Source organism: Gopherus flavomarginatus, chromosome 9, assembly GCF_025201925.1.
Source record: "Gopherus flavomarginatus isolate rGopFla2 chromosome 9, rGopFla2.mat.asm, whole genome shotgun sequence".
NCBI classification, from domain to species: Eukaryota; Metazoa; Chordata; order Testudines; family Testudinidae; genus Gopherus; species Gopherus flavomarginatus.
The window spans coordinates 54,384,570-54,519,389 of record NC_066625.1 but is presented as its reverse complement, the minus strand read 5'-3'; the positions used below and the strand labels follow the sequence as shown (position 1 = coordinate 54,519,389).

Genomic DNA, 134,820 nt, shown 5'->3' with positions numbered 1-134,820 from the left:
ATGGAGGCTGGATCTCAATTAGTCAGAGGGGACAAGAACAGAGGGACCATAGGAATATGGGCTGGAAAGCATTGAGAGAAGTGGTCTGATGGTTGAGACACCACCTTGGCATGCAAGAGACCAAGGTTAAATTCCACACTCTGCCAAAGCCACCCTGGGTAATTTCAATCATCCCAGGAGTTACTCTTTTCCCTGTTTGTGTGAAAGGCAGTCAGCACTCTCTTACCACCCAGGGGTGCTGTTAGGGGCATTTTTGTACTGCGGGCAAGGTGCTGACATTAGTCAGCCCCCATCACAACCTTTATAGCTCAGAGTCCCTTCCAAATCTAGCCGCACAGCAAGCCTACAAGGGCCATTGCTTTGAGTGTTACATTTGGTTGAGGAAAAGGGGCTGCTCCTTCCTCATCAGCTTCAATGCCCCACTGCAGCATCACATGTCAGAGAGGCTGAATAAGCACTGCTGCAGAGCTTGTTCTGGGAACATCCACCATGCTGCTCCCTATGCCCTCCCTGGGCTTGCTAATAGCATGTCTTGTTTGTGCCACCCTGGGCAAGATCTGCACCCCAAACAGTTAGAGGGGAGAGGTTGTTTGAACAAATGACATCCTGTCACATAGCAGGGTGGGATGTGTTCTCTACAGTGGTAGGTAAAGAGAGAGAGAGAGAGAGAGAGAGAGAGAGAGAGATCGATCAAGATAGCAGAGCCCTTTAGACTTCAGTTTGAGCAGAGTCTGCCCCAGATGCATGATCAGTTTGGAGCAGGCCTCACTGGTCTGCAGCCCAGAGCATGAGCAGAAACTGGAAGATTTTTTAAGACAGGGATGGGTAAACAAAGGCCCACAGGCCACATCTGGCCCATCAGACCTTTTAATCCAGGACTTGAGCTCCTGATGGGGAGCAGGGTCAGGGGCTTGCTCTGCCCACCGAGCACTGCCCAGCCCCCAAAGCCTAAACTCCTTGATGAGCACCAGCTTCCTGCACACAGAGTCACACTGCCCAGACTTGACTGACCTTGCTTAGCCAGACTTCATCACACTGTTTCCAGAATCAGAACCATGCCCCTATAGGGTAGTGTACCCTATCCCCACAGTGCCAGCTTCTGCCCAGACTAGCCAATGATCCTGTGATGCTGCTGGTCTTGATATCACCCTCCAGACTCTCACAACTGCCCAAGGGCCACACCCATCCTAAGGGGTGTGGTACAGCCACCTTAGTGTCACTGCAGGTAGGGCCCTTAGGAGTCCCCCATAGCACCCCGTAGAGGTAATTTCAGTCCATGGTGAGAAGAACTTGGTGAGCCTGCTCACCTTAGACACAAGGATTGGGGGAAGTTAGCCTAGAGAAGTGGTTCTCAAACTGTAGGTTAGAGCCCCAAAGTAGGTCATGACCCCATTTTAATGGAGTTGCTAGGGCTGTGGTAGACAGGCTGGGGCTGAAGCCACAAACTGAGCCCCCATTATCCAGTGCCAAAGCCCAAGGCTGAAGCCCTTGGTTTAATGCCCTGGGCTGGGACAGTAATTGTCATCAGAAGGAGGTTGTGGTGCCCATTGGTGTGTCCATGATGTGATTGGTGCATCAACCACACCATTCCCTCCCCCACAGAAAGGAAGGCATCTCCCTTGCTCATTAAGAATAAGTCATGGACTAGACTCAATTCACTGAATTTATTTACATTAGAGAGAAGGTACAAGACATGTGACTGCTCAGGCACTAGAGTGGCTGCATCTTCTGTATACAAGTATCCCCAGAGTGATGAAGGCCAGTGCAATGGCAGCTGCCATGGAGATCAGCCCAGCTGTAGAAGAGAATCCTACAAAAAGAACAGGTGGTTAAAACTGCAACTAGTTGCTTTTCTAGCTACCTCTCCATAAAAATCCACCATGGACTTGCTGGGTACATTAGTGAAGGCCATAGTTAAAGTTGGGGATTTTATTTGAGCTATATTGAAGGGTTCTGATTTTTGAAGTGGTTTTAGCAATACCAATTGGATAATGTTTACTAGAAGTGGCTGGAGTAGGAGATCAGCATCTGTTTATAAATCTCACTAGATAATAAGTTGCAGGGCTCAGGCCAAAACTGGTGTCCCAGGAGATAAGCCCAGGCTGCAATGGCTGACAGACCTATGTTTGACTGGCTCTGGTTGGACTGTTTCAACAAGGAGCCTTGTTGACTCATTCCTAACACCCACTTCTTGGACTAAAGGATTCTTACAGCTGACTTTGCATGACTCATTTCTTTCATCCTTTAGATCAGCTTTTCCAAGCCAACACAATATAGATTAATAAGTGACAATGGAGGCACTGTGTGACTTGTTCACTAGAACTACTTACCCTCTGAGGCTGCCTTCTCCACTGCCATTTGATCAGTTGAGAGATCCCTTGATCCTCGATAAGCATCAAGGATGACTAGGGGTCCTACCACAACATCAGCCTCAGCTTCCCTCACCAAGGGGTCACCTGTATTGGGGAAGAGAAGCACTACTAGAGCACCAATACATGTCAGGTTAGTCTCACTCATCCCATTTTGGGTGGAAGATTCTCTAGGAACAGTCTGTTGGAGTAAGCCAGACATCTTCCCAGGTGAAGTGGGCACAGAACCTACCATGCCTGGAGGCCACATCTCTCTGGAAGCGCCTCCCTGGCCATCTGTCCAGAGGTCTGACTCTCCCAGACTGTCCAGCCAGTCCACAGTTCCCAGTCTCACAGCACCTGCAGATGTCTCTGGTGCCTTCCACTGGAGACCAGCTGCAACAGAACAGGGACAATCATCTACAGGGAAGTGTTCCTCTCTAGGCTGCCCATCACTCCCCCGATGGGGTTCTAGTCTACTCACATGTTGCCTGCTTTGTTGAAGGAACAAGCCTTATTCAAGGGATCTGGGGCTTGCTCAACTGCAGTGACTTTCAGATGACAGGTGATGTAGATCTGGAGGGGAAGTGGGAAGAGGGGTTAGTACCATCCCAGGGGACACTAACACCTGCTTAGCCTGGGGGAATTGACTTGGAGCAAAAATCTGGGAGCTCACCAAGTTCCTGGCATCTCCTGCAAACCTGAACACATCCACCATGAACTGCAGTGTGTCCTGCCTGGGCCTGGGGAATATGAAGGCTGAGGTGGTGTCATCTGACCTACCATCCACCAGGCATCTACACACAAGAACCAAGGGTCAGTGAGAGTTCCTGATCAGTCTTGTTTTACACTAGAAAGGGCTCCCAGCTCTTACCCATTGAAGTCAATGACAGTATAGCGGGGAGAGGAGTTCCTGTCTGGGGTCAAGGTGGCCACGCAGCTGTCCACAAAGAGCCTCAGAGCCACATGGTTCCCAGTGTTGACATCAGCTTGGATATGCATGACCTCCCCCAGCTGGAATCCATTGGAGGGTCTCTCAGCACTCCAGTCATCTGGAAGGCAAGCTCACAGTGAGCAGGACAGGCAGGCAGGGTCGGGCTCCCCTGAAGTCTTCTCCCACCTACCATTCATCAGGCGCAGGGAGAAACTCAGCCCCTCCTCTGCAGACAGAGTGGAGCTGAAGGGAATCCAGGTTGGCTTGATGGCTTTACTGCTCACATTGTCCTTCCTGTGAGAGGAGCAAACCTCAGTCACTGAGCCAGATCCCACAACAGGGACTGAATGGGAGGGAGGGGACCTGAGCACCTCAGACACTCACCTGGGATAGTGACACTCAATAGGAATCACAGCTGGATTGGTTCTCAGGATTATTGGGTTGCTGGCAGGGCTGGGGTTATAGTTCAGCCTTGTGCTATAAACCAGGGAGTCTGGGGTCATCTGAGAAGAGCCAAACATGGAAAGGTTAACACTTGTGTATGTTTCATCCCTCACTCTCTCAGATCCTGGGAGACATACCTGTCCTTGCTTACAGACAGCCCCACAACCTGAAGCAAATGCTCACCAGCAGCCACACAACAAAAACACTAGTCTAGGAACCTATCCTTGTAACAAAGCTGTCATAACCTAGTTCCAGATTTGGACCTTAGCGTCCAAAATATGGGGGTTAGCATTGAAAACCTCCAAGCTTAGTTACCAGCTTGGACCTGGTAAAGCTGCCACCACCCAAAAAATTAGAGTGTTTTGGGGCACTCTGGTCCCCCAAAAAACCTTCCCTGGGGACCCCAAGACCCAAATCCCTTGAGTCTCACAACAAAGGAAAATAAACCTTTTCCCTTCCCCCCTCCAGGTGTTCCTGGAGAGATACACAGAAGCAAGCTCCGTGAATTTAAACAGAGGGATTCCACCCTCTCTATTTCCAGTCCTGGAAACACAAGTACTTCCCTCTTCACCCAGAGGGTATGCAAAGTCAGGCTAGTAAATCTAACACAAAGATTTTCCCCCTGACTTCTTCCTCCCACCAATTCCCTGGTGAGCACAGACTCAATTCCCTGGAGTTCCCTACTAAAGAAAAACTCCAACAGGTCTTAAAGAGAAAGCTTTATGTAAAAAGAAAAAAAATACATAAAAATGGTAAAAATGGTCTCTCTGTATTAAGGTGACAAATACAGGGTCAATTGCTTAAAAGAAATATGAATAAACAGCCTTATTCAAAAAGAATACAATTCAAAGCACTCCAGCAACTACACACATGTAAATACAAAAAAAAAAAAAAACATATAAATCACTATCTGATCTTTTGTACTTACAACTGGGAAACAGAAGATTAGAAAGGCAGGAGATAGAAATCCTCTCATAGCCGAGAGAGAGACAGGCAGAAGACCAAGAACAAAGGACTCACACTCCCTCCACCCAGATTTGAAAAAGTCTTGTTTCCTAATTGGTCCTCTGGTCAGGTGTTTCAGGTTACTTTTCCAGGTGTAAGAGACATTAACACTTAGCTATCTGTTTATGACAAAAGCCCAATGCTAACTCTGTCCATATATCTACTCAGGTGACACCATCATAGGACCTAGTCACATCAGCCATGCCATCAGGGACTCATTCACCTGCACATCTACCAATGTGATATGCCATCATGTGCCAGCAATGCCCCTCTGACATGTACATTTGCATAGAGATTGTCCTGTTTGGCCAAAGAATAAACAGACACGAATCTGACATCAGGAATCATACCATTCAAAAAACAGTAGGAGAATACTTCAACTTCTCTAACCACTCAGTGAGGGATGTTAAGGTGGCAATTTTGCAACAGAAAAGCTTAAAAAAAACCACAGTCTTGAACGAGAAGCTGCTGAACTTGAATTAATATGCAGACTAGATACAACTAACTTAGGTTTGAACAGAGACTGGGAATGGCTCGGTCATTACACTAATTAAACCTATTTCCCCATGTTAGGGTATCCTCACACCTTCGTGTCAACCGTCCAAAGTGGGCCATCTTGATTATCACTTCAAAAGTTTCTCCCCTGCTGATAATAGCTTCTCTTAATTAGCCTCTTAAGGTGGAAGTAGCCATACCAACTGTTTCATGTTCTATGTATAAATATCTTCTTACTGTATGTTCCATTCTATGCATCCAATGAAGTGGGCTGTAGCCCACAAAAGCTTAGAATAACAACATTTATTTGAGCATAAGGTGCCACAAGTACTCCTGTTCTTTTTACTAGTGTGCATGGCATTTGAAAAGTCATTCAGATGAGTCCAAGAACAGTCTGAGCCAGATGGAAACAAGAGCTCAAGTCTTCCAACAAGGGCCCAGTCAACTGGGAACTGCCTTTGGAAGGGCTGGACACTAGAATCAGGGGATTGCAGAGCTCAGTCTGCTAGAGCAGCCATAGGAATATGAGAGCCAACGTAGTGCTATTTTGCAGAACTCTACTCGCTAGTTTCCACTGTGCAGGTTGTGGAGGAATCAGACAGTAAAACCTCCAAGTTTCATCTAGTAGTTTCTTTCAGGTGAATTTTGACCAGGGATTAAGTAAGCCAGTTGTCTGTCCCTTTCTCTCCTGCAGCTTATGTGGAGCTCAGGCTAACACCAACCAACCAGTGTATTCAAGTGAGTGGTCTTGTCTGCAAAGTCTCCAGACAGAGTATGAACATGGGGGTCCAGAAGTAAAGTCTGTCTGAGCCACCAGACCAGGCTTCACTTGTAAGCCTGCTCCAGTAGCCAAGCTGGGCAGAACTCTTTGACTAGTGCAGGAGATTGGAAGCTAGTAAGAACAACTCAGGAAAACAGGGAGCTTGTCAATGAAAAGGACAAAAACCCACCCATTGTTCCCTACCATACCCCATTTTTAACCCCATCAGACAAGACAGGGTAGTGATGCTAGGAATCAGTAAGGGCTCCTGGCTTGCAAGAATCCTTACCTGCAAGGTGCTGCCACATTCATGGAGACCAGCTTCAAAAGTCACTGTGTTCTCTGCAGCATTAAGGGATGTGTACTGGCAGGCAGCTGGGCCAAGGCTCAGGTCAGCAGCTTTGACCAGTCGCCCCATCCCAAACAGATCCCTGTGCACAGTGATCACCAGTTGAGCCTCATCACACTGCACCATGACAGGCTGCAGCAGGGACACAACCCTGAGCTGGGAAGCATCAGCCCAAGCATAGGGATAGGGTTGGGCAAGAGAGGGTACATAGGCTTGTCTGCGAGGGGGCTCAGCCCTGAGGATGGGTCTCCAGATAGCTGAGTCCCTCCTAGAGAAATCCCAGGGATTGTAACTGGTCACCTCACTGACCACCCAATACAGGAGAGCAAAGCCCAGGCTCCTTCTGTATCCCATCCTGCCTGCCTGCAGCAACCAAAAGCACAAAGGGAAATTGCTACTCTAGGGCCTTTATAGTCTGACCTAGAACCAGGTGACAACTGCCCCAGGTAATTAACACCTTCCCCTAATCTGCAGTCAGTTGGGACCCAATCATGCCCACTGCCCACACTCTGAGCAAGGAGATGGGAGGGCCAATGGGAATCAGCCCCACCTGTTGGTCAGTTCATCAGCTGCAGTTTGGGTAATTTCTGCTGTTTCATTCAATGGAAGGCTAAGGGTGGGCTCCACCACAAAGGAACCCAGGCTACCCAATCCCAGATTTAGGCCTGTAAATCCTGGGTTATGCTTCACTGTGATCCACAAACCACACAGTGAACTCTGTAGGTTCCTAAATTCACTCAGCAGCACCTAAGTTTTTACAGTATAAAGTTTCTTAGGTGCTTGTGTTTCAGCCTTTGGGCTCGTACTCAGCTGCCTCCCTCTAGGAGTCTGGGCACTTATCTCCCACCTAAACCAAGAATGATCCATGAGCCAGAGAAGTTAGGCATTTAGTTTCCTAAGTCACACGCGGGGCCCAATCCACTAATTGTGCTGCTTACCAGCATAGGCCCCATTCACAATGGAGCAGGATGTGGCATCCACCTCAAAGCTTTTAGTCCAGTGGTTAGAGCATCACCTAGAATGTAGGAGACCCAGGTTTGATTCCCCCTCTCTACTGCAGGGGAGAGAAAGGATATGAACAGGGGTCTCCTATCTCTCAGAAGAATGCTTGAACCACTGAGCTAGGGGGAGTTCTGATGCTGGGCTTCCTCCTGCTCTCCCATTCAAGCTGTTCTGTTGTGGATAAATAATGAAAGAGGGATCAGACGCCAGGGCTCCCACCTCCCACTGGGCTACAGCAGCGTTCCCGGTCACTTGCTCTCTCAGTCTGACCCAACGACTGTTTCACTGTGGATAAGTGCGAAACTGAAATCTGTTCAAGGGGAAATGTGTGTCCTCTCTAATATCCACATAACTAGCCAGATGAGTTCCAAAACTGGTGTTCTCGTTCCAGGGTTGGGGTGGAGTTTGCAGGGTTGAGTTGTTTTCCCCAAAGTGTTCCCTACATCTGCCCCCATTTCTCCCCTCCCCCAGAATGGTTTGTTTTTCAAAGCCAAGAGAGGGCCTGTCCTGGGGGAGGATCCATGTGAAAATGAGATTCCTGGAGTAGGGACTGTGACACTTCTGAGGGCAGGCAGGGTTGTGCGTCACCCTAGTTGCCACCTGCCTCCTGTATGAAGGAGCCTTGCTTTGCACGCAGTGTGCAGCGGCAGTCACAAAAGCAAACTGGATGTTAGGAATCATTTAAAAAGGGATAGAGAATAAGACGGAGAATATCTTATTGCCCTTATATAAATCCATAGTATGCCCACATCTTGAATACTGCGTACAGATGTGGTCTCCTCATCTGAAAAAAGATATACTGGCATTAGGAAAGGTTCAGAGAAGGGCAACTAAAATGATTAGGGATTTGGAACGGGTCCCATGTGAGGAGAGATTAAAGAGGCTAGGACTTTTCAATCTGGAAAAGAGGAGACAAAGGGGGGGATATGATAGAGGTATATAAAATAATGAGTGATGTGGAGAAAATGAATAAGGAAAAGTTATTTATGTGTTCCCATAATATAAGAACTAGGGGTCACCAAATGAAATTAATGGGCTGCAGGTTTAAAACAAATAAAAGGAAGTTCTTCACACAGCGCACAGTCAACCTGTGGAACTCCTTGCCTGAGGAGGTTGTGAAGGCTAGGACTATAACAGGGTTTAAAAGAGAACTGGATAAATTCATGGAGGTTAAGTCCATTAATGACTATTAGCCAGGATGGGTAAGGAATGGTGTCCCTAGCCTCTGTTTGTCAGGGGGTGGAGATGGATGGCAGGAGAGAGATCACTTGATCATTACCTGTTAGGTTCACTCCCTCTGGGGCACCTGGCATTGAACACGGTTGGTAGACAGGATTCTGGGCTGGATGGGCCTTTGGTTTGACCCAGGATGGCCATTCTTATGTTCTGTGCCAGCTGGGTGTTAGCTCCCCAAAGCAACCAGCCCACCAGCCCCTCAAGCATTCTTCTCTGGGCTAGTCCACTCCTGTGTTTTGCCTTGCAGGTTAACAATCAATGCACCCCTGACTTCAAGTCCCTTCAAACTGGGATTCAGCCCTGATCAGTGGATACCCACAGAAATCCCAGATCCTCTGTTTCCAGAGGAACAGCGCATCACCATTTACCAATTTGGTCTTAACTCACCACTCTTGTATCACACACAACACTTCAGCTCAATTCTAAAGCAAAAGGAGATGTATTTAAGACAGAACAGAGAGTCATATAGAAGCCTGTGTGAGAGCTGGAAACAAACAGCTAGCTATGAAACAAAATCATAACCCGCATTTCAGAGCCTACACTTAACTAACAAGTTATCCTCCAGTCTAGAAAAGTGTCTCTCACCCAAGTTCCCTTCAGCATTTTCAGCCAAGCCTGGCAGAGACCCCTTTTTCATGATGTCAATTCTCTGTCAGTTTACTTCCTTGGCACCTGATGTCGGGGTCTTTTTGCTCCACAAACATACCAGAATGTCCCTTTGATGTTTACCTACAGCTGGGATTCCCCCTCCAATGCTGACTTCTTCCTGTTAGTTTCTTTCTGAAATCTCTGCCAGCTCCTCATTTGCATTTGACTTAGATGTTGTATGGCATACAGCACACAATGGTCCACCATGGAGATAAGCATCGCCCACCCCTCCTGTCTGCAGGACTTTGTCTCAAAACCCGCTACCTTTGAGAAGCCTGCTTTATCTACATGGCCTACAGAACTTGATTTTCAGTGCTCCTTTCATATTTCCCATACCTATATCTCACAATGGTTATGATGACCAGTATGACCCAGGGTTTCATTAGAGAACTTACATGACATTCTCTTGGTGAACCCAGGGGATCCCTGTACCCCTCCCCCCCGTTTCCTCTGCCAGTTGGCATCATGAGGTTCTTGAGTCCCAGGTACCCCTGCAGCAATCTAGTGGCCTGCATCAAGGGCAAGCTCCAAAAGCTAGTCCATTTGAAGTTATTCAGGTTTATCGCTGTTTAGTGGCACGACCAATGGGACTGCTGTGAGTCCTGCATGGAATGACAGTGTGCCCAGAGAAAGAGAGAGAGACACCTGTTGTCAACACCATACCTGTGAAGAGCCCATGGGATGGCATGCAACTGTTTCAGTCCGCTGACAGCTCTTAATATGTATTTGTACCCACAGTGCTAATAACTGATTAAGGCTTCATAGCCCTATACTAGGGCAAGGCAGCTCTCATAGTCCAGCATCTTAGAGCTAAAAGTTACTTGAGAGTTTACATCATGTTCCCCCTTGGAAAGCTAGGAATAAAACCCTGGTGTCTCCAGATGACCCCAGTCACAGCCATGCTGCTCTCTGAAATGAATGCATGGAGTTAATGTGGTTGGTTACCCTTCCTGTGCTAAGCATGAGACCACACTCTCCTCTCACAGCTAGGTAGAGAGCCCAGGAATCCTGATTCTCTGCCAAGCAGCTGTAAAGCCCACTTACAGAAAGGTTAGGTCAAGGGTCAGAGGACTGTGTCCAAACCAGGTGACTCCCGTGGGTGTAATTTTGGCTCCACATGATGGAATTGCTCTTTTCCCAGTTTAGCGAAGGTTGCAGCTAAATTTCTATTTAAAAACCAAATTTTGCATCCTTTCTTCAAGGCACCCTAGAAAGCCAGAAAATTGGCAGGTCAGGCAGCTGACAGCTCAACCAGCGGCAGTACCTCCAGGCATTGAATCCACACCCCTCATGAAGCACAAAATTCTTTGTTTGGGAACTGGCCACTAATTCTGGCTTAGCAGCTGAACCTCGGAGTCTCCTCCATGATACAAGGACAGTAATGATTCCTGCTCTTTGCCTAGATACAGCCAACATCATTCGGGAGAAAGAGAAACAAGCTGAGTGCAGAGAAAGGAGGAGGATTTGAGGGAAGTCAGGGCCTTGGAACTTCCCCAGTGAGGGACCCAGAGTTTACTGGAAGGACTGGAATTATGCCAGAGGCAGGGAACATTTACCTACAACAGAGGGGCTGGATCTCAGCTGGGCAGGGGGAGAAGAACAGAGGAACCATGGAAATACAGGCTGGAAAGCAATGAGAACAATGGCCTGATGGTTAAAACACCACCTTGGCATGCAAGAGATGAAGGTTAAGTTTCACATAGTGCCAATGCCTTCCTGGGCAATCTCACTTCATGATCCTGTGTCTCCTTCCACCCTTGTATGATGGGGGTCAGCCCTCCCCTGCCTCCCAGGGTGCTGAGAGTCATTTGACACTGTGCATGAGGTGCTCTGACCTTGGACAGCCCCAAGTCCCTTCAGCTCACAGGTGCATAGCAAACCTACAAGGGCCACTGCTCAGAGAGTTGCATCTGTTAGAGGAAAAAGGTGCTGCTCCCGCCCCACTATCTTGCCTGCCAGCTTCAGCACCCCACTGCAGCATCCCATAGGAGAGGCTGAATGACCACTGCTGCAGAGAGCTTGTTGGGGGAAAATAAACTCTGCTGCTCCCTTTGCTCTCCTCAGCACTGCTGCCAATGTTTGCTTGTGCAATCCTGAGTAAGGTCTGCTCCCCACCCACCTAAAGGGCAGATGTTGTTTGAACAAATGACATCCTGTCATCTAGGACGGTGGGCTACTTTCTACCACTGGAGAGAGCACAACGGAGCAGAGCCCTTTAGACTTGGGTTTGAGTCGAAGCTGCCCTGGGTGCATGATCAGGTTGGAGCAGCCCTCACAGATCTGCAAGTCATGGCCTAGAGCATGAACTGGAAAATTTTTTTAAATTCCTTTTGCATGAGACCAGGACTGGCATGCACAACTAAATCCAGCGTAAGCCAAAGGAATTCACCCCAGAGGTGATCTCAGTCCATGGTGAGAAGAACCTGGCTATCCCACTCACCTGAGAGAGAAGGATTGGGGCAGTTACCTGAGAGCAGCAGTTCTCAAACTGTGGGTTGGGACCCCAAAGTGGGTCACCACCACCCTTTTAATGGGTTTGCCAGGGCTGTGGTAGGCTGCCTGAGGCCAAAGCCACAAACTGAGCCCTGGAGCCAAAGTCCAAGGGCTTCAGCCCTGTGTGGCAGTGCTCAGGCTACAGGCCCTGCTCCCTAGGGCTGAAGCTCTTGGGGTTTGACCCCCTGGGCTGGGGCAGTAATTGTCAAAAGGGGTTGTGGTCCAATGAAGTTTGAGAACCCCTCTCCTAGAGCTTTGCCTAAAGCGAGTCAGGAGGAACTTCCTCCTGAAGTCTGTTTCACTCACGGCACAGTGGCTGGGGGATATTGTTCTCTCTTCTGCTAGAGCCCTGTAATGGTTACAGCTGCCAGCTGGACTGTTCAGGAGAGAAATTCCCCTGCCCTTTGCCTGTGAGAGATACCAGCCATTTGACTCTGGGAACCTGAAGGCAGCAAGCTCTATTCTCCCCACCCTCCCATGATCTCTCCCTATTCAGCCCATTTGTGTGTCCATGGGGTGGCCATCCATTTTCTTTCCCAAAGTAGGTGGAGAGGGCACACACCTCGCTTGCCCATAAAGAATAAGTCATGCACCTGACTCAAGTAATTGGATTTATTTAGACAGAAGGTACAAGGCATGTGACTGCTCAGGCACTAGAATGGCTGCATCTTCTGTATACAAGTATCCCCAGAGTGATGAAGGCCAGTGCAATGGCAGCTGCCATGGAGATCAGCCCAGCTGTAGAAGAGAATCCTACAAAAAGAAGAACAGGTGGTTAAAACTGCAACTAGTTGTTTTTCTAGCTACCACTCCATAAAAATCCACCATGGACTTGTTGGGTACATTAGTGAAGGCCATAGTTAAAGTTGGGGATTTTATTTGAGCTATATTGAAGGGTTCTGATTTTTGAAGTGGTTTTTAGCCATACCAATTGGAGTCCGTCTACTAGAAGCAGCAAAGAGTCCTGTGGCACCTTATAGATTAGACATATTGGAGCATGAATTTTCATGGGTCAGTACCCACTTTGTTGGATGCATGTGGGTATTCACCCACAAGAGCTCATGCTCCAATATATGTCTGTAACCTATAAGGTGCCACAGGACCCTTTGCTGCTTTTACAGATCCAGCCTAAAACAAGGCTGGCCCTCTGATAACTTGTCTACTAGAAGTGGCTGGAACAGGAGATTAGCACCTGTCTATAAATTCACTAGTTAATTGGTTATAGGTCTCAGGCCACAACTGGTGTCCCAGCAGATAAGCCCAGGCTGCAATGGCTGACAGACTTGTTTGACTGGCTCTGCTTGGACTGTTTCAATGAGGAGCCTTGTTGACTCATTCCTAACATCCCCTCCTTGGACTAAAGGATTTGTACAGCTGACTTTGCAAGACTTGTTTCTTCCATCCTTTAGATCAGCTTTTCCCAAGCCAACCTAATGGAGATTAATAAGTAACAATAGAGGCACTGTGTGACTTGTTCTTCGCTAGAACTACTTACCCTCCGAGGCTGCCTTCTCCGCTGCCATTTGATCAGTTGAGAGATCCCTTGATCCTCGATAAGCATCAAGGATGATTAGGGGTCCTACCACAACATCAGCCTCAGCTTCCCTCACCAAGGAGTCACCTGTATTGGGGAAGAGAAGCACTACTAGAGCACCAATACATGTCAGGTTAGTCTCATCCATCCCATTTTGGGTGGAAGATTCTCTAGGAACAGTCTGTTGGAGTAAGCCAGACATCTTCCCAGGTGAAGTGGGCACAGAACCTACCATGCCTGGAGGCCACATCTCTCTGGAAGCGCCTCCCTGGCCATCTGTCCAGAGGTCTGACTCTCCCAGACTGTCCAGCCAGTCCACAGTTCCCAGTCTCACAGCACCTGCAGATGTCTCTGGTGCCTTCCACTGGAGACCAGCTGCAACAGAACAGGGACAATCATCTACAGGGAAGTGTTCCTCTCTAGGCTGCCCATCACTCCCCCGATGGAGTTCTAGTCTACTCACATGTTGCCTGCTTTGTTGAAGGAACAAGCCTTATTCAAGGGATCTGGGGCTTGCTCAACTGCAGTGACTTTCAGATGACAGGTGATGTAGATCTGGAGTGGAAGTGGGAAGAGGGATTAGGACCATCCCAGAGGACACTAACACCTGCTTAGCCTGGGGGAATTGACTTGGAGCAGAAATCTGGGAGCTCACCAAGTTCCTGGCATCTCCTGCAAACCTGAACACATCCACTATGAACTGCAGTGTGTCCTGCCTGGGCCTGGGGAATATGAAGGCTGAGGTGGTGTCTTCTGACCTACCATCCACCAGGCATCTACACACAAGAACCAAGGGTCAGTGAGAGTTCCTGATCAGTCTTGTTTTACACTAGAAAGGGCTCCCAGCTCTTACCCATTGAAGTCAATGACAGCATAGTGGGGAGAGGAGTCCCTATCTGGGGTCAGGGTGGCCACACAGCTGTCCACAAAGAGCCTCAGAGCCACATGGTTCCCGGTGTTGACATCAGCTTGGATATGCATGACCTCCCCCAGCTGGAATCCATTGGAGGGTCTCTCAGCACTCCAGTCATCTGCAAGGTAAGCTCACAGTGAGCAGAGCAGACAGGCAGGGTCGGGCTCCCCTGAAGTCTTCTCCCACCTACCATTCATCAGGCGCAGGGAGAAACTCAGCTCCTCCTCTGCAGACAGGGTGGAGCTGAAGGGAACCCAGGTTGGCTTGATGGCTTTACTGCTCACATTGTCCTTCCTGTGAGAGGAGCAAACCTCAGTCACTGAGCCAGATCCCACAACAGGGACTGAATGGGAGGGAGGGGACCTGAGCATCTCAGACACTCACCTGGGATAGTGACACTCAATAGGAATCACAGCTGGATTGGTTCTCAGGATTATTGGGTTGCTGGCAGGGCTGGGGTTATAGTTCAGCCTTGTGCTATAAACCAGGGAGTCTGGGGTCATCTGGAAGGAAGGGACATTGGACAGATTAAGGGCAAGTAGTTAAGATCAATATTAACAGGTCTCAGCTGAAGACAGTTCTCCAGCCTACAGAAAGTGGGCATATCTTTCAATAAGAGGTTCCTGCGATCATTCTGCTGTAGCAGCTATCAGAATACTGGAGCTACCATAGTACCCTGTTTTGCATGACTCTGCTGACTAGTTTCCTCTGTGCCTGTTCGGAGGCAAGTGCCATAGAGTAACCCCCAGGTACAACATACTCACACCACTACTCAGATTGAGCTACCTGAGAACAGAAACACATTCAGCTGGCCCCTTCCCCTCTGCAGAGCTCAGAGAATTCAAGGTGCCAAACTGTGCTTTACTGTCAGTAAATTCCCTGGCTTGGACTGGGCACACATGTCCAGTGGTGAAATCTGACAGCCATCATGGTTCCCTTCCCATACATGCTCTTAAGCCTGCTTTTAGCACAGACATGAAATTCTCAACTATAAGGAGACTGAAGACTAAGAAAAAAATAGACACCCCTTCCCTCCAGAGGGATAGCCAGTTGGTCAGTAACTGAACCAAGGCCTGCACAGTACTGTTACCTTTTAAAATCCACACAAATAGGAAGTTCCTGGTTTATATGAAGTTGCCTTACCTGTAAGGTGCTGCCACATTCATGGAGCCCAGCTGTAAAAGTCACTGTGTTCTCTGCAGCATTAAGGGACATGTACTGGCAAGCAGCTGGGCCAAGGCTCAGGTCAGCAGCTTTGATCAGTCTCCCAGTCCCAAACAGATCCCTGTGCACAGTGATCACCAGCTGAGCCTCCTCACACTGCACCATGACAGGCTGCAGCAAGGACACAGCCCTGAGCTGGGAAGCATCAACCTGAGCCCAGGGGTAGAGCTGGGAAAGAGAAGGCACATGGGCTTGTCTGCGAGGGGGCTCAGCCCTAGGGGCAGGTCTCCAGATAGCTGAGTCCCTCCTAGAGAAATCCCAGGGATTGTAACCAGTCACCCCACTAACCACCCAGCACAGAAGAGCAAAGCCCAGGGTGCCTCTATACCCCATCCTGCCTGCCTGCAGCAAACCCAGCATAGAGAGAATCTGCTGCTCTGAGCCCTTTATACCCTGCATCTAAAGCCAGGTGACAGCTGCCCCAGGTAATTATCACCCTCCCCTATCCTGCAGGCAGCTGGGGCCCAATCACATCCACGACCCATCACTGGAGCAAGGAAATGGGAGGATCAATGGGAATCAGCCCCACCTGTTGGTCAGTTCATCAGTTGTATTCTGGGAGATTCCTGTGATGTTTTGTTCAATTAAAGGCTGAAATATTTTGATGTGGATGTGAAATATCAGCTGTGCAGCGTCTGCAGTGCTGATGCTCAATGCCAAAGGGGATTTTTACTATGGAGCAGTGATCACTGCAATATGGTTACGTTTGTGACACAATCTCTGTTTAAATTCCTGGTCTCTGAATTTTGCCTCTTATCTGAACTCGGTGTGGTTATCTGCTCGGTGTCCTCATCTGGTTCCCTTTGTTTGACCCTTTGACCTCACTCCTGTCTCTGTTATCTCATTAGTTGTCCTCTGGAATCATTTGGCTTCCAGGTCCTGTGGATCCTCCGCTTAGGCTGGGGGAGGTCCTTCTGCCCACCCACTTCCTGGATCCCAATAGGATCTGAACTCAGCGGGGTTATCTGCTCGGTGTCCCTGTCAGCTTCCCTTCGTTTAGCCCTGTGACCTCACTCCTGTCCCTGTTTTATCTTTAGTTGTCGCCCGTACTCACTTGGAATCCGGGACTTGTGGATCCTCCCCTTAGGCTGCAGGGAGGTCCTTTAGTAGTGAGTGGGCTTCCTGGATCCCAAGGGGATCTGAACTTGGTCTGGATAGTCAGATCAACTCCTAAACTGGCATTCTAGTTCAGCAGCTGAGGTGCGTTTTGGGATGCAAACTTGAGTTCATTTGACCAAAGGGTTTTCCAGCCACAGCTCTCCCAAGTGGCCTGGTTTTAAATGTTGAGTATCCTGTTTGAACAGCCTTATCATGATATTTTTGCACACCTAGGAAATGATTGGGGCGGGATCCATGTGAAATGGAGATTGTTGAGCTACCCCTGCTGAGGGCTAATGTCCAGTCTGAAGAACAAGTTCCAAAACTTAGCCTATCCAAAATCATTGTTTTATTTCTGGTCCTGGGGAATGGCCCAGGGGTTTTCTGTGAGCCCTGCATGCTGTGCCTGTATACACAGCTAAACCCAGGACTCCTCTTTCAACCAAGCGCAGTGGACTGGGCTGGGAACCATGACCCAGTTCCTCAAAGGTAGTTAGGCTCAATGGAAGTTAGGAGCCTAAATACTTTGGAATAACTAGGCCCAGGAGACTGTAAATTCAAGAGTCATTGCTTCCAGTGATGGCTGTTCATATTTATGTGTATTTGTATTTGACTGTAGCTTCCTCTGCATGCACTAGGGGAGACAGGTCTCATTCCCCCCTGTTTTACAGGTAAGGTCACCAAGAGGCTGCACAATGATCCTCTTGGGAAAGATCACGTTAATATCTAGGTCATTAATATGGCAGACCTGACTATCATCCACTGAGCCAGGCTGGCTGTTGAAGCGAACATCCAAAGCATGTGGTTGGTTGTCCTGTCAGTAGCCACAGCTCTAACCACTAGAGAACACTTCCATTCCTGATACAGGCACAGAACTCAGGCAGCCTGAATCTATTGCTGTCTAAAAAACCATTGAACAGTCCACTTACACAGTGGATTAGCTGATTAGGCAGAGGGCCATGGGCTGGTTCTAAAGGGCCTGCATTAAATTGGATGCCGATCACGGTTGGGCATTTTATGGTGCCACATGATGGAATTTCTCTGTGGCCAGTTTCATGAAGGCCACAGTTAAATTTATCTTTAAAACCAAATTTTGCTCACCCTCCCCCCCCAAAAAATATTACTTACATGGGAATTTAGGTAGGTGGCCACTAATTTTGGCCCTTTGCCATTGTACTTCAGTTCCCCTGTGTGAGATGGGGACGATTACACCCTCCTCCCTAACGGCAGTTTTGGGTAGATAAATGCAGTCATGTTTAGGAGACAGAGTGGAAGGATGTCAGGGGCTGGGAGCTGTCTAGAGTAGAACATAGGGCTGTGTTGAAAGAGTAAGGAACGGTGGGAAAGTTAAAGTTGTCCTGGAGGCAGCTGAGCAGTCAGTATCTTGACAGCACTAGGTGTGGGGAGGCTGGGAGAACAGAGGGGTTGTTAGTAATACAGTCAGGGGATAGAGCCAGCTCTGCTCTTTTGAGGGCAGTGTGTGCAGAACCCTGCTGCTGACCTTCAGCTGGGCAGTTGGGTGTTCTTGCAGTTGAAGCACTGGCTTTGGACTCACCAGTTGATGGTTAAATTCCTGGTTCTGCCACTGTATTCTTAGGCGACCACAACCATGAGGCCCCACTGAACTTGAATTAATATGCAAATTAGATGCAATTAACTTAGGTTTAAACAGAGTGGGAATGGTTGGGTCATTACAGTAATTGAATCTATTTCCCTATGTTAAGTTCTCCTCACACCTTCTATGGGTCATCTCAATTATCACTTCAAAGGTTTTTTTTTTTTTTTCCTGCTGACGGTAGCTCATCTCAATTGATTAGACTCTTCCAGTTGGTATGGGTACTTCCACCTTTTCATGTTCTCTGTATGTATAAATATCTCCTGTCTGTGTGTTCCATTCTATGCATCTGAAGAAGTGAGCTGTAGCCCACGAAAGCTTATACTGAAATAAATGTTAGTCTCTAAGGTTCCACAGGTACTCCTGTTCTTTTTTGCAGATACAGACTAACACAGCTGCTATTTTGAAACCATGTCACAGCCTCTCTATGGCTCAGTTTCCACAGGTGTAAAACAGGGATAAAATTTCTTCCCCACATCTTGTGTGAGCAGAGAAACCAACTCTGTGGGTGCTCTGTGGCTGGAACATCCATAGGAAAAAATGGTGGGGGCTAAGCACCCAGTGCAGCCCAATGCCTCCTGCCCACCAGCACACCCCATGGATCAGCACCTCCCCTTCCCTACACCTCCTGTGAGCAGCTGTTTTGCAGCATGCAGGAGGGAGGTGTGAGAATGCAGCGTGCTTGGGGAAAAGGGGTAGAAAGAGGCAGGGCACGGGTGAAGTGGGGGAATGGTGTCAAGCACCAGGCCACCCAGAGGATTCAGGGGGCAAAGCAGGGCAGGTGCAGCACTTGTACTCACCTGGTGGCTGTCTGGGTCTTCAGAACTGCTTCAGCCCTTCAGTGCTGCCAAACACCCAGAGCAACTGAAGGGTCCCCTGCTGCTGAAGACCCAGCCCGCCACCAGGCCAGGGCCCCTATGGGACCTAGGGCAAATTGCCCTACTTGCCCCTCCACCCTGGGCAGCCCTGGCCAAGCATCCCCCAGCACTGTGTATATCAGGATCTCCTCCCTCATGTTAGTGAAGTGCCCAGGTAGCATGGCAATAGCATAAAAACCATTAGTGATGCACCTCCAGTTTTAGGTTCACTGGGGCACATCAGCCCTTCTAAGGGCATGTCTACACTGGCACTGTACAGCACTGCAGCTTTCTTGCTCAGGAATGTTTTTAAGGTCAGGCTTGACAAAGCCCTGGCTGGGATGATTTAGTTGGGAGTTGGACTAGATGATGTCCTAAGGTCCCTTCCAACCCTGATAGTCTATGATTCTATGTGAAAAAACACCCCTGAGTGCAGCAAGTTTCAGTGCTATAAAGCACCAATGTAGACAGTGCACCAGCACTGGTAGCCTCACCCCTTGTGGAGGTGATTTGGAGCCCTAGGAGAGCTCTCTCCCAGTGCTATGCCATGACACAAACCACATTAAAGCACTGCCAGTGTAGACTAGCCCTTAGGTAGTAGCCTGTGTAGGCTATCAGCCTTGAGTAGGGAAAGCCGCATCAGCTCCAGGCCAAAGGCAGTGGTGTTGGTCTTGATGTAAGGACCTCACATGATAGCAGATCCACAGCAGCCCTTGCTAAGCTTTACCAAGGATTCTTCACTCATCCCACTGTGTTAATTTGGTTAGTTCCCCTCCCAGCCCTTGGACCTAGTTATACCTTTGCCTGGCAGATTACATGGTCTTGTGTATGCTATTACACACACACACACACACACCCACACTAACTTAAGCTGTCTACACTACAATCCTAAGTGGACCTATGTTAGGTCACCTTACAGCCACTGCATTAGTTTATTACCAACTGGAGGAGGATAATGTGGACAGCAGCCACAGTGGTAGTGATCCTGGTAATGACATGGTACTAGCTGGAGAGGGGCCCATCTGGGGGACAGAGCCAGTGCTTCTCTCCTCTGTGCTCCCAGCCAGGAGTGCAGCTGCCTAGGCTTCTTGCTTCAAAGAGATCCACACTTGAGTCTAGCTGGCTGCCACACTCCTGGCAGCAACTCTGGGGGAATAGGGCTCCCAGTGGGGAGCCCAGGTAGCAGCCCAAGCCAGGATGGAGTGGAGACAGGGCCAGCTTTAGCAAGTGTAGGGCTGAATTCATGGGGCTTATACTCACCGGTCAGCGCTCTGAGTCTTCAGCAGCACTTGAGATTGCCATGCTCTGCCAGGGCCCATGGGGCTTACTGCACTCTAGACAGGGGAGCAGGGCTTGTTGCACTCTGGCCAGTCCTCAGGTTGTGGGGATGGGGGGTGAAGCAGGGCCATGTGCTTAGAGCTGTCTGCCCACTCTCTGGCCAGGGAAAGGGGCGGTGGGGCTTGCTGGGCTTCTGCTGGGGCAGCAGGGCCATAGGGATTGCCACACTCCAGCCAGGGCAGCAAGGCCCCCTTAGGCACGGGACCCCATTTGGGGGAAGGAAAAAAAAGGGTCAGCCTAAAGCCAGCCCTGAGTGGAAACCTGGCAGCAGTCAGGCTGGGGAAACTGGCTCTCTTGTTAATTTCATAACTTCAGTGGAGCCATGAAATTGACAAGAATGCCAGTCAATAGCTGAAGGAACAGTGTCTACACTGTCACTCCATCACCCTAACTACACTGACAGAAGCACTATGCCACTCATTGAGGTGGTTTTATTATGTTGCCATTGCAGGGGAGTTACACTGGCAGAAGGAACAAGTCAGCAAAACCTGATTTGTTAACAAAACTGTTCAATGCAGACAAGGCCATAGTGTTCCTGACAGCTGTGCTGCTGTCAAGGTCTGATTCCCACTTTGAACTTTAGCATCCAGAAAGTGGGGACCTGCATGTACCCCTCTAAACTTAATTCCTAGCTTAGATCTGATAATGCTGCCACCAACCAAAATAGTGTTTGGTATACTTTGTCCCCCTAAATCCTTCCCTGGAGAACCCTGAGAGAGACACTGATCCAAACTCATTGGATCCTAAAAGAGAGGAATTAACCTTTCCCACCTCCTTCCCCCTCCCAGACTTTCCCTGGTGAGTTCAGACCCACTCCCCTTGGGTCTTACACAAGAATAAAAAAAAAACAGGTTCTTAAAAAGAAAAGCTTTTAATTAAAGAAAAAATAATTCTCTGTAAATCAAGATGGAAAAGTGTTTACAGGGTCTCAGCTTTACATAGACCAGAGGGACTCCCTCCCCCCTAGCCTAAGTATAAGTTACAGCAAACAGAGGTAAAATATCCTTCTAGCAAAATACACATTTGCCAATCAAGAAAACAAAGACTAATTTGCCTTCTAACTAGTAAGTACTAGTTAGAACATGAGAAACTGTTTCAGAAAGATTGGAGAAACCTGGTTGCATGTCTGGCTCCTCTTAATCCCAAGAGAGAACAAAGAACAACCCAAAAAGCATAAAGACTTCCCTCCACCAAGATTTGAAAGTATCTTGTCCTCTGGTCAGGTGTCAGCCAGGTTCACTGAGCTTGTTAACCCTTTACAGGTTAAAGAGGCATTAACCCTTAACTATCTGTTTAAGGCAACAGCCCTATGAACATGTTTCGGAAATAAGCCTGTGTAACTCTTACGTCCCCAATAGGAAGACACCTCATAGCTGCTGGCATCCTCCACCCCAACACTACTGGTGCCACCATCAGTGCTCCTGCTCTATGCACCCACCTGGGGATAGAGCTGTCCCCTGCATTGGCAGTTTTCACTGTAACATGAGCAAGGCAGGCTGGATGATGCCAGCTACAGAAGTCAGCACAACTGCAGAGTCCCTTCCCTCCTCCCCCTGTAAAGGGTGTTGAGCAGCCTACTTTTCTGACCAATCCAGATAAAGTGCAGGAGGTTGTTTAAAGTGATGTTTATACAGTGGCCTAGCAAACAAGCCAAGCCCTACAGAACCACCCCCGGGCCAGGATTATGATGAATGCCTGGCCACTGAAGTTACACCAGGGATGAGTTTGGTGCATTAGTAGCTGTTCTCATTAGCAATAGCCTCCATGACACCTTGTAAAGTCTAGTGTAGCAATTCCAGCTGGAGGAGGCTTATCTGCACTAGTTTAAGCTTGCAACTTCAAAATAAAAATGTTTAGTGGGGTACTGTGAGGTGCTAGTTGCCCTGACAGTGATACCCTGGTATACAGTGAGCCCCTCCCATCCCATACCCATGCTAAAAATAGTGTGGCTATCTTTCTATCTTGGATAGGCATGCTGTTGGAGCAGTTCTCAGCACTCTGGCTGTTGTCACTGGTGACTCAGCCTTCAGCCCTGGCCTGTTTGCAGAGGGAGTCCTGGCTGGAGAAGGGCTACAGGTGGCAGGTGTTAGATTCCAAGCAGCTCAGGACAGCACCTCCATTTCACACTGCCAACAACTCTGCTCTGTTGCCAGGAGAGGCAAACTCTGCACTCAACCCCCTCCACCCCACTGATTATTCTCATGAATTGAGACTGCAGTGCTTGTGAAGACCACCTCTTTGAGTTACCCCCACAGAATAGACAGCACCACTCACCCATTAAATCAGCACTGACCAGACTCAAGTCCATTTATGGGTTTATTTTATGACATGAGGTACAAGTCACATGACAGCACCAGCCATTGCACAGCTGTGGTTTTTGTAGATGAAGCAGATGGTTAGAGTCACAGAGGCCAAACCAATAGCTGCAGCCACCAAGCTCAGCCCAAGCACCAGCCCAGGAGTCTCTTCCATGCCTGTAGGAAAGATTTGTGGTTAGAATGGGAACTAGATGTTTTTCCAGCTTTAGTGGAGTCAATCATACATAAGCAAGCCAGTTATTCCCCTTCTTTTGTAGTCAGGCATTTGATTTTTTCCCCTTCTTAAGTGTAGTGCTTAGCACTTGACTTTCATCTTGAGTTCCAGTCAATTTTGAAATCTTATCCTGTCCTCTAGAATGGAAGAGGAGGGGAGTTTCAGGGTGTCAGCCACAAATTTTATCAATACTCATCCCCCCCCAAAATCTAAATTGAGAATGAAAATATTGACTAATACTGGACCCAGGGACTGACCCCCTAAATACACCCTTGGTCTCACAGCAGACCACTGATAATAAATCTGAGTACCATCTATCAACCAGTTATAGTAGTTTCATCTACATGCATTTTCTTAATTTGCTTGTGACACTCATTGGACCTGTCAAAGGGTTACTAAGAAGTGTATCCACTCCCAACATGTCTGCTTCCCCCACTTCTGGCACCACTAGGCCAGTAGTTTCTTTTGACAGGATTTGTTCTTGATGGATTTGTGCTGCCTACTCCCTATAACCCTATTGTCTTCTAGGTGCTTACAAACTGATTGTTACCTGGAAAGGTATTGAACAAAGTGAGGTTGACTGGTCTGATTTCCCCAGGCTGTCTGTTCCCCTTTTTAAAGCTAGGTAATATGTTTGTACCGCTCTAGTCCTCTGGGACCTCACTCATCCTCTGTTCTCAGAGATGATCACTAACAGTTCAGAGATTGCTTCAGCTAGTTCTTAGGATAGATACAAGGCCCTGCCAACTGGAATACATCTAAGTACTCTTTATTCTGTTCTTTTGTTCTTCAACTACTTCGAAGTGTGTTCCTTCCACCCTGTTAATAGTTGTGTTGAGTATCTGGTCACTGTTAACCTTTTTCATGGTGACTGAAGCAAAATAAGCACTAGACACCTCAGCCTTTTGATGTCATCCATTATTAGATCTCCCCACTAAGAAAAGGATAGGTCCTTTCCTTAGGTCTCACTACTAGTGTATTTGCAGAATTGCTTATTGCCTTATGTCCCTTGGTAGGTGTAACTTGTTTTGTTAGTCTGATTTTGTCCTTGCATGCTTGTGTTATTTTGTACTCCTTAGCATTTTTAATTCAGGTAAAGAGCTCTTGATAAAGGAAAGAATAAGGCCAAGATGCTCTAAATTGGGTTAGTTTGCAGTTGTGCTTGTAAGATTTCTCCTTGAGAAATCACTAGCTCACCTGAATTAATTTCCCCCTTACATTTTCTTCCCTTGGGACCTTTCCCTATCTGTCTGGGAGTTAAAGTCCATTGTCTTGATTTTACGGCTCTTGTTTTAGGATTGCAAAAGATCATTGCATGATCACTTCCACCCCAATTGCCTTCCACCTTCTAATTTGTTACTGATCCTGACCAACAGAGAGGCATTAAGTCTGATGGCTCTACCCCATTTACTTCCTCTACTTTCCAAGACAGAATGTAGTGGGGACAACTCTAAGAACTTGTTGGAAGAGTTAGGTTTTGCTGTCTGGGTAGTCCAATACATCTTAGAAAAGTTCCCCATTACTACCAGGTCTTCTGTTTTGATATTTCTAGGTCCTAGAAATGCCTCAGCCACTCCTTCCTGATTTAGGAGTCTACAATAGACTCCCCCCTCCCCTCCATGATATGATCTTTAGGCAGTGACTTTAAACTGATCTGCCTCATCTCCTTCTGGATCTTAGGACACATGTACATCAAGACTAGGTAAGGTCTCCTTTTTCAATCCTGTCCTTCCTGAAGGAGCGATACCCATCTATAGCTATGTTCCAGTCATGAGATTTATCCCATCAAGTCTGACAATTAAGTCATGGTTCAATTTGTGTACTTATGCTACCAATTCTGTTTATGCCACATAATACACAAATCCAAGGAGTGACATCCAAGACATGGATCAGGATTAACAAGGTGGGAATCTATGACCCTATTGTAATTTTCCATGTTCCCTCCTAATTCTAACCCTCTGTTAAGGTCACTGTATTGGTTATGTGGTGTCAACTTCCTGGAGTTTAGCAGGAGGTATCCATCTCCTACAGGTCACCCAGATTATAAATCGGTCTTGACCACTTTAATGCTTCAACCCAGCTGGGGGTAGAGTCAGGAGTGGAGGGTGGAGAACTCCCCTGGATTCTAACTAGGTCCTTTCCTATCCAACCCACTGGTCTGACAGGCCCATAGGTTTGTCCTGGCAAAGCTGTTTACTCAGTGTTCCCTTGAAGAAGTGGTTGGAGGGAGTTTTCACTTTTTACAACAGGCCCAATGCCCTGAAGGTGCATAGACTATTGCTGTACAAGTTAAGTACCTGGCGATGCTGCCTTCCCTACTTCTGTTTGTTCTTCCACAAGATTTCTGGATCCCTGATAGGCATAAGTGATGAATAGAGGTCCTACCACAACATCAGCTTCAGTTTCCCTCACTGAGGAGTCACCTGTATTGAGGGAAGAGAAAAATTACATCTGTGTAGCTTCTTTCATTCTCACAAAGTGGATAAAGACAACCCATGGACCTTCAGCTCAGCTAGCAGACCCCCTTTTTTATTGGGAAAGACCTAAGCACCACACCTAGACACCTCTTAACTCCAATTATATAGATCATACCATGCCTGGAGGTCACATCTCTCTGGAAGCGCCTCCTTGGCCATCTGTCCAGAGGTCTGACTCTTCTAGACTGTCCAGCCAGCCCACAGTTCCCAGTCTCACAGCACCTGCAGATGTCTCTGGTGCCTTCCACTGGAGACCAGCTGCAACAGAACAGGAACAATCTACAGTGAAGTGGTCTGTTCTAAGCTGCCTCTCTCTCCTGGTGGGGTTCTAGTCTACTCACATGTTGCCTGCTTTGTTGAAGGAACAAGCCTTGTTCAAGGGATCTGGGGCTTGCTCAGCTGCAGTGACTTTCAGATGACAGGTGATGTAGATCTGGAGGGGAAGTGGGAAGAGGGGTTACGACCATCCCAGGGGACACTAACACCTGCTTAGCCTGGGGAAATTGACTTGGAGCAGTAATCTGGAGCTCACCAAGTTCCTGGCTTCTCCTGCAAACCTAAACACATCCACCATGAACTGCAGTGTGTCCTGCCTGGGTCTGGGGGATATGAAGGTTGAAGTGGTGTCATCTGACTTCCCATCCACCAGGCATCTACACAGAAGAACCAAGGGTCAGTGAGAGTCCCTGATCAGTCTTGTTTTAAAGAAGAAAGGGCTCCCAGCTCTTACCCATTGAAGTCAATGACAGAATAGTGGGGAGAGGAGTCCCTGTCTGGGGTCAGGGTGGCCACACAGCTGTCCACAAAGAGCCTCAGAGCCACATGGTTCCCGGTGTTGACATCAGCTTGGATATGCATGACCTCCCCCAGCTGGAACCCATTGGAGAGTCTCTCAGCACTCCAGTCATCTGCAAGGTAAGCTCACAGTGAGCAGGACAGACAGACAGGCAGGGTTGGGCTCCCTCTGAAGTCTTCTCCCACCTACCATTCATCAGGCGCAGGGAGAAACCCAGCCTCTCCTCTGCAGACAGAGTGGAGCTGAAGGGAACCCAGGTTGGCTTGATGGCTTTACTGCTCACATTGTCCTTCCTGTGAGAGGAGCAAACCTCAGGCACTGAGCCAGATCCCACAACAGGGACTGAATGGGAGGAAAGGGACCTGAGCATCTCAGACACTCACCTGGGATAGTGACACTCAATAGGAATCACAGCTGGATTGGTTCTCAGGATCACTGGGTTGCTGGCAGGGGTGGGGTTATAGTTCAGGCTTGTGCTGTAAACCAGAGAATCTGGAGTCATCTGGGAAGAATCAGACATGGAAGGGTTAGGAGCATACAAACATTCAAAGCCACTAGGTTCAGCAAGACCTAGAGAGAGATTTCTTATTAATGGAAAGTCTTTCAACACATGTACAGCCATAGTTGTATGGTAATAGAAACATTGTTTTTAGAGATCAGTATTGATCTGGCCGGCATTCTATGTCATGATGTGTAGAACTAGGGTCTATGGTACCCATCTCAGGTCATTGCAGCATCTGCTTCTAGCACTCTTTCCTACAGGTAATTATCTTTTCTTGCAACTTCCAAAATGTGTTCATCTTCACTGTAGGAGAATCTAGCTCCCATTGGGCACTCTTATGCTGTCAATCATCTTTCTCTGGGCAAGGAGGATTAATCCAGCTGTCCTGGCCTATTGTTATAGGGACTCTCCCATAGCAAGTCACATATTGGGGAAATATTGGTTGGGAGAGTGGGGGGGAAAAGGTCCCTTCACAGAGGGAGAAGGTCCAATATCTGGTTGCAACCATCTCTTAACATTACAAGCATGGAAAGCCCATCAATGTGGTGGTACCTCAAGATATGACCCAGAGACGTAGGTTTCCTAGCCAGTAATACACTGGCCTATAGCCTCCTACAGCACTGGGCAAAGATGTGGCAGAAAGTTAAGTGGGATCCAGTTGCGCCTGTCCATGCCACCATGTACTTCTCTAAAGGTACAGCTAAGACTACAAATAAAAGCAGGGTTCTTAACTTGGGTGAGCTAATTTGGGTTCAAACAGCAGAGATGACCTGGCACATCTGATTTTAATTCAGGTTGTAGCTCAAATTCAACCCAAGGCTCCTCTAGAAGCTTTAGCTGAGCAGCTAACACAAGTTAAAAAGCCAAGTTGCTGCATCTTCAGTGCTGTTTGACCCCCAAGACACCAATGCCAAGTAAGAACTTGTTTGAGTTTAGACACACTAGATCAATCCCTCTACAGGGTCACTATTGTGAGGCAAGTGTTAGACAAGCTAATAGTCACACGTGCCAGGTTCCTGGTCTCCTACTCAGATCTGGCCAGGCGCTGAGGAATCATTCACTTACTCCTGTTCCTTATGGGACACCAGGGAATCGCAACCTATCAGTGCCTTTGCTTAGGTTTTCTGGTGTCTCACAGAACCAAGCCTACTCCAGCCTAAGCAAAATTTACAGTGTATCCCCAGAGGGGAAGTCACATTGTGCTACCAAGCATTCCTCCACACCCTATTTTTGTGAACTGTGTTAAAAGCACAGCTCAGGATTGTTGAGAGACAGGTGACATTAGGGATTATCCATCATCCACAAGGGAGGACCAGAGTTAATCCCACCCTTCAGTGCCTTTAAGGCAACACTCCCTTTACTCTCCATTTATCCCTGTCATAAACAGATAGCTAAGGGTTAATGTCTCTTTCAGCTGAAGCACCTGACCAGAGGACCAATCAGGAAACCGGATTTTTTCAACTTTGGGTGGAGGGAATTGAGTGTCTTTGTCTTTGTTTTCTGGCTGCCTGCTTGCTCTGAGCTTTGGAGAAGTAGTTCTACTACTCTAGTCTTCTGTTTCTAAGTGTAAGGACAAAGAGATCAGATAGTAAGTTCTATGGTTTCTTTTCTTTGGTATATGCATGAATATAAGTGCTGGAGTGCTTTGATTTGTATTCTTTTTGAATAAGGCTGTTTATTCAATATTCTTTTAAGAAATTGCCCTGTATTGTGTCATCTTAATACAGAGAGACTATTTGTATTTTTTCTTTCTTTTTTATATAAAGCTTTCTTTTAAGACCTGTTGGAGTTTTTCTTTACTTCAGGGAAATTGAGTCTGTACTCACCAGGGAATTGGTGGGAGGGAGATCTGTGTGTGTTGAAGTGGCTAGCCTGATTTTGCCTTTCCTCTGGGTGAAGAGGAAAGTACCTTTTGTTTCCAGGATTGGGAACAGAGAGGGAGATTCACTCTGTTTGGATTCACAGAGCTTGTGTCTGTGTATCTCTCCAGGAGCATCTGGAGGGGGGAAGGGAAAAAGGATTATTTCCCTTTGTTGTGAGACTCAAGGGATTTGGGTCTTGGGGTCCCCAGGGAAGGTTTTTCAGAGGGACCAGAGTGCCCCAAAACACTCTAATTTTTTGGGTGGTGGCAGCAGGTACCAGGTCCAGGCTGGTGGCTAAGCTTGGAGGTTTTCATGCTAACCCCCATATTTTGGACGCTAAGGTCCAGAACTGGGACTGAGGTTATTACAATCCCACCTAACAAAGCACAGATAGGACGAAGTGTATGAGGCTCACCTTACTCACAGGTGCTCTAGCTTGTATGAAGCTGCCTTACCTGCAAGGTGCTACCACATTCATGGAGCCCAGCTTCAAAGGTCACTGTGTTCTCTGCAGCATTAAGGGATGTGTACTGGCAGGCAGCTGGGCCAAGGCTCAGATCAGCAGCTTTGATCAGTCTCCCTGTCCCAAATAGATCCCTGTGCACAGTGATCACCAGCTGAGCTTCCTCACACTGCACTGTGACAGGCTGCAGCAGAGACACAGCCCTGAGCTGGGAAGAATCAACCTGAGCCCAGGGGTAGGGCTGGGCAAGAGAAGGTACACGGGGTTGTCTCTGAGGGGTCTCAACCCTGAGGTTGGGTCTCCAGATAGCTGAGTCCCTCCTAGAGAAATCCCAGGGATTGTAACAGATCACCCCACTGACGGCCCAGCACAGAACAGCAAAGCCCAGGCTACCTCCATACCCCATTCTGCCTGCTTGCCACAAACCCAGCATAGAATGAAACTCTAGCTCTGGGGCCCTTTATACTCTGCACCTAAAGCCAGCTCACAGTTGCCCCAAGTAATTAATGCCCTTTCCTAGACCTCAGGCAGCTGGAGCCCAATCACACCCACTGCCCACACCCTGGAGCAGGGAAGTGGGAGGAACAATGAGAATCAGTCCCACCTGTTGTTCAGTTCATCAGTTGTATTTTGAGAGATTCCTACCATGTTTTATTCAATTAAAGTTTAAAAGATTGTGATATGATGGAAGTGCCATCTGTACAGTCTGCTTTGGGAATGATGGATTTTAGGGGGCTTTTCATCATGGGGCAGTGATAGCTGCACCAGTGTTAAACTTGCAACATGGGTTTTGTTTAAAGCTGAAATTTGCATCCTCTCTGAAATCCACATACACAGGCAGATCAGCTTCTGGGTCAATGGCTGGGGTGGAAATTGTGATGCAATGTTGAGTTCATTTGACCAAAGGCATCTTCTACAGATACAGCTCTGCCAAAGGACCTGTGTTTAAATGTGAACATTCTTATCCTGAGAGTCATAGATTCCAAGGCCAGAAGAGACTACACACAAAATCTTATCTGATGTCCTGACTAGCACAGGACAGAGAACTTCCCCCAAATAATTCCTAGAGCTGATCTCTCAGAAAAACATCCAATCTGGGTTTTAAAATTGCCAATGATGGAGAATCTCACACACACACACACCTGTAGTACGTTGATCCAATTGTTAATTACTCTCACTGTGAAAGATTTACAGCTTTTTTCCAGTCTGAATTTGTCTTGCTTTGACCTCCAGCCATTGGATGGTGTTAGATCTCTGTCTGCTGGATTGAAGAGCCAATTATTAAATATCTGTTCCCCAGGTAGATATTTATACATTGTAATCAAGTCACCCCTTCATCTTCTCTTTGTTAAGACAAATAAATGGAGCTCTTTGAGACTATTCCTATAAGACATGTTTTCTAATCTTTTACTCTTCTCGTGGCTCTTTTCTGAACCCTCTCCAATGTATCAATATCCTCCTTGAACTGGATACAGGATTCCAGCAGCAGTCATACCAATGCCAAATATAGAGATAAAATGAAATCTCTGCTCCAGTTCGAGATTTCCCTGTTTATACATCTCAGGATCACATGTGGCTGCAGTGTCACACTGGGAGCTCACCCCCAAATCTTTTCCAGAATCACAGCTGCCCAGAATAGAGTCCCCCATTCTGTAAGTATGACCTACACTCTTTGTTTCTAGATGTACATATTTACATTTAGACATATTAAAATGCATATTGTTTGCTTGCACCCAGTTTACCAAGCCATCCATATTGCTCTGTATCAGTGGTCTGTCCTCTTCATTATTTACCACTTCCCCAATTTCTGTATTATCTGCAAAAGTTATCAGTGATGATTTCATGTTTTCCTCCAGCTCATTGATGAAAATATTAAATCGCATAGGGCCATGAACCAATCCCTGCGGGACCGCACTGGAAACACGGCCACTCAATGATGATTCCCCATTTACAGTTATATTTTGAGACCTATCAGTTACGCAGTTCTTAATTCATTGAATGTGTGACATGCTCATTTTAGATCGTTCTAGTTTTTTAATCAAAATGTTGTGGTACCAAGTCAAATGTTTTACCGAAGTCCAAGTCTAGTATGTCAATACTGTTACCTTTCTCAACCAAACTTGCAATCTCATCAAAAAAGATATCACGTTAGTTTGACAGGATCTATTTTCCATAAGGCCATGTTGACTGGCATTAATAACATTACTCTCCTTTAATTCTTATTGAGTCCCGTATCAGCTGCTCCATTAGCTTGCCCAGAATTGCTGACAATCCTATAATTAGCCAGGTCACCCTATTTACCATTTATAAAAATTGGCACATTAGTTTTATTCTAGTCTTCTGAACCTCCCAGTGCGCCAACACTTACTGAAAATCAAAATTAACGGTACAGCAAACTCCTCAGCCTGAGCTCTTATGTGCACAGAGATAGATACTGCTTGAGCGGAGGGAGGGTCCACCTGAAGCCGAGATCATTGGGATACCCCTGCAAAGGGCTAGTGTCCAGCCCCAAAGTGCAAGTTCCTAAACTTGTCTCATCCATTCAACTTTATTGCTGGCCCTGGACAGCAGTCCAGGGCTTGCTGGGAGCTCTGCGTGCCAGGCCAGTCCATAGTTGAAGAAAGACAGAAGGCCCTGTAGTTTGGGGAAGCTGCACTTGGCTGGAACCCAGAAGGACATAAATTCAAGAGTCCTCTTCTACTGCTGGCTGTTAATATTGATGTGTACACTCAGCTCTGATAATTGACTGGAGCTTCCTATCCTACATTGGGGGGGACACATCTCTCATTCTCCCCCATTTTACAGATCAGGTAACTTTGAGGCTGCACAAGGCTCCTTCTGGGAGGGCTCAGAATAAAATCCAGGCCATTAATATGACAGACCTCAGGATCATCCATTGATCCATACTGGCATTTGAAATGCTCACCCCAAATGTCTATGGTTGGTTTTCTTGTCTGAAGCCTCAGCTCTAACCTCTAGAGAACACTTGCAGCCCAGATACAGGCACAGAAGCCAGGAAGCCTGCATCTGCTGCTGTCTAACAGCCCTAGTTACAGAGCAAGTTACCTCCTGGGTGAGGGACCATGGGAAGGTTTGAAGGGTCAGTGAGCAAATCCTTCTGCTGCGCTACATTGTGAGCTCTGTGGTTCCAAATGAAGGAATATCTCTTTGGCGGTCTCGGTGAAGGTTGCAGCTAAATTTCTCTTTGAAACCAAATGTTGCATTTTCTTCAAAATCAATCACACAAGAATTTTGCTAGGTGGCCATTCATTTTGGCCCTTTAGCTACATGCCTCAGTTTCCCAGTGTGCAATGGAGATGGTCATATTCCCCATCAGCCACTGCAGCTTTGGGTAGATGAATTCAGGAGTCTTTGCGAAGAAGAGTGAAGAGATGTCAGGGGCTCGGAACTTTCTAGGTCAGGACAGTCATGTGGGGAATGTTGGTCTGCATTAGAGGGTTGGAGTTGTGCCAGGGGCAGCGGTTAGCATGGGGACCTCATCTGCTGCATAGCGTGCAGGAGGACTGGGAGAACAGAGGGACAAAGGGGCTGTTGGGAATGTGGCCAGGGGATCCCAGGGATGAAGTAGGGTCAGAGGCTTGTACAGATCAGGCACTGGCTTCAGATTCACCAGAGCAGGGTACAGGCCTGGTTCTGCCACTCTTTTCTTCTGTGACCTTGCCCAAGTCATTCTGCCTCAGTTTCCACATGTGTGAAACAGAGGTAATAGCTCCTCACTCCCGCAACACTGTCAGGGTATCTTCACTAATATTAGCAGTGTTCAGATAGTATAGTGATGGGGCTATGTAAGCACCTCGCTCGAGCCATCAGTGGCTGCTCTCAGCTGCCACCTCCAGTGTTAGACTCAAGGAGAATCTGGAGAGCCCTTCTAACCCTTGTGAAGCTAGGTAAGGGGCAGTCTTAAATAGAAACAATGAGGAAACTTATCGCACATTAGAGCAGGGGCGAGCAAACTTTTTGGCCTGAGGATTGCATCAGGTTTCGTAAATTGTGTGGAGGGGGCTGTGGCCTAGCCTGCACCTCCTATTTGCCCCATCCAACCCCCCCCATTCCTTGACGGCCCCTCTGGGACCCCTGCCGCATTCACACACCCCCGCTCCCTGACCCCTGACTACCCCCAGACCTTCGCCGCCCCATCCAACACCTCCTCTCATTCCTGATGGTCCCCCTGGGACCCCTGCCCCATCCCACCACCCCTTCTCCCTGTCCCTGGAACCCTTGCCCCTGACTTCCCTGCTACCCCATCCAACCCCACCACCCTTCCTGATTGCCCCCCCCAGACTCCTTCCCCCATTTAACCCCCTGTTTTCCCCCGACCCCTATCCACATACCCCGAACTCCCCTGCCCCCTTACCGCGCTGCCTGGAGCACTGGTGGCGCTACAGCTGTGCCACCCAGCTGGAGCCAGGCCACGACCCCGACGCCACCACCAAGCAGCACAGAGCACCAAGTGAGGCCAGGTTCTGCAGCTGCTCTGCTCCAGGAGCTCACAGCCCCACCACCCAGAGCATTGCACTGGTGGTGGAGTGAGCAAGCTGAGGCTGCGGGGCCGGGGGCTAGCTTCCCCGGGCCAGGAGCTCAGGGGCCAGGCAAGACAGTCCTGCAGGCCGGATGTGGCCCACGGGCTATAGTTTGCCCACCTCTGCCTTAGAGACTAACAAATGTATTTGGGCATAAGCTTTTGTGGGCTATAACCCACCTCATCAGATGCAAGTGGATTCTAGCCCACCAAAGCTTATGCCCAAATAAATTTGTTAGTCTCTAAGGTGCCACAAGGACTCCTCGTTGTTTTTGCTGCTATAGACTAACACAGCTCCCTCTCTGAAACCAGGCTTAAATAGTGAACACCTTGGCAGCTACCCTCAGGTCCAGGCCGAAGCAGTCAAAGGGTAGAGGTGTTCGTTTGAATTTAAGGACTCCAGGTGCTAGCAAATCCTCCAGTGCTCCTGCTGAGCTGTACCAAGCAGGAGCGGCACCATGGTTTCTGGCACCCTAGGCAGAATTCGGGGGGCAGCATTTTCTGCCCTCCCCACGGGGTGCACGGGAGCTTCCGGTTCTGTTCCCATCATGCTGCCGAAGAAGGACCCTCCTCCGAAATGCCGCTGGTGACAGCGGCAGTCATTGAGCTGCTCAATTGCCTGCTGCTGTTTTCTGCGGCACGTCAGCAGAAGGTCCTTCTTTGGCGGCGCGACGGGAGCGGAACCGGAAGCTCCCGTGCGGAGAGCACAAAATGCCACCCCCTGAGTCCTGGCACCCTAGGCGACCACCTAGGGTCGCCTAATGGAAGCGCCGGCCCTGGTACCCAGAGTTGTTCATCTCCCCTTGCAAATATTAGCATCTTCTGTTCTGTTTCAATTTGGTTACTTCAGCTACCCCATCTCTTATGTCTTCATCTGTTAAGAAGGCCCTTGTCTGCAGTCTCCTCCCCATGTAGGAGCTGCTGGGCCAACTCACTCACTGCTGATCTTTCTTACTCTCTCCAGGTTATGGAAAAACTCTGGGCCCTAGAGAGAACACACACAGCTGAGGGTAAAGCAGCACACCTCATTTTTCTTTCTTTTTGAAAAGACCAGGCAAAGAGCAGAGTGGCTAGAATGTTCCTAGTTTCAGAGCTGTATGTCACAGCTAGCGACATTTCCCCCTCATCCCCCATGCACTAGGTCTGCCAGCACCTGCTCAGGTGACCAAAGAACATGTTGATGGAAGCGGGTTGTTGCTGTAACAGAACAGTTTTCTAAAGAAGTGAAGATTGGCCCCTGTAGAGAGCAAGTTTTAGTCAGCACAGAGAGCAGAGTTCTTCTCTGGATGTGTGAGCAGGGCCTAGTTAAGCAACTTGCTGACCTGAGGACAGACCTCTTTCACCAATGGCATTTTAACTTAATCAGGCTCTAGCGCCGAAGGTAGTTTAAGCAGTTTACACTCGACCAATACGTAGACAAGCCAAGGCATATCAGTGAGCACAGAGCCACATCCATCACAAACACCCGCCTCCTGAATTCAGACCAGGGATGAGCCTGGGCCATTATTAACCTGTTGCCACAACTCAGAGGTGTGAATAGATACAATGTGTTGTCAATACTCAGCCTTGGGCCCTGTTTGAAAGGGGAGTAGTGGCTGGGAGGGTTTTCCCCACTAGTTTGGGGAAAAGACTCTAGGTTCTTGCAGCTGGCAGTGAGCAGCTCAGAGAAGGAGAACATCTCCTTTAACATTTGTCCATTACATGGCAGGCCCCAGCAGTTCAGCTCTTCATATAGATGGAGGAGGATGCCACATACAGCCCCTGCAAAAAAACTCATTGAAATACTCCCCAGGGACAAAGTCAAGCAAGCCCAGGGAAGGCCCGAGTTAAAACTGGCAAGAAATATTAGTGACGAGAAAGGGTTCTACAAATATAGTAGACAAAAAAGGAAGATCAGGGACCTGGGCTTGCTGCTCACTGGAGGTGGTGAGCTGGTAATAGAAGATAGGAAGGCAGAGCTGCTCACTGCTGCCTTTCTTCAGTCTTCACACAAAAAAACAACATGATCAGATGACCAGCAAAGTTATCGTAGACAATAAGGTTGAAGAAATGCAGCTCTGGCTAAGTAAAGAACACATCGGAGAGCTGACTAATCTGAGTGAATTCAAGCAGGGTCTGATGTTCTTTGCCCCAGGTTGTGAAAGAAATCCCAGAGCCACAGGTGATATTTGTCCACTCAGAGCGGACAGGAGAGGTCCTGGCTGATTGAAGGGCTAACATGGTTCCTCTTTAAAAAGGAGGAGCTGGGGAACTATATAGATCACTCAGCCTGCCCTTGATACCTGGGAAGCTACTAGAGAAATGTATAAAACATTCCATTTGCACGTAGCTAGAGAATGAAGCGGCAAGACTAGCAGCCAGCATGGATATACCGAGAACAAATTATGTCAAACCAACTTGATTTCCTTCTTTGGCAAGGGAACTGGTTTGATGGATGGGGGAAATGTAGTGGACATAAGATACCTGGACATGACAAAAACTTTGTCACGTGGGACTGTGTCAATTGTCATAAGCAAGCCAGGGAAACGTAGGCTCAGTAGAACTCCCATTAAGTGGATACATAATGGTTAAACAACAACGTAACTATATGGAATGACATCAAAGTGGAAGGTCTTGAGTAGGGTTCCCTAAGGCTCTGTTCTGAGGCCAGTGTTATTTAATATTAAGGAGCTGAAGGCAGGAGTAGAGCTACTGATCAAATTTGCAGGTGACACAGAGCTGGGGGTTGTAAACAGCGCTGAACCTGTAATGAAAGATGCCAGGGCTCAAGTTTTATTTTTGAAAACTTCCATAACCAAATGCAGCAATCCCAGAGATATTGGGGCTCTGAACTGCCAAGCCTAGAGATGCCAGGGCTTAGCGCTGGCACAAGTTAAGCACTGGTTGCAAATACTTTGGAGAATAAGAGCTAAGATTTAGGGGGATCTTGATAAATTGGAGAACTAGGCAACAGACAAAATGAAATTCAATTAAGAAAAAGTTTAAGGGAAGACAAGCTAAATGCACAAATACAGATTGGGGGATAACTGCCTTGGCAGCAGCACTGCTGAGAAGGATTGGGGAGTTGTGGTGGATCTCAACCTCAGCAGAAATCAGCCAGGCAATACTGTTGTGCCCTCCCACCCCCAAACCACAAATGCAATTTTGGGTTGTATTAACAGATAACATGCAGATACCACTCTACTCATTTCTGGTTAGACCTAAACTGGAGTCCTGTGTTCAAAATTGGGCACAGTTGTCTAGAAAGGATGTGGAGAAACTGAAAAGGATCCAGAGGCAAGAGAGATGATCAGAGATATAGAATACAGGCCGTATGAGCAAAGGCTGAAAGACTGGGCATAGGCCCTGACTTCTGCTTGGACCAGTGGTAGCTTGACCCTCCTTTGCCCCCAGCCCATCCCCTTCCCCAAATCCCTGGCCCTGCCTCTTCCCATTTTTCCCCCCTCCCTCCTGGAGCTTGCTATGCCACCAAACAGCTGTTTGGTGGCAGCAAGCACTGGGAGGTAGGTGAAGGAACAGGGACACAGCACACTCAGGAGAAAGTGGAGACGGGTGCAGAGCACCCATGGAGTCAGCGCCTATGGAACTGGGTACGTTTTGTTTGGAACAGAGATGGGGGAGGGAAATATGACAGCAGTCTTCAAATACTTGAAAGGCTGCCATAAAAAAAATTGTTGTCTTGTCCTCTGGGGCAAGACAAGAGGCAATGGGTTCAGATTACAGCAGAGCAGAATTAAATCTCAGAAAAAATCCTAAAGAAGAACAATGGAACAGACTAGGGAAGTTATGAAAACTTATTCAGAGGTTTTCAAAAGGAGGCTGGATAGCCATCCACAGGCACCAACTCTGGGTGCTCCAGGACTGGATGACCCATGGAAAATAGTGGTGCTCAGCACCAACTAACAGCCCCTGATCACTTCCAGCCCACCAATCAGCTCCTTCCCCCCCAGTACCTCCTCCCACCACAATCAGCTGTTCAGCAGCGTGCAAGAGGCACTGGGGAGAAGTTAGGGTGGGGCATGCTCAAGGATAGGGGAAGGAAGTAGACTGGGCGCAGGGGGGTCAAGCACCTGCCAGCAATTCAGAAAGACAGCACCTCTGTAGCCATTGGTCTTGGATGGTTTAGACAAGTGGTTTTCCGCCTTCTCATTTGCAGACCCTTTAAGTTCTTTAATGGAAGTGTGGATCCCTTTAGGAATCATCTACAGACCCCCACAGGTCCATGGACCATGTGTCTAAACCAGTGGTTTTCAACCTAAGTCTTGCACCTTAGTAGGTGGTTAGACTAGATGACCCTTGCAGTCCCTTCTAACTCCATGGCTCTATGAGATGGGCAGTGCATGGAGCAGCTTGCCTCCTTCCCCACTTGCCCCCAGAACAGAAGACCCCTCCCTCACCCCCTAGGAAGTCACCACGGACCAGATGAGACATTTTGTAGTTTTATTTTATGCTAGACAGAGTGCCAAGTCATACAACAGTTCCAGCAGTGGCATGACTGTGGTTTTTGTAGATGAAGCAAATGGCCAGAATCACGGAGACCAAAGCTATGGCAGCTGCCACTAAGGTCAGTCCCAGCTTCAGCCCAGGATTCTTCTCTGCACCTGCAGGAAGAGGTGGTCAGTGGTTAGAACTGGAACTGGAGCTTTTGGTGTCTGTCTGCACCATAGATTAGGGAGTGCTGTGCTAGATGAAGCGGGAAGTTCTTGTTTGTGTTGTTCAGCTATTGCTCAGCTTTGTGGACCTGATCTTTCATGTTGATTCTGTTGAATCGTGTTTTAGGCAAGACCAACTGGAGTAAACAGGAATCTAGATTCCTTAGTTGTAGATTTTAGACCAATTTTTGGTGCAACCAATCAGCTGAGCCAGGAGGGGTATTGCTGATAGTCTAGAGATGCCCTCTTAGGCATTGCCGAAAACTCCCCTGGCTTTAGTTTGCTCTTTTGCTTTCCAACTGCTGCCCACAGGCTGGATAGCACTAAGATTCATCCTTGAAAGGTTCATTATTCAGAGTTCCCTTGAGGTGGAAGGTGTCGTGGAAATGACCACCAACGAGTTGAGTTGATTAGACAGCCTGAGGCTCCTTTATTGATTAATCAGAGAATACATGCATATGCATGGAGAGACGACAAGTCCTCTAGCAAGAGGTAAGTCGCTCTACCTTACAGCAAAGATACCTGTGCTTATAAAGCCTAAAACCGCAAATTATCACATGAGCTTATACATCTGTCATTACCTTATTTGGGTGATACATGACATGTTCTCAAAACAATTATTGCAAAAAGAGCTAAAAATTGCTAAGCTTGTCCCTTTTTACTTCCTCTTAGGAAGCTCCCTCTATTGCCAAAACCTTGACACCCCGGTTATCCTTCTCTTGCGGTTTGAGCAGCTGTTTCTCAAGCAATTTTGAGGAACTTATGTTCCAAAAATACATATTGTTTGTTCTGTTAGTTGAGTTATTATGATTTATATTTTATGCTTACATGAGCTACTTAATAACCTATAATGACCCAACAGCTGTTAGTCTTTTTGGCAGTGATAGACTGGTTATTTTAGGGATTTTCCAGTTTTAACCCCATATAGCAGCATTAATTATTTTAGCAGCATTTAGTAATATAATAGCTTTATAATAGTAGTGTTAGGATAGTGTATAGTAAAATCAGAGAGTGAGCCTCAGGTGGGTTAGTAATTAATCAATTTTTTTACTCTGCTATATGTTAGTATCATTGAGGCCTAGGGCCTTGATGTAATTACGACCCTGATCAAGACCCGGCTTTTGGGCCGGGGGTTAGTTTTCTTTATCAAAGGCATCCTCTCCTGCAAAAGATTCATAACATATGCTCCCAGGGTGCATGGCTGGTTCTTATATCCTAAAGGATACCTGGTGCTGCTGCCTTCCCTGCTTCCACTCGATCTTCTACAACATCCCTGGATTCTTGGTAGGCATCAAGGATGATTAGGGGTCCTACCACAACATCAGCCTCTCCTACCCTCACTGAGGAGTCACCTATATTGCAGAGAGGAGTTACCAGAGAACCCATCAACATTCCTGCTCTTCTTATCCTCATTTTAGAAGGAAGACAACCAAAGAAGTGGCTTGGGCTAAGAGAAACCTTTCTTTGGGTTCAACCTCCTATTAGCTATGTAGGATGCACAGCCTACCATGTCTGGAGGCCACATCTCTCTGGAAGCGCCTCCTTGGCCATCTGTCCAGATGGCTGCCTCTCCCAGACTGTCCTCCAAGCAATGCACAGTTCCTAGTCTCACAGCACCTGCAGATGTCTCTAGTGCCTTCCACTGGAGCCCAGCTGTAACAGATGAAGGGGCAGGGTCACTTACAGTAAGACTTGTCCTCTCCAGCCTGCTGATCCTACCAGCCCTCAGACCACCACCTCCATGGGGTTCTACTCCAGCTACTCACATGTTGCCTGCTTTGTTGAAGGAACAAGCCTTGTTCAAGGGATCTGGGGCTTGCTCAACTGCAGTGACTTTCAGATGACAGGTGATGTAGATCTGGAGGGAAAGTGGGAAGAGGAGTTAGGACCATCCCAGGGGACACTAACACCTGCTTAGCCTGGGGGAATTGACTTGGAGCAAAAATCTGGGAGCTCACCAAGTTCCTGGCATCTCCTGCAAACCTGAACACATCCACCATGAACTGCAGTGTGTCCTGCCTGGGCCTGGGTGATATGAAGGCTGAGGTGGTGTCATCTGATCTACCATCCACCAGGCATCTACACACAAGAACTTGTTAGTAAGATCCCCACAAACTTGAGGTAGATTCTAGACTAGAAAGGGCTGACAGCTCTTACCCATTGAAGTCAGTGACAGCATAGCGGGGAGAGGAGTCCCTATCTGGGGTCAGGGTGGCCACACAGCTGTCCACAAAGAGCCTCAGAGACACATGGTTCCCAGTGCTGACATCAGCTTGGATATGCATGACCTCCCCAAGCTGGAATCCATTGGGGGGTCTCTCAGCACTCCAGTCATCTGCAAGGCAAGATCACAGTGAGCAGGACAGGCAGGCAGAGTTGGGCTGCTCTGAAGTCTCCTCCCACCTACCATTCATCAGGCGCAGGGAGAAACCCAGCCCCTCCTCTGCAGACAGAGTGGAACTGAAGGGAACCCAGGTTGGCTTGATGACTTTACTGCTCACATTGTCCTTCCTGTGAGAGGAGCAAACCTCAGTCACTGAGCCAGATCCCACAACAGGGACTGAATGGGAGGGAGGGGACCTGAGCATCTCAGACACTCACCTGGGATAGTGACACTCAATAGGAATCACAGCTGGATTGGTTCTCAGGATTATTGGGTTGCTGGCAGGGCTGGGGTTATAGTTCAGGCTTGTGCTGTAAATCAGGGAGTCTGGGATCATCTGGGAAGAACTGGACATGGAAGGGTTAACAGCGCACAATTGATATACAAAACTACAGTACTAGGTTCAGCAAGACCTAGAAAGGCATTTCTATTAACAGAAAGTCTTTCAGCACATGCACAACTCATGGAACCACCATTGGTGAAAGGCAATAGAACCATTAGAGCTTTTTGCACTCACTCCCCTGGAATGACTGCCTGGGGACTACTGCTAGGCACTGTAGGGCCTATTTCTGCACAGCTGTGGTCACCACAACTACTGTGTCTAGCACTGTCCAACCATTATGTAGGAGAAGCTGTTTTCCCTTACAGGACAGAAGCATTCTGGAAGACAGCTGACATGTAGTACCCTTTGGCCACTCCAGTTCGGCTGTCCATCATCTCTCTCTAGGAGCAGTGCATCTGTTGGGGCTTCTTGAAATAGGGACTCCCAGTGGAAGAGGAGATTGCAGGGGCATGGCTCAGCTCACTGTTCTTTCAAGGGAGAGGATGTCACTCAAAGGGGGAAGCTCTGACAGCTGATAGCAGCTGTCTGTTTAGCACTGCAAGTAGGGGAAACCAATAGGCTGGGTCCATAGCTAGAGTTATTAGGCATCCTAGATGTTAATATCAGACTGGCCTACAGCTGCCCCATCACCTACCAACAGAACCATGCATCACTGAAAGTTAGCTGGGGCCTGCACAATGGGAGAGATCAAGATACTCATCTGACCCACTGGAGCACCAGATTTGCATGAAGCTGCCTTACCTGCAAGGTGCTGCCACATTCATGGAGACCAGCTGTAAAAGTCACTGTGTTCTCTGCAGCATTAAGGGATGTGTACTGGCAGGCAGCTGGGCCAAGGCTCAGGTCAGCAGCTTTGATCAGTTGCCCCATCCCAAACAGATCACTGTGCACAGTGCACCAGCTGTGCCTCCTCACACTGCACCGTGACAGGCTGCAGTAGGGACACAGCCCTGAGCTGGGAAGCATCAACCCAAGCCTAGGGGTAGGGCTGGGCAATAGAGGATACATAGACTTGTCTGCGAGGGGGCTCATCTCTGGGGGTGGGTCTCCAGATGGCTGGGTCCCTCCTAGAGAAATCCCAGGGATTGTAACTGGTCACCCCACTGACCACCCAGCACAGGAAAGTAAAGCCCAGGTTGCTTTTGTACCCCATCCTGCCTGCAGCAAACCCAGCATGGAGAGAAACAGCAGTTCTGGACCCTTTATACCCTGACCTAAAGCCAGCTCACAGCTGCCCCAGGTAATTAATTCCCCAGTCTCACCCAAAGCCCAGACCCTGGGGCAGGGAAATAATGAATGGGAATTAATGCCTCCTAGGAGTTGTTATCATTTGTGTTTTAGGAAACTCCCTAGGTGGTTTCAGCCAATTAATGGCTAACAGACTTTGATGTTCATGGGAACTATCAGCCATGTAGCGTGTGATACTGATAATGGATTCCAGAGGAATTTTTGTATGTTACGAATCTTGTGCTATGAGTGGGAAGTATTAAGTCCAACTGATTTGCTGATGAAATAGTTTAAATCACAGTCTTAAAGATTTATTTGCTTTAGGCTTTGCTTTGTGCTCTTAACAGACAGTGCAACTGAACAAATATGCTGTTTGCTGTCCGTGCTGTTTGGAAAGCTGTCTCAGGGTGAGAAATGCTCCTTACTGCATAGACACCACAAATGGCCCAGGACAAGAATAGCAAGGGAGTGATGCACATCAGATCTATGGAGCCCTGGTAAAGTGGAAACGGAGCCCCACAACTGAAACAAAAGCAGCCCAGGAATGATGTGTTTTGGCAGATCCCTGAGGAATCCAGGACTAGAATCTCAAGGACGTCTTGCCGTGACCAGCAGTTGAGTGCTGCCTAGGAAGCACAGTCAATCAAACTGCCTATGAATGCACTGTGTGCTCAAATTAGGACTTGCTTGGGCAGAGGGATCAAAGAACATCAGCAAAAAAAAACAAAAAAAAAACAACCCAACCCAGACTGTTTAGCAGAGTGCTGTGTTCCTGGAAGCAGCCTCTCTCATAATGCTCCTTGGCCCACACATCCTCAAAGGAATCCTAAATCCCTTTGAGGATCTGGGCCTGAAATTTTCCAGAGTAAGTGAATCCGGAGCTCAGTGCCTGCAGGCCAGAGCGGCCCAGGCCCAGCACGTCACCTACCTCCCTGCCTGACAGACAATAGAGCTTCCTTTAACAGCAGGATTTCTCCTTTGTGTCCATCCCTCTCACATCCTCCTGAGCAAATAGGATGTGCCTTGGTGTATGGGGCAGATAACGAAACCAAAACAGCCACTGTAGCGGGTCCAGTGTTGCAGCTGGGTGTGGAGAAGTGCCCTACCTATCACCCCTCCCTGTTGGGTGGTGAGATAACCCATGTTCTCCATTAGATGGGAGACAGTTTGACATCACTGTTGGTTGGTCTGACCCTAGCCCCCCATGCTGCATACATGGTCCAACCCCTCTGGGCTCCGGCGTTATCCTGGTGCTTGTTTCTTGGGGGCACAGCTGTGCCCCACCCATCTCCTGATGTGTGGAGATCAAACTCAGGGCTCTCATTCAGTAGTAAAGACAAGGGCTCGGAGCCCTGAAAATAGCTGGACACCTACCTCCCAGCTAAACGCCTAAATACCTTTGAGGATCTGGGCCCACAGCAGGTTCTGGGCCTGCTTCTCCCCTGCCTGGTACCTCGTCAGAACAGGAGCATTTTGCACCCACTTGGCACAGATATAAATGACTACACAAGGGGACAGTCAGGCCCTGATTCTTGACGTCTGATTCTAATCCGAGATTCCCCTGTGTGCAGCATAAAGAGTTTTTAAAGGGGAAGGCAATGACCCCCAACTATACAGTCCATGGAGGGGGCATCGCTGGATGCTACGGTGCTGGGGTAATGGTTGTACACTAGCCCTGCTCCCGGCCCTGACTACAGGGGGACATCCTGGTGGCAGGAAAGGGTGAGCCCAAGGTAGGGAGGGGGGTATGGCTGGACTGTACCCTGCTGTGGCTATTTTTCTGCTTGCTGGGGTCCCAGGAAATAGAGCGTAACTTAGCATAGGCGACTCAAACTTTCACCAGGGCCAGGCCAGCCCCCAAATATGCAGCTGTGGCTGAAAGCCAACTTTGCCTTCCCCTCTCTTTCTGGCCCAAGTAGAGCTGCGAATCAGGCCCTCGGCCTCTTGTGTAGTAAAGACAAGCATCCACTGCCCCTGCCGTAGTGATGTGCTGCCAAAGAACAGACAAGGGGCACCCATGAACCTTTTCTCCATTAGCCTGGACTTCCTCCTGACCCTCTGTGCTGGGGTAAGGGGTGCATTGGCCCTGAATAAAGGGAATCTATTATGTTGTTTTCCCACTTTGGCAGAACCATAACCACATTGCAAACAAACATCTACCCCGTGCCCACTGTTACTGAAAACATTTGCTCCTGAAAACTCCCCTGAGCAAGTTGATTAAACATCATGCTGCTAAGACCTGTGCCATTGGAAATGGAGTGATGAGGGTAAGTGAAGGCCTCAGAGTGGGGGAACCAGGGTGCACCAGTCCCAGGAAATGTTCCAAGTATGCCTGAGAGTGGCTAGAACCTAGTGCATTCCAGTGGCAGAACACTTGCTCTGCAGAAATATTTTGATGAACCTTGTGGATTACGTTCCTGTCTGGCAAGCGTGATTTAAGAGAATCCAGAGGGGGATGACTTCACCAGAGGCAGGGAACTCCCTGACCTCTCTTCATCTCAGTGGCAGAACTTCAGCATGGATCTTCTGCAAGCCACCTCTAGCATTCAGTTGTCCTGCAAGCTTAAGGAGTCAGAAGCCAGACCCAGCAGCTGAAGCTAGGTCTCCTGTGTGATGATAAGGTGTACTCCCAGCTCTGGCTGGCCAGAGATCATCAAATGCAGGCTTCTTGTGGCATATAGTAGAACACACATTCCCTGCCCCTGCTGAGCCATGGAGCAAGGGACCAGGGCTAGGAATGAAGTCCAGGTCCCTCCTGGGACTATGTCAGGCTCAGTTAGTTTAATTAATAACTTTCAATAAATCATTTGCTTTTCACTAATAACCCTGTTGACCAGCAAGAGAATCTGGGCTTCAGGAGCTACTAGAGACGGGGCATGTGACAGAAGTATGGGTAGGTTAAAACTTCCAGCGCAGCAATCTGTGGCCTGGAGATGGGGGCCACCAATTACCTGGATTTGAGGCAAATCTCTAGCACTACTGCACTGACCCAGGGTTGGTCTGGCTGTGAAGGGTGAACTGCCATTTGCTGGTTTCCAATTGATGCAGAAAGGTTTTTCCATGTATTATTTTACACACAAAGCGTCTATTTGCATCTCCCCAGGGCTTAGTGGGCTCATCTAGAACTTTAAAATGCTCCAAATAAACCTCACAGTTAAGAGTCAGAAGTGGATTGACTTGGAGGCCCCAGAGTCTCTACCCCTCCTCTTCTCCACGCTCCTTATTTCCCCCAACTGCCCTCCTCCCTCTCCCCCCGCCTTCAGTTCAACAGCTGGTGCCCCATGTCAAGACCTGATTTTGAAATAGGTTTGGCATGCAAAAATACACACAGAATCCAGGCCTAATTTGCATCCTTATTGATTCCAGTTTCATATGTAAATTGGGCAATTGCCCATGCAGAGGCCCATAACTAGCCCCCTATATCTGCAGCTGACCCCTTCCCAGTCACTGTAAATGCAGGCAGATAACTGCACATACATGTTTCATGCATGTTCACACCGAGCACAGTTCTTTGGTATTGGCAGAAGCTGTTTCCAATCAGCACAGAAAACTCTGGGTCGACATCCCTCCCTGACCGTGCTAACAGCTTTTATCCCTCTGGGTGTAATTCTGCTCTCAGTGCAGTCAACAGGAATATTGCCAGTGACTTCATAGGACTAGCAGTTGGTTCTCATAGCCGTTCAGCTACATCTGTGTTTGTTATGGAAGGCAGCACCAACAGAAGCTCCTTGCTTTGTGGAGGCCCCTTTGGCCTCCTGGACTCTGCCTTTTGGCTGCTGGGCAGCTGTCACTCACACAGCTCTTGGTACTGGCTATGAAGAGGGCTCTGATGTATGTTCAGAGAGGTCATTATTCTTTGGACAGGGTTACTACAGGTTAGACTCCAAGGGAAATGTACTGGTGAGGCTGAGAGCAAAATCTGACCCAATGGGCACACTCCAGCCCCTAGTGGAAATGCACTGGTGCCAATCAATTTACCTGGGGAAGAGCCATTGCTAGTTTTACTCATATTCTTGTTAGTAATGACTATTTAAATAGCCCCAGGATATTCATGGGGCTCTGTAAGTCTCAGAACAAGAGACAATTTCTGCCTTGAAGCCTCACAGACAGAGAGGGCCAGATCCTCAGCTGGTGTCAATGGGCCGCTGACTTTAATAGAGCTATGTCCATTGACATGAACCCAGAATTTGTCCACTTTCATGGTCTGTCACCTGGCTTCTCTCTCTCCTCTCTCTTTTCCAATCTGCCCAACAAGTTTTGCCCTGGTGGGGCTCATTCCAGTCTGTGATCCACTGTGGTCGCCTGTTCTGGATGAGGCGGGATGGCCCAGAGCTTGCAGCTCAAACTGCCCTTCAATCCATCCAGGAAGGGTTTGTTTGGGTTCTCATGCTGTCATGCCGGAAAATTCACTGCAGAGCTTTACAGGAAGAAACTGGAATTGATGTGCTGATAACAAGAAGCATGAACTGAGTCACAAAGTCAAACCACATCTGCAACACCCGTGAGAAAATAAAAACATTACAGGGCCCAGATCCAGTGGCCACTGTAACCAGTTCAAAGACACACATTGACTTCTGTGGGCCTGGGATCCAGCTCTTAGAGAGGGATCTGATACGGGGTGAACTTCCCAGTACGTCTGTTGTATTAATTTAGATGGAATACATGGGCCAAAGGTGTTAACACAACACAGTCACTGTACGATCTGAAACAGCATTGAACAAGGTCTAGGGGTTGGTATCCAGAGACCTCTTAATCCCATGGCAAACACACCATTAAAAATCCTTTTAACCTTTTATTAAAGATACAGAAAAGAAGGGAAAATAGTCAAAGCAGCTGAAATGTAAAGGATTACGTGATGCTTTCATTTGTCCAACATCCCTTGTTCCCTTTCCCTGGAGACAGTTTTTAGAAGGAAAGCCTCTCTGCCAGAGGGGAGGGTCCCAGAGCCTGGATTCCAACCCAGGTCCGAATGTCTACACCACAGTTAAACAGCCCTGTAGCCCAAGGCCCGTGAGCCAGAGTCAGCTGACATGGGTGTTTAATTGCAGCATAGCTATTTACTTTACAGCAGTCATGAGGCCACTCTAAAATACACCATGGCCAGGGCTGGTATAGAACTGGCCCCAGGATCAGAAAGCTGCAAGTGGCTACTAGGCACAGCTGAGAAGTTAGCCCTGGGACTCCTCAATCCCAGTTCAGTGTCCATGGGACTGTAGCATCTCCCTGGCAAAGTTCTTGAGATAACCATCAAAATTAATATAGGAAGCTATCAATAAGTCACTGTGAATTGAAACTCTGTGGAAAATCCATAAACCCAAAGACAGGTAATATCCACAGAATATTTAAAATGTGTTTGGTGGATCCTACCTCACTTGAGGTTCCCTGCTGATCCCTTTGGGAGTGGAAGATTGTGACGAACTGGGAAAGTTCTTAATGTTTTCTCTGAGTACTGTGTTGGTGCCTCAGTGTCCCCATGGCAGTTCTTAAGTATCTGGCAGAGCAAAGGGCCAGTGCACCTAAATGCCTGACCCTCTGTCTCCTAGCAACTGATGGCCTGGGCCCCTCCTCTGCAAAGGTGCCAGCTGAAGGTGTTGGAGACAAAGGGATCAGGTGACCTCCTGGCCCGGGAAAGGGGCTGAGGAGAGAGGAGGGGCTGGGAGGGGTTGTTGGTCTGGAGCTGGCTGGGGTCAAGGGTGGAGGGCAGACCTGGGGGTCTGGCTCACTGCGCCCCAGAATGGACCCAGCCGAGGGGTCCGGTTCGCTGTATCTACAAGCTCTGTTTTAGACCCTGTTCCTGTCATCGAATAAACCTCTGTTTTACTGGCTGGCTGAGAGTCACGTCTGACTGCAAAGTGGGGGTGCAGAACCCGGAGGCTTCCCCAGGACCCCGCTGGGGTGGACTCGCTGTGGGAAGCGCACGGAGGGGCAGAGGATGCTGAATGCTCCAAGGAGTGACCCAGGAGGTGAAGCCGTGTGAGCTTCTTGCCCTGAACAAGTCTGCTCCAAGGGAGAGGAGGCTCCCCAAAGTCCTGACTGGCTTGGTGGGGAGCAGTTCCAGAGCATCGCCCGGGGACTCCGTAACAAAGATATCTCCACCTTATATAAGTTGCTTCCTCTTTAAGATCCTTTGCTACTATTAATTATTATTGGTATTGCAGTGGTGCCTCAGACCAGGAGCCACGGAGTAGGACGTCATCGTGTTAAGTGCTGTAAACAACGACATTGTTTCCTTTCCGATAGTTAGACTAATATATTTATGAAATATGCTAAATCTGACCCCGCCTGGATAGCTGCAGGTGCATCTGCTCATATGCTCACACTCTGCACACTGTTTGTGCTGGTGATACAATCCCTGGCACAGAAGTTGTCAGAGTAGGGCAGGGCTGGGCTGGGAAATTTACTCTCACAGGTATCTGGCCGATCGCACATTCATTGCATTGCCTGCCTGCATTGCCCCTTCTATTTAAGTCCCTATAACCTGGAACATCCAGCAGTTGGTTTTAAGAGGAAGACGGCTTTCCAAAAGCAATAGGATTCATATTCAAATATAAGCACAGGAAGAGACAGGAACAGGTAAGCCTCGGCTTTCAGCTTCTGTAGGGCTTTCCAAACAGGACAGAAATGATGCACCCAGACATATACTTTATTAACAGCTCCCCTCCAGCCCGTGTCATAGGCGTCAACTTTCTCCAGCACTAGTGGGTGCCCAAGGACCCCGCCCCTGGCCTCTCCCCAATTCCACACTTTCCTCCGCCCCTGGCCCTGCCCCATCCCAACCCCATCCTCAAAGTCCCCACCCTAACTCCGCCCCCTCCCTGCCTCTATTGGATCCCTTCCGCAAATCCCCACCCTCACCTCTTTCCCCAGTGCATCACATTCCCCCTCCTGCCCCCTCCCTCCTTGCACCACGAATCAGGTGTTTGCCAGCTCAAGTGCTGGGAGGGAGGGGGGAGAAGCAGGACGCAGTGGCATGCTCACGGAGGAGGGGAAGGTGAGCTGGAGCAGGGTTGGGGGGCTGCCAGTAGGTGCTGAGCACCCATCAATTTTTTTCCATGGGTGCTCCAGCCCCAGAGCACTCACGGAGTCGGCGCGTATGGACAGTGTGCTTAGAAGTAGGTCAGTTTACACCAGCTGAGGAGCTGTACCCCAATCTGTAAATTAAGACAACTTGCATTCATTGATACAAAAGGAGCAATAAGCAGATAATATTCCGTTTAGACCATGTGAAATTGTTATTAAACTGTTCTCCGTCTGACAGGTCTTCTAAGGATTGAAACTTCTGAAGAAAATTCACCTCTGCCCACTACAATAGGTAATGGTTTGACAGCTGCTTTCTTCACTTTGGGATGCTAAGACTTCCAGTTAGGCTAGAACATATAACTCCCTTTAACGAGAACTGATATCACTTACAAATACCCATTGATGGTTATAAGCAACAATCACTGGAGAGCTCAGATGGTACAGAGAATGAGCAAGACAATGCTTTTTTGTGACTGAGCTATGCGAGTATTGACTGAAAGTCATTAGCATCTGATGGCTGTTAGATGGCATGCTGGTTGGTCTCTGAGTTGATGGTCTGAATCCAGTTCCCAGGAGGCAGATGTCCACATCATAAAACCCAACATTACAGATTACACTAATTTCCCCCAGGGGAGAGAGGGGAAAACTTATTGTCCCACTACAATCAGTGGAAGTGTTGCCATTGACTTCAATGAGCCTAAGATTCATGTCTGTGTCAGGAAACAAACTACAGTAATGTTATTAACATTTACAACAGTTCATATTAATACAGTTACAAGCAGCACAGCCCAAAATAAAATATCATTTTTGAATTCCACTTCACACTGTAATGGTGGATTCAAGACCTGCATGTAGCAACAAAGTTATTGATCTAGATGGCTTCCAGTCACACCAGAAATGTCTGCCTGGTGTCATATTACAATGATTTACCCAACATCCTCTTGTAATCTCATCGTTGTACGTTATAGCTTTCTAGAAAGACATGAAACGTGCACACCTGGAGTGTTGTTGGGAGACAAACAAGATACCAGAATGGTTATTTATGGGTATAAGGAGGCAGTTAAAAAAATACTTTTGATACTTACAGGCTGGAAATTTCAAAGGTGTCTAAAGGAGTTAGGTGCCCAAATCTGATAGAAATTCCTATTGTCTATTGTAAATTGTTTAACTCCCTTTTGAAAATCCCAGCTACATCGCTGAGTGTACTGAGGAACACATTATCACAGAAACATAGGGCTGGACAGGACTTTGAGCAGACATTAAGTCCAGCCCCTGCCCTGAGGGAGAACCAAATAAACCTAGACCATTATTTAGTCTTATCAGAAATTATGTTGATATGCAGCCAAAACATGTTTAAATGAGGATACTTTTTTTCTCACCAGACCTTACTGCAACACTGACAACAACTTTGGTCATTGTATTTTTTTCTGAGATAAGGAATGGACTATGCCGTGGGAAAATGGTATTACTTATATCAGAAGTAAAAGACCAGAGACATCAGAACAACAACAACAAAAAGATGTTCACGTGATCACTAGGGTTTATTTCCAATTATTTTTGCAGATAAACTAACATGTATGCCTGGGACATCAGTGCCTTCCACAGGTGACATGGTATCAACTATACCACCTAGAAATGTTTCATTATCATCATCAACTACAAATACCTCCAGTAAAGGGTGGCTGAGCCTTTCCAAAAGTGTGTGTGGGGGGGGGGGGGTCTCCTTCCCCCTGAGGAGCTGCCCCTGCCCCTCCTCTTCTCCTAAGACCATACCCCTCCTTTTCCCCTCTCAAGACCCCACCTGTCCTCTTCCCCCAGAGACCTCACCCCAGTCAAGCAGGAAGGCAGAGAGGGGCTCCCCCCATGCTGAAAGCAGCCCCTTGCCTGTGTTCCCACCCCCCAGGACCCCAGCCTAGGGCAGGTGGAGGGACCCAGGCTCCTCACACCTGCCTGCATGGCCCAGGTATTACCCTGACCTGGATCTGGCCAGGGGTGTGGGGCCTTGGAGCTGCAGCCCGGCCATGGTAAAAGCCATGGGCAGGTGGAGGGCCTGCATGGCTCCCACAACTGCCTGGGTTCCCCAGCCAGGCTCCATCAGCTGCTGGCCAGGCCAGGTGGAGGGGTTTCAGGCAGAAGGGGAGGGGAACGGGCAGGGTCCACCATGACAAAAAGTAGACAGGCCAAAGTGAGAGGGCTGTAGTTCCCTGCCCTTCCCCCCCACATTCTGGCCCCGCTGGCACAGCACTGAACTGGGATGGCTACTGTTAACACACTAAACTGTTTCAGGAGAAGTGGTTCAATCACTGCTTAGCTGTATCAATTAACCTGGTAGTGGTACAGTTCTGTAGTATAGATCAGGCTCCAGAAAGCCCTGCAGTTATCCAGGGCATTATAAAATCCACGAGATGTTGTTGCTGGTAACTGCAAACCATAAAGGGGAAAAAAGCCCATTGACTGTGACTCTGTGATCTGGGTTCTATTCCTGCTTCGGCTGCTGGGTGACCTTGAGCAAGTCACATCACTGCTCCATGATTGGTTTGCCCAGCTGTAAAATGAGGTTCATGATACCAACCTCCTTTGTAAAGTACTTTGAGATCTGCTGATGAAGAGCACTATGTAAGAGCTAAGTGTCCTTATTGTCCATGAAGCTAAGTCATTTGGCATACTTTGAGTTTAGACATCCTGATATTGGCTGGATTCAATCCAGGCTCTAATGGGTGACATGGAACAAAGGGGCAGGGGGACGGACTACACCTATCAGCATTTATATCCGGTTTTCTTATTTTAACACAAACGCTCCCATCTCACCAACTGGTCCTCCAAAGGAGAGATGTTTCCCCAGTTATGCCACAGCCACCACTGTAATATGCATGCTGCTGATTGTTGCAATTCCTATGATGATTGTCATGGTGAGTCACAGCACACGGCAGCGGTCAGCCAGCAATTAGTGGCTTCTTGAGCTGAGAGTTCAAATTCCTTCTCTGGGAGAATGAAACTGAGGGGCAATCCCTGTCTGCAGAAAGTCCAGCTGAGTCCCCAGCTTCAGGCCTGACCTACCTAGCCTAGCCATTCTTCCCTGGTGGACTAGCTGCCTCCTAAATCCTCCCCTGAAGAGACCAACTTCCTAGACTAGGGAGACCAGACACTCCAGCTTCTGATCGTGAGAGGGAGAGGAACTGTCGTCCTCAGCTCTGATCAGGCAAGAGAGCTCCCTTTTCAGACCAAGAGAAGGAAGAGCTGAACATAAAGTGAGGAGGCTACATTAGTTTCCCAAACCCCATAGCACGTGTCACTCTGTTATGTCTAGGCAAAGAAACCAGATCTCTGTAGGCTGCTTGCTAGTGCATCTACCCTGAAATCACCCTACAAAATACACAGCGAAACCTCGCACCACAAAGTGGGATTTCCCCTCTTCCTTCCCACCAGCATACTGCTCTTTCCCTGTTTGTTGAGCTTCTAGGTTAATGCTGTTTAAGGACACAAATGCCAACGTGCTGCTCAAGGGTATTGCCTGGCCAAATGCTATGGTGATGCATTAGGATGAGCCAAAGGATAAAGTCAAAAATAAAGACCTGTCTGCTGACTAACCAACACATTCTGTGGGCCTGGGTTCCTCTGTTCAGTTGCCCGCTGGGTACAATCTGGAGCTATGCACAGGTGTTCTGAGAGGTGGTTGGTGCCTGGAGTGAGTCAGAAAAGGGCTCTTTGGCTGCATCTGCTGAAGAGTGGCTGGCACCTTGATTCATTTGCTTGGTATTTTGGCAGAGCCATGAGGGTGCTCCTGTCTTTTCTGAAGATTTGCTAAAGAGTCAGTGAATGGATGGCAGTTGTGTCTGAGATAGCAGATAACTCCTGTCTGATGCCAAAACAGACAACACAGAATATGTGTCACAGAAGACAAATACAAAATAAAGCAGAAAGGAGGTAGATGATTGTGATGATAAACAGGATATATTTTTTAAAATCTATGTTTATATTAAATTAATTCTTAATGTATCATTCAGACTGTTTTACAAACAGAGCCGGACACATATGGTTTACAGGTGACATTACTCTGCTGTGGAGCTGCCCTATCTCAGGCATGGAAATAATTAGTTCTTTGATCCTTTCTCCCCACAGGCCCATCCTGGGTATCTCCATTTTCCCAGCCATGCACTATGGCCACAGTACGGAAGTTTGTAGCATGTTTGTTATTGTGGCTGTCGGATTGCATTGAGTCAGTCAAGACACAATAAAAGCAAGTCAGTCTACTGCAGCTCTGCTGAATTGACAGAACTACTCTTGCACCAATAGGTGACAAAAAGCTTGGACTTCCATTGACAAGTCATTTTTTTAGACCAATTGCTAACACATCCCATGGGGCCCAAAACAACTTCCATTTTTGGAGTCTGTTTCATGTTTCAAAAAAGATGAAGTGGAAAGGGTTCAGAAAAGAGCTACAAGATAGATTTGAGGTCTGGAAAACCTGCCTTATGCAGGTCTGAACTAGCCCTAGTTCTCCAAAACTCTAACTTAGTCAAGGTGGGGAAGGGATAGCTCTGCGGTTTGAGCATTGGCCCACTAAACCCAGGGTTACAAGTTCAATCCTTAAGGGGGCCATTTGGGGATTGATCCTGCTTTAAGCAGGGGGTTGGACTAGATGATCTCCTGAGGTCCCTTCCAACCCTAATAATCTCTTCACTCCAAACCATCCCATCTCCATTTCTTTTGACTGAGATGGAGACTGACCCAGGTGCAGAAATACAAGCTTGTGGTGGGCATAAGGAAGCACCTTCTCCCTCTCCTGCACTCCAACCTCTTGCATCCTTAGCACAGGGAATAATCACAGCCTCACCCTGCAGTCTCCTGAGTGCATAGACTGCTCCATGTCAGAGCCCCCAGGGGAGCAAACCACCCCAAAGGGGAACTCTCCAGATGTAGAGTGGGGAGCATGCTGCACCATCTTCAAATGATGAGACAAACAATAGGTCAAGGTGCATGTAGAGGACATGCAGAAGGTAAAGGGTTGTTATGCTGCAGGAGCAGATCAGAAGGAGGGGGGGGGGAAGAAGAGGAGTTTCCTCCCCCTGTTAGAACCATTGCAGTCCAATGTAATTCCTTCAAAACCCAGCAAAAATCCTTATCAATCCCCCACGTGCAAAGTAAGGGACTATGTTCCAGATTCATGGTGGTTTCCATTGTTACAGGGTCAGCTGCAGGCTACCCTTGACCCACTCTAAGACCTCTCTGAATAAGCACATGCCAGCAGAGTAGTTTATTCTTAGACTATTTATTCAGAAACAATGTACACATTCTCTGAAAGGATTACCACAAATCCAAAGATACGCATATAAAAAAGGGGCACAAATTAAACCAGTTTGCTGTGAGGGGGGAAAAAATCCTGCTGGTGGCAGAGAAAACTGTGTCAGCAGCAGACACTTTGAAATAGGAGTTGACTGTCACCCTACTACATTTGGCCTCATACTGTTTGCTACTCTTCCCCTCCCCCCAACCTGGGGACTACAATAGGAGTCTAAGGCAAGCAGATTCTTCTGCATAATTATGTTTAGCCAAGTAGTTTCTCAGAAGAAAGCATAGGTTTGCTGAGAGTTTGAAATCCAAGCAGTCCATGATGCAGAAGTAATGCACCATTACCCAGGTAATCAAGTGGTCTCTCTGAATGGCACAAGAAGAGATTCCTTTAAGAGTGGAAGCATCCCAAGTACTGACTATCACCCCTCTTGATCTAGGTCACCTGTCTGAGGTAGATTCTCAGCTTCCTCAGAACATGCTACTTGGTTTCTGTGACCCCAGTTTGACAGGGGACATTTCTCAGAAAGTTGGAAGTGCCCATCATTCAAGGACATGTCAGTTAAGGAGACATGGCCTTTAGTGACTCAAGCTGACACACTATTTCCACATCCCAGGGATGCTGCCACCAAATAAGCTAACTTGGGCAGGAGTCCACCTGGCAGGTGAAAGCAAGTCTGAGCTGGAACTTCTGTATTTGCTCAGACTGAGGGGAAAAAAAAAAAAAAAAAAAAAAAAAGTCATTGGTAGCTCTTAATGGGAAACATGTCCTCTGGCTAAAAGGAGAGCCTGGAAAGGAGCTGAGGAGGAAGGAGTCCTCACGTGGGTAGGCTAGCAGCTTCCAGAGTGCTTGCCTAAGCAGGAAATGAAAGATCAAAGGAGGGATGTTTGTGTGCCACAGCAAACCTTCTAGGAAACTGAGCTGGAAGACCTTAGCTTAACTCATTTAAGGAGCTGTTTGAGAGGCAGTTGCCTAGAGACTGTCTTAGTACTGCTACAGAGAGTCTGGGAGTGAGATGGTCTGATGTCCTCCCTGCTTGAAGAGCTCAGCTAGTTTAAGCAGTCACAAAACTGCCCTTGGTTCAGAGTTACAGAATCCAAGTATCTTAAGCCTCATAATCACAGCAACCATCAGAAGATGTTTTGGCACTGTAGCTACACTCAGTAGCAAGCCAAGATACAAATAGGAGACAGTTTAAAACAACTTAAAAAACATTAAGTCAAATGCATGCTTACAATAAAAACTTCCCTCTCTCACAGGGGGATTTCTGCTTAAGTCAGGGAGAGCTGGGGCATTAGTCACACTGAATACCTAATCAGAACTCTTGCTAGGTCAAGAAGTCCTTCATCTGGAGTTATTTCAGGTTGATAGGAGTCTGCCTCCTCATGTTCCCTTGGAAGGAGCAGCTAGTCCTCAACAAGCAAGCGATGCACAAATTTAAGCATCACTGAGGGATCAGGCCTTTGTCTTATTACAGCACTGATTTTCTTCAAAGACTGATGTGGTGTCACTTCTTCCACCAACAAGTTAGCCAGGATGCACCTGGTGCTGCCACCTCCCTACAGATGTGGAAAAATGAACCCAGTTGTGGCTACTTTGGTAGTTCTATAGTGTAGAGAGAGTTTATTCAGGGTGCAGACAAGGATTCTCAGAAATGACAACGTTTGTACCATCCAAAGGGATTTCAGAATCATTCACATTTGGAAAGCAGCATGAATGCTGACACCCCCCACCAGAGATAGTGCTTGGAACTTTCCTGTTTCTACAGCAGGTTGGAAAATTTAGGCCCATGAGCCAGGAAGAACTTGTACGTTGCATCTTCACTCTCTGGCAGAGTATTTTGTAGGTGTGTAGGAATGTCCACCATCAACCTGCAGTTCAAAAAGGGGGGAGAGAGACAGACACAGTCAGTCATACCCCTAGCGATCTGCCCATGCCCTAGATAGCATCTTCTCCTTCCCCCCCACCCCCAGACTTCCCCTTGGGACCCTGTAAAAGTGGCAAAGTTCTGTGGCACCATCTAGACTAACAAATGTATTTGAGTATTTGCCCATGAAAGCTCATGCTCCAATACATTTGTTAGTCTATAAGGTGCCACAGAACTTTGCTGCTTTTACAGATCTAGGCTAACAAGGCTACCCCTCTGATCTTTGGGACCCTGTACTCAGTGACCTTTTGCTACAGAGGATAAGTCTACCTCATGAGGGAGAGGTCCATTATCCTAGAGAAAGGCATATATGGAGAAGTCTAACATTGCATTATGTGGAATGAGTTAGCACAGAATGCTAGCAAGCTGCTATCTCTCCTTCTAATGCTGGATCACAGCTTGGAAGGAAGGATCCCCACATATCTTAATATTGGAAAGGTGTAAAGCCATGGGGATTTGGAAGTAGTCTTTTCAGTGGGGAAAGGAAGCTTCAGATAATAGTTGTAAGAGTGAAGGTATTAAATAGCAGATCTGCAAAGCAGCACTCTGGGACATGGTAGGAAAGCTCTGAAGAGCAAGTGGACTTTGGAAAGCCCAGTAAGTAGTGACATTGGCATCCCTAGACCTATTACCTCCCTTGTTTGGGCCACTTTATTATTGCTACCAGGCCCCAGAATACTAGCCTGTGCTCACCTTAGGCAGGGAATTTAAGTAAAGAAACATGCCCCCCCCCCCCAATCCCTGGATTGTTACTTGCCTCTTCAATGGTAGAGCTGAATCCTTGGTTATCCAGTTCAAATGTTTGTGTCCCTGCTTCATGGTCTCTCCTACCCTGAATTATAGCCTTGTCATGCCAGCCAAATAGCCCAGAATTCAGGTACTAGTCAGAAAAAAATTACACCACAAGTGAGAGAAGAGATCTGTGCTAACAGGCTAGTGAGATGCATCACCAGTGACTAGGAAAATGACTGACAGCTGCTCTGAATAGAGAGCTCTAGGCCACATCACCCTTGTGTAGGCTAGCCCACATAATGGCTCAGTGGACCAGGTTACTGGACAAGCCTGCCTGAATATATAACTTTTGTACAAGAGGTAAAAAAGTTACCACCTAGAAATGGAGCAATCAGTGGTACATTTTAACTCTGCTTTACTGCTAGGTGAACATATACAGCCAAAGATGGCCTCATTCCCTATTTGAAAGGGATCCAGGAGAATAAAGTTAAGTTGACCAAATGTATATTTTACACAAGTGTCTCCACTTGCATTGCTCAAGAGCAAGTTAGTCATGGGTCAGTTAGATCTCTCTAGAAATGCTCACCACTGTTTAAGCCAATTTGTGGGATCTCCATCCCTTTGCTTGCCAAGTAATACTCCATGTCTGTTGATAGATCCCTGGTTACAGGAACATTCACCCTTCCCACCCAGGGTACAAAAAAAACTGTACAGAAAGTCCATCTATCATGCCTTCTGGCAGAGGCTATGCTTACTAAGTATTACTGCCATCTTACCAGCAGAGCCACAATGGGAATGGCAATTATTACAAGGCCACACATGACAGTAATTGCCACAGCATATCCAGGGAAACTTGGATACACAGAGGGAGGTTCCAGTTGATCATCTAGAGTTGAGAGAGAGTTCTATAGTGACTATGCAATTCCCCGTGAGAGAGAGAGAGAGAGAGATTTTTTGTAGCAGCTCTTCACCCCACCTTGCAATCTAGCGATCACCACAGCCTTATTTTTAGCTGAGCTATTTGAATGTAGCCCTTCCAGGGGCAGTTTCTAGTCTGGTGTCTCAGCTACAGACCCTCCCCAGTGTCTCCTGCCTTTCACCAGGAACTCAGTCTAGTATTCTTTCCTCTGCATGAAAAGGAGTCTCAACCGGTACATTAGACCAATAGTTCTTTGGAGCCAATCCCTGTGGGCTGTTTGAAGCAGCATTGGTCAGCTGCCATAGCCAACAATTTAGAGTTCCACCTTATGCAGGGTGCTCAAGCCTCCACTGGCAGCAGAGTGTGACCAGCTTAGTTTTGAGTGGCAGGAGAAGATCTAATTGCTGCTTCCCCCCAGGTAATCCAGTGTGGTTGTGGTTCTGCTCCTCATGTTTAGTGCTTTGGAGCCAGGCGTTTCTGACTGGAGGCCTGTTCTACAGCTATGTTAGAACAGCTGGATAAGACTTCAGAACTTGACCAACACCCCACTGAAGACATAGTATTTCAGCTAGATCCCCAAGCAGTCATACCTGCCACTGTGAAAGAATATGGGTCCACCTGAAAACCTGACCCAGCCAACATGTCATGTGGACCAACTGAAAGAACAAGAGTCTGCAGAACATCTGCACTTGCTGGGGCAGGTTGCTGGAATACCACATCACCATGACACATCAGGGAGCCACTTCTGTGGAGACAGCAATAGATTCTAGTGAGGCACAGTAGCAGCCACCCAGAGGCCCACAGGCTGTCTGGACTTGAAAGCCAGATCCATGGCTTTTAACCCAGGGTTGCATCCTGGAATCATTCAGTCTTAGACACCCAATCATCACAGGCTGCAGGCAGCATGGGAATTAAGATCCACTACTTCTTATGGAGAAGGTTACCTTCTAGGCAAAGCTCACGAAGTTGGTGGGAACTTAGTAGGTAGAAGAGGGAGGCATGCTTTTTGGATTCAGAAACTACTATAGGGTGGGAGTCTCAATAATGGTCAGACACAAAACAGGTGCCACAAACAAATGCTTTGGTCAGCCACTTTCAGCTGGCATCTTCCTAATCCTAAAGGAGTGATTATATCTTATACAGATACAAGACAGACTTCTGGGGCACCAGGGGACCAGTCTTGCAGGAGGCAGACAAAAGGCCTTCCAGCCTACACAGAAGCAGTGCATTTACTCACAGGAGGTCTCGAATTACCACTTGCAGGAGGCCTTGGTATTTCTTCAGGGCATGCATCAGCTGGAAGAGTTAGACTGATTTAGTTCCCCTCCCACAGGTATTTTGTCCCATTGTGAAGCTTCTGCCAACAAAATACTCAGAACATTTTGTCTCCAGCTCAACCCCATTCAGAACACTTCTCAGGCTTGAGAGTTAGCTTCACCTACCAGTTAGAGTTGTGGGAGCTCCAGCAAGGACATATATGTCTGGAGTAACTCAGATGCCTTAAGTCCAGGTCGAGCCTGAAATTCTAAATCTTCACATATAGACCACCACATTAGGAAGCTTTGAAGCTCAGACACTCAAGTCTGATGGAGCATATTATGCTCCAGTAGTGTAGTCTTAACAGTCATGTAGCTGACCCTGCAACTCCCCTTCCCTACCACAGCCCCCCAGCTGAAGCTTTTGTTTGATGGAATTTTACAAAGTTGTTTGATTTGTGATCATTTAAGTGAGCAACAAGAAAGAACAGACTGTCCTCCTCAAGAGAGTCTAGTTTCACTAGAGAGCCTTGGGGGATTACTAGCATCTCCAGAAGCTTGGAGCACCCATTATGATAAAATGCTATTTTAGTCCAAGTTAAGAGTGCACTTTCTCTAGCAGATGGAGTAGTCCAAGGTCTATATTTATGATTAGCCTGAAGCAATGCTTTTTAGATTCCTCCTTTCTGCTCTAAAGATCTCAAGAGGGATTCTATAGGGTTGTGTCTTCAACCCCAGAAACCTTTCAGATTACACTGAGGTCACTGGCTGGAAACTGGGTATGCCTACCACATCAGCAAGATCCCTGGTGAGGTTCTGGTGTTCCACAGAAGAGTGATCCAGCAATTTCTCATTGACTGTCCTGTTGATGATCAGGAAGGAAATGGGGAAAACCTGCAAGCTGAGCCTTGAGTCTGGAATTGGAAGAAGAGATCAGAGCTAGATAAATGTTCAGTGGCGTCTACCAGCCAAGTGAAACAGCACTGGAGGGAAGGGTACTGACCATCCACAGAGAGAGTTGTCAGGTCTACAGAGTAGTTAACAAGACCTCTCAGTACTTGCAGAACCTGGCGGACATCAGCATGAGCGTGTGTGTCAATGTAGGCCTCACCATGGATTTCCAGGTCACCTTTCATATCCCTAAGGGAGAAAAGAGTTTTAGCAGGGCATAAAGATAAGAGCCAGCAAGGGTTTGGAAGCTTGACAGCACACTTGCTGCCACATTTCAGTTGTTACTGGAACAGTACTGCAGCCATCCAGTAGAGTCACTAATTCTGATAGCAATCCCTGCAAAGACTAGTCTCAAAGCCATGCAGCAGGTCTGTGATCCCACAGGACCTGCTGCCCTAATAGCAGGAGCTCAAAAAAAAAGTGCTTTTTCCACCAAATTCAGTGAATGAAAACTAAAACAAACCCCATACATACAGACTGGTAATTTGCAGGAACACTAAATCTTGTCAGTTTACCAAGACTAGTCTATCTTGGAAATGGCTAAATTATTTTCTTTGAGTTAAGTATTTTACATGGTTTAAGCAAGAAGTGTTTTATTCTTTTAGTGATAAGAGAACTGTCTGAATTCCATGTGTATATTAACAGACTTTAGAAGCATGGGGGGAGGAAATCTGGGGAGTGGGATTAATTATATTGCATGAAACAATGCAGGAGCAGGATTTAAAGATAGTCCCATGCAGGGCTCTATTTCACAGCAGGTGCATCTAAGACTGGATGATTAATACATTCCCCTACTCATCCTTTAATTGGCTTTTGTATTAATGGAGGAGGGATTTTTATTGCAATAGAGCCAGAAACTATTGACTAGGTTGAAGCCAGTGCTAGAACAAGAATGAGTCCAATGCCCAACATGCTGCTTCAGGCATTTGAGATGTCTTTCATCACAGAATGTTGCATTGTGACACGAGGTAGTTCTCATTAACAGAGCAGGATGCACTTTCCTGAGTCCTGTTAGTATCAGATCACGGAGACCTTGGCTTTCTACCTGTTCGTCTCAATCTGGGTAGGGATAGCTCAGTGGTTTGAGCATTGGCCTGCTAAACCCAGGGTTGTCAGTTCAATCCTCAAGGGGGCCATTTAGGGATCTGGGGCAAAAATCTGTGAGGGATTTAGTCCTGCTTTGAGCAGGGGGTTGGACTAGATGTCCTCCTGAGGTCCCTTCCAACCCTGATATTCTATGACTCCTGCTAGCCTGAATGTTCAGTGTTCTATGTATGGAACAAGGATATTATATGTAGTGTTGGATTCTTGCCTCCACTTTGCTGCTTCCATTCCTTCCACCCTCTCCTGCATCAAGGTGTTTAGCTGGCAACAGGAGCAAGTCATTGAGCTCCTTAGGGAAGGAGTATTTGGTAGAGAGATACTAGTGACATCTTGTGGGTAGCTAGATGTATTGCAAGCTCTCTATATGCCCTAGAATTCAGGGAGTCTCAGGCCTGCTGTCCTGTGGTCAATGGTAGTTGGAAGCTGCTGAATGGTTATTAGGGTCACCCCAGAAGAGGGTCTCTCCCCCCACCAGTGCCCTAAAGCAGTCTAGTGAAAGTTATTTGGCTCCTTTGCCCAGCACCGGCCAGAGTTCCCCCACACTGCCAAGTGGCTGCTTCTGGATGTTTCAGAGCTCTAGACCTTACTTGGAAGTGAAAGGAACCACCACCTCTTGAGTTTTCCATACCTGAGTCTGACAAAGGAGAAATTCTTCACTTTGTACAGGGCCCCCAGAGACTGAATCACCTACAGAGAAGAAAGGGGACAATTTGTTTCCCAGCTTCTCCAGCCTCCTCAACCCACCTTCTGAAGTAACTATTCATCAGGAACCTATTCCTAATTCAGTTACTTAGGCTGCTGTTTCTATCCTCTAAATATCTGTTCATGTCTCTCACAGTCCTTGATATGCAATTGAGCTGCTGTTTCCTTTCACCCCAGTGGAACTAGATTGGAATTCTGGTGGTCTGTTTGCTATCTACAGCCATATAGTTATTTGCGTGGCACTGTCTCTGCTAGCATCTACTTGCAAGGCTGAGTGACTCACTAACTGTAGCAGAGGTCTTAGTGCCCTGCAAGACTGTCAAGCATTACCACCACTTTGGGTATGCCCCTTGATATCTGCAAAGGGACAGAAGAGCCCACATTCCCATGCCTTAACCAGGAGCTTATTTTTCACTTACAGGAGATAAGGGGAAACATTAGTCCATTGTCATATGATTCAGCATAAACGTTACCATACCATATTGTTTAGTTGGTCCAGAGGGCCCTGGCTAACCACACCACCAAATGCTGCAATCGAGCCAAGTCTCAGAGCAGAGAATGAGACTGACAGCTTTTCTGGTTCTAGATTTTCAAGGCTGAAACCTAGACAAGAAGGAGGCAGAATGGTAGTAACATTCCCTAGACAGGACACCAAACCATTACTCTGCCACCCTCCTGCTTGTCTGTCGCAAGCTGAAGAGCTAATGTTCAAGCAGCACATAAGCATTGGGCCTGAAGCCCAAACTAGAAGACCCACTGTTTTAATTTGTGGGGAGGTAAAGTTTTGGCCAGAGGGGGAGAGTGCATGGGGTACCAACAAATCTAAGGTGGCAGGAGGCATGCTCCATCTCAGGTATGGAGAAGCCATAGGAAGGGCATGCTACTCTGATATTTTCCTTGAAGCAAAGTGCAGCAAATGCAGTTTACCCATGACAGTGAACGGTTATAAAGAAACATGATACAGTAGACCCCAAATATATGGCTTGTGCCTAACTGAGAGCCAACGCCCCTTCTCATCACCCAACTGCGATGAGTCACTGAGTGTACATGGAGATTGCAGAAGCCACATCTAGGAGGCACACTCCACCTGGCTTGGTTATTGAAGGGCAGGCTTGACTGTTCCTGCAGCCATCTGGGAATGAGGAGGAGTGGTAGTGGGAGCTCTACCCTGCTGCTTGGCACTGTATTGTCCTGCAGTGACTAGGTGCTTACCATTTGACCGGACAGACTTGACATCCACTCTCCAGTAAAAAAAGGTGTCCATTTTCCTTTCCACTCCTGTGACAACTGTACGGATGAGGTCAGAGTTTGTGGGAGCAGGGCGATCTTTCTGGAATAGAACCTCACTCTCAACAATAATGGAGCCATTCCTGTGAGAGGCCAGGGAGACAGATAGGATTGTATAATACTTTTGAAAACTTCTAATCTATCAGGTATCGTGCAAACAAGTCACACAGCTTTAGAGAGGCTATTCCAAAGGAGCAGCTGTTTAAAGCATGAACTTAATATTCCTCCAAGGCATTTGTCAGCCAATAGCCACTTACTGTCTGTTCTAGTAGACAGTTTCCATCACTGTGTACCCAACCTGTTTCTGTTGCGAGACTTGGTAAGTTATCCCATCCAAATGGAAAGGGAAACAAGACAACCTGAAGTACTTGATCCCCACCTGAGGCTTACCCTCTTCCCTGCATAGCTCAGACAGAAGCTGTGATGAAATCTAGGCACAGCATGTTTAAAAGCCTAGTATTTCTCAGAGCTAGGTGCTGCCTTCCTCAGAGGCCTGGTGCTTGTTGTGTAAGATACTCACAAGAACTGGAGAATGTTTGCTTTGAGAAAGTTCTCATAGCTGGATAACATCTTGTTTAGCTGGAAACAAGAAAAGCCGCTTGTTAAATACATAGATTTTCACAAGTTACTTCACTATGAATAGCAAGGGCTTACTGGACGTCTGGTCACACTTGTAGGAACCTGGACTCATTTGCATAGAGCCAGGAAGTGAAGTCAACAACACTAGTTCTTGGATTGGGAAGTGAAGCAGAGATTCAAATGAGACTAATAGATAAGCCCAGAGTCTGGCGGGGCTGGGGCGGAGAAGGGGTGTGTGTGTGTGTGTGTCTCTACATGGGTCTGAAGGATTAAATAGGAAATGCTATCCCAGCATCACCGTGCATAGAAGAAGAATTTGCCTTACCACAGTCCAGGTATTGTGTTCCTAGCATTAGAGCTACCTTATTCGTCTTATGATCAGAGGATCATTTGCAAGGACAAAGCCCCTTGCTTACAGACTGCTTGGCTGCATTTGGGTAGGGTTGAGCATGACTAGAAACCAAACTTGTGGCTGTTCAATGGTAGAAGTATGTGCACTGATACTCATTAAAGATGCCAGTCTGATATGGATGGGTAGTAGTTCACCACCACCTCAGGAATCCTACTTAGGATCCTTATGGGCTAGATAAGACTCCTTTCTGAGGAGGAGTCTTCATAGCCAACATGAGCTGAAAACAAGCTACAAGTACCTGCTCAGTTGCAGCCTGGCAACCAACCGGAGGAGCCAAGTTCAGCGCTAGTAACTGGGTGACTTCTGAAAGTGTTGGAATTTAGAGGAGTTCTACTTACAGTTAACTTCACTTCTTTCTCCAGCTTCTTGTAATCATCAGAAGACTTGTTCTTCAGGAGCTCTGTGTAAGCAATTCTAATAAGACGGAACTGCAGAGGTAGGATATGCACAGGCAACTGCAGTGAAGGTGATGCAAGTCTAGTTGCAGACCCAGTCTTTCCCTTAGGGGAGAAACTCAGTGTTGGAACCTTGGATTCAGGCAGAATCTGCTTTGATATACCAGTTTTCATTGTAGCCATCTGCCTGGTAGTCACTGCAGCTGTGGTTAAGTTCTTTCTTGCAGCCATCGTCCTAGTTAATACACTAAGGTCTGTTTTAGCTGTTGAAACGTGTTGGGAGATTATCCACCCGCTTGCTGCTAAGGTTGATGTAGGAGGTATAAGCAATGGTGATACAGTGGTTTTGTTCCAAGGCATCAGCCTAGTTGGCTTTGGTGCTGTAGGAAGCTGCAGACCAGCTGTGGTTGAAGTTTGGGCACTAGTCAGCAGGGCAGTGGTCTTTGTTGTGGGTGGAATACTGGGGGTACTATGAAGGGAAGTCACCACACTAGGTTTGGTTTCAGTGAGGGACTGGAAAATGGGAGCTTTCAGCCCAGAAGATTGTGTAAGGTTAATACTAGCAAGTAGAGTAGTTGTACTTTGTGCTGGAGGTGATGGCAGTGGAGCAATTGTCCTGTTTTTTATTGGTGTAGCCTTGGACACAGCTGTGCTTATGGAGGTCAGCCCAACTGCAGGTGCCATAGCAGTGACTGTAGACTCAGAGGCCAACCCACTGAAGTTTGCAGCCTTTGTAGACACACCTGGGATTTTGTGCTCTCCCAGAGTTGCTGATGCAGCTGTAGTGGAGGTTACTGGGACACCTGATGCTGTTATAGGCACTGGAGTATGTTTCATTCCAACAGGAGTTGAGCCAGCAAGCAATGCTAGCCCTGTCCTGTTCAGGTCCCAGGGAGTGGAATGGGTGACATTTACATCAGTCATTATGGCACTTGTATCACTACTTATTTTAGAGGGCAACATAGGGAAGGTCTTATTCTGTGGAGAAGTGTGCACTTCTGGCCTTGGCTGGATGTCCATCCCACTAGGCAGAGTTGTGGTTGAGTGGGATAAGACTGAGTCAGCTGGGGTAGACAGCCTTCTTCTCATTCCTGGTCTACGGAGCAAATAATGCTTACGTGCTGGTTGAGCTTGGTGCTTTGTTGAACTTGAACTGGAAAGCAGCTCTGTAGTTGGAGCATCACTTGAAGCTCTGAGCAGGAGCTCTGAGGAGCCAGTAGGCATTTTAGCCACTACTTCAGTAGTTGGCTGAGTCTGCTCTTTATCAAGGAACTTCACTGTTTTAAGTAATTCCCTGTAGAGGGTAGCACTAGTGATGTTTGCAGCTGTACTGGCTCCTGGGACACTAGGGGATGTCTCAGGGCAGCAAGCAGAAATACTGGACTGAGTTCTAGGGCCTTTGCTAATACGCAGAATATGGGATGGAGAATAGGCTGCAGTGTCTTCATGCAGGAAGCCTGCAATAGGCTTCACACTAGTCAGGACTGTGGAGTAGGTCAAAGCCTGACTGGTACCAGCAACTAGAGTGTCTGGCTCGGAGGAGACACCTCTCGTTGATTCCCGAGAGAGAGAAACTATTGTTAGATTGGCAAGAGCATGTGTAATAGCAAGGCTAGGAGAACCCTTCTGTTCTGCAGCTGTGTTAAGGTCAGCAGACACCCAGGTTGGACAGCTAGTGGAATCAGAGCCGGCACATGCCATCTCAGTAGTGTGCTCTTTCAGTCTATGACCCAGCTGTCCCATTGACAGGATTCTCTCTGTAGAGGAAGTGCTGGCAGTCTCTACATAAAGTTTGAGATGATCAAGGGGCTCTGTGGCTGAGGAAAGGCCAACTCCAGCTGCAACTGAAGGGGGACCCTCTGTAACACCTTCAGTCAGCTGAGTCATATCACTGACTGCAGCACCAGGGAAAGTGTCAGCACTAGTTACTAGACCACGAGGGATTCCAGAGAGAATGGTCTGTTCTGAAAAGGCCTCAGGAGAGGTCTCTTCCAGCACCAGAGAGCTTGGTGTCTTGAAATCAGCTGGAATGTCTGATAATTCTGATAAACTAGTAGTTAGAACTGGTGGCTGGCCCAGCCCAACAGTGGCTGGCTTGGGAACTGAGGGTGTGTGAGCCCTGGTTCCTCTGTGTCCAGACAGAGCAATAGGGAGATCTGTCCCTACACCACTCTGTGAAGGAAACCCAGATGAAACTTCTACTGAACTTGAATGCACCACACCAGCAAGAGTTACCTTTAATGGTGAGGCTGGTGCACCAGATGGGGGATGAGATTGTGCAGTAGTGCTGACAGGTACAGGTAGTGTTTGCCAACCAGTTGAGACTGTAACAGTGGGTGTGACAGCCATCAGTACTGCTGCAGTAAGCTGCTCCTCAGTTTCTACCCCTTCAGTGGGGCCTGCTAAGGTGTCTGGAACAGTAGGGGGCCCAGGAGATGGGTGCTCTGTGAAGTAGCTCAGGTCACCTAGATGCAGTGGTGCATAAGATGAGGTGCTGGCCACTGGTTTGGCAGAGGGCAGTCTTCCCATAGATACTGGGGTTGGGAGCAGGTTAGTGGATTGTGACATGCTAGCAGAAAGAGCACTCAATGTGAATTTAGTCACAGATAGTTCAGAGGGACTGTGTTCCTGTTTGGGCACAGTTACACTAGGGGATGTGTCTAAGAAAATTTCTCCTGAAGGAGGGGATGGTGTTAGAGACCCTGGCTGTGCCCCAGGGACAGTACCAAGCCACACTGGTGCCACAGTTTCGTGATCAGCCACACCACTTGATATGGGGGAAGAACCTGGCCACCTACTGGCAATCAGTTCTACAGGGCCAACATTAGTTGCTTCCAGAGATGTAGACTGTGGGAAATTGGTACTCACGGTTAAGTTATTATGTGTGGGAACAACAGTTGGGCTGGCTGGCATGGCAGAACTTGTGGGCAGTGACATTAAATAGGAAGATTCTTTGCTAGCCCTAGATGTCTGAGGTGCAGCGTTCAGGAATGTAGGCAAGACACTAGTGGCCCTCTGATCTAGGCTGGTGCTGGGAGCCATTAGTGTGGTAAAGTGGGTCATTTTATACAGACCCCACGCCTCACTACTGAGACTGTCTGCAGCAGCTTGTTGTGTCAAACTGGAGTTCAGCCTTAACTGAGCAACAGAGGCAGTATCTGGAGAAGCTTTTACGGGCTGTGCAGATGTCTTTGGAGCAAAGTCCACATCTATCAGAAGTGATGGTGCTTGGGACAGAGTACCAGGTACTGTTGCAGGGTAATTAGAGTCCATTGCTCCAGATGCATGTGGAGAGAACATCACGTCCTCCTTAGAGGATGTCTGTAGCCCCTTAAGGGAATGCTTAGAAGAGAAGCCTGTAATTTTAGCTAGCACATCAAGAGCCAGAGAAGTTTCAGGTCTCAGAGTCTTAGAGTCAATGCCATTCTTATCTTTCTTGGCAGCTTCCGATTTATACTGCAGGCTCCCTTTTCCATCAAGCTTGAATGCAAGTGCAGAGATCTGGCTTAAGTCACTCCATGTGGCTTCTGGAAGGTGTAGTTGGTCTGTGGTGTCTACAGAGTCTGCCAGTAAGCTTTTAGCATGTTTTTCCCCAGTAGCATGCAAGCCAGTTTGCCCTTTTACAAAGTGGTTCAGTAAGTAGTTGTTGAATTTCATCAAGATGCCAACAGTAGCATTCTGGGATAGCAATAAGTCAGGCTGCAAGGGTGAAGATGTAGGCATAGTGCCAAGAGGGTTCTGACAAGGAGTAGCTGAAGACCCTTCATTACATGCAATGGTGCAAGCAAGGAAGCAAGTGACTATAGTTAACATGATTTGCCATCTATGCCCTTTGGCAACAGTCACTAAGGCAGTGGCAGGGCATGGGGTTACTCTCATGGTGCTTTTTCTCCTTCTTAGGGAAGCCATTGTTAATTCTTCAGGGCAAGATCCGTCCATATGTGGTGGTCCTGCTCCATGATTTATCATGGGCAATCTCATCATGGCAGCTCAGCTGTGAAGAATTAGAAGATACAGTAGTTGCTTTAGTCTGCAGTATTCCCTAATTAAGGTAGCAGCTACTTTGATAGCTCATATCCTCATGCCCCCAAGGGATCCACTAGCCCAACTGCAAATGGAAGACTAAACTAATACCTTTAATAACCTGTGCAAGGCTGACTCCAGAGGTTGAGTCAATAAGTTCCTTGCCATTTATCAAGATATACAATGGGTTTTCCATTGCTACCCTTTCCCTAAAAAACCCCACTGCCTTTTTCAACTAGGACTTTAAACCAGGATCTTCCTATGCTGGTTTCAAACCAAGCAGTTCCTCAAATTAATTTCAGATAGAGCCTGTTTAACATTGGTGGTGGGAGGGATGGGGGAAAAACAACATCATTGGATAGATTCTGTTCTAGCCTAGTGCTTGTTTTCTTTTAACTGGTCAGTTCTGACAGCAATCAAGAAAAAGCCAGAGCCTCATGGTCTCCCACCACACACACACATTGCAGCAGCAATTGTCTTTTGTTGAGTATTAACACGCCAGCTCTTAAATAGGAGTGTTACGGTTTTAAATTGGTTCCCTCAACTACTTAAAGTGTTCAGATAGGGCCTCAGAAAATGCAACAGTGCAGACTGCAAGTACTGGGCTAGATTAAAAACCCCCAAGGAGTGGAGAGATGCCTTCCTTTTCCAGCCCTCCATTACTTCAGGTCACTGATTAAACATGAAGCTCTGCTCTGGAGGGAATGAAAGAGGAAGGAAGTGTAAAGAAAAAAGAAAGCCACCAACTCAGAAACAAAACAAAAGCCACCTACCACATGTATTCCCCCAACCCCCTTGTTACAGAAATTAAGAATGGACACTTTATTCTTATGGCACTGACACCAAGGAGAGGGATGTGGGACAGTTTGCCAAGGATATCACTGCACCCCAGCTAGCAGATCAGAGCTGGTCAGCTACAGTTAATATGTAGGCTTGGTAGGGAAGTCAAACCTAGGAGCCATGAAGAAAAGTCTATGGCAAGTAACCACTTAAGAGCTTTAGCAGCTTCTACCCTCATTCCAGTGGTGCAACTATCACAAGATAAACACTCTGCAGTGTCACTAGAGGGGCTGAGGAAGGAAAGGTGGGTGCCTATTTCAAATCCTGAGGCTGAGCCCAGATTAGAGACCCCTTTAGGCTACATCTACACTACAGCCTCCCAGCTCACAGATATATACTCTTAGAAGCTACTCATCCACAGGGGTCAGGCCAGTTAGTACTTGACATGGCTAAGCTGTGGTGCCACGGCCCATTCTACCACAGCTACACATACTTGTGCATAACAGTGGTGTATGCAAACTGGAATACATGCCCCTAGTTTGCTGTGGACACATAGCTTTAGTATGCCAAGCAACCACCAGCCACTAGGTCTACAGCAGGAACTGCACTTGTATACCCATAACCATCTCAAGCTAAGCATTTTGTGTCTTGGAGGTTTGTGAAGGGAGTCTAATGCAGAAGCATGCCTTGTAGTCACAGCAAGGTTAGAGCTGAAGCAGCGTCTACAGATAGTGTAAGACATTCAAGGCAAGTAAATGCTACACTTGCTTTGGGGCTAACTGAAATGAAGCTTTATTAAAAAGTTAATTAGTGAGCACTGGTGAGTCATAACCATCCCTAGCTACAGCCATAGGCAATTCATGATCACAAAACAGGAGAGCACTCTAGACATGGATGGACACTAGGCAGTCTAGGTTAGAGTTAACTAGTGGACCAGTATGAAGAAGCCAACACTTGGCTTGCCATGCACAGTCCTAAGCAAAATAAGGCTGCCCCCTCCAAAGCCAGGGTGGGCTAGTACATGCAAGAGCCAGGGCCACCAGAAGAGGCATACACAGGGGAAAGATAAGCTCTAGGGACTCCCAACTTCTTGTTCTCACTTAGAACTGCTGTAGAAAACAGTTCCAAGTAGAATTTTAGCTTGTTTTTTCCAGGAGAGCTTTTATGGCTTCTTCCCCCACCACTTTCATATGCATGCTCAGTGCACTTGTAGAAAGCAGTACATGAACAAAGGCCCAGGAAAAAAAAAAAAGTCAAGATCAGAGGTTTGTCAACAAGTTTTCCACTTCTAACCTTCTTCTTATCCCAGGTCTCCTCAACAAACCTCCTACATACAGCCAGTTAGTTAGGTTAGCTGCTTAAGACAAAACTAGCATGACACAAGCACTTACTAGATACCTTGTAGAGGGAAAGCAGGGGGAACCACTAGCAATTGTTCACATAGGACTCAAGAATCATCATGCTGTGAAATGAGCACCCAAGAATCCTGTAGGCACCTCAAGCCCTGCAAGTCACTCCAGGTGGACATTAAAGCTACCCCTCTTAAGGAGCTAATTTCACTTTTAAGGAATGAAATATAGCCAAACACCCACAGCAGAACCAAAACAAACTTCAAGAAGGCAATGATACTTTCAGAGGGAGAGCCATAGTCTAAGCAACTATTCCCCCAATCCCCTTAACCAAGGGCACTGATTTTCTACAAGCCCCTACCTAGTCTTACCTTAGAGCTACCAACCAGTCACCCACACACAGAGGAAGGATACAAAACAGCAACCCACAGGCCTGCTCTTTTATTTCATTGGCATAGGGGAGGGGAATGCAAGGCAGGAAGTACCTGCTGAGTCCCAGATGGCCAGGTTCCTCATTAACCCACTTTGCATCTCTCCATGTGAAACTTCTTCCCATCAGAACGGGAGGGAGGAGAAATGCAAGTTTTCCTGTGATGGTTTGGCTACAGGAATTGGGAAATGCATGATCAACCTTTGCTGGTTCTGAATGTGTGTGTGTGTTTGTTACGTTCCTCCAGCCCATTGACCCCAAAACATGACACATGCTCCTCAGACTGCCACGTTTGTCTGAACAGGCCCTGTATATGTTACTGCTGTGAAGTAAGGGTAGGAGGGAAACACCAGCTGGCCTCTCTAACTACAGAAGGGAGGCTGGAGTTTGAAGGCAGCCTCATATGGCTGCTTCCTCACTATTTATTGCTTGAAGAGCTGTAAAGATAGAATTGAGAATACAATTCAGTGCTGCTTGGAACAGGGAAATAAGTCTAGTGGGGGATTAAAAGAACTAGGCTAAAGGAAGCTGATTGTATGGCTCAGGGGACTGGTACTAGCTCTTACAGTTTTGCATTAGTAGGTAACAAGTGTGTGCCCAGAGTAGGTCAGTTATGAGATCATGGTGTATTCCTGTCAGCATTTGAAAGATTAGCAGGATGTTGTTAGAATGAAAGAACTTTTGAAGCAACAGGGTGAAAATTTCATTAAGACATCAGATTAAACTCAGGATGGTTAACAGCTGTTCAGAAGCTCATGTGAAATGGGTCTGGATCCGACTGGACAGGTGATCAACTGTCATTCTAACTGACTCCATTCTTGGCAATTTTAGCAGGAGAACCCAGGACCGAATGGCCAGTGAGTTACCCACTCAACCCTAGAGGTGGTTGCTCCAAAGGTTACGGTAGATTGGTGGGGGAAGTTCGTGTGACAGGTGCCCTCTTGGCCAACATACCAGGGGTTGAACCTGGGACCTGAAAAATTTAAAAAACAAAATAACAAAAAACCACAAGCTACTACAGCCAACTCTCTCCACCCCCTAGATGTAGCAGACTCACATCCTCTGTGGAGTACTACAGAGGGGGACTTGTAATGAACACTCCCCAATGGATACATTTGCACTGCTCCCAGGGTCGGCTCCAGGCATCAGCTTAGCAAGCAGGTACCTGGGGTAGCCACTCCGGAGAGGGGCGGCCCGTCCAGCAATTCGGCGGAGGGTCCCTCGCTCCCACTCGGAGGGAAGGACTAGCCACTGAATTGCCACAGATCGCAATCGTGGCTTTTTCTTTTTTCTTTTTTTTTTTTGGCTGCTTGGGGAGGCAAAACCCGTGGAGCCAGCCCTGACTGCTCCCATCTGTCCTGGAGTTAAAGAGAGTTTTTGGTCTCTAGGAGTATAAAGCTGGCACACTTCTTGAGAATTTGCATTCATGTTTCCCCACAGGGGATTGTTTTAGCACACTCCAAGCCAGCTCTAACAGTCTGCCTGGCCAACTGACTTGGACTGTTCGATGAGCCCATGGAACAGCTCTTCTATTGGCCATGATACCTTTTAAGGGAGCATCTAGGTAGACAATTATAAGATTTGGAGAGCAAGGAACTACAGTTACCCCAACTCCTCTTGTCTGTTTCCCTTGCTAAGCTATACCATTAACAAATATATTTTCAGTACTTTACAGCAAGTCACTCAGTCTGTATGAGAGGAGAATAACAACGCAGGGATTTTGTGAGGCCTAATTCATTGTTTGCCAAACACATTTGAGATCAATGGCACTATAGCTATGCAAGGCGTTATTATAAACCCCATTTCTTTCTAGGTGTCTATGTTGCATGAAATTTGAAATAAAAGTGGATTTGTTTCTTTCCTGACTGGCGGGCATCACAGGGCCTTAGAGTGATGCTGCTGCATACTTACAATGTCAGAGCCCAGTGTCAGAAGCTGTAACCTGAGTTATATTGCTTTGGCAAACAGAAATATTAATTTGCTGGTTAACCATTAATGTGATATTTATATATTACACGGTAATGCTGTTCTGCTGATTATGTCATTATTAAAGCAGGTGTGGAGGATTGGGGACTCTGAATAGCCCCCCTTTCTGGTTATGAGGCATGACAGCCTCAGTGGGCCAAAGGACTTGCTCCTCATAGCTTCTTTTAAAACTCCTAGCCAGCTCTGTATCACTGTTAAGCCTATTGACGGCCCTGCCTCAGATGGGAGACAGGAGGTATGAGGCGATATGGTTTGCTCTGCGGCTCATTCTGGGAGGATAAACAGACAGAATAAGAATCACTGCTTTTCAATTTATCGAACTTTTCTGGATTCCTGGATTCCTACCATAATCCCTCCAGCTACAAAGAATGCAACAGTCCCGGAAACCCAATAGGTACAAAGAATGCAACAGTCAAAACTTTGGGACTGACATCCACAGAGTAAAGAGAGAGAACTCCTCAGTGCAGAGCTTGCACTGAAACTGCCAATGCTATGGGGGATTAAATTTGCATCACTCAAATAAAGGTTGTGTTGGGTACTAGGAAGTCTCTGCTGGCCAACTACCCCATTAATATAGTGGATTCATGGTTAAAATCACAGAGATGTATCTGGATAGAGTCAGCTCCATACACCTCGGGCCTAGGCCCATCTCCTCCTTCTCAGATTTTAATGGCTGTTTCCTGCTGTCCTAAAGAAATGCTGGTTTAAATAGTTCACTCAGTGTAACTAGCTGATAGTCCTCCAGTGACATCGGGTCTTTTGCTGAGGAAAGGAGCAGTGGATGGGACGGATTAAATGTCTTCATGGAGAGAAAGAGAGATGCCGTCTCAGGCGAGCAGCCATGTTGCATCCAGCCTCCTCCCCTTGCACTGGCTCCTGCTGCCAGGGCCGTCCTTAGCCATAGGCAGAACAGGCAGCTGCCTACGGCACCACTAGGTCTGGGGGCACCGCTTTGCTGGGAGCCCGGACAGATGGGAAGCAGTGGACCATGTAAGAGCAGGGCTGCTGGGTCCTAGAGAGAGCTGAATGCAGCACAGCCTGAGGGAGGGGATTGGCTGCTGGGGTCTCTGGGAAGGAGTGGGGGAAGGAACTCACCTGCAGGGTGACCAGATGTCTCGATTTTATAGGGACAGGCCCGATTTTTGGGTCTTTTTCTTATATAGACTCCTATCCTCCCCCACCCCCGTCCTGATTTTTCACATTTGCTGTCTGGTCACCCTAGGTGGGGGTAATTGGTACCTATAAAGGACAAAGCCCCAAATATTGGGACTGGCCCTATAAAATCAGGACATCTGGATCTGGTCACCCTAACTGGGGAGCATATCTCTCCCCCAGGCTGGCAGTGATCCATCTCATCCAGGGGGAGCTGCACAGGGCAGGATGAGCTGCTGTGGCTCCCTGGGTGCCCCGTCCCTGAGATCAGATGCTGTGCTAACTTCACCATGGCCTGTTGGGCTGGCAGTGGTGCCCATTGGTGTGTGATCAGACCTGAGGGTTTGCTGCTGCTGTTGCCACTCTACACCCCAAGAGGTGGATTTTGAGGTCCTGCAGTTTTCCACCTATCTCCTCCTCTACTGCAGCTGTTGGACCAGCAGGCTAGGGGGTGAGCCAAGCATGAATGCAGTACTGTGTTGCCATTTAAAGTGTCATTTAACAACTTGGTTTGCCAAAAATCTTGCTAACAATCCTGAATTCAATTTCAATATTTTTTTTAAAAAAAATCAATATCTTAGCCAAAAACAGAAAATTAAGTTGTTGACAATTATTTGTGACAAGTTTGGTATAGGGAAGGGAGTGGGCCAGTTTTCATCAGAGAAACAAAAAAATGTTGACTGACTTTTCTATAGCCCTGTTACTGCTAAATAGAGCCCTCCAACAATGTAATATGCTCTTCTCCTTACTAATGTATAGAGCAGGGGTCAGCAACCTATGGCACACGTGCCAAAGGTGGCACGCGAGCTGATTTTTGATGGCACGCAGCGATGGGCTGAGCGGCTCAGCCCACCACTGCTCTGGGGTTCTGGCTGCTGCCCCATTGCCACCCGGGGTCCCGGCCACCGGCCCCACTCAGCACCCACTGCTGGCCTGGGGACCCCCAAGGAACTCCAGGCTGGCAGCAGGCTGAGCCACTGAGCCACTCAACCCACTGTTGGCCTGGAGTTCCATTCACTCAGCTGGTAGGTGGGCTGAGCAGGACTAAATTCAACTAAATAGGAAAACAAGAGCAACTAATGACAAAGTGCAAGAACCTAGAGCAGTGGTCCCCAACCTTTTTCATCTGGTGGTCACCAGACGAAAGACCGTGGCAGTGGACGAGCATCTGCCAAAATGCCGCCGAAATTCTGTAGCATTTCAGCGGTGACGCCTCTGGATGATGCTGCTTATTGGTGGCAAGTGGCGTCATCCAGAGGCATCGCTGCTGAAATGCCACCTATTTCGGTGGCATTTCGGCGGATGCTTGTCTGTCTGCCAGTACGCAGGTGCACTGAGAGGCCTCTGAGGGCACCATGGCACCTGAGGGCACCACGTTGGGGACCCCTGACCTAGAGAGCCTCCTGAAGCACGGCGATTGTTTTGATTTAAATGGACTTGAACTGTATGAAGAATTGAGTACATTGTCCTCAATGTTGCCACATGCAAAATCGATAATGGACATTGTACAGTTTACTCATACCAGCAAACTTGTTGACATATATCCTAATGTGTACATTGTCACTCGTATTCTACTGACAGTTCCTGTAACAGTAGCATCAGGAGAACGGAGTTTCTCAGAACTAAAGCTCATTAAAAACTATCTTCGCTCTACATGGAGTCAGGAACACTTGACTGGTCTTGCTATTCTTGCAATCAAACAAGACATCACTTTGTCTTTGTCAGACAATGACATTCTTACTGATTTTGCAGCCAAAAAAGCCAGAACGATTGCTTTTAATTAAAAACTAATCCTTGTTTCAATACCTTTTCATAGAAATTTCCAATAAAATGTTGACAAATTAAAAAAATTATATTATTTGCATCATTCTGTCAAAACAGAATTTTTTCTATAGTGCTGCTTCTTTAGTGCTAGTCCATCAGCATTACAATGTGCTTCATTAAGTTAAATTGGTTTTAAAAACATGCATGTGGCAAGTTTTCTAATAGTGTAAGCTTATGTTTGTGTTGCTAAGAGCAAGACAAGCACAGGGGCACCAGTTTAATAATCCCGCCTAGGGCACCATAAATCCTAAGGACGTCCCTGCCTGCTGCTGTTAACAGCCTCTCCCCCTGCTGGGGAACACCATCAGCCCTGCAACTAGTGTTTCACACTCAGATTACAGGAGCCCAGGATTCCTACCCTGATTTGTGAGACTTTAGTCAACAACAACAAACTCTGCTGTTGCAGGCACAGAAGCTGCCCGACGCAAGCAACAGTGGTTCGAGCCCGGAGTGCTTAGCGCCAATAAACACACCAGGGTGGAGAAGCAAGCAAAGTTTATTTGAGATCTCAAAGCGGTGCTGGGAGACTTGACATGCCTCAGATCCAGCACCCCTACACAAGCGGCTTTTCCCTTTTTATAAGTTTTTTTCTCTTTCTTCTTTCTCCCCCCACCCTTCCTCCTTCCTCCCCCTGTAGCAATTACGTAAGCGCAGGTGCATTAAGTAATCTTGGCTGCGGCAGCTCGTTAGTTTTCCTTCTGCAAGTTATCTTGTCCTTCTGCTAAAGGTGCACAGGCCCCATTATTTCTGCTTTAGACCAGTTAGAACTGTTGCAACTGATAACGGCTGTTACACCTGGCCTTTTAGGTCGATTAAAGTTCAAACATGGAGGGACTCTTGTCTGCTGAGGCCTAAAACCAGGAAGGCTCCATACCCTTGTGGCCTTCCACCCTCCCGAGTTACTTAGGGTTATGCTTAGTGACACCAACACTGCTGTTATAATCTCAGCACTCTCCCAGCGTTAAAGGTGTGCCTTTCAAAAGAAGTTTGACATCTAAATTCCCAGGGGTTAGGTGCCTAACTTGTTAGGTGCTGCTGCAAATCCAACCCTAACAGTCAAATTGTCTAGCTGGTTGTCAAGCTAAGCTGCCTGTCACACCTTGCAAAAATGCCCCGTCTCACTACCTGGCCTGGGTCTCCATTTTGCCCTCTGTCTCCCCATTTTACCTTCCTATCCTGCCCCTCAGTTAGCTTTTTATTTCTCCAATCCTGCTTCCCACTGTACCTTTGTCCTGTCTCCCCCCACCCCCCGGCAATGGGATATTAGCCAACTACCTGATTTTCCACCAGCGCCCTTCACTATCATTGCACCCTATACATCTCTGCCTGGGCTCCAGCAGGGAAGCATAGAGAGCAAAGGGGGAAAGGCAGCCAATACAACCCTTGAAGCAGCACCTGAGGGCCCAGAGAAAATAGTTGCATGGGAGCCCCTGCTACCTGCCTGCAGCTCTGCTAGATGGCCTGCAAAACAGCTGGGAAGCAAGCTGATGTGACGGAACTTCCCAGTCCGTGCGCGCCATGTGAAACACCAAGCCCTTGGCAGCTCTGCTTTAGCTCCAAGAGCAGGGGCTTGAAGCAGAAGGTCCTGAGCGCTGTTTCCCATGCTATGGTTTAGCTGGGATGCATATGTGTAACAACTAGGGCTTTGTTAGAGTGCTTCTACAAACAGCTGTGTTGGTTTCACCTGGAGGGGAAGCAAAGCATCCTCAGGGTGGAAGACAGAGAAATAACCAAAGTCCAAAGGCCAGGTTCTGGTCAGGCAGAGTGGATTCATGCATGCCTGTATGCTTCTGGCTTGAAGACTGTGCCTGTCTAGGTCAGGGGAATGTGTTCTGGGCATGTTCCTTCCTAAGCTCTTTCCACACTCAAAATATTTTTTGTGTCTCTCTCTTTGTGGCAAACCTTCAACCTCAAAAGACCCGTCTGCTAGGAAACGATGCTTTTAACTGAAGCCAGGTGCAAGATGCGTGCATGTATAAGGTCACAGGCAGAAAATGTTGCCATAATGATTGTGGCCAAAGTGATTGGTAGTCTCCATTTAAGACAGGCCCAGGACTGGACTAGCAGGGAGCACTGCAGGTCAGGGCTGAGGTGCAGCAGCAAAGATGTGTAGATCAGATCTGAAACAGCACAGGGCTGCCATTCATCAATAAGCAGAAGTATACGTGGGATTCATGCCTGCAACAACAAAGGTGATGGAAGACATGCTTACATGTCAGCCACCTTCTTGGCCAACACAGTGTGCATAAATACTGCTAACAGTTATAGCCAAGGCTCCAGAGCCAGGAGCTACAACAACTCATACCCTCTGCAGACCAGCCCAGAGGTGGACTTCTACCACACGCTGACCGGGGGGTTATATTGCATGCTTCCGCTGCTTCAAAAAAGCACATCCCAAGTATCTGACACCCACAGCAGTTTGAATCCCAGCTGAGCCCCCACTTACACCAACCTTGGCCAAGGCTCGAACAAGGCACTTCCAGAGCTAAAAGGCACATGCCGCTTCAGCTTGAGCTAAAGCTGTGTGTGTGAGACAGCCTTAATAACTCATGTCCTCTGTGGATCAGCACGGGGAGATTTGTATCACACACTCCCCACAGGGTTACACTTGCTCAGAAAGGTCTAGAGGACATGGTAGTTAAAATGCCAGTGGCTATGCTAGGGCTTTCACCAATGCTACCACTGGAGGAGCTGCAACAGTGGGAAATTTTAAACAAAACTGCTAGTGGGGGACAAAGCTTTATAGACTCGGCTTGCCCAGGACCTTGCTCATGCCAGGAAAATGTGGTTGCCTTCTGGCCCTCAAATTGTCCTTTCTCTGTGAAGATTGGAGGAAGGGTTTTCTGGTACCTGGCTGGGGTTTGGTAGGCTCACATCAGGCTCTTTCATTGACCCCAGGATATTTGAGGTACTGCTTCTTTCTGCCATACTGTCTGCTGGGGGGAGCTGAAGAAGGATTTTCTTTGGTCTATGGATGAGACTGGCTCAGGCTGCTACTTTCTCCACAAATCTCTGGATTTCCTGCCACATTGGGCAAGTTTTCCTCTCATGAATGATCCTGTCACTGGGGCAGACTCTCGCTGCTAAGGAAGGAGGTGAACTCTTCCATTAGTTATCAGAAGGCTTCATAGAAGCACTGTCTTAAAACCTACTATACGTTAGGAAGGGAAGGGCAGAAACCTCGAAGCATAGAGGTTAAGGGGCATAGGCTAAACTGTGTTAGGGCCTTGTAGGGGAATAGCTAGGGGGTAATTTAGCTACAAAACAAGATATCATAGCAGAGGTAGACGTGGTTCCTATTCGTTGTGTAGGAGAGGGTCAGGGCTGAATTATATACGTGAAATTGCTTGGGCGGGCCCAGGCTTGAATAACAATGAGCATTGTTATCATGGCTGGGGAGGGGGGCTTGTTCTTCAACTATCTACAGAGGCATCAGCCAGAATAAAAATAACTGATTGTCAGCTGATGTTGCCATCCTGGGTTCCTTTTTCTGGCCCCATTGTAACACCAGAGCTTCAGACAAGACAAGACAAAGACTTTGGGACTGATTGTAACAGAATGGCTGAGGCTCCCCTCAAGTAAGCACAAAATAGCAACTCCTGTGAAGGGGCTAAAACTGCCAGCAAAAAAAATTATGAATGTCAGACTGGACAATCCCTGTTGCTCAGCAATAGCACTAATTGATTCATGACTGTTTCCTCACAAACAGCGCTAGATCGAGTCATCCTAACTTCCCCTGGTCCTAGACCCCTCTCCAAGCACCTTGGTTTTTTTAAAGCTGCTTCCAGCTATTACAAAGAACTTTTGGTTGAAATATTTCACTCACGGTATTTGGCTGACAATATTTTAAAGAACTGGGCCATTAGCTGTTGAACGGTGCAGTGGATGGGGTGGATTAAACCGTATTAAATTGGTCAATGGAGAAAGAAGTGGTGTCAGACAGACATTTTGCATCAAGTCCCCTGCTGGCCATGCTCTGTATGTTGTAAGATAAAACCCAGCAGGATATCATGTGAGGTAGATGATAACTTGGGACTTTACTCTTGCTCCTATGCAGATGGTGGTTAGTATGTGTGCCCATCTGTCTGAACACCACCAAGAAAAAGACATCAAACTCAACTGGGGTCTTTGTGGCTTCCAGTGAGGAGTCGATGTGAATATACCACGGTAGGATACCATCCTTTTCCACTTGGCATTGGCTTCAATGCCTTGTATGGCAGCAACATACACTGGTCCAGGTTCATCTTTTCCAAAGTATCTATTTCAGACTGCAGTCACCCTGAATGCAGTGAAAGAGTTGCTCTAAAATAAGCTCAGAGATTCACACACAGCTTTGGTAATACTCTTTCATCCAGAACGCCTCAGCCACTCCAAAAACTTATCATCACCTCCTTTCCCATTTCAGCACTACCTCATTTCAACCATTCTCCTTTGTATTACACACTGCCTCATGGCTGACTGCTGAAATTTGGAAGGAAACCACAAATTGCTCCAGGGGAAATGCAGTCTTTTAGAACAAGAACTCAAATGGAGGGCCCTGGTCACATACTCATGCCTTCCACAAGCCTTGCAGAATTTGAATGGACAGATTCTTTCATTCTACCTGTTTTCTATGGGATGACATTGGCCCAGGCAAGACTGACCTCTAATGCAACACCATTGGATGCCACAAGGAGAGAACAAAACAATTTTTGTCACAGTCCCACCATTCAGTCACATCTGTGTCTTAGTGACAGATACACAAGGGAGAGATTTGTTGAACAGGGAAGACCAAGCAGTTGTTAGGGGTAAGTCAAATCAGTACAAACTGCTTGTCTATCTCCATATTGATGGTTCAAAGCTACGGCTAGCTTATGCCATTTCTTCCTAAAGCAGAAGGTGAAGGCAAACCCTTATTTCAGATGCCCTAGCTCTGTTTCATCTGGAGTCAGACCACATCCTCTCTTCTTGAACACTCATTGCAGAGGGTCATTTAAGGGCTTGTCTATATTAGCAGTGCTCAACCTGGGGTCTGCAGCCCCCTGGGGGTCCACAAACCCTTTCAATGGGTCCATGGGGCCCCGCAGCTGAAGGCCCGAACCTCGGCACCTCTTGCAAGGCTGAAGCCAGGAGATGTGGGGCTGAATCCTGGAGCCCCGAGCCCAGTGCTCTCTGTGGGGCAGAATCCCTGAGCCCATGGGCAGAGTTAGGGATATGGAGGGCATTGCCCGCCATCCCCCTCCCAAAAAAAACTGAAGCACAATAGCATGACAGTCCCAGGGGCAGCTCCACACCTCCCTCCCCACCCATCTCCTCATCCCACCCCTGGCCAGGTGAGGTGGGAAGCTGGAGCCAGGCAGTGCAGGGCAGCTGCTGCTCTGGCTGATGCCATGGAGCAGGCAGCAACAGCCTTCCCTGCTCTCCTGCTAGTGCCCCAGGTTGAAGCTGCTCTTCAGCTCCCAGCCCCACTTTGCTCCCACGGAGGCAGCAGGTAAGAGCTCCCCGAATGGGAGACCCGGCTCTGTGGCTGGCATACCTCTCTGGGAACAGGGCCTGCACCCTGAGCTATCCCCTGCCTGCACACAGCCCCTAGCCACCCCTTCCCTGCACCCACAGCCATCCCCTGTATGCACACAGCCCCAGCTACCGCCCCCTCCTCCCACGCACACTAAGCTGTTTTCAAACTTTTTGAACTAAGCCCCCCTATCTTTGAGTTGTAATTTTTGGTTGAATGCCCCCCCAACCCAGACAGGCTGGGTGGCCTGCTGAGGTGAGTCAAGGGGTAGAGGTGGCACTGCCTCCCTGGACCCCCCCCATGCAGAGGTGGCTCAAGCCCCGCTGGACCCTGCCCCCCAAAAATAGAAGTTAAACTATGCCTATACCCAAGGCCCCAGCCCGGAGGCCCTCCCTCCACCCATCCCCGCTGGGCCCTTGAGTTTTTATAGCATGTCAAAGGGGGCCTCAGAGAGATAAAGGTTGAGAATCCCTCATCTACATCTGTGGCTGATGTCTAAGGGGTCCACGAAAAGTTGGCATTAACATAGAACAGCGGTTTTCAACCTTAGACTATGATTAAGATCTCCAAGGGGTCCACACCTCCATTTGAAAATTTTTAGGGGTCTGCAAATAAAAAAAAGTTGAAAAACACTGGTCTACATGTACAATTGGACCAGAGGCAGGCACCCTATGGCATATGTGCTGCCTTCAGCATGTGAGCTGATTTTCAGTGGCACACTGTAATGTAGACCAGACCTTTGTTTCCTATCTTTACCTAGTTATTGATCCTTGAGAGGACCTTCCCTCTTATCCCATTACTGCCTACTTTGTTTAAGAGCCATTGGTGAGGGACCTTGTCATTGCATCTGAATTTTATTAGTATGCTTTGATCTAGTCCTGTTTCAAAAAGGAGTCGAGGACTACCTCCAACTGTTAGCGCTCATCAGCTGGGTGCATACTGATGGCAGGCTAGAACGTGGTAGCTTCACACACCATCTCACTCTGGTCTAATATTTTGTGTCAACAAACCCTGAGCGCTCCTGCCAGGGCTTCTTTTATCCTTGATTCTTTGAGCAGCGTGGAGCTCAGAGAACACAGGGCTACTGCTTTCCTTCCTTCAACATTGGCAGTGAAGTCTTGATTTTTAGAGGCCAGTAAGGACAAGTGCAGCTGGTACAGGTGGGCGTGTCTCTCTCTCTCGTAGGAAGAAAAGGAGGGCTGCACAGCCACACCCCAGAGATGAAGACTAATGTATTCAAGGAGCTGGGTCTACTCCTCCTCTGTGGAATAGGCCGAGGGAGGAAACATCTTTATTCAACTGTCAGAAACATGGTCGGCAACCTTTCAGAAGTGGTGTGCCGAGTCTTAATTTATTCACTCTAATTTAAGGTTTCACATGCTAGTGATACATTTTAACGTTTTTATACGGTCTCTTTCTATAAGTCTATAATATATAACTAAACTATTGTTGTATGTAAAGTAAATAAGGATTTTAAAATGTTTAAGACACTTCATTTAAAATTAAATTAAAATGCAGAGCCCCCTAAACCGGTGGCCAGGACCTGGGCAGTGTGAGTGCCACTGAAAATCAGCTCGTGTGCCACCTTCAGCACACGTGCCATAGGTTGCCTAACCCCGTGTCAGAGAAAGACCCAGGGACAGATTCTGTGCTGCACATTCTGGGAGGCACCATGCAGATGGTTCAGCTCAAAGGGGTCGGGGGGGGGGCAAAGGCAGGGCTTTACCCAGGTGCATATGGGCTGTTCTCATGCTCCTCCTCCCAACCTTAGCGCCCGCCAACACTGAAGGCAGTAAGGGAATGGTGGAGGGCCAGGGACAGTGAGGTTAGGTTAGCATATACTAGCTTGTACAATGTAGCAAGAGCTGAATTGGCATGTGTTTTTCGCAGAGTTCTGTTGGCTCAGGCTAAGGGTATGGCTACATTTGGAATTTCAAAGCACTGCCCCGGCAGCGCTGCGGGAGCACTGCCGTGGCAGCGCTTTGAAGTGTGAGTGTAGTCGGAGCGGCAGCGCTGGGAGAGAGCTCTCCCAGCGCTGCATGTAAACCACATCCCTTACGAGTGTAGCGTGCAGCGCTGGGAGCTGTGCTCCCAGCGCTGCCGCCCTGATTACACTGACGCTTTACAGTGCTGTATCTTGCAGCGCTCAGGGGGTGTTTTTTCACACCCCTGAGCGCGAAAGTTGCAGCGCTGTAAAGTGTGAGTGTAGCCATGGCCTAAGCTACTTCCCACAATAACCTCCAAAGTACAACTCAGCATTTGGCATAAAAAGATAGGAAACTTGCCAAAAATCAAGATCGATTTGTTCTACATCTATTTGTTCTACATCTTAGTACGAACTAGGGAGATACCTTCATGGACCAACAGTTGGAATGCTAATACGCAAAACAGAGATAAGGAAGGTAAAAGTACAGAATAACATGTTAAGGGACTGGGATGAACTGATGGGGTGGATTTTAGTGACGTAGAGCTTTGTAACTTGTAAAATCATCCTGTCAATGCTCTAAGCTGAAACGTGTAACTGCATTAGATGGCTTCCCGCAGACTGGAATCATATTGAACTTTTGTCCTGTACTGCATTACTGGGTTTTAGCCATAACCCTGACTGATATTGGTTATTTGATCTCTTGAATTGATTTCATTATCAAACCAAAGTGTCGTCAAGCAATTGACTATACACTTGATCAACAGTGGCCTTGTGCTGTTCTTGTGTCAGGGGAATTCTCCCCTGGCCCCTTGTAGCACTTTTGCATCCCCTCTGTACCACTGGAGCAGCACATAGCTGGAGGCTGCATATGGAGTCCTGTGATATGGTCACCTCCTCCACAGACCTCCCCTAAGAACACAGAGGTAAGGTCAACAGCTGTGGAGTAGCAATGGTTGAGGTCCAGCAGGCCTAAGTGCAGTTTGATTCTGTGCAACAAATTTTTCCAAAGGGGGTGAAGGCAAAGTGCAAATATAAGAAAGACCTAGTCAACACTGAAAGGCAGAACAGGATAGCATAGATCTGCCCCTGCTCCCACTGCAATCAATAACAGAACACCCTTCTGCTTCAACAGAAGCAGGATAAAACTCCACAGGTGGCTTTGTTTGTTTATGTAAGACAGACAAATATCAGACACAGGGTCAAATTCTGCTCGTTTGGTCACAGGAGCAGTCCCACTGAAGCAAACAGGATTTAGCCTATGCCACATAGTCTAATTTATAAAGGCTCTGAACTGGGCTTCTGGGGATCTGGATATTATTTCTGGCTTTGTCACGGACAGACTTCTGGCAAGTTGTTTCCCTTCCCTGTTCCTGTTTCCCCTCCCACTCTTCATCTGTCATGTCTATTTAGATTGCAGGCTCTTCAGGGCAAGGGTCATTTCATATTCTGGGTACATTCAGTACCTTACACAACAGGGCCAAGAATAGATTGGGTACTACTGTAATAACATGGATAATGAGAAATCCAGAGTATTCAAAAACAAACCAAACACTTTAATCAGGGCGAGGCACCTCTTACGGTGATATTCTTACAAAATATTAAATAACGTGAAGGACTTTCTCCCACTTCGACTCTATACAAAAAAAATTACATTATTTACAAACACTGGTCTCCGAATAGCTTTACAATGCTACTGACAGACTGCACATGGCAAGAGAGTGCACGAACAGCACAGGGAACCCCTCCTTCCAAGTCGCCTGCGGGTTCAGTAGAAGCATTTTAAAAATCAAATGATACTCAATGCAACAGCAGCAGCAGCAGCAGCAGCAACTGCCTCCAGAAGCAGGAAAACACCATTTTGAAAAGACTAGTCCACTAGTTTTAGTTTTGTAGGTTGAAAATAAATACTTCCTGTAGTGGAGAAAAAAAAAATTCTCTTAACTTGTTCCTCAGCTCCCCCGACCAGCTGAAAATACCTGTGTGTAGAGTCTGTAAAGGCCTTTGCTCTTATACATCTCTACTGCACAATAATCAGTCCCATTCGGTTGCCTGGTGGAGCACAGATGTGTCAGTTCTTAGCCATTCATTTCAGCTGATGAGAGGGAGACTTCACTATTGTGTCCGGAATCATTACAGTGTTATAGGAAGTGAAATGATCTCTGTTCTGATGACATATGAGGTCTCTCTCCTTCTCCCCCCCCCATTTTATTGTTACATTAGGATAGTCCCCATTTCCTTGTCAAGTATAAAGGATATTCACCGGTATGTGCATTCCCTAAGAACTCCTTAAAAAGACAGCGAGGAGTGAGCATCCAGGACCTGCTTTGTAATCAGGTTTAAAAAAAGAAATCAGTCTTTAAAACCCACTGAGAATGTCTCTCAGCTACGACACAAAAATCGAGCTCCTAACCGGTGACACTATCTCACTTCACCTTGATTCAGCAAAGTTAACAGGGGAATACAAAGGTTTAAATAAAACAAACAAACAAACGAAAAAACAAAACCTCAAGGCAGCAGCTCCTTACAAAGGTAAGTTCATAACATTTTTAAAATGTTTTCATTTAAAACAACAAAATCAGTCCTGTAACTATGGAAGTCATAATCCCGATGGTCTGTTTAATCTCTGTAGCCCTTCACAATTAAAAAGGACAGGGAGTTAAAGCAAGAAGCTATATTTAATGAATAAAGTATGTATAAAGAAGGAGGGAGAAGCGAATGTTGGCTGAGTGGTGGGGAGCATTGCAATGAAGATGTAGATGGCAGTTCTTAGAGCAGCTCCCCTGATGGTTAGCTTTTCTTCCTTTAGGGGCAGAAAGTAAAGGTTCTCTCCATCCCCAAAAAACCCAAAACATTGAATCAAACAACCTCTCCCCCATTTAAAAAAAAAAAGGGGGGGGGGGGTACTTCTGCTAAGCAGATCAGATAGAGATTAGCCACTCTTGGTTGAAAGGGGAAAGGTTTACAAGATTAGCAATGAAAAACAGAGCCAGTCGCTGCTCCTGTCCCAGCCAGTCAGTGCTGTACATTCTGAAGTGTTCTTAAAAGTACCCATCAGCAAGCCCACACAAACTGCTCTGGAAGCAATGAGGCCACTAACATGAGTGGGCTTAGTCTGTCTCTTGTAGAGCTTCCAGCTCCACAGAAAATGCACCTTTCAAAACCCATCATAGAATATTAAACTAAAAAGGAATATTAAAAAAAAAAAACAACTGTGTGTGTTGTGGGGAGGGGGAGATGTATAAGGACCAAATTCAGAACCAGTTTAGATCCTGTGCAAGATCAAACCATCTCCAAGAGGATTGCATAGAGTGCACAAAATCACAAATTTTGACTGTAAAGAGCCAGATCCTGCTCCATGGAAAGTCATGGCCTGACTCCCACTGACTCCGTGGCAGCAGAATCAAGCCCCCTGTGTTCAATTGCAACTCAGCTTCAAGGATGTTGTGTCTCCAGCAGTCACCAGCTAGACCCAGGGGGGATTGCTCGTAGGGTGCATTTTGAACAGGAACCTGCACAAACTGTCAGTCAGGTGAGTGTGAAAGAGCAGAAATACATTCTATCTGAAAACAGTGGCCGGGAGGCTGTGTAAAGAGAGAGATGATCCGACAAAAATCAAGTGGGAGCAAAGGAGATTAAAAGAAAAGGTGCCTACTGGAAGAACAGAGTGACACCACTTCCTTGCTATACTCCTGAGCTACATGTGTTTGGTGTGGTGCCCTCTATAAGCTGCTGGGGTTGTGCACGTGGAGGGCCTGTCCCCTTTGAACACTGAAGGTGGCCTCCATGTGAGAGCCCAGCCTCCAGGAAGGAGACTGCTCTCCCCGGTTGGGGGATATCCATGCCAATAAGGAACGATGGGAGGTTATGGATTAGGGGAGAATGGTCAGTCTGGGGGAAATATTGCTTTGAATAGATGCAATTATTCCTCTCCCACTGAACCAAGTCCAGTGGCCTTCCATGTGGAATTTATCTTCTGAACTTCCTGCTACAGACACAAGGCACATTGGTGCTTTGATGTCCATTCAGAAGGTGCAGGGTGAGTGGGGGAGGAGAAAGGAATGAACTCATTTCGTTATGTGGCATTTCTCCCCATCGACATCTGGGTCCATTTAGTCTATTGACTGAGATGGGACCAGGGTGGGGAAGACAATAAACAAGTCCCAGAGCTTTTTACTCTGAGTTGGAGCCATTAGTGCTGCGAGCCACCAGCGATGGCCAAGGTCCACTTTCATTCATCCACTTTCAGCCAGCCTTTCTTGTAGTCCTGCAGGATCTCCAGGTAGTACTGCCACTCAGGCTCGCTGTCATACTTCACCTCATACACGGTCTTGAGGGGGTCCTTGTGATGCTTGTGGATCCTCAGCACTACCCCCTGGTACCAGGCCTCTGTTTTGTCATTCTCCTCATACAAATGTCTGATCCGCTTGCCCACCAGTTCTGGGTACCTGGATGGGGAGGTTGGACTCTCTGTATCGTGCCTGAAGGTCTTGCTGAGGAGGGAGCAGCCCCGCCTTGAAGCTGGACCCCTCCCCCTCATCCTGCTAGTGTCATGGAGAGGAGTCCTCTGCACTCCCCGAAGGACTCTCTGGAATTTGATCCGGACCATTGAGTTCCGGAGGTGCAGAACCCTTGAGGTACTCCTGGTCTTCCTGGATGCCTTACTGGTCAGCTTCAGCTGAAGGGTTCTACAAGGCTTTTGGGTTTGGAGAAGTTTCTTCTTGGCACAAGAGGGTGGTGGGAGTCCATTTGGTTTTGAATCCAGGGAGCTGGGAACAACTTGGGAAGATGGTCTCCCATCCTTGAGCAAAGTATCCCCTCCATCAGGAGGGGAGAAGCTTCCCTGAGGCTTTTCGTCAAGCGGCTGGGTTTTCTCTGGTCCCAGGGCAGCAGTACCCTCCTGGAAAGGAGATCCCTGCTTAGATGAGATCAGAAACTTTCCTTTCCTGTGCTTTCCCTTGAACAAGTTGGCCGGCATTCCGGCTCTTGCGCTTATCAGGCCCCCATTTGCTTTTTTCTTCACGTAATCCACTGCTACTCCTTTGCCTTCATCTGTCAGAGTCCCTGCGCCAGGTTCACCTAGGTGAGGAAGAGAGAACATGGTCAGTTAAGTTAGCACCTTCACCTGCTTAAAATAAAGCTCTTGTTGCACTGTGAGGACGACACGTGAGGACGACATCTGCAGGAACTGAAGCCATAGGCACACCATACAGTTTCAACCCTAGTCTACAAGCCAAAATGCAATGGGTTCAATTTCCTCCTCCTTTGGGGCTTACTTCCGGTGACCCGAAAGGGAGCCTGGTAAAGGTCCTTTCAGATCCAGCACCTGTAGAGATGGAGCACTCCCTGCTGTATTCCTCTGACAATAGTGCCTAGGAAAATTCCATTATGCTGATGAGGCAGAAGAGAGTATACCTTGGAACTGTGGTTACCCACCAGCTTATGACTAGGATGGGGAATTTGAACTGATGCCATTAGCTACCCGTGGAGGCTCTGCCACGTGTTTTAAATGGCTGTTATGGAAGTACTCCTCCAGATTATACTGGTTCTGGCAACTATGTTTTAAGGCCAAAAACCTGAGTTTCATTGGCTCCTGCCCCTGCCCCACCCCTCACGATTTAAACAAGACCAGCTTGTTTAAATCTCTCCAGTTGCTCCGAGTCAATTACCATAAAGTTAAAAGACCAGGGTAACTTTCAGAGCTTGGATAGGAAGCCACTTCTGCACTGATCCTCCCTGTTCTAGCCCCTGCTTTTGCCTAGAGCATAAGGAAATGGAAGCTGTCATGTACCGATGAGATCTGATCTAGGATATCAGAAATGTAGGGCTGGAAGGAACCTCAAGAAGTCATCTAGTTCATTTGCCCACACTGAGAAAGGGCTAAGTATACCTTGACCATCTCTGTCTGTCTAAATTGTTCTTAAAAACTTCCAGTGCTGGGGATTCCACAACCTCCACTGGTAACCTAGTCCAGTACTTGATGGTCTTCGTGGTTAGAAAGTTTTTCCCACACAATCCAACCTAAATTTCCCTTGTTGCAAACTAAGCTGATTACTTCTTGTCCAACCATGGAAAACAATTGATCACCATCCTCTTTAAAACATGCTTATCCGATCCCCCCTAGTCTTCTCTTCTGTAAACTAAACATGCCCCCATCTTTCAGCTTTTCCTCCTAGGTAGGGCCCTTCATTTTCGGGTTTTATTTTATTTAATTTTTCCCAGGAATTTATCAGTTTTCATTACTACAACAAAAAACAGTGAAAATTGGTGGAAAAAAAACTATTAATATTTTTTCTGGGTAAACATCAGGTTTTATTTTGGTGGACAGAAGGACGGGGAGTAAGTATTCAGTAGATTAATGCTTTGATGAATGGGATTCAATGTGGTTTGCTGCAGAGCTAAAAACAGAACTTAATACACAATGCCACCTCTGAGTTTAAGAAAACAATATCTTTCTAATACCAAAATAAAACTTTTCACTTGAATAAACAGTTGACTGTTGCAGACTCAGAACTGTTAGCCTATAAATATTTACATGTAATAATTGGGCCACACCATTTGCAGCGCACACACTCAACTTCATCCTTTTCTCTGGTGGTTTTTTTTAAACTTTTGAATATTTCCTTGTGTTCCGAAACACACTGATACAAGTTTTTGTTTCCTTCCCATCTTTTTGTCAGATCTTTAAACTGTTATCTGCTAACAGCTTGAAATGGGCACATGGTGGGTGTGAGATTAATCAGTATGTTCATATGCGCACACGCTTCAGAGTTTGTGTACCTGCCTGTTTGTTTATTATGTGTCTCTTCTAGACTAATACATAGCCTTACTTCAACAGCCAGCTCTGCCTATACACATAGAATAATGTATCATCATACATATCTCATGCAATCTCTTGTATTTTCCTAATAAATCGAGTACTTTAATATAATAGAATGCTACAAAAGTAGGGTGAAAATTGGAAAAAAAAAAAACCAAAATACTTTTTATAAAACCCAGGATTTTTTCAGTAAAAATCAATCAGTTTAAACTGAAAACAAAGGGGCTTACTCATAGGCTATGTTTTCCAAACCTCATATACATTTTTGTCAAGTATCAGAGGGGTAGCCGTGTTAGTCTGGATCTGTAAAAGCAGCAAAGAATCCTGTGGCACCTTATAGACTAACAGACGTTTTGGAGCATGAGCTTTCGTGGGTGAATACTCACTTCTTCAGATGCATGTGGTGGAAATTTCCAGGGGCAGGTATATATATGCTAGCAAGCAAGCTAGAGATAACGAGGTCAGTTCAATCAAGGAGGATGAGGCCCTGTTCTAGCAGTTGAGGTGTGAAAACCAAGAGAGGAGAAACTGGTTCTGTAGTTGGCAAGCCATTCACAGTCTTTGTTCAATCCTGAGCTGATGGTGTCAAATTTGCAGATGAACTGAAGCTCAGCAGTTTCTCTTTGAAGTCTGGTCCTGAAGTTTTTTTGCTGCAGGATGGCCACCTTAAGGTCTGCTATAGTGTGGCCAGGGAGGTTGAAGTGCTCTCCTACAGGTTTTTGTATATTGCCATTCCTAATGTCTGATTTGTGTCCATTTATCCTTTTCCGTAGAGACTGTCCAGTTTGGCCGATGTACATAGCAGAAGGGCATTGCTGGTATATGATGGCGTATATTACGTTAGTGGATGTGCAGGTGAATGAACCAGTGATGGTGTGGCTGATCTGGTTAGGTCCTGTGATGGTGTCGCTGGTGTAGATATGTGGGCAGAGTTGGCATCGAGGTTTGTTGCATGGATTGGTTCCTGAGCTAGAGTTATTATGGTGCGGTGTGCAGTTACTGGTGAGAATATGTTTCAGGTTGGCAGGTTGTCTGTGGGCAAGGACTGGCCTGCCACCCAAGGCCTGTGAAAGTGTGGGATCATTGTCCAGGATGGGTTGTAGATCCTTGATGATGCGTTGGAGGGGTTTTAGCCGGGGGCTGTATGTGATGGCCAGTGGAGTCCTGTTGGTTTCTTTCTTGGGTTTGTCTTGCAGTAGGAGGCTTCTGGGTACACGTCTGGCTCTGTTGATCTGTTTCCTTATTTCCTCGTGCGGGTATTGTAGTTTTGAGAATGCTTGGTGGAGATTTTGTAGGTGTTGGTCTCTGTCTGAGGGGTTAGACAGGTGTTGGTCTCTGTCTGAGGGGTTAGACAGGTGTTGGTCTCTGTCTGAGGGGTTAGAGCATCTGCTCTAACCCCTCAGACAGAGACCAACACCTACAAAATCTCCACCAAGCATTCTCAAAACTACAATACCCGCACGAGGAAATAAGGAAACAGATCAACAGAGCCAGACGTGTACCCAGAAGCCTCCTACTGCAAGACAAACCCAAGAAAGAAACCAACAGGACTCCACTGGCCATCACATACAGCCCCCGGCTAAAACCCCTCCAACGCATCATCAAGGATCTACAACCCATCCTGGACAATGATCCCACACTTTCACAGGCCTTGGGTGGCAGGCCAGTCCTTGCCCACAGACAACCTGCCAACCTGAAACATATTCTCACCAGTAACTGCACACCGCACCATAATAACTCTAGCTCAGGAACCAATCCATGCAACAAACCTCGATGCCAACTCTGCCCACATATCTACACCAGCGACACCATCACAGGACCTAACCAGATCAGCCACACCATCACTGGTTCATTCACCTGCACATCCACTAATGTAATATACGCCATCATATACCAGCAATGCCCTTCTGCTATGTACATCGGCCAAACTGGACAGTCTCTACGGAAAAGGATAAATGGACACAAATCAGACATTAGGAATGGCAATATACAAAAACCTGTAGGAGAGCACTTCAACCTCCCTGGCCACACTATAGCAGACCTTAAGGTGGCTATCCTGCAGCAAAAAAACTTCAGGACCAGACTTCAAAGAGAAACTGCTGAGCTTCAGTTCATCTGCAAATTTGACACCATCAGCTCAGGATTGAACAAAGACTGTGAATGGCTTGCCAACTACAGAACCAGTTTCTCCTCTCTTGGTTTTCACACCTCAACTGCTAGAACAGGGCCTCATCCTCCCTGATTGAACTGACCTCGTTATCTCTAGCTTGCTTGCTAGCATATGTATATACATTTTTGTTGCTCTCCTCTGGAGTCTCTTCAATTTGTTCACATCTTTCTCAAAGTGCATGCTCTAGATTGGAGCTGAGGCCTCACCAGTGCTGACTAAGTGGAACAATTATAGGATATCAGAGTTGGAAGGGACCTCAGTAGGTCATCTAGTCCAACCCTTTGCTCAAAGCAGGAACAATCGCCAGTCAGATTTTTGCCCCAAATGTCTGGCGATTGAACTCACAACCCTAGGTTTAGCAGGCCAATGCTCAAACCTCTCCTGTGTCTTAGATACAACACTCTTGTGACCTTCTGGCGCGGGAAAGGAACTGAGCAGAGGAGGAGGGGGTGGTTAGTCTGGAGCTGGCTGGGGACGAGGAGTGAAGTGCAGACATGGGAGTCTGGCTCACTGCCCCCAGAATGGACCCGGCCAAGGGGTCCGGTTCGCTGTATCTACAAGCTCTGTTTTATACCCTGTTCCTGTCATCGAATAAACCTCTGTTTTACTGGCAAAAAAAAAATAAAAAACATTCATCCTAGAATCACAATTGCCTTTTTCACTGCAGCATCACATGGTTGACATTCAATTTGAGATACAGTATAACCCCCAGATCCTTTTCAGCAGCACTACTGCCTAGCCAGTTATTCCCCATTTTGTATTTATTTTATTTTTTCTCCTTAAGTCTAGTACTTTGCACTCGTCTTCATTGCATTTCATCCTGTTGATTTCAGACCAATTTGTCAAGATCTGTCTGAATTCTAATCCTGTCCTCCAAAGTGCTAGCATCCCCTCCCAGCATAGCGTCATCCACAAATTTTGTAAGTAGAGCCTCCACTCCATCAGTTATGTTGTGAATGAAGATATTGAGTAGTAACAGACCCAAGACACACCCTTTAAATACCTCACTAGGTGCAGCCTCCCAGTTTAACAATGAACCATTGAGAATTACTCTTGGAGTAGGGCTTTCAGCCCTAAGCAATTTAAAAAAGGAATTAGCAAAGATAGCCAATGTTCTCATAGAAAGTGCCGGAACTACGATACACTTAACAACCAAATAGTGTCCAATTATTTTGGATGGGATTTTCCAAGGAGCCTAAAGGATTTCGGCACCTAACTCCCTTAAGCTCCTTTGAAAGGGATTTGTTCTGGATGGGATTTTAAAGGCCTATTGAGAGGAGGAATAGGCAGGAGTTACTTTGTCAAGAATTATTCCAGTTTTGCCAACACACTCTAGGCCAGTCATTCCCTCTCTCGTCTCCCCCAGACAGACTAACATACACAAGGGCAGATGGTAATCTGCTGTCCAGTATTGTGATGGAAGGCCAGTTGCTCAGACACCAGTGCCACTTCACCTCTGTGCCCCATAAGTAACTGGGTGTTCTCCCCAACAGCATGGTTTCAACTGTTTTTAATATATTAAAAACACACACAAAGAACAAATACCTACTTGGAAGCATGCTGGCCAGCTTGTGAACTTGGACCTGTAAGAAATAAAGTTATTGGTAATCATCTGAAGCGCAGCAAAGATGACACTATTCAAAGGCTACTAGGAAGGGGCAGTTGGAACTAATTACAGTAGGATCAGGGTCTCTACTTGGAAATAAAGAGAGACTTACGCTTATTTTCTTCAGGGTGCAAACTGATCCCCTGGGGAAATCGGAGTAATCTCTTTTCCCCTAACCATTTAGAGCCCTGCACACCCTATTGTTAAGGCTGTAGAGGGATTTCACCAGGCCAGAGAAGCTGGGAATTCCTAGCATAATCTTGGTTGATTTGCATTGTGTTTGATATGGAATTGAGGTTTCGATTCCACAAGGGACAGGGCACCTCCAAACCAGCACCTTCCAGGGCCAGGATCTAAAGCATGGTGATTCCATTGAGAATAAAATGGGAATTGTAACCTCATTGTGCCAGGGGTCTGGTTTAATATGCCTCCCATGTGGGTCACTCCAAAAAAATTGCAAGAGGCGCTTCCCTTGCAGAAACACAGGCTGGGTCTGCGTGCACATGCTGGGAACACACCATATTTCTGGTAATTAAAGGCTTTCAGTGAAAAAAAAATCCAGTTAGCGCTGCACAGAATCCCACCTACATGTTCCATATAGGGATCAGACCCTTTGTTTCTGGTCAAAGTTGGCCAACTGGCTCTGCCTACACCAGACACAGCAAACTAAGTTCCCAGAGAAGTGTCACCAATGACAACACAGTAACTTTTCCATTGACTTTTTCCATTGGGGGAAAAATGGGAAGGATACGCCTCAACACCTCATCCCAACACTAGGGCCTCTAATGATGCTGTGCTCCTCCAGTTACTGCCTTGCAACATCAGAGAGGCAAGCGCAAATGTTCTGTGGCAGATTTATCTTTAACACTCGAGAAGAGATGCTAATGCCAGTGAAGCCATCTTCAAAGACACCTAAATGTATAGAATAGAGGGGTAAGAGCAAAGACCTCCATTCTTCTCATTAATGGAACCTAGAGATGACCAAAGCCCCTGTTCAGCAAAGCACATCGATGGACTATACATGCTTCACGTTAAATATTTACTTAATTGCTCTGCTGAACATGGCCCTAATGACCAGAAAGACATTTTAACCGCCACAAAAGCAGATGATTGTATAGTCACAGTGGTTAAAGGTCAAAATTTCTTTAGGCTCCTTTGCCCTGTTTTTATCCTAATCCTCTGTTGTTACAGGTTCATATGTGGACAGTTAGTAGCTCGGAGCATCTATTTACAGGGCTGTTTTTGGGTGGCATTCGCAGACAAGGTATGCGAAAGAAATTCAGCCACTGAGAATTTAGCTGGAGAAGCTGTCCTTCGTACAGGGACAGAATACGTCCCTTTAAAATTAAGGGACAACCCAAGAGTGTAACCACCTGCTTATGTTAAAAAAATACAGTAAGGGAACACATCCATCTACAGCGCATAGGCAGATCAGGACAATTCTTCTCACTTGTACAGTCTGCTACAGGTAAAATTTTAGCAGTTTGCTACTTCCTTATGCCCCGAGCTGTGACCACATGCCCCTCTCCAGATCATAGCAAGGTCTCTGTCAACACAACACAGGGCCCATATCCAAGCAGTGATAGAAGAAGCTGAAGAAAATCAAAAGGTGCTGCTGTGAGCATATATTGCCCAGTTTGGCCCACCCTACCCCCATGCTAAATAACTGCTCAGACCCAAAAGGTAAAGCTACTTTGTTTGGATCAGAACAAACGTTCTGCTTCAGGTGCTGTTTGGTTTTAAAATTCAGTTAGTTTCTTAGGCTGTAGCGAATGCTGACTGAAATGCAGCAGACTATTCCCCTCCACGATCTGCACTGGGAAAAAGGGGCCTCTGAACTGACTGCCAAGCAGTGCCTTGACCTACGATTCTCACACGTGCTCTGCAGCACTGATCCATCTACTTGCTGTCTAAAGACTACCCATCACCATGGTATCTGGTAGCAGTGAGCAAGAACATGTATGATTGGTTAGACTGATAGAGCTCAGGGTCGCGGTACCTTGTTTCATGGGGCAGAAAGAGAAGAGTGTTAAATGCCAGAGGTAGGATTAATGGCACTCCAAGCTACACACATTTACCTACTGTGACACTAAGCACCCCTGTATTCACACCCTGCACACTGTTGTAATAACCTTTGTACAAAATATGCCTTGTGAGGTGTGACATTAAGAGTCTGCATTGTTAGAGATCAAGGGAAGATGTTTGCTCAGGTCTTGTGATGTAAGCAAACAAGTCTTGTCTATTGCTATAGTTTTAATTCAAAAGATCAAAAAAGGAATGTTAACATTTATGATGATACTTGAGTGAAATAGTATTGTTGTCTATGTGTCTCTTTGAAGGTTGTGGTAACCTGTATCTGAACTGTTTAATGAATAAATTACTCTGTGCATATTGTCAGGATGTTTGGGAGAAGGAGTTAAGCCTATTGTTTTCTTAGGCCAAAAGGCTGCTGGAAATGTAAAAGAAGCCTGGGACATGATCCTGCTTCATCTCAGATCTGCTTTGGGTTTCAAGAGGGGGAAACCTTAAGCCACAAGGATTGAGATTCCCAGTCATTGACTGGAGCCACCCTGAATATGGACATTGGACTGTAACCTATGGACTATTTCTAAAAGGACTTTTGGCAACTACAAGCTCACCTCTGCTATGCATCTGAACCTCAAGAATTGACTTCAAGTCTATATGTATATTGATCTTTTAACCAACACTCTCTCTCTTTTCTATTTTAATAAATTTTAGCTTAGTTAATAAGAATTGGCTATAGTGTGTATTTTGGCTATAGCATGTATTTTGGGTAAGATCTAAGTTATAATTGAACCTGGGTATGTGGCTAATCCTTTGGGATTGGAAGAACCTTTTCTTTTATATGATGAGATAAGATTTTCAGGAATCATCGTCATATGACAGGTATGTCTGGATGGAGGCCTACGGCTGGGTACTTTAAGGGAACTGCGTGATTTGGACTTCTAAGTGACCAGTGAGGTACGATAGAAGCTGTTTTGTACTGGTTGGTAAATCTAAGTATTGAAATAACCACCAGCATTTGAGGTTTGTCTGCCCTGTTTGTTTCCCGTTCACTCTGATTGAGTGACCTCAGCTGGCTCCCACGGGCAGCACCGTCACAGTGGCGTAGTTGTGCTAGGATCCACAGAACCAGGTCAATTAAACTTTGGGTCAGAACCCCACGCTATCCAAATTTGAAATTTGGGATTGAGAGTTCGGTTGGTTAAAGAGCAGTTGCAATGGATGAGCAAAGAGCATATGAGAGTCTTGACAAAAAAGCCCTGGAAGATTTGTGTTCAGAAAAGTGCATAAGCTTTAGAAAGAAAGCTACAAATCAAGAACTGAGAGAGCTGTTAATGGCCAGTGATCAGGAGGAAGGAGCACAGCCCTTACCTGATACTACAGAAACTGCAGAAGCAATTGGAATGCAAAAGAGCAGCAGTTTATCTGTTGGGAGTGGCAATGTGCCTGATGAGAAAAGTTTGGATGAGCCTAGGCAGCCTTGTGAGCTAATGGCTTTGTCTAGTCAGCAGTTTGGGAAGGCAGGGATAGTGGAAAATGAGTGTCCCTATCCCTTACCTGTTTCCTATGTGGAGAAATGTGACAGTGAAGGGAATGTGCCTGTGTCTGTCAGGGGTATTAACTTGCCTATGAAGAAAGCTACCTCGGTCTCCAAGCAGTTGTCTGTGTGCTGGGACAAGGAAAGTGAAATCCCAAGCTGGATGTCTGGTAAAGGAGAATGTGTCTCCGGCTCTTCTGTGTCTGTGGAGCAGACAGAAGGTGCCTTTCAGCCTGTGATGGCTGAAAATAGTGCAGGTGTCTCACAGCTGGTTCTGGATTCAACTAAAGACCAGGAAGGGAATGGTCCTAAGTTTGTGTCTGCTGGGGAGAATGGCACTGTAACTAGGTTAGTGTCTTAGCATCCAGTTAGTGTCTTAGCAAAATCCCAGAGACTAGACAATTCTGGTGCTTGTAGTTTGCCAGTTGCTAATGTGTAGTTGGAAAAGGGTGAAGCAACTCTGTCTGATCAGGGTGATACCCTAGCCAGGGCACAAGAAAAGCAGAAAGGTTATTTGATCGTGTTACCTACTGATAGTTTGACAACTTGTAGCAAGAAGGAAAAGATTCCTAAACTTGTTCATGGCCAAGGGAAGGAGAATGCTTCTAACCTGTTATCTAGAAAGTCTATAAGTTTGCCTGAAAGGGGATTGTGTAGGAATCTGCCTGATGGGCCAAAGGTGATTCTGAATGTAAGTAAAACCCAGAAAGATGGTTATTCACCTTTGTAACTGTTGTTCTTCGAGATGTGTTGCTCATATCCATTCCAATTAGGTGTGCATGTGCCGTGTGCATGCTTGTCGGAAGATTTTTACTCTAGCAACACTCGGTGGGTCGGCTGGGCGCCCCCTGGAGTGACGCCGCTATGGCGCTGGATATATACCCCTGCTGACCCAACAGCCCTTCAGTTCCTTCTTGCCAGCTACTCCGACAGAGGGGAAGGAGGGCAGGTTTGGAATGGATACGAGCAACATATCTCGAAGAACAACAATTACAAAGGTGAGTAACCGTCTTTTCTTCTTCGAGTGCTTGCTCATATTGATTCCAATTAGGTGATTCCCAAGCCTTATCTAGGCGGTGGCATCGGAGCGAGATGTTGCAGAATGCAAAACTGCTGAGCCAAATGCTGCATCACCTCTGGACTGTTGAACCAATGCGTAATGTGCGGCAAAGGTGTGAATCAATGACCAGGTAGCTGCCCGACATATTTCCTGGATCGGGACGTGGGCCAGGAAGGCAGCAGATGAAGCTTGCGCCCGAGTAGAGTGGGCGGTGAGGTGGCTAGCCGGAGCAGGTTTTTGTAGTGTCTGTAGTTTGTGGAGTGTGTGTGTGAGTGAGTGTGTGTGCAGGCTGCTAGGGGCTGTGTGCTGGGAGCGAGGCTGAGCCCTGAGTTGGGGGTGGGGCTTACCTGATTAGGGGTCCTATATAAGGAGCCAGGCACTCAGGCAGCGGCACAGTCAGCTGCAGCGGCACAGGAGGCGGCGAACAGAGCGGCTAACAGGGGAGTTTCAGTGGGAGTTGCCAGGGGGAGGTTGCAGGGGAGACCAAGGCAGAGAAACCAGGAAGTCAGACAAGGGAAGAGGCAGGAGTCTGCCAGCAGCCCAGCACTTGTTGGTGGCCTGCGGTGCGGTGTGAGGTGTGGAGTGCCAGGCACAGAGTTGGAACAATACGATGGAGGCAGAGGTAGCAGGTGCAGACACACTGAGGATGACCGGATGCGGTAGCTGCGGCATGTACATGGTCCGAGAGGGGACACCTGAAAGGAGTTTCATCTGCATGAAGTGCCGCCTGATAGGGCTGCTGGAGGAAAAGGTAAGGGGACTGGAGATGCAAGTGGAAACTCTGGCTGAGTTTAGAAGGGGATTTGAGCAGATGATGGAACACAGGGGACAAGCTCAGACGAACGGATAGAAGCAGGACCAAAGGACTCTGAGGAGGGGCTGCTGGGTGAGGAAAGTGGACGGTGGAAGCATGTGACTAGGAGAACCAGGCAGAGGAAAAGACGGGCCAGCGATGGAGAAATAGAACTCAGGAACAGGTTTGCTGAGTTGGAAAATGAAGATGGAGCACAGCAGGCTGCTGAAGGAGAAAGGGCGAGGAAGAAGAGGCGAGCAGCTAGTCCTGCAGAAGGAGGGGAGGAATCAATGGAGGCGACACCAAGTACGAGCCCTAGGAGGATTGTAAGGGCGAATACAAATCGAGAGGAATTGCGGCCAGCTGCTGTGGGGGATAGACCGCAGAATCGCACTGTCGCCAGGAAAAGGCAAGTCTACGTTATTGGAGACTCTTTACTGAGAAGAGTAGACAGGCCTGTAACTAGAGCTGATTGGGAGAACAGAAGGGTGTGCTGTCTGCCAGGGGCTAAGATACAGGATGTGGACCTGAGGCTGAATACGATCTTAGCGGGAGCGGGAAAGAATCCATTGATTATCCTTCATGTGGGAACGAATGATACGGCTAGTTACTCGCTGGACTGTATCAAGGAGGACTATGCCAGACTGGGGAAGACGCTCAAAGAAATCGAGGCTCAGGTGATCTTCAGTGGGATTCTGCCGGTTCCTAGAGCGGGGCGACGAAGGAGTGACAAGATTATGGCGATCAACAGATGGCTCAGGGAGTGGTGTTATAAGGAGGGCTTTGGGATGTACGGTCACTGGGAAGCGTTTATGGATAGACGACTGTTCGCTCAGGATGGACTTCATCTAAGCAAGGAGGGAAATAGAATTCTAGGATGGAGGCTCACTGACCTCATCAAGAGAGCTTTAAACTAGGAAGTTGGGGGAGATGGTTGGGAGATGTTCGGGAGATCTCCACGCCGGAATATGACCTGGAGAGGGAAGTAAACAAAGTGAGAGGGGATACCCTTGCGGTCCCAAGATTTGATCCAAGGAGGAATAGTGGAGTAGAAACCAGAGTAACGGGTGATGCTGGTGGTAGAAGGTCTCTGCACGACGGGGGAAAGAATGTCACTGACGCCAAACGCCGAAAATTAAAAGGTCTGTACACTAATGCGAGGAGCCTAGGTAACAAGATGGAGGAACTGGAGTTACTGGTGCAGGAAGTGAAACCAGATATTATAGGGATAACCGAAACCTGGTGGAATAGTACTCATGACTGGAGCATGGGTATTGAAGGCTATGTGCTGTTTAGAAAAGACAGGAAGAAAGGCAAAGGTGGTGGAGTAGCCTTGTACATCAATGATGAAATTAACTGTAGCGAGATAAGAAGCGATGGAATGGATAAGACAGAGTCTGTCTGGGCAAAAATCACACTGGGTAAAAAAGCAACTAGAGTTTCTCCTGAGATAGTGCTTGGGGTGTGCTATAGACCGCCGGGATCTGATTGGGATATGGATAGAGACCTCTTTAATGTCTTTAATGAAGTAAACACAAAGGGGAAATGTGTGATTATGGGGGACTTCAACTTCCCGGGTATAGACTGGAGGACTAGTGCTTACAAGAATAATAGGGGTCAGATTTTTCTGGATGTGATAGCGGATGGATTTCTTCATCAAGTAGTTGAAGTACCTACGAGAGGGGATGCCATTTTAGATTTGGTGTTGGTGAGCAGTGAGGACCTCGTAGAAGAAATGGTGGTAGGGGACAACCTTGGTTCGAGTGATCATGAGCTGATTCAGTTCAAACTAGATGGAAGGATAAACAAATGTAGATCCGGGATTAGGGTTTTCGACTTCTCGAGGGCTAATTTTAAAGAGTTAAGGAAATTAGTTAGGGAAGTGGATTGGACGGAGGAATTAGTGGATTTAAATGCAGAGGAGGCCTGGAATTACTTTAAGTCGCAGCTGCGGAGACTGTCAGAAGCCTGCATCCCAAGAAAGGGGAAAAAAACCATAGGCAGGAGTTGTAGGCCAAGCTGGATGAGCAAGCAACTCAGAGAGGGGATTAGACAAAAGCAGAAAGCTTACAGGGAGTGGAAGAAAGGCAGGATCAGTAAGGAAAGCTACCTTGGTGAGGTCAGAACATGTAGGGATAAAGTGAGGAAGGCTAAAAGCCGCATTGAACTGGACCTTGCAAAGGGAATCAAAACCAATAGTAAAAGGTTCTACAGCCACATAAATAAGAAGAAAACAAAGAAAGAAGAAGTGGGGCCGCTATACACTGAGGATGGAATGGAGGTTAAGGATAACCTAGGCATGGCCCAACATCTAAACAAATACTTTGCCTCAGTTTTTAATAAGACTAGTGAGAAATCTAGCGATGATGGAGGGATGATAAACTGGAATGAGGATATGGAAGTGGATATTACCGCAACTGAGGTAGAGGCCGTACTTGAACAGCTCAATGGGACGAAGTCGGAGGGCCCGGACAATCTCCATCTGAGGATATTAAAGGAACTGGCGCGTGAAACTGCGAGCCCGTTAGCGAGAATTTTTAAGCAATCGATAAACTCGGGGATTGTGCCGTATGACTGGAGGATTGCTAATGTAGTTCCTATTTTTAAGAAAGGGAATAAAAGTGATCCGGGTAATTATAGGCCTGTTAGCTTGACGTCTATAGTATGTAAGGTCTTGGAAAAAATTTTAAGGGAGAAAGTAGTTAAGGACATAGAGGTCAATGGTAATTGGGACGAATTGCAACACTGATTTACTAAAGGTAGATCGTGTCAAACCAATCTGATCTCCTTCTTTGAGAAGGTGATGGATTACTTAGATAAAGGAAATGCGGTAGATATAATTTACCTAGATTTCAGTAAGGCGTTCGACACGGTTCCGCATGGGGAACTGTTAGTTAAATTGGAAAAGATGGGGATGAATATGAAAGTTGTACGGTGGATAAGGAACTGGTTAAAGGGGAGACTCCAGCGGGTCGTATTGAAAGGTGAACTGTCAGGCTGGATGGAGGTCACTAGTGGAGTCCCTCAAGGATCGGTTTTGGGACTGATCTTATTTAACCTTTTTATTACTGACTTTGGCACAAAGAGCGGGAATGTGCTAATAAAGTTTGCGGATGACACAAAGCTGGGGGGTATTGCTAACATGGAGAAGGACAGGGATACTATTCAGGAAGATCTGAACCACCTTCTAAACTGGAGTAATAGAAATAGGATGAAATACAATAGTGAAAAGTGCAAGGTCATGCACTTAGGAATTAATAATAAGAATTTTGGATATACGTTGGGGGCGCATCAGTTGGAAGCGACGGAGGAGGAGAAGGACCTTGGGGTACTGGTTGATAGCAGGATGACTGAGTCGCCAATGTGATACGGCTGTTAAAAAAGCAAATGCGATTTTGGGATGCATCAGGCGGGGTATTTCCTGCAAGGATAAGGAGGTGTTAGTACCGTTATATAAGGCGTTGGTGAGACCTCATCTGGAATACTGTGTGCAGTTCTGGTGTCCCATGTTCAAGAAGGATGAATTCAAACTGGAACAGGTTCAGAGACGGGCTACAAGGATGATCCGAGGAATGGAAAACCTGCCTTATGAAAGGAGACTCAAAGAGCTTGGCTTGTTTAGCCTGGCCAAAAGAAGGCTGCGGGGGGATATGCTTGCTCTATATAAATATATCAGGGGGGTTAACGTTAGGGAGGGAGAGGAATTATTTAAGTTTAGTACTAATGTAGGCACGAGGACGAATGGGTATAATCTGGATATTAGGAAGTTTAGACTTGAAATTAGACGAAGGTTTCTAACCATTAGGGGAGTGAAGTTCTGGAACAGCCTTCCGAGGGAAGTAGTAGGGGCAAAAGACTTTTCTGGCTTTAAGACAAAGCTTGATAAGTATATGGAGGGGATGTTATGATAGGATCGTTAATTTGGGCAATTGATCTTGGATTACCACCAGATAGGTCTGCTCAATGGTCTGCGGGGAGATGTTGGATGGGATGGGAACTGGGTTACTGCAGAGAATTCCTTCTTGGGTGATGGCTGGTGAGTCTTGCCCACATGCTCAGGGTTTAGCTGATAGCCATATTTGGGGTCGGGAAGGAATTTTCCTCCAGGGCGGATTGGCAGGGGCCCTGGAGGTTTTTCGCCTTTCCCTGCAGCGTGGGGCACGGGTCGCTTGCTGGTGGATTCTCTGCAGCTTGAGGTCTTCAAACCAACTTTGAGGATTTCAATAACTCGGTCCTGGGTTAGGGGTTATTATAAAATTGGATGGGTGGGGTTCTGTGGCCTGCCTTGTGCAGGAGGTCAGACTAGATGATCATATTGGTCCCTTCTGACCTATGAGTCTATGAGTAACGTGAGCCAATTCATAGCATGTGCGAATGCAGGATATTACCCAAGATGAAATCCGTTGGGAAGAGACTGGTAAGCCTTTCATCCGGTCCGCGACAGCTACAAAGCGCTGAGATGACCTTCGGAAAGGTTTGGTTCTCTCGATATAAAAGGCTAGAGCACTGTGGATGTCCAGGGTGTGTAGGTGTTGTTCCTGACGCGATAAGTGCGGCTTCAGGAAGAAGACTGGGAGGAAGATGTCTTGGTTGACATGAAAGGTAGACACCATCTTAGGGAGGAAAGAGGGGTGCGGTTGCAGCTGTACCTTGTCCTTATGGAATACAGCATACGGGGGGTCTGCTGTCAAGCCCGAAGCTCAGATACTTGTCTCGGCGAAGTAATAGTGATGAGGAAAGCTGTCTTCCAGGAAAGGTACGGCAGCAAGCAGGTAGCCAGTAGTTCGAAAGGAGCACCCATAAGCTTGGCTAGCACCAGGTTTAGATCCCAGGTAGGGGTCGGGCGTCTAACTTGAGGATACAAACGTTCCAGTCCTTTGAGGAACCTTGAGACTATAGGGTGAGAGAAGATTGATCGGTCATTTTCCCCCAGATGGAAGGTGGAAATGGCTGCCAGATGCACCTTTATGGAAAAGGCCACTAGGCCCTGTTCTTTTAGGGACCGGAGGAAGTTCAGGACAGTGGGAACGGATACCTGCCTGGGGACTAAGTTACGCTGAGCGCACCAACAGGAGAAACGCTTCCACTTGGCGAGATACGTCATCCTAGTGGAAGGCTTTCTACTGCCCAAGAGCATGTGTTGGACCGAGGCAGAGCAACGCAATTCAGACTGACTCAACCACGCAGCAACCAAGCTGTGAGATTAAGGGACTGCAGGTCTGGATAGTGAAGCCTGCCGAAGTCCTGTGTTATGAGGTCCAGCCAGAGTGGCAGGGAAATTGAGTATGCCACTGAGAGGTCGAACAACGTGGTGTACCAGTGTTGCCTCGGCCACACTGGAGCAATGAGGATTAGGTGAGCTCTGTCCCTGCGGAGCTTGAGTAGGACTCTGTGGATGAGTGGAAACGGTGGGAACGCATAAAGTAGATGCCTCTTCCATGGGATCAGGACTGCATCTGAGAGGGAGCCCAGGGAGTGTCCCTGGAAGGAGCAGAACATATGACATTTCCTGTTCTCTCAGGAGGCAAATAGGTCTATGTAGGGAAACCCCCACTTCCGGAAAAACAGAATGGATGACGTCCGGGCGAATCGACCACTCGTGAGACAGGAAGGATCTTTTGAGGTGATCTGCCAGGGTGTTCTGGACTCCTGGGAGAAAAGACGCTATCAATTCGATGGAGTGGGCTATGCAAAAGTTCCAAAGGTGGACGGCTTCTTTGCAAAGGAGGGAGGGGCATCCTCCGGCCTGCTTGTTTATGTAAAACATGGCCGTTGTCCATGAACACTGATACACAACGGCCTTGGAGATGGTCTGGAAACACCTGGCATGCGAGGCAAACTGCTCTCAGCTCCCGCACATTGATGTGTAAAGCCAGTTCTTGAGGCGACCAGAGACCTTGAGTGCGGAGTCCCCGAGGTGTGCACCCCAACCTAGAGATGACGTGTCTGTGGTTAGGGCCATCGAGGGTTGAGCTGGGTGGAATGGCATCCCTGCACAGACTAGAGTGGGGTCTATCCACCAGGTTAGGGAGCCCAGAACCTTTCTGGGGATAGTGAGCACCGAGTCCAGGCTGTCTCTGCGTGATTGGTACATTGAAGCAAGCCAGGCTTGGAAGGGACGGAGGAGTACCCTGGCGTGCTTGGTCACGAAGGTGCAGGAGGCCATGTGACCTACTAGGCTGAGGCAGGTGCGCACCGACATTGTCAGGAAGGTTTGAAGACTTTGGATTAATGAAGCCATTGTCTGAAAATGCGACAGCGGGAGGCAGGCTCTGGCCACATTGGAGTCCAGAACCGCTCCAATGAAGTCTATTCTCTGCGATGGCACGAGGGTAGACTTTTCCATGTTGATCATGAGACCTAGGCTCCTGAAGAGGTCTCTGACGATGTGCAGGTGCTGTAATACTTGCCATTGGGAAGTCCCTCGAATGAGCCAATCGTTGAGATATGGGTATATGTGTATTCGCCGACGGCGGAGGGAGGCGGCGACTACAGCCATGCACTTTGTGAAGACACGTGGAGCTGTAGAAAGGCCAAACGGAAATACAGTAAACTGAAAGTTTTGGTGGTTGACCACAAAAAAGGAGGTACCATCTGTGTGGTGGGTAAATTGTGATGTGGGAATACGCGTCCTTCATATCGAGGGCAGCATACCAGTCCCCCGGATCCAGGGATGGGATAATGGTCCCCAGGGATACCATACGGAACTTCAGCTTTATCATGAATTTGTTGAGTTCTCGCAGGTCTAGGATCGGTTGTAGACCTCCCTTTGCCTTGGGGATTAAGAAGTAGCGAGAATAAAACCCCTTGCCTCTCATGTCCTTTGGCACCTCCTCTATGGCTCCCATGGCTTGGAGCGACTGGACCTCTTGTAGGAGGAATTGCTCATGAGAGGGGTCCCTGAAGAGGGACAGGTAGGGAGGGTGGGAAGGCAGGGTTGAGGCAAACTGGAGGTGGTATCCCTCTTCCACCGTGCGCAGGACCCAGCGATCTGAAGTTAGCTGGGACCAGGCAAGGAAGAATCGGGAGAGGCGGTTGAAAAAGGGAGGAGAAGGATCCGGTGGGGTAACTGGTGGGCCGTCCTCGGGCATCCCATCAAAAGTTCTGCTTAGGCCCTGCTGGTGGTTTAGGAGGCGCCTGATTTTGAGCTCGAGGGCCAGACTGTCGCCAATGATTCCCCCTGCCACGCCTTCTAGTAACGTCCTGACGCGGCCTAGTCTGGGCATAAGGATGGCGTAGCTGGGGCCAGAAGGTCCTGCGTTGGGTCACTGGCGTGTGCATACCCAGTGAGCACATTATAATGAGATTGTCCTTCAGGCTTTGCAACTTGAGGTCAGTCTTGTCTGAGAAAAGGCCCTGGCCCTCAAAGGATAAATCCTGAATAGTTTGTTGCAATTCAGGAGGAAGGCCGGATACCTGGAGCCAGGAGATACGCCTCATCGTTACTCCTGATGCCAGAGTTCTGGCTGCAGAGTCCGCTGCATCCACAGAGGCCTGGAGGGAGGTTCTCACTATCTTTTTACCCTCCTCAAGTAGGGCTGTGAATTCTTGATGGGACTCCTGGGGAAGAAGCTCCGTAAACTTCCCCAGGGACACCCAAGTGTTAAAGTTATACCTACTTAGGAGAGCTTGTTGGTTCGCCACCCTAAGCTGGAGGCCCCCGGCCTAGTATATTTTGCGACCTAATAGGTCCATACGCCTAGCCTCCTTTGACTTAGAAGCCGGGGCTGGCTGGCCATGATACTCCCATTCGTTCACTGATTGGACAACTAGAGAGCAAGGAGGCGGGTGAGTATAGAGATATTCGTACCCCTTTGAGGGGACCATATATTTCCTCTCTACTCCCCTTGCTGTAGGTGGAATTGAAGCTGGGGATTGCCAAATGGTGTCCGCATTAGTTTGCATAGTGCAGATGAACGGAAGAGCGACTGTAGTAGGTGCATCAGTTGATAGGATGTCCACGACCGGTTCCTCCATTTCAGGGACCTCCTCCACCTGCAAGTTCATATTCTGAGCCACTCAGCGCAGAAGGTCCTGATGGGCCCTGAGGTCAATTGGTGGAGGGCCTGAGGAGAATGTCCCCGCCACCGCCTCATCAGGTGAGGAGGAGGAGGAGGAGGAGGAGGAGGAGAGGCCCAGGACCAAAGGGTCCTGTGGTGGCTCCTGCACTTGATGGGCGTCATCTGCGTCTGGCGGAACCTTGGCGACTGCAGACGGTATTGGCGCCTCGTCTGTGCCTGTGGGTGGGGGGCAGCTTACTGTTGCCTCTAGTGCCCGGTGTTCTGATGGGGCAGACCGTTGAGCCACTGATGGTGCACCTTGGCTTTGGTGGTATGCCCATGGTGTCCAGAAGGACCAGTGATGAGGCCCTTGCTCGTGGCTCTTTCTCTCCGAGAATATATGGCTGGGCACATCAGAGACTCGCCCCTGATGATAGGATGCTCTACCAGCCTGCGATGACACCAATGTGTGTCTGGAAGGCCACAGCGGTGCTGATAGGCCCTGAGGTGGTGCCACTGATCTCGATGCTCGGGCCCGGGGCGGTACTGGGGAGCGGTACCGGGAGCTATAACGGTACCACGAGCGAGACCAGGACCTTCTACAGTATCGGTGCTGGGAGGTCAACCGAGATCTCAAGTCCCTTCGTCTGCAGCGACTGTGGGATACTCGGTGCCGAGATCGGTACTGTGAGCCGGATCGGTACCAGGAGTATCAGTTCAGTGACTGAGATGCTGAACAGTGCCGCAAGTGTGACCGGTGCCGCGATGGAGAGTGGTGCTGGGACTGCAAGCGGTGCCAAGAGCGGGAACGGTGCGATCAAAAGCATCTGCAAGACCGGGATCTTGAATGACGTCTCTCTGGTGGAACAATGGAAGGAGGCCTTACCATGGCCGGCTTGCCGATGGATTGTATGACCCTCACCGGCAGTGCCGGGGGTTGAGGCCATGTTGACTCCGTCATTGTGATGAGCTCCCTTGTCGTGGAGAAGGTCTCTGGCCTAGAAGGGAGGGCAAGCTCTCCCACAGCATGAGCCGGGGAGGTGTCGGGAACCAGACTCAACAGACTTTGTTGGGACCGGAATCGATGGTGCCGAGCTTGACAGAGCCGCAATCTGTGGAGTCGCAGTTGACAGTGCCGCGGCAGATAACAGTGCCGGACGAGCCGTCTTGGAAGAGCGCTCCTTCCGTGCAGCCGAAGTTGAGGCACTATGTTGCTTCCCAGGTCTCGAGGACAGGGAGCAGTGCCGAGCAGATGTCGGTGCCAGTAAGGGTCAGTGCCGGGACTCTCTTTCTCGGTACTGGAGCAGTCCGGTGCCGGAGGGGCGCTCCTTACCGAAGCAGTCTGTTGGGCGCTTGGCGCCAACGCTGCAGGACTACGTGCTGACTCCATGAGTTGCTGCTTCAATCGAAAGTCCTGCTTCTTCTTCATCCTTGGTTTAAAGGACTTGCAAATGTGGCACTTATCAGGAAGGTGAGATTCCCCTAGGCACATGAGGCAGGAGTCGTGAGGATCCCCTACTGGCATCGGCTTTTGGCACGCCGAGCACAGTTTGAATCCCGGTGCCTTGGGCATGGGCCCGCACCAAGGAGGAGGAAAGGGGCTAATCCCCGATCCTCCCTGAACTATATACACTAACTATAAAGATAAGGACTAACTATAACTATAAGAACTCGAACTATAGACACAGTAACAGTAAAGAACTACGAGTAGCTAGGGATGTGGAGATCAGCAAAGCCACACTCCACAATTCCAACGACAGTCACAGGCGGTAAGAAGGAACTGAAGGGCCGTTGGGTCGGCAGGGGTATATATCCGGCGCTATAGCAAAGCGACTCCAGGGGGCGCCCAGCCAACCCACCGAGTGTTGCTAGGGTAAAAATCTTCCAATGAGCGTGCACGCGGCACGCGCACACCTAATTGGAATCGATATGAACAAGCACTCGAAGAAGAGTCTGTTGTGGCTCAGGGAAGTGTTCCTTTAGAGCAAGCCCTGGGTGAAGAGGGTAAGAACAGAATTTCTGTGAGGGGCGAACTGTTGCTTAAAGAACCTGCTAAGGAAAAAAATCCTCATAGTAATCTGTGCAAGCAGTTTGGTACAACTGAAGGGTGTGAAAGTGATTTAATCAAGGAACTTTCAGTTCCTAACAGCCAGAAATTTTCTGTTGTGAATGGATCCACTTTCCTTTTGAAATATCCAGTGTGGATAGCTTTGAAAAAGGTCTTAGATGGAGTAAGAGCTGTTCAGAAAGTTGAGCAGCCCTATAACCAAGTGGCTGGGTTTGGCCAGCTTGTTGGAAAGACAATGGTGTTGGGACAGGATTGTCTCCATGCAAATTTTGTAAGTGAGCAGTCTGTGCTTCAGGGTCTGAGGAGAGATTTGGTTACTGGTGTTTCAAAGCAGAACAGTTTTATGACCGAATGCTTGAGGATGCAGGGGAGAGTAAGCAGACTCTCACCCTCAGACTCTTTGGATTTGTGTGGTATCTCTGTAAAACAGAGTCCAGTCTTGAAATTAGTAGCAGCTGAAAATCTAAAAGCTAATGTCTGTATTAATGCAAATTACCTGGCTGGCAGGAAGAAGAAAGACTTGCTGATAGCTGTTAGCAAAGAGAGCCCACCCCAACAGCCAGTACATTCTGTTAAGCAAAAGAAATCAGGGTTTAATCCTTCAGGACAAGGAGAAAAGAAAGAACTTAATTTTGCAAAGGAAAGCCACAGGGTAACCCTAAAAGGCCCATACCCCAATGGTATTGAGCCAAAGGTATGGCATAGCAAACATGATTGTAGATGGACACTTGCAATGGATTTGTTGTTATTGCTGATGGTAATGTTTGTAACTAATGTGTTGCTATTACCAAGAAATGTTCCTAATCTTAAGAAAATCCCTTGAACATATTGAGAGTAATGCATAAAAACATATTTTATATTAAAAGGCCTTGTTATACTGATGTTTCACTGTTAGTGCCTGTAAACAATATTGGAACTTTTCATGGGAGAAAAGACATTCCAAACCTGATGTGCTGTATGAAAAGGGAAACTGAGGCACACTACCAAATTGATTTTATGGCTAAATGCCAAGATTCCTGTACTATTAACAACATTAATATCTACCTTAACTTGATGTTAATTGGGTTCCAAACATTTGCCAAAGTTTGTATGGCTAAAGTAGCTATGTTCGTTAGCTCTTGGCAAGATCACATGAGACATACAGGAACCCTGCTGCAAGAGCAGATCCAATCCACTATTGTTCTAACCAAGTTTTACCTTAAGTTCATAAAAAAATTCAATCATGTTATTGAACATGAGTTGGGTAAACCATATCTATTATATAGTGACATGGCTTCTAACCCAGTACAAGCTGTAATGAGACAGAACCCAGGATGGGGAGCTTTTGGGATGCAGTCAGTGATGTTTATGTCATCCCTTCCTGCATCAATTTTGCGTTGGGGGTGTGACGTTATGAGTGTGATATAATATCTCATGGAATGACGACAGGGCCAGAAAGAGTTAATTAACTCACCTCACCAACTGACCTGACCCACGGGTGAACCTTAAGGACTGGTTAGGAAAATATGTAAATGAATAGAGCTTTGAAATGCAAGTCTGCATTGTTAGACATCTCAAGGGTAGATGTTTGCTCAGGTCTTGTGATGTAAGCAAACAAGTCTTGTCTATTGCTATAGTTTTAATTCAAAGATCAAAAAAGGAATATTAACATTTATGATGATACTTGAGTGAAATAGTATTATTGTCTATGTGTCTCTTTGAAGGTTGTGGTAACCTGTATCTGAACTGTTTAATGAATAAATTACTCTGTGCTAATTGCCAGGATGTTTGGGAGAAGGAGTTAAGCCTATTGTTTTCTTAGGCCAAAAGGCTGCTGGAAATGTAAAAGAAGCCTGGGACATGATCCTGCTTCATCTCAGATCTGCTTTGGGTTTCAAGAGGGGGAAACCTTAAGCCACAAGGATTGAGATCTCCAATCACTGACTGGAGCCACCCTGAATATGGACATTGGACTGTATCCTATGGATTATTTCTAAAAGGACTTTTAGCAACTACAAGCACACCTCTGCTATGCATCTGAACCTCAAGAATTGAATTCAAATCTATATGTATATTGATCTTTTAACCAACACTCTCTCTCTTTTTAAATAAATTTTAGCTTAGTTAACAAGAATTGGCTATAGCGTGTATTTTGGGTAAGATCTAAGTTATAATTGAACCTGGGTATGTGGCTAATCCTTTGGGATTGGAAGAACCTTTTATTTTATGTGATGAGATAAGATTTTCAGGAATCATCGTCATATGACAGGTATGTCTGGATGGAGGCCTACGGCTGGGTACTTTAAGGGAACTGCGTGGTTTGGACTTCTAAGTGATCAGTGAGATACTATAGAAGCTTTTTTGTACTGGTTGGTAAATCTAAGTATTGAAATAACCACCAGTGTTTGGGGTTTGTCTGCCCCGTTTTGTTTGCAGTTCACCCTGATTGAGTAACCTCAGCTGGCTCCCACGGGCAGCACCGTCACAAAGTATTATTTGAAATCTAAACACACTGATCATTAATATCCTTGTGCAATGTGTGGTGTGTATTAAGAGTGAAATTATGACTCAGGTGTATGTAAACCAGTTATGCCAGGAAGAGTTGGTAAACAGGTCTGCCCTAGACAAAAAGGAATGTCTTTTCCCCACCTGGGGATTACTTCTCAAGTACTTTGGAAGTCAATGAGAATGTATTTACATATCACAGAACCAGACTCATCAAGCTAACAAGAGGTGGAGGCAAACCTCACACTAACAGGTGAGGGAGAAGACAGCCTGGTGTCTACACCCAGCAGGAGACAGACACTGGGTCTGGGTTTTACTTTTCAAAGAATACACTGCAAAGCTTCACTGGTCTATAAAGATGGGCCGGGGGGCACTGAACCTCCAGTGATAAGCAACTGAATCAACAATTGTTTACAATATTACTGTGTTATAACATATTGAGTGAGGTCTCTTCTGAAAACTAAGGACACACGGTGATCAATATCATTATGAATTGTATGTATTAATCCTACATAGGGAATCATGGATGTTCATGGATATTAGGCTGTACAGTCTGCCCAGACAGGAGGGAATGTCACGGCTATCTATGTGTCTCCAAAGAGATTAAGCAAGGTGTGACTAAAAACAATGGAAGCCCTATTTACATAGAAACTAGCCAGGGGGATGGGAAGATGGCAGGAAGGAAAAATAGGAGGAGGTCATCCTGCCCCTTGAAACAAAAAGGCATTGGAACATTGGAAGATATAAGCAAAGGCTTGAAGCCATCTTTGGCATCCATGGCTAGACAGGCACAAGGGAACAGAGCCCTTGCAAGCTGAGAAAGATGGGTCCTTCAACCAACGGGACCGAATATAAGACAGAAACTTGCTTATGCAAAGATTTTTCACCTAAGATGACAAGGGAAGCCAGAACCTTGTACTTTTGTGGAAGGTCCTGAGGGAAAGGCAGCCATGACTAGGGAAAAAGAATAACTAGTGAGAGAAACCATCTTGAACAAAGCAGATATCTTGCTAGATTAAGTTTAGACTTTTAGATGTGTGTTTTCACTTTTGTTTTACTTGTAATCTTTTCTAGCTTTATTCTTTTTACTTGGCATCACTTATGTCCTATTATTAATAAAAAGATTTTATTCTTACCATAAACCAGCTCTGTGCTGTGTTTGAACAGAAGGGTGTACTTACCCCCAAGTTAAGTTAATAAGTTCTGATGTGTTTGTCTTTAGCGGAACAAACGAATCATATTATTCAGGAGAGGTCTGAACATTGCAGAGCACACGATTTTGGGCAAATTTGGGATTGGGAGTGTGTTGAGGTCATCTTGCTGGATGTAACCAAGGCTGGTGAAAACCAGAATGGGGCTTTAGACTGGTTGCTGATGTCAGAGCTGCTGAACCAGGGCCATCTAAGCACAGAGACACTCAAGATGTAACCTACATGGTGGCAGGCTGGTTGTGAGTGGCCCAGGCTGGGAGCTACAGCAGCAAAACATTGTGAGGCACTGAGTGTTACAGGCCAAATGGTGATAACTCCTCACTGGTTTGGATTGCACTCCTGAGCCCTGACCAGACCGTCATATACTGCAGTACAGGTGAGAGTTCACGGAGCTCTGTGACAAGGATCGGACAGCTGCAGGCTTGATATTTCTTTTTAGAGAGATTCTACTGTAAAGATCACTCCACCTCCCCATGAGGCATCTACCACACCCTTCATTTTCTACCATCCTGCCAATCCTATGACATTTCTGACAGCAGAAGAGCTGTTCTCTTGAGGCATGTCACTGTGTCCAGAGAAACATCAGAGGGTAAGGCCAGGTGCTCATAGGCCCTTCTGGCCAGGCTGTGTGTGCAGAATTCAACATGCTATACAAGGGACTAGTTTATCCATCAAACATACCCCTGCCTGCTCTGTCCCCTTTCTGCCTATGCCAGTCCCCTTTCTGTCTATGCCATACACGCTGGCCCCCTTTCATTCTCAGCTCCCTTCCTTCCCTTGCTAGCAGGGTACTGGGGCAACTGGCTGCAACATCATCTTCCATGCAGGAACCAGCTGGGAAAACTGGCTGGCTGCCTTCAATTCCTTTGACACAACAGCCCCTGGGTGAGGTCAGGAGCAGAACTGGCAATGGAATCCCAACATGATGCATGACATTCCGAGCAGGCCTGAAGACAGACGTGAGGGGATGGCCACATTCACAAGCATCACAGGAGACACCCAACACTTGATCAACTGAGGTAAATCATTAGAGGGTGGGATAAGAATTTGGCCCACAGCCATTCCAGACCCATCCATCTCATCGAGTGGCAGCATGGCATGCCCAAAGCCTGTCACTAATGATAGCATGTGTCAACTGAAAGGAGAACCAGACCTCATTAATATCGTCCGGCCTCCTGAAATTGTAGTTTGGGACCCTCCACCCATTGAAATGCTAAAATAGGGGCATAGCTGGTCATGGCTGAATACTACCCAAAAGCCATGATTGCCTCCCACACAATTTAAATTTTAAAAGGTTTAAGAAGGAACTCTAAAAAACTTCCCATTTAGATTTTTTTCAGCCTCATCCATGCTATGGTTGAAAGTGGGCTTAGATGGGGCCTTAAAGAAGAAGATAAAATAGATCAAAAGAACCGCTGAAAGTTCCTATCTGTCAATTTTTTGGTGGCTTAGAACCTTTAAGAAATTTTGTGTGTCAGTTTTCCAAGAGGAATCTGCACGGCCCTAACTCAATGTGGAGAACTTTTGGAAATCTCATCGTATATCTTTTTCTACCTCACATTATTCCCTTTTCTATCTGTCCTCCTCTATCCCTTGCTCTCCTTTTCTTCCACTTATCTCTCATCTATCCTTTGCCTCTTCCTCTTCACTTATTGCTCTTTTCAATATGCTTGTAAACATGTTAATGCTTATTAACTCATGTCTCCAAAATGGACAAAACACAGGGAGTGGAAGAGGAAGTAAATGTCTCCCCCAGCCCCAGCCCCTCCCCCTCCCCGTCAATTGCTGCCAGTGATTATCCAACTTCTGTGGTCTCCTTAAGGAACACAAAATGGCATTAGACTAGCCACTCCGTGCTTCAGAGAGCACCCAGTAGCAGAGTGCAGTGCTCTGTCTCAGATGCATTGCACAGCCTATTGTATTCAATGGAACACTGCAACCCAGCAGCTCGGTACAGAACAATCATTTCCTGACATCACTCCAGGCAGTTATGAATTCCTGACATGAGTTTCACCCTTGCCAACAGGCTAGGCCACAAGAGTCTGGTGCCAACAGGTTATGCAATGCACCCTTGCATTAGCCTCTGGGAAGCCTCCCGGACCCAGAGAGTAGCTGGATCTTTACAGTAACATATACAGCTAGATACTTTGCAAGCCCACACAAGGAACACTTAATCACAGCTGCAAGTCATCCACTGTAGACCAAGGTGAAGGCTTTCAAGAGTGACTAATGATTCTGGGTGCCTTTTTCTTTTTGAGTACCCACACTGAGACCCAATTTTCAGAAACTGCCCTCAGTCTAAAAGTCAATTCCTCTTTATGGCGTGCCAAGATAGGTACCACAAAATGGTGGCACACAAAGTCACTAGTCATTTTGGAAAGCCTGGGCGTAACAGAGCCACAACAACATTGAGGCCAGCTTCTATAAAGAACCTTGTATCTCTCCCAGAAAGCTGCATTTCCTTATTTCTTCACCCACAGTTCCAACTTATCTCTGCATCAACAGACACTGGTCTCCATTCTAATCCACCTGCATCGGATGTGTTGGCCAAGTGGGAGATTTTGCAATTCAGGAACTGTGAGACTAACATAATGCATTCCCCCGGAAATGATCATACACCGGCTGGTGACCCAACACCACTGGATGAGTCAGATGGAGGGGGAGGCAGGCTGCTTGGAAAGGAGGGTACGTCAATTGACCTTGGTGGGCTAGTTAGCAGTGATGGGAAGGGGAATGCAGGAGAGAGACAGAATCAATGTTCTTTTGAGCACATTAGACTTTCAGCTACACAATAAAATGCCCATTACTGGACATGTACAGCTGACCCTTCTCTTGGAGAGCTACTAACATATGGAAAATGTCCCACTGACAGAACAATCTAAGGGGTGGGAAAGGGCTTACTGGAGATTTAGCACCACTTACCAAGATAGTGCTTGACACAGTCATGCCAGTGGAGATTCAGAAGGTCTGGGTAGATGTCAGGCAGCTGTTTCAGGGCGAGCAGCTTCAGCATCCTGGAAGTACAGCATTTAAGCTCTAAGTCCCTCAAAAGCTTCTCCTCAGACAGGGTGGTTGGGCGCAGCTCCACCTTGTGCTCCTGCAGCACGTGGTCCACAGATGCTCCAGAAAGCTTGGGGAACAGTTTCTCCTTCACCACATGAATGGGAATGAAGATGGCACCTGCTCGAATCACATGTGGGAAGGGACACTTGCGAGTGAACATGAAGGTCTCCAACTGAGACAGCAGCTTGCTGAGGAGCATGCTGTTATCCTGGAAACCCAGCCAGATCTCCTTGCCTTTGGAGGCTTTCTGAGCTTCCAGGATCCGGGAACCATTCTTGGGTTTGAGGGGAGATTTTGAGCTCTCTTTCTGCTCTTCATCCAGCTCCACCCTCCTCAGCCACTGCTTGAGGAGCTCCGGAGATGTTCCGGACACAAAATATGAAATCCTGTTGCAGAGAGATATGTGCAATGCAGTGAAATATTGGCTGGATGAAGTCTGCTGGACAGGGGGTTCACAGTTGCTGGGCAGCGAGACGTTGGCCTCACCCAGTGCCGGGGAGGCCTCTGGGGCACTGGGGGACAGAGACTTTGAAATGTCGGGAAGTTTCAGATAAAGGCATGTCATCTGCAAGGGTTGGATGTTGGCCTGGGTGGCTGCTGGGGGGCCTTGCATCGCTGCTCGGGGGCTGTTGGCCTGGACGGGTGCTGGAGGGCCCTGTGTCACTGCCAGGGGGATGTTGGCCTGGATGGGTGCTGGAGGGCCCTGTGTCACTGCCAGGGGGCTGTTGGCCTGGACGGGTGCTGGGGAACTGTTGGCCTGGGTGGCTGCAAGGGGACCCTGTGTCACTGTCAGGGGGCTGTTAGCCTGGGAGGTCTCCAGGGGGCCCTGCGTCACTGTCAGGGGGATGTTGGCCTGGGCAGCTGCTGGAGGAACCTGCGCGGGTGCCAGGGGACTATTGGCCTGGGAAGCTGCTGGGGGGCCGTGCGTGGCTGCCGGTGGGCTGTTGGCCTGGGCGGCTGCCGGGGAGCTTTTGGCCTGTATTGGGGGCACCGCTCGTGTTGGGATAGATTTAGAGATTTTGTATTTTTTGAACATGAAGGCTGTCGAGCTCTGGAAGTTGCTCTTGTCCCCGGAGCTATTTTCCACTGACAAAGGCAAGGCCTGGGTCTTGGAACTCTCGAACACCCTCTGCTTTTTGAGTGGTCCCTCTTTCGCCTCCTCCTCACCACATTCTCCTTTAGGAGTCACCTCGGTCTGTCCAGCTGGGCTCAGAGGATCATTGGCCTTCACTAGCTCTTTTTTCAAGCTAAGGTCTAGCACTACATCATCTTGCTCAAGTTCCCTGTTCCCAGTGGCAGCTGGAGCGCTGCTGCTGCTGCTGCTGCTCTGTGGCTCACTTCTTGCTGGCAGGCTGCGTGGCAGAATCTTTGGCTTATAGATCTCACAAGTCCTGCTGTTACAGCTTCCATCCTGCTGTATCGCACTGAGGTTTTCACCCATCCCCATCTCTGCTCTTAGGGCCTCGGTTGCTTCTTTCCCAAGAGGCTTTTCTAATGAATCCTTGGCAGAAGGTGGCTCTGAGACAGCCTTACAGTCTCCACTTGCCAGGCTGTTTTGGAAGGGGGACTCTTCCTCTTGGTGATCTTTTGAGAAGGGAATCTCTGCCGATCCTTTGGACCCTTCTATGTAGTCCCGGTAAGGTGCCAGGCTAAAGACATTGTTGATAACTGGCATAGGTGGGGAGGAGGGAGGAGAACCTGCATCTCTCAGACTTTTCAGTCCCTCCTCAGAAGAAGTTATCTGGGGTGAGGAAACAAGCCTGCCTTTGACATTGGGGGCTTCTCCTTTTTTGTGGTGGTGGTATGGAACTGGACTATCAGTAATGACAATGGGAGCTCCTAACTGAGCTTCATGAATCCCTGCGTTTCTGTGCATAGGCTCTTTCATGGATAAGCTGGACCTTCTCTCCGAGTGAGATTGTTCCTTTCCATGCAGGCTGGGTTGTTCTGTCTGACACAGGCCTGACCCATAGCCTGGCTCTCCTTTAGGTAGTGCTTCAGTGAGCCTTTTGGAGCTGTTGGGTAGCCTATCTAGAGCACCAATCAGTTGGAAAGCACCATGCTGGTTAGCAACCTCTTTGCTTCTGGGATTCTCCCTCATTGACTGAGTCTCATGAGAAGTAGCTACTCTGCTATCAATGTGCCCATCATGACCCGCATCTGTATTGGCTAAGGAGGCATTGTACAAAGCTATGTCAGAAGGTGCAAAAACAAAACTGGGGTTCTGCTGCAGATAGTCCACTTTGCAGCTAGAATTCTGCTGCAGCTCTGGTTCGCTAGAAGAAACTCCAGGCTTCAAAGCTGGAGAGGCCACTGGAATTAGACCAGCTGGGCTATACACATAGCTCTCCAGAGGGCTAGCGTAATAGCCTCTCGGGGAATGATGCCTCAGGTAAGTGCTAGAAAAGGGCCGAGGTTCCCCGCTTCCTGGAAAGTTAGTTCCTTTGTAGCCACCTGCAGTTGGCAAGGTCGACAGAGTGCCATTCTGTTCCTCAGCATGAGGTGCCTCCTGATAAAGAAACGTTTGCTTGTGTGAGGTCAGTGGATAGTGAGACACTGAGTAGCAAGCTGGAGATCTATCCTGATAGGCTGCTGTTTGGGAACGGGCTAGTGGGCTGGCAGCGGCAGGCTGTAGTTTGGACCATGTATGCTGGGATAAGCTGCTGCCATGTACATCTTTGACCCTTTTTGGGTTGTTGTACACGGCTGGGTAGTTTGCTTCAGGAAAGGAGGTGCTTTGATGTACTCTGTATTTCTCAAACGCTGCATGGTAAGGTGGAAAGCCTACAGAGGCTGCTACCATCTCTTTAGTGGGAATCCCTGTGCCTTGGTGTAACTGCAGGAAGCTGGGATCAGGATGATGGGCTCTCTTGGGTAAAGCAGTCCCACAAGACTGGTCTTTTGCATGGATATAGTACCCTGAGGGTACTGGGGTTGGTACAGTCCATTCCACTTCCGACACCCTCTTCTGCATACTCTCCATCTGAGTTTGTAAGGACATAGAAGCCCTGGGGTCCACATAGCAAACAGGGCTTCTGTAAACTGGCTTGGGCACTGCCAAGGTGGCATACCCTGTAGGTGCTTGAGCAACTGTTTTGTTTAGAAGCCCAGGTTTTTGCACTGGGAAAGCATGGCCCTGTGCCTGCTGCATATGATTTGCCCACTTCTCCTGAACTACCAAGTGGTCTCGGACCATGCTGTCCTTCCCTTTGTCAGCACCAGAGCTCCGGAGTCTTACCGCCAGGCTCTCAGCTTCTCGTCCATACAGCAGGCAGTTCATCAGCGCACTATCTGTCCTCATGTGCTGGCTGGCAGCATTACCTGGATATTGCATGTAAGATGCAGCTGGACTCCAGTGGGTCAGAGACTCGATCCCATTGGGGCTTTGCAGCGGATAAGCAAAGTAGGTTCCCTTGTAGCTAAAATGGTTTTCAGAGCCATGACTAGGCAAGGGGCTTGATTTACACAAGCCCGTGGGGAGGACACAATTTGGCTCTGTCTCCAGCCGAGGTAACTTGTTGTAGGCCACAGAGTCCAGGTCCTCTAAGTGTCGTTTCCCAGCCATTATAAGTCACTCTCCACCTCGTGTCCTGGCTGCACAATAGGGGATTCACTCTGACTTGCCTGAAAGAGAAGAAAAAGAAAAACAGTGATTTAAGCAAAAGTGGCCAAAACCAAGTCACACAGAAACTTGCCATGCAAAATGTCCTGCCATGTGATTTTTCACTGATAACAACTGGGGAGAACCAGGGGTGTAAAATGAAGACAGCAGGCTAGTTTCATAACACACACAATGCATCTGCCAACACTGTGGCACGATACTAAGCAAAGATGCACTGAAGGGGTCTTCCCAAATGGAGACGTTCGAGCATGAAATTGGGGGCAGTGAGACTTGTGCTGCTTGTGGCATTATTTTGGTGATAATTAAACTGAACTCCTTTGGGTGTATAACTATCGGTACTGCGAGGGCAATGCAACATAATCCCAGGATTTCAAATTCAATGGATGTTACTTTTGATTGGTCAGTTTTTGCTCATTGGCTGGAGGAATTGCTATACCTCATTTTACATTTTTTTGGTAGGCAATAGCTTTGTTATTAAGTCACATATAATGCTCAAAATTTTTATGGCAGTCCAATGCAAATGATACACAATAAATCAAAAGTCTTCACAAGTAGGTTTGAGCATTGGCCTGCTAAACCCAGGGCTGTGAATTCAATCCCTGAGGGGGTCATTTAGGGAACTGGGTTTAAAAAAAAAAAAAAAAAAAAAAAAAAAAGTCTGGGAATTGGTCCTGCTTTGAGCAGGGGGTTGGACTAGATGACCTCCTGAGGTCCCTTCCAACCCTGATATTCTATGATTCTATGTAGTAACCTTATAGAATCTTTATCTGGAAAGATGATTTTGCTGTCAGTATGGAAGCCACAGATCTTGTAATATAGCCCTTGGCTAAATGCCAATCAAATTTTTCATGCCTACACCGTATTGCCAATCCCAATCATTCAAAAATCATGGTCTAGACAGGCCTCACAAAATACTGAGATTTGTAGAAAATACATTTTAAGTTTGTCTTCTACTTTGCAAACCTTTAAAGGTCACTTTTTTCATGCTTTTCTCTGCAACCATGAGGACTATAGACTGTTTAAATGAAAGCTGAGATTTTCATGTAATCCCATGATTCCAAAAACTGGGGTTTTATGAGCAAACACCAAATATGTAAAACCTTGGATAAACTTGTGAGGCTTGGCAGTGTTAGGGGTTTTAATAGCCACTATAGTTGTTTTATATGTTAACTACAATCCTTTTTATGTTGTGCATTTGTATAATTTAGTCTCTGTATCTATTCAGCTGAAGAGTTCTCTGTACTTAACTTGAACCTCATTGACAAAATGAAGGAAAAGGCATGTACTCATAAGGAAATGTGTATGGACCTTTGAACTCCCTTGCGCTAGTCTAGATGTCCAGGACCCCTGGCACTAACTAAGGATGCCTCATACTACAAAAAACATAAATTTAAGCATCCATCATCAATTACCTTGCTAAGGCCCTACTTGAATTGTGGGATGATTGTCAAATAATTGCAGCTGAGTTGCAGACCAGACACGCGGGACGGGGGCACACAGTGGAAGGAAATCACAGAAAAGTAATAATGGATCTTTATTAATTGCAGTGATTTGGAAAAGCCAGAGTAGACCTATTTGCTTAAGAAAAATTTGCTGGAACAATATAAAACACTCAAGTATTATGTTATACCTGGATGGTGGGGGGGTGGGGAGGGGGAAAGAGGGGCATTTGTTTTTGAATAACCTAACATTTTGCTGCACTGACAGCCTGAGCCCCAGCCACTATCAGCTTGCATAAATTGATTCTACTGTACTGGGGGAGGGAAGGGGGATTTGCAAACCTCAAAGTGTATGCAAAATTGTAGACTGTGCAAAGTAAGCTAATTAAAACCAAAATTGTGGTGGAAGCCTAATATTGTGGGAGCCACAATATCACAAATTAAGTAGGGCCTTACTTATAATACAATTAAAATTCTGTGATTGATAAAATGTATTTGTTATTGCAGATGTTTTCTGTGATTGATGAAAACATTACCCATGGAAAGATGTTTTTAAACTCATTAAAAATTGCTTGTTACCACAGCTGTTAATAATAAAAACTGGATTAGAAAGTCCTTTCGCTTTCAATCATATAAACTGAGATACCATAAAAAAAATATCCATCAAGTACTGAGGTAAATTGAGATACTGAAGAGAGAAGAAACACTAGGATACATTATGGGAAAGTAGCTTTTCTCTCCTCAAAGGAATTTTCTTTGTCCTAAACAAATATATAAAGAATGAATTTGGGAAAGTTAGTTGGAAGCAAAGTGAGCTACAAAATTCTCCGCTTTCACATTGGCAATGTATGTTTTTCCATCTGTAGTCTGCATAGTGCGTATTCAGTACCGATCAACTGTATTAAATAAAAATTGACCTGAGTTAAGGTATTTGCTATCACTCCGTATAAATCCAAACACGCAATAGCAGCGTGCGATGGTTCAGCCATGATTCAATCTAACGTTTGGGGGGAGGAGTGTAAACAGTTGAGCCATTTCTTTTAAATGATTTAAAATGTTTTCTCAGAAGTATTTCTAGGCCAATCTTTTTTAATCCTCCAAACATTTTGGGGAATTTATATTATGCAACTGTATTGTGTTTGTACATTTGCATATATTACTCTTGGAATTCAATTAAGTGTAGCATAGGTAATTGGGTTAATTAACCTTAAAGTTTACCATACTCATTTTAAACCAAATGTTATAAACCAGATATTCTTTAATATGACCAGTCTCGATTTCTTATTTTGAGCTAGTGCCTGAGATGCTGGCAATGTTATTGTGTTATCATGGTTTACTGGCTGAGAGCAAACCGAGACTCTACACTCAGTTAAGGCTTTGTCTACAATAGACAATTTTGTCGGCAAAAGGCAGCTTTTGTCAACAAAACAGCGGAGGTGTGCAAGCTACTATGCTCTTCCTGCCAACAAAAATGCTCCTGTTTTGCCACCAAAATAAAACCACCTTGACAAGAGGCATAGAGCTTTTTGCAGCAAAATCAGATCAACAAAGCGTCAGTGTAGACCACTGCCTCACAAACTTTTGCACTGGTGATCCCCTTCACACTGCAAGCCTCTGAGTCAACCCCCCTTATAAATTAAAAACACTTTTTTATATATTTAACACCATTATAAATGCTGGAGGCAAAGTGGGGTTTGGGGTGGAGGTTGACAGCTCACGACCCCCTGTGTAATCACCTTTTGACCCCCTGAGGGGTCCCAACCCACAGTCTGAGAACCTGTGGTGTAGATGCTGCGTTCTTTATGTCACCATAACTGGCCTCCAGGTATCCCACAATGCCTATCGTGACTGCTCTGCTCACTGTTTTGAACTCCATTGCCTTGAATCCATCTACACAAGCATGTGCTCCTCCCCTTTCAAAGCCCCAAGAAGTTTTGAAACTGCTCCACATGGAGAGTTTACATAGCTGCTGCCCAGCTGGGCATGCCAACAGCAAACATACTCCTGCCTGGACTACAGGGGAGGAGACAGATCTCCCACAACCTCCTCTCGCCACAGACCCAGGAGAACTCAGAGGGAATCAAATTAAACACAGAATCCTGCTCTCTCTGGCCCTAGGACCACAGCGGCAGGCAGGCAGGGCAGGCTGCTGCTGGGAAGGGTGGGAAGAGACTCCTGCTGTTGCAGAGCCAGGGAGTGAGGCAGAGGCTGATGTTGGGGTGTCCCCCTCCACCCACCCATGTACTGGTCTCAGCTGAGATGGGGAGCTGGAGGACACCAGCTGTCTGTGCACCAGCTTCTGCCTCAGATTGGTTGCTTCTTGGTGACTGTCTCAACTTGAAGAGACAGTGTCCTGACACACACACACACACACACTCTCCTCCCAACACACACTGTCTGTCACTCACTCTGCCCCCATTTTCCTCCCCACCCCCCATATATCTGTGGACTTCTTGTGTTAGTGTTCAGCAATGTCAGTTCATGCCTTTCATATGGCTCAATGTATTCATTTGTTACAATGGGTTATCATTCCAGCAGAGGGAGCTATAGGACCATCATAGCAATGGCTGCAGGACATCTGGAAATGCCACTTAATGTCAAGACCATACTGATGAATTTCTTTCCTTTTATTATCTGGGGCTGAGTTTTTTTCTTGGCAAGATCTAGTGCTCACAGAACAGGACTGGGAGGGAAACATGGAGGAAATAGAAAGTGGGGATGAAATAAAGGTCTTGTCTACACAGGAGAAATTGACCAGCATAGCTATTCTGGCATAATTCCCCCCTCTGGACATGATATTCCAGAACTGAAAAAAGGGAATTTATTCCAAATAATCTGCTTTATGAGTGGAATACTCATTCCAAAATAAACTCACTTTTACTTCAGACTAGAGTATCCACACAGGGAGCTATCGCACATGATCACTATTCCTCCTCCCCCTGCCACACCCATCCTGGAGCAGGACACAAATCCACAGGATTTAAAAGTAAAAGAGTTGGGGGGGGGGAGATGGAAGAGGAAAAAAGAGGGTGAGAAAATCTCTCTCTCTCATAGCAAAGGCAGCAGGAACTGCCACAGCATGAGCATGGGCTTTATGGTTTGGTTTCTTCCTTTCACTAGGAAGCTGTGTGCAGCACCCGCTTCCTCAGGAGAATAATAGGCGATTGTTAGTCTGAGGCCGGACCCACACGTCTGTATCAGATTATGAACTCCCTTTGTGTGCTCTATGCCCCAGGCAGCCAATTGTACTGAGTTCCAGAATGCCGCACTGCCCAGGAAAGATGCTTGACACCTCATGGAGGGCTATCACTGAGAAGCCATCACAGAGCGATTTGGAGCCACTGACTTTGATTGGCTGAATGGCTGGCCCACCGCCAAGGGAACAATGGATTTTCTGCACAGGGGCCCACAGGTGGAGAGAGAGTGGAGAAAAAGGCAGCTAGAGTTTTCCATCTGAGCATGTGGCAAAGGGACAGAGACTTTATTTGGGAGCAAGTCTCTGCTCTGAGCACAGGGAGCCACATGGGAGTAGGACAGGCAGGAGAGACTCTCTATGGTTGCCAGGTATCTAGTTTTCAACTGGAAAGTCTGGTCGAAAAGGGGACCTGTCAGATGTACTGACCGGACACCAAGAGTCCAGTTACTACAGGTGGGGGGAGGCACCAGGTCATCAACCCGTACCAGACTCTGCTCAGCCAGGGCTGCCTCCTACCTGCATCTCATGGCCAGGCAGACAGCAGTCTCCACATCAGGCTGCAGCTCCTGTCCCAGCCCTGGAGCAGAGGAAGCCCAGCTGGGACGATGAGGGAGAGTAATGAGCCTTGAGCGAGGGGGAAAGAGGTGGAGCAGGGGTGAGGCCTGTTTTCAGCAAGTAGAAAGTTGGCAACCCTAGACTCTGCCCAGCCTGAGACACTGACAAACCTGAGAGTCACAGAAGGGGAGAGATCAGACATGAGGAGGGGGCAGCTCAGGAGCTTTCTTCTTTTCAGAGGTCTGTAGCTTTTGGGTGCTTTTACAGGCAAGAAGATTGTGGCTAAGAAATTCCATTGCTACACCTACGTTCCCTGCCACATTATCTCTGAAGGATCGGACGAGAAGCCCAGAGAGCCCACAGCCTAGCTGAAACTCTGTGGGACACTTAGGAGGTCTCAGACACTGGTTTTGGAGTCGCCCACCCTACCTCCTAAGGAGGCAGACGGTGGGCTGAACCCAGGAGTGTGCTTTATAGGCCCAGAGTTACAAACAGTGACAGGACTCTGCCCAGACCCACCTGGCTTAGAAGCACTTGAGATCCAGCGATGGGCCCACTCACAACTGACTGGTGACCATCTAGAGAAGTACCAGGCCAGCCTGCAACACCCAGATTACAGTCACCTCAGTCCTCCCAGAGAGGCCAGGCTGGCATTTACATGGCACTGCAGCAAGAAGACTCATGCACCTGCCCTTATGTAGTTCCCAAGTATAGTAACATGGAGTGACTCTGACAGCAGAGTCACGTGGGTGTCTCCTCACCCTTCCTGTTTCTGACAGGTTTGTTTACTTCACCTTTCCCCTCTGTTACAGAGGTGCTCTCACAGGAAGCCGGTACTTGGGAATTGGGTGAGAATGTGATCAGGAGGCTCCTTGGCAATTTACCTTTAACCTCCTTTAATTAAAAAAAAGAAAAAAACAAAAACAAAAAGACCCACCACCTTAATGATGCTGGCTGTTTACAGTGCTAAAGTCCTCAACGAAAGAATACTCAAGTGCCAGATGACCTGTGATACCTTCCACACCCCCACTCCCGGAAGTCTTCTACTGCCCCTGAGAGAGGAGGCACTGATAAAGTCAGATGTCAGTTAGATAAAATGTTGCCGCTGCAAGGTCTTTACAAACACCAATTCAGCTTCACAACACCCTTGTTATCAGACCTTGTGTGCCGATGGAGAAACTGAGTCATTGAGAAATAGGAAGTGAGTGGCCTAAAGTCACAATGCAGTTACTAGGCAGAGCTGGGATCAGAACCAAGTGATGCCTCCTAACCACTAGACACTACTACTTCATGGATTAGCAAGATGAACAATAAGCAGGTCTGACAGGAGACAGCAGCTTTTCTGACATTGCGAATATTGGATACCATCTTGTTGCCCAAGTGTGGTTAAGAGATTCAAATTTCAAAATGCAGACCTCCCGATTTGAATGTACTCAGTTGGAGTATCTGAGTTCTGGAAGAGGAGTTTGTGTTGAAATCCATCTATAGTGACCACTCAGGAGCAAATTCTGTAGCTGAGGTTGTAGAGAGATTCCATTTATCTTTCCTTCCTGTTTTCACATGGTCATGATGCATCATCTGGAAAATTGAGGTGAAGAACAGAGTGCGGATCCTAAGATTTTGAGGTGTTCCTGTGGGTTTTTCCTACAACTCTGTTTTCTGGAAATTCCAAACTTTTTAAATTAAAATTATGCAACCAAGCAGTAAACACAATTCAACTGTGTGACCATCACTCCATCTCCAAACCACACAGAAGCTAATTTCTTGGCACAATAAGATCCTGACAACACTTTTGTAGTTTTAGCAGGCAGGGCCCAACTCACATATGTAATCCTCACAATGAAGACAGCTGGCTGCTGTGGTTAACCCAGCCTTGCAGAAAACTATAACAGAAGGGAAAACATACCCTTTCCCACCTCCCGTTCTCCTTGATGGACATATTAATGTCAAAACCTAAGCTATTCTAATGCTAAATACTATTTTTGAAGTGATCAGACTAAGCACAACAAATTTCTTTAACCAAAAAACCAAACCCCAACCCCAAAATAAATTAAGTGCAAAATACAACATTACTGCAATAGTAAGTTTATTAATTTAAATGCACAAAGGACTTTTTCCTCTCCCCAATTCCTAATGAGTTTGTGTTCCAGCATACAGGGTTTTTTTGGTAGACTGAATCACAGTATTTCAATTTGATTATATTTACTTTACGGCTGCTGCAAACTTGGTAGTTGTTAACAGGCACTGAACACCAGTGTCTAACTCATTATGAGGAGACACTTTGAAACAATATTCTTGAAGCTTGAACTGAGAGATGTTTCTCCCTCTCCCCCTCCCGAGGAGGGTTAAGAGGACTAGAGGGAAAAGGCTAGGTTTTCTAGTCCCATCATTCCTGCCATCCCATGCCACTCAGTGTATTGACGCTCTGGGCCAGATTCATTAATAGCATTGTGGGTAAATATTTTTCACTTAAGAACAAATCCCATATAAACAGCCCATTTGATATTTATTCTTTGCTTGAACTTTGTAATCTATTGCTAAGGCTATTTGTCAATTTCCATTATTAATAAAGCACTCCAGGATGAAAAAACTGAGTAAGTGCTAGGTGTTGCTAAAAGCACTTTGCGTGCACAATAAGTAATATATGAACACACTGCTATTTGAGGTAGGGTGCGGGGGAGAAACCTTTTTTCTTTTCCTTGTATATAGTTCAGCTGCCTCCACTGGGACTATAGCGTTAGGCCCAGATCCTGCCTTACACATACAAGTAGTGGATGGAACTACTTAAATGAGAAAGGTTTATAAACTTGTGGTCTTAAGAGTTACATGACTGATAAGCACCTGGCACAGATAAAGCTGCAAAAACAAAAGCTATCGTCTCATCGTACCATCCTTTGCGTGTAGGAAGCGGAGGCAAGGGAAATGCCTGAATGAATTTCAAACACGTGCAGAGTCCTTTGTGAGCGATTTTGAAACCTCTCACAAATAATGACTGGGGGAAAGAGGTGGGTGGATTAAATAGATTTATTCTTGTTTTCAGATGGGTTTTTCCCAGAAGCTGGGGGGGGGGGGGCGGGGGAATGAGATGAAAAGAAATGCTCTCTTTTTTATACTGGGGAAATGTGAACAAAATCATATTTATTACAAGAACTGATCGGTCACAGTCTGCTTTATCTGGCACATTTCTGAGATTTTTAAAGGGTACGGGTGAGGATCCCACCTCACCGCGTTCTCCCAAAATGAGAGGAATTCAATGAAACCATCCAGGACATGTCTATCAGGGCTTCCATCCCCAGCCACAGAGCCTCCTCAGGAGGTTTCATAAATTTGTTTTTGTTTTGACAGCTCAGAACAAGTACAACTGTGTCTATCATTTCAGCCCTCAGGGGCCAAGCCATCACGTGGCCGCTACACCACACAGTACAGCTGCCCTGCCTTTCCTCCACATGATTAGATGCCCAACAACTCAGGAACAATATAGCAACAATGAGAAGTGTAAGTCTCTCAGTTCAGCCACTCTCCTACCCCCATGTGGTATGAGGAGGTAATCACTAACTCTCAGCCAATCCAAAAGAGACAGGTAGCAACAAGCCAAGAGATCTCTAGCCACTTTTTTAAACTCCCATCCACGCGCCAGTTGTCTAGATCTAAGGGCAGAAGTCCTATAGTCATATCACACTTATGCTCCTCTAGCAGCCCCATGAAGCAGCTGCTCTCACTCTATAGTGTACAGGGTATCAGTAGCTGGCCAGGGGATTAGGTGAATCATAATTACATTCTCATTCCTCATCTCTCACCATCCATTAAAAGAGATTTATTCAGTCCCTCCCAGCCAGGTCCTCCTCAGTTCTAGATTCCTTATAAGCAGCTTTGCCATCTACTGCAGAGCCTCCTTTGAAGCTCCATCTGTGATGCTGGGTCCCATGAAGCACATGGGAAAAGACACAAGAGATTCTGGGGCAGGGACAAGGCATGGATGGCAAGATAGAGGAAGGGGTAGCAAAGCTGCTTTTAATGCATGCAAATGGCACTGGACTGACAGCTGAGACAACTCTACAGCCCACATCGGTGACTAGATGATAAGAGCTTTAGCCAACACCACAGGCCAGATTTGAACTGGCAGCCTAAAGAGGTGGGAGGTACTTGATCCTATTGCCAGGTCCTGGATCCCTTTATAACCTGCAAATACATATTTTATAAGACAATGGGCACTGTTTTGGATAACACTGGTGGCAGCTATCATGTGAAAACAAAACTGACACCATATGAAACAAGCAGCCTGCGAAGGCGGAGTCAGATTTTTCAGTCTTAAAGTGTTTTAAAATGTTGCCCACAAGCTACTGAAATTCTCTCTACAATTATGAGAGTTTCTGCCCAGTTGCAATGCCGATTTCATGATCTCAGAGACCCTGGGCCCCAACAAAGGAGATTGGCTTCCAGTAACCTCTCCAGCAGCCTTTGACTTAGGGTTCAAGCCAGCACTGAGGTCAGTGGCAGGATCAAGTATGGAAGATGTCACAGTTCAAGCCCTTACTCACATTGCACAGCTTATTCTCCTGAAGAAGCCCCTCACTATTGGATCTTTCAAATGGAGAGGGAGAGTAAAGCCAAGTTTTCCCTTTCCACAGCTTCTTAAACATCAACTCAAACAAGTGAATTTGGTACTCACTCACTCCCACCCCTACTGCAGGTGTGCATCATTTTTATTGCAAATAGGAGAATTATTTCTAAGAGCACTTGAAGAGTACCATAAGTCGGGAAGAATGCTCTATGCCTGGGTATAGAGCTGGTCCAATAAGGCAGGAGAACAATCAAGTGTACTCTGTATCCAAAAAGAGATAGTACTATCTGAATGCTTGTAGCAAATAAGCTATAAAGATAGGGGATTTGTTTGCAGGTGCTCTCCTATTCACAGATCTGGTTCAAACATACCAGTTTAATTTAAGATATAACAAGCCGAGACGTACACATTTTAGAGCTGGTGGCCGCTTACAGGCTGACACAAACACAAATCACTAAATATTTTAAGTCTAACTATACTTGCTCTAACGATCCATTAAAGAATTAAGAAAAGCTGTAGCTGAAACATAACCAAAAGTTCATGCATGTGTGTATGTACTATTGTCAAATGCTGTTTATTCAATACACACATTCACACAAATGGCATTTCCTAGGTTCTGCCCACTGAGCCCCTTTGTTGATGCAAGTACTATAGTTACCATAAAAATAAACCTTATAGTACTTACTTAGATCTGTTCATCAATGCCTGTTGATTTAAATGAGAGTTGAATACAATCGCTGAAAACGGCATTTGGCCCAGCATATACATTGTACATAAGCCACAGGAACCTAAACTCTCCACAAATGGGTAAGAAGCTGTAACTGAAGCCTGAAGAGCCCATTATTCTCCTAACCATACAACAACAAACAGATGATCTGTGGTAATTAATAAAAACCCAGTACAGTCAAGGGGGGAGGGGCTTGGGGAAAACTCACTATATTATAAAATATATAACCTTTCTGTCAGAGGGGCAGATTATAACCAGCCCTTTTTACAAAATATTATATTGCCAGTTGCTGAAAGTTATTCTCATGGCCACAGGCCAGGCTCCAGTCCAGTCATTTTATCTCTGTTAAGGAGTGATAAAATTGAAGGGAAATGAGAAACAATAAATACCACTAGGGAATCGGGTTTAAACAGACTACAGAAGAATCTAGACACAGAAAATTTTAATTTGAGAACTGATCCTCTCCAGAAGTTATGCTTGCGCACATGCTGGGGCACCTCAGGACAACAGAAAAAAGGCATTTTTTTTAAATAAAAGATTAGGATTCTTTTTTAAAATGGAGAGTTTTCTTAAAAACAAGTGGTTCCAGACTGTAAGAAAAAGAAGGAACTTGCCAAGAGACATCATAGAATCATTTTGTGAAGCACATTTTTGGCATTAGCCCAAATCCACCAAGTAGACTAAACAACTAGCTAAAAGCCTTGGTAATACTCAAGAAAGGGGGGGATGGTCAAGGAATTCTCCTCTCAGATCCCCACCCAGGCCTCTGCACAGTCGATGCTGAGTCTCCTACACAGAGGGAGGAACCACATTTACCTCTCCAGTTTCTATTCCTCCCGTAATCTGATGCAATAACAGATCTTTCAGTTCCTCTCCGCTCCCTGCCTCACACGACAAACTACGCGATGCTTTTTAAGGGGGGTGCTGGAGAGACGAAGCAATTTTGCAGCGTGACTTGTTCTGCCGCCAGCCCACGGGGCAGACACAGGCTGCGGGGCTGGCAGTGCCCTCTCCTCTGAGCACGGGGACAGCCAGGGATGGCCAAATAAGAGACTGAAATGTCTCACCTCGCCCCCAGCACGTTGTCCTGACTTAACCGACTGGCTGCTGTGTGTAGGGGGCTTACCCGTGGCTGCTGGTGCCGGGACCGGCTGCTCCCCGCAGGTAAACTGGCCCTCTCCAGGCGCATGGTCCAGAGCCAGTGGGGGGCTCCGGCGGAGGAAGGGGCTCTCTGCGCTGGGCAGGGCAGTGAAGCCGGGCGCTCAGCAGCCACGTCTGGGTACCTCTCTTCCCAAAGCCCGCCGTGCGCTCCCAGCCACGCCGCATCCACCTCCGAGCAAGGGAGCGCTGGTCCCAGCCCCACTCCGTCCGCGTGAGAGCGATCGGGGCAGGCAGGCATCCAGGGCTGTAAATTCAGCCCTGACAGGCTTTTCCTCCCGGGCTGCTCCGGATCAAGAGGGGAAGAACAACACTCCACCGCAGGAACGGGTTTGGAGCCGCTGCCGGCCAGAGCTGAGAACCCGCTGCATTGTGAATGTGAAGAGGAAGTTAGTCAGTGGGAGGAAGGGGAAGGGGGTAGGAGGATAAGGGGGGCCCTAGGGAGAGGGTGGGGAAGAGGGAGGAGTTGAAAGGGAAAGAAGTGCTGGCAGGAGCTGAGCCGGGACTCAGTTTGAGGGCAGCCTGCCTGGGCTGAGATTGTGACCCAGCCTGGGCGTGGGATTGAAGAGACTCGCGAAGTGTTTCGCGGCCACATGGAGACTTTGCCTCCGCTCACCGTGGCGGGCACTGCGCTGAAGTCGCTGGCCAGGCTCAAGCCAAAGCTGCACAGCATGAGTTGATGAGCGAGGCAGAGCCATGGCGTGAGCAGCCCAGGAGCCTGGCCAACTCCAGTGGAGTGGCACTGAGACGTCCTACCTCCCACTCGAGCCTGGGGCCCTCTGGTGGGGCCTGGGCCCACTGCTCTGTCTAGGTGTGTACCCTTCTGCCACTAATTCCTCCCTGCCGGAGAATTGAATCAGTCTAGGTATCTGACTGGTTGCAGAGGGGGATGGGGCCGATTTGGTGTCTTTCCCTTCAGAGGAGGATGCTGGTGCTCAACAAGCTGGTCCTGGCCATGCTCGGTCAGCGATTCAGCAGCCAAGCCCACCCCATTCACCCTGGCCCACCTCTGGAAGGATTTTTCTGCATGGAGCTACACTGAGTCTCTGCAGGTGTTCTGAGCCTCCCCTGTGGGGAAAGCAGCCAGGGCTGGGTCTGCATCCACAGCCAGGTCTACCTTCCACCTTCAGACTCTGAACAGTCTTCTCTGCAGTGCAGGTAGAGTGTGCAGACACATGCCTTCCTCCACTGCCTCAGAGACCAGCAGCTCTGCTATCTCCACCTGAGACATCTTCCCTGAGATCTTCCTGACTGAGACCTCCTCAGGAGCTGGAAGCTAGTGTCAGCACCCAGGTCCGTAGCAACTGTAGAGGGGGAGGATCTCCATGCCAAACCTCTGCTACACAACCACCATCTACGTGTGCAAGTGACAGAGTTACCCTTGGTGTGTCGGAGGTTGGTCCTGACTGGCACCCCCAGACTGCGACCTTCTGAACTACGCTCAGAGGGGCTGGGTGGACCCTGCAGCAGTTGGCCAGTGCATGGGGTTCTCCACCCCATGCATCCCATCATGTGACCCAGAAGGCAAGGGCAGACTTGACTCATGCTTCTCTTGCTTTCGTCAAACAAGTATTGCAGGAGGGTGCTTTCCACCCACCCCTCACCCTCTGGATCATGCCATCAGGCCCATGCCCCATAAGGCCCCCAGCACACCATATGAGCTGGCTGCACAATATGCAGCCGTTCTACCTTCAAACCATGCCCAGAAAGCATCTGTGCATGCTCATGCTTCACATCATCCATTTCCTTGCCTTCATGTCCTGCCCTGACACCAGGTTCTGCCATGTATAGATAGTGAGGAACCTAGCAGACCAGCCTGTATTCCACAGCTCACTGAGGATATTTGTTGGTGGCTCCTCCACAGAGCTATGAGCATGGGCATGTAACCTGGCACAGTCCATGAAGTCGTCTGACTCCTGTCCTTTTTGTGATGAGAGGTAGATCCTGGCGCACATCTGTGTAGAATGCATTAGGTTACAGCCCTTCTTCTGGCTCCTTCAAAACCTTTTACTGAGATCCTTGCTGCACTTCTCCCCACATCTCCTGATCTACACCCACCTGATCCATGGCCCCACAAAGTCACGGGAGCACCTCATCAACCTCCTCCTGGTGCTGGCCAAGATGCCATCCATCATACTCAGAGAAGGAAGCTGGATGGGGGAGTGGTTTGTGACTGTAGGTTTATTTCCATTCCCTTGTTGGGTCAGGTCTCCAAGCAGTTTCTGTAGGTGGTGTCCCTGTACACCTTAAATGCCTTTGAGGAGCAGTGGGATCTCTGCTTAGTGTCCTCCTCTAGATCCCTTTATTTTTTACCTTTGACCTCACCTCCATTAGTCAGGGTGTCTCCCTCCCCATTTGTTGTCCCCAAAAATAATTTGTGGTCTAGTTTCAGGGGGTAGGCCTAGGCCTACCTGCCTGAGTACTACAAATAGTACTAGAGCTTCAACCCACCAATGACTAGATATTTAGCTAAGGATTAAAGCACCATTTAACTTCAGCTGGAGATTTGTGGTTGCGGACAGGAGTCAAATGAAGGGCAACACTTGAGCTGTACCTGGAATAAAACACTGCAATGAAGACAAGTTGTAGAACCACTCTGAAGTGAGGAAACCTCCCTTCCATGCTAGTGAGAGCTGGTGGAGTTTGGGGTTGGGCTAGGATTGTTTTTCTTTTGAAGAGTGATCTCACCGTAGAGTGAACTAACTTTTATCTCGGGCACACACAGAAATGGCCCTAGAACATCAGCAGGAAGTGGGCTGAGCAGGGGCATCAGTTTCTGAGAATTTAAACTGTCACTCAAAAAACCCCTCTGAATGTGAACCATACAGTGTGTCTTCCTGAGTCAGCAGATTGACTCAAATTATAATTCATATATTTCTTAGATCTATTTGCTATTCATCTCAGTCACATGTTGACTCTGGAGCCTACTTCTTGTGTAACTATTTCATGTCATATATTAACAGAAACATCCAGCTATTCCAGGACTGTGTATAGAGTTTGTTGATTTTGGAAAGAGCTCAGTTAGAACAAACACACACTTCCACTCTGTCCAACCCCGCCAAATTGATTTCTGGGCATGGGTTTACACCACAGCAGGAACTAATGCAGTTTATTTCTGA

At 47.3% G+C, this 134,820-nt stretch overlaps 5 protein-coding genes, 2 long non-coding RNA genes and 1 pseudogene across 9 annotated transcripts; 1 reads left to right on the top strand and 7 right to left on the bottom strand.

Annotated features, from left to right (window-relative positions):
• Positions 1 to 1,703: 1,703 nt before the first annotated feature.
• Positions 1,704 to 6,701, bottom strand: LOC127058609 (zona pellucida sperm-binding protein 3-like). Its single transcript, XM_050968812.1, has 9 exons — positions 6,276 to 6,701; positions 3,667 to 3,785; positions 3,473 to 3,576; positions 3,223 to 3,400; positions 3,025 to 3,145; positions 2,833 to 2,924; positions 2,602 to 2,744; positions 2,331 to 2,456; positions 1,704 to 1,810 (listed from the first exon to the last, which is right to left on the bottom strand). The coding sequence occupies exons 1-9, from the start codon at positions 6,687 to 6,689 to the stop codon at positions 1,704 to 1,706; spliced, it is 1,404 nt and encodes a 467-aa protein (XP_050824769.1). The 5' UTR covers positions 6,690 to 6,701.
• A 5,659-nt stretch (positions 6,702 to 12,360) lies between these two features.
• LOC127058604 (zona pellucida sperm-binding protein 3-like) lies at positions 12,361 to 15,745 on the bottom strand. The gene is made up of 9 exons (XM_050968792.1): positions 15,305 to 15,745; positions 14,546 to 14,664; positions 14,352 to 14,455; positions 14,102 to 14,279; positions 13,904 to 14,024; positions 13,712 to 13,803; positions 13,481 to 13,623; positions 13,210 to 13,335; positions 12,361 to 12,467 (listed from the first exon to the last, which is right to left on the bottom strand). Exons 1-9 carry the CDS (start codon positions 15,743 to 15,745, stop codon positions 12,361 to 12,363), a joined length of 1,431 nt encoding a protein of 476 aa, XP_050824749.1.
• Positions 15,746 to 22,633: 6,888 nt separating this feature from the next.
• On the bottom strand, positions 22,634 to 29,358 carry LOC127058605 (zona pellucida sperm-binding protein 3-like). The gene is made up of 9 exons (XM_050968793.1): positions 28,918 to 29,358; positions 26,482 to 26,600; positions 26,288 to 26,391; positions 26,033 to 26,210; positions 25,835 to 25,955; positions 25,644 to 25,735; positions 25,418 to 25,560; positions 25,123 to 25,248; positions 22,634 to 22,767 (listed from the first exon to the last, which is right to left on the bottom strand). The coding sequence occupies exons 1-9, from the start codon at positions 29,356 to 29,358 to the stop codon at positions 22,634 to 22,636; spliced, it is 1,458 nt and encodes a 485-aa protein (XP_050824750.1).
• An 8,574-nt stretch (positions 29,359 to 37,932) lies between these two features.
• Positions 37,933 to 41,999, bottom strand: LOC127058610 (zona pellucida sperm-binding protein 3-like; annotated as a pseudogene).
• Positions 42,000 to 56,246: 14,247 nt separating this feature from the next.
• LOC127058564 (uncharacterized) lies at positions 56,247 to 63,306 on the bottom strand. Its single transcript, XM_050968709.1, has 7 exons — positions 63,184 to 63,306; positions 62,450 to 62,574; positions 61,898 to 61,956; positions 58,549 to 58,703; positions 57,816 to 57,925; positions 57,061 to 57,187; positions 56,247 to 56,251 (listed from the first exon to the last, which is right to left on the bottom strand). Exons 1-7 carry the CDS (start codon positions 63,233 to 63,235, stop codon positions 56,247 to 56,249), a joined length of 633 nt encoding a protein of 210 aa, XP_050824666.1. The 5' UTR covers positions 63,236 to 63,306.
• On the bottom strand, positions 63,301 to 64,673 carry LOC127058614 (uncharacterized). The gene is made up of 3 exons (XR_007776407.1): positions 64,588 to 64,673; positions 63,779 to 63,837; positions 63,301 to 63,341 (listed from the first exon to the last, which is right to left on the bottom strand). It is a non-coding gene; the product is annotated as an uncharacterized LOC127058614 (long non-coding RNA).
• Positions 64,674 to 85,141: 20,468 nt separating this feature from the next.
• Positions 85,142 to 132,596, bottom strand: C9H15orf39 (chromosome 9 C15orf39 homolog). Of its 3 annotated transcripts, XM_050968791.1 has the most exons (4): positions 131,670 to 132,596; positions 116,303 to 120,067; positions 94,146 to 94,179; positions 88,592 to 88,685 (listed from the first exon to the last, which is right to left on the bottom strand). In XM_050968791.1, exons 2-4 carry the CDS (start codon positions 120,006 to 120,008, stop codon positions 88,682 to 88,684), a joined length of 3,744 nt encoding a protein of 1,247 aa, XP_050824748.1. In that variant the 5' UTR covers positions 120,009 to 120,067; positions 131,670 to 132,596; the 3' UTR covers positions 88,592 to 88,681. The 3 variants fall into 3 exon arrangements, with proteins under 3 accessions (XP_050824746.1, XP_050824747.1, XP_050824748.1); XM_050968789.1 differs by lacking the exon at positions 94,146 to 94,179 and having other exon boundaries at positions 85,142 to 88,685; XM_050968790.1 differs by lacking the exons at positions 94,146 to 94,179; positions 131,670 to 132,596 and adding an exon at positions 131,360 to 131,435 and having other exon boundaries at positions 85,142 to 88,685.
• LOC127058612 (uncharacterized) lies at positions 131,629 to 134,582 on the top strand. The gene is made up of 2 exons (XR_007776404.1): positions 131,629 to 131,707; positions 132,621 to 134,582. It is a non-coding gene; the product is annotated as an uncharacterized LOC127058612 (long non-coding RNA).
• Positions 134,583 to 134,820: the final 238 nt, after the last annotated feature.

Excerpts from the sequence above, each read along its gene's own strand:
- LOC127058609 (XM_050968812.1), bottom strand. The coding sequence starts at position 6,689 with ATGGGATACAGAAGGAGCCTGGGCTTTGCTCTCCTGTATTGGGTGGTC. Across the intron at positions 3,577-3,666 it reads ATTGAGTGTCACTATCCCAG|GAAGGACAATGTGAGCAGTA; the intron begins GTGAGTGTCTGA and ends CTCCTCTCACAG. Across the intron at positions 3,401-3,472 it reads CTCCCTGCGCCTGATGAATG|ATGACTGGAGTGCTGAGAGA; the intron begins GTAGGTGGGAGA and ends CTTGCCTTCCAG.
- LOC127058604 (XM_050968792.1), bottom strand. The coding sequence starts at position 15,745 with ATGCTGGGTTTGCTGCAGGCAGGCAGGATGGGGTATAGAGGCACCCTG. Across the intron at positions 14,280-14,351 it reads CTCCCTGCGCCTGATGAATG|ATGACTGGAGTGCTGAGAGA; the intron begins GTAGGTGGGAGA and ends CTTACCTTGCAG. Across the intron at positions 13,336-13,480 it reads AGATGTGGCCTCCAGGCATG|GTGACTCCTTGGTGAGGGAA; the intron begins GTAGGTTCTGTG and ends TCCCCAATACAG.
- LOC127058605 (XM_050968793.1), bottom strand. The coding sequence starts at position 29,358 with ATGCTGGGTTTGTGGCAAGCAGGCAGAATGGGGTATGGAGGTAGCCTG. Across the intron at positions 26,211-26,287 it reads CTCCCTGCGCCTGATGAATG|ATGACTGGAGTGCTGAGAGA; the intron begins GTAGGTGGGAGA and ends CTTACCTTGCAG. Across the intron at positions 25,249-25,417 it reads AGATGTGACCTCCAGGCATG|GTGACTCCTCAGTGAGGGAA; the intron begins GTATGATCTATA and ends CCCTCAATACAG.
- LOC127058564 (XM_050968709.1), bottom strand. The coding sequence starts at position 63,235 with ATGGACACCTTTTTTTACTGGAGAGTGGATGTCAAGTCTGTCCGGTCA. Across the intron at positions 62,575-63,183 it reads CAAGTCTGTCCGGTCAAATG|GTTTCAGCCTTGAAAATCTA; the intron begins GTAAGCACCTAG and ends CTTCTTGTCTAG. Across the intron at positions 57,926-58,548 it reads ATATTCTTTCACAGTGGCAG|ATGATCAACTGGAACCTCCC; the intron begins GTATGACTGCTT and ends TCTCAACTCTAG.
- C9H15orf39 (XM_050968789.1), bottom strand. The coding sequence starts at position 120,008 with ATGGCTGGGAAACGACACTTAGAGGACCTGGACTCTGTGGCCTACAAC. Across the intron at positions 88,686-116,302 it reads CTGTGTCAAGCACTATCTTG|GTGAACCTGGCGCAGGGACT; the intron begins GTAAGTGGTGCT and ends TTCCTCACCTAG.